This window comes from Plecotus auritus (assembly GCF_963455305.1).
Source record: "Plecotus auritus genome assembly, chromosome: 12".
In the NCBI taxonomy this organism is placed as follows: Eukaryota; Metazoa; Chordata; class Mammalia; order Chiroptera; family Vespertilionidae; genus Plecotus; species Plecotus auritus.
In genome coordinates, this window is record NC_137778.1 from 36,026,473 (window position 1) to 36,170,651 (window position 144,179).

Sequence of the window (144,179 nt, forward strand, 5' to 3'; positions counted from 1 at the left end):
CAGTTAGAAGACATATTGACTCCATGTGCTTCCTGATATGACAAACTCAGAAGCACACATTACTTCGGAGGTATCCATGCCAAAAATGCTTGCCATAATCTAACCATGAGAAAACCAGCTCAAATCAAGAGATATTCAACAAAAACTGACCAGTAGTCTTCAAAAGATTTGAGGTTGTTCAAATGCTCTTCAACAGGTGAATGCTTAAGTAAAGTGGGGTCCATCAAACCATGGAATACCCACCAAGAAGGATGAATGAACAATTGATAAATGGCAACAACTTGAACGGATCTCAAGGGAATTATGCTCAGTGGGGAAAAAAAATCTCCAGAGGTTCCACACTGTAAGATGCTATTTATATGCCACTCTTAAAAAGACAAAACTAGAGAGATGGAGAACAGATTCGTGGTTGCCAGGGGTTAGGAAGCAGGCGAGGAAGTGAGGTAACTGTGGCTCCTTCTTTGTGTACCGTGAGGGATATTTGTGGGGGAACTGTTCTTTGGTGGTAGTCACACAAATCCACATGTGATAAAATTGCATAGAAATACACACATACACACACACACACACACACACACACACACACACACACACACACACACACAGATAGATACAGGAGTCCATATAAAACTGGTGAAATCTGCCCTAACTGGTTTGGCTCAGTGGATAGAGTGTCGGCCCATGGACTGAAGGGTCCTGGGTTCGATTCTGGTCAAGGGCATGTATCTTGGTTTCGGGCTTGATCCCCAGTAGGGGGTGTGCAGCTGATAGATCTTTCTCTGTCATCAATGTTTCTAACTCTCTATCCCTCTCCTTTCCTCTCTGTAAAATCAATAAAATATATTTTTAAAACAACAACAACAAAAAAAAAACAACAACACACTGGTGAAATCTGAGTGAAGCCCATGGATTTTATCAACATCAGGTTCCCAATCAAGATTCTGTGCTATGTAAGATGTTGCCATGGAAGGAAATCGGGCGAAGTGTGTAGGGACTTTTATGCATTATTTCCTATTATTGCATGTCAATCTACAATTATCTACTAAAAATAAGAAGTTTCTTAAAAATATGTTAAGGTTGCAAAGGTCAAGGAAAGATTTAGAAACAACCCTAGGTTCGAGGAGACTAAGAAGTCATACAACTAGATGTAATAAGGAAACTTGGATTGGACCCTGAGCCAGAAAAAAAGGACCTTAGTGGAATAAAGTTTGTAGTTGGGTTCATACGTAAGTTCATTTCTTAGTTTTGATCAATGTGGTATCTATAATAATAAAAGGGTAATATGCTAATTAGACCAGACATCCTTCCAGGCGTCATTCCGGATGTCCTTCTGGACGAAGCCGGGTCTGGAGCAAGGCCCGGGTCCTGGGTGCCTGCTGGCGGCAGGAGGGAAGCAGCCCTGGTCCCGGTGCCTGCTGGCAGCTGGAGGGAAGCACGGGTCCCGGGTGCCAGAGGGAAGCCTATGCTGGCAGCTGGGGGAAGGAAGGTCTACCCTTGCATGAATTTTCGTGCATCAGGCCTCTTGTTACTATATAAGATAGCAACGTTAGGGGAGCTAGGTGAAAGGAACTCTTAGTACTATTTTTGCAACTTTTTCTACACATTTAAAATAATTTCGAAATGTTTAAATAATTTTAAAATTTCAAATAAATTAACTTTAGACATTCTATAAGGAAATGTTTGTTTTACCTTAACTAGTCAGAAATTTGATAAACTGCCTTTTAAATTTAAATTGGAAAGCTGGCAAATTATAGGAAGCAAAATAAAAAACAAAGGGGCATATGTAATTTCTTAATATTCTTACCTATAGCTTTCTTCAAGTTTAGGACCATGTCTAGCAGCTATAATATAAACACCCAGAGTTTAAATATCACATCGATACTACTTTTCTACTCAAGGAGGCTCTATGACTCACTCTATTAAATTTGCCTGATCTGATACTTGTTTCTTAGAGATCTCTGTCCACAGATGGCTGTCATGTGAATAAGCCATCTCTAGCTCCCTTCACCCGCTATCTATGGTGGAGACCAGACCTAGTCTTGGGGCCACATTGCCTGGTTCCAAAGATCCCATCCAGGCTGTCTCTAGTCTAGAGGAATGACCCAGCATAACTAAACACGTTTTGCAACACGATTGGTTGAAATGAGATAGACTTTTCATCATGATGTCAGTGTCACACTTTCAAGGGCAGGGAACTCAAAAGAGACAACCAGCTCCCACCCAGCACAGTGCACTGCGCAGGCGTGGTCTCCAGGCTCGGCTTCCGCCATCTTCTTAGGTTGAGTCATCTACCATCCAGGTTTTGTTATGTGTGGACTTTTTTTTCTTCCTTTAAATAAGTATTTTTCCAAGCATGGAATTCAGAGGAGAGGTCACTTCTTCTGCATGGGAATCTGTCTGCTTTCTTTTTATGGTCATTTCTATATCCAGAAGGTCCCAGGTCCAGTACACCATAAGACATTCTGGTAAAGCTCCCCTGATCGAGCGCCCCTGTGTCTCCTGGCTGTCTTGTCAAGTCAGATTTCAACCAGAGGCCACTCCCTTCCAGTCCCCTTCAGTCCCTGGTTTTTCTGCTCAAGCGGAAAAGTACCTCCTTGAGGTTCTCCTTTGGGTTATCTGTACAGCTCTGGTCCAAGGCTGGGCTGGTCTGCTTTTCATCCATCTAGCTGCAGAGGTTACAGCAGGATGGACAGAAGTTTGGACACAGCAGCCTGGGAAAACTTCTCCCATAAACCTGACTTGATACATCTGTCCTGCTGGCAGCCGGAGGCCCACCAGGCATCCAGCTGGCTCTTCGCCTCCTCCAAGAGGCTCACTCCAATGACGAGCTCCCTAACATCCTTCACTCTGGCAGAAGCAAGCGTCCTGCTCGAGACAGCCCAGTGGGCGAGGCATATATCATGGGGCCCGGATCGCCACGAGCAGTCTCCCACCCCGGCAGGTGCACGGGGAGATCCAGACACCGAGCAGTGCAAGTAAGACGGGAGGACCAGGCTGTGCCAGCCCTTCCTGCTTTCAGAACAACATTCTCCTAGAAACAAACAACAAAGCCGCCACTTTCACCTGCTGGGTTCTGCTAGGTGAGCCCATAGGGCATAAAGCTCAGTTCCACGTCCTGAGTCAATACGTTTATAATGATACGGGAGATCAACCTAGAACTTCAGGTACTCCCAAGTGGCCTGGCACCAGTGACGTTAAAGAGAGTCTGCCCCTCCCCCCAAGCCTCACTGGCATGAACCCCTCCCCTGCTAGAGTGTTAAGGAAACCCAGCACACTGATACTTCAGGGTGTGCTGCTGCCCAGGGCTCTGGCCACGAGGGACGCAGTCCAGGGCAGAGGAGGATATGGATGCTATTTCGGGCCTCATCAAGGGTCTCTGTCACTTTGGTGAGGTTACTCAGCTCAGAGGGTTTCCAGGCTCCCTGCAGGGCTGAGCTCATCCCACTGGCAGGCTGCGGGCGCTCGCGGGAAGCTGGCTAATGACTATCACATGGCTGGATTAGATCCCCCACCCTGGGGCTCACAGCACACTTCCACCACGGCCTGAGGTGCAGAGCAGCACCAGGAGGGGGCCCGCCACTGGATGCTCACCCCATTCCCACTGTACCTCCCGGTGCATCAGAAGGCCCTTGGGGGAGGGATGGGGGGGACGCTGCCACGGGCCCTGTAGGTGAGGGAAATCATCCATGGAACTCTGTGACATTTTCTTTCTGTTTATTCTTTATATTTTAATGGAATTCTGTGGTCCAGACTTGGTTTCAGTCTCTGTGCTCTCAGAGTCAGCTCAAGTACAAAGGGGGGAAAAAGAGAAAGTAGTGGGAAAAATTAGATTCTTGATTTGTGTCCAGATGGTACTGGACGAAAATAGACTCAGAGATTCTCACTGCAAACTCGCCTCTGGTATGACGCTCCCCTCCCTTCATTTAAGGTCTTCTTGGTAGAAGAGGGAATGGGAATGGGAAAAACACTGGGAACGTTCATTTTTCCCTTTCCCAGCCGCATATTAAAAGGCCTGCACAGGTTCCAGCGAGGACTGGTGGGGAACAGTAGGAGGCCCCTGCGCAGGGCCCTGGGACAATGAGATTACAACCGACTTGCAGAGACCCTTGGGAGGGGAGGCGGCCTGGCCTGCAGGCAGGATGGACTGGTGCGCCCTACAACGTGTGCCATTAGGGGAAGTGTGGCAGCAGTGGGCATGGCCATGAGGGCACCAGCCTTCCCTGTCCAAATCACAGTGCAGAGACCAGGCACAGCCTGGGCCGGGTCCACACCTGCAGGGAGCATGTTTCAGACATGCGCATTCTCTCTCACTTCATGGGGAGACTCCCAGGGACCTAGTGCCTCTGGAAAGCCAGCTACAAAGTGGGGGCACACAGTCCTCTTAGAAGACAGCATGGGGAGCCCTGAGGGGTCAGAAACAGAAAACCTCCCAGATTGAATGGTTCCCCTCAGATACCACAGGCATGAGCTTGACTACAAAACCAACGTGACCCCAGGCCCCACCCTGCCCAGCTAGAGGCCACGCCCTGAAGTCTCTCATCCCCGTTTACTCCCCATCACTGCTTTGATGGTCAGTGGGGACACCCCTAGTGTCCACAGCTGCCACACAGGGCAGGCGTCCTCAAGTCCAGCACCTCCTCTGCTGACAGGTGGCCCAGCAGCGGTCAGCCAGATGCCAATGAAATGAGTAGTGGCCAGAACGAAGGTACTTTTAAAAAAATGCACCTTTCTCACAATCAGGTTTCCTTCCAAATGTTTAAACTGCCTTGGAAGACAAGCAGAGTGCCAGCGAGCCCGTCCTTGGCTCTGGGTGCCAGGGCTGGGCAAGGGAGAAGCCAAAGGGATCTCAGACACAAGGACCAGGCAGATGCCAGAGCGAAGAACGGGCAGATCGTCCAAGGAAAACACCCACTTGAAGGCCAGGTGGCAAGGTGGGGTCAGAACCCAGGCCCCAGGCAGGCAGCATGAGAGAAGCATGAGCCAATCATCTCCTTGGGAACTGGGATTCAGACAAGGGGATCTCGTTCTAGTGTTCCCAGGACCACCTCTGGGTTTCTCTCTGATGTCTTTCAGAGCTGTAGGGCTTGAACTAAGATCTTTTTTAACTTCCCTAACCCCATTCACTTATATGTTGGGTATTTTCTTAACTTCAAGTAACATTAACGAAAACCTTCTTGTATGGCAAATACGTTCAAACAGAGACCGATAATATTTTACATTTTATTATGCTTTATACTTCACCAAGCACTTTCCTATTTCTTCCCTCATGTGGGCCTCATTATTGTCTTTTGAGGCAGAAAAGAAAGGACTGGACTCCACAGACCATTTGAAACACACTGTAACCTAAGCATTTAAAATGCTGCCTGGTACAGAGTAGATACTCAACTAATTTTTTTTTTTTTTAATAAAGGGATGGCTAGATGGGTGGGTGGGTGGGTAGGTAGGTGGATGGATTTGCCTCAATTTTCAAGAGGGATTCAATTCCCAATTCCACTTATGAATGTATGGTTTTGTCTAAGTCTCTAAACCTTATTTTCCTCATCTATAAAATAGCAATAATGAGATTGTTCTTGCTACTGCAATAGAGAATAAAGAGACACGGGCTAACTCAGTGTCATAGTGACTGAGAATAGTACCAGGGCCTCCTGAATCCTAGTCCAGTGTTTGTCCATTGTACTGTGGTGGACGGAGAACGGAAATCGTTGTGTGCTTATCTACCAGGGGCTGTTTTAGAAACGTTGAAGTCCTCATAAAAGCTCTACAGGGTAAGTATTATTATTCCATTTACAGAGAAGTTCAGTGACTTGTCAGGCTCCACAGTGGAGATGAGATTGAAACCCAGGTCAATCTGACTTGCTTGTCCCATTTTCTCACCACTTGCCTTATTTTCTTTCTTGCTCACCCCAAGTCCATGGTTGGAGGCCTCCCAGGTTCCCCATCTACCCTGAAAACAAGACTGGCAAAGGCGATGCCAGTACCGCAGTGAAGCAGCCCCGTTTTAATTATTGACCAGTGTACACAAACAACTCGGCAGCGCTGCAATCTTTTGGCCAAAAACATGGCTGCCCACTGCCGCAGCCTAGATCTTTAAACCACTCTCGGGTTGCCCGGATATTTTATTCCAGACAGTCTGGAAAACAGCAGGGCAATGGTAACCTTTTGAAACTGGTTCCATGGAACCATTTATGGCCCAACATAAACTCAAAGTACGTGAAGATTTATTGTGGAAGTCACAGTGTAGGGAAATCTGGAGGAAAATGAAAACAGAGCTTCGTTTAAATCTTTTCATATACTTTCTATTGGAGTAATTGGTTGAATTCACTTCTAGCCAGAAAGCCGGTACACGAAGCAAGTTAAGATCCAAAACTCTGGTTCGGAATGTTCCAATATGGGGCACACCTGTGCCCAGGAGGCGGTGGGGAAGAAAATTGGGGTGGAGAAATAGTTTTAATCCTGGAACAAATGGAAACTCTCAATATGTCTGTCTCCAAGATGTATTTTGCTATCAGTTAAAGCTTAGCTACAAGTGACAAAGAACTCAGCCTAGATTAGTCTCAAGCAATATATTAATTTATAGGTCCACATTACTCACAAGCCTCGAAGCAGGTTGTTATAAAGGTTTGTCTCCTCCCCAAATTCATAGGTTGAAACCCTAGTCCACATTGTGATGGTACTGAGAGGTGGGGACTGTGGGGCTAATTAGGTTAGGATGAGGTCATGAGGGTGGGTCCTCAGTGACCTTATAAAAGGAGATCAGCCCTAGCTGGTTTGGCTCAGTGGATAGAGCATTGGCCTTCAGACTGGGGGATCCCAGGCTCAATTCTGGTTGGGGGCACATGCCTGGGGGGCATGCAGGGGGCAGCTGGTCAATGATTTTCTCTCATCATTGATGTTTCTATCTCTCTCTCCCTATCCCTTCCTCTCTGAAATCAATAAAAACATATTAAAAAAGAAAAAAAGAGAGACCAGAGCGCTCTCGCTCTCTCTCTCTCTCTCTCTCTCTCTCTCTCTCTCTCTCTCTCCCTCTCCCTCTCCCTCTCCCTCTCCCTCTCCCTCTCCCTCTCTGTCATTTGAGGATATGAAGACAGCCATATGCAAGCCAGGAAGAGAGCTCTCACCACAACCCAACCATGCTGTGAGACATAGTTTGTTTAAGCCACCCAGCCCATGGTATTTTGTTATAGCAGTCTAAGCTGGTGAAGGCATAGGTCTAGCTTTGGGCATGGCTGGCTACAAGGGTACAGAGCTGTCATTATTATCTTTTTTTTTCTCTCCTTCCTCTTATATAGCTCCATTCTCAGAAAAGTTCATGCCCCAGTGAAACAAAAATGGCTCCCAGGTTCAAGTTGGAAGCCAGCCTAGATGGAGGCATTCCCATCTGTCCCAGAATTCCCAGCAAAATCCCATTAGATCTCACTGGCCTTGATGGGGCCCTATGCCCATTCCTGAACCAACCTCTGTGGTCAGAGAATGTGACGTGCTGATTGCATTCAGTCTAGGCCACATGCTTCACCCTGATCCCAGGGACATGGCCCCTCGCAGAGAACACAGAAGGAAGTGGGGGCTGTGGACTGGACGCTGAAGACACAAAGAGCACACCCTCCCACAAGTTAGTGGAGCCCGGCTGGGGGCCAGGCTAGGTCTCAGAAACAAGCGCTAGGACAGGAGAAGAGCGACACGGCAAGGGACAGATACACACCAGCAAACGAAAGGCTGACTTGTCTCAACAACCTTGTACACTGAGTGTATGATTAAGCCCTAACATGTTTTCTGAGTGTGTGTGTGTTTTCTCTTTATTATTGAGAGTATTGCAAATGTCCCCTCCTGCTCCCCCTAATTGCCCTGAAACATCAACCAGAAAGAATATATGCACCCCTATGTTCATAGCAGCATTATTTACAATAGCTAAGATCAGGAATAAGCCATAAAATGTTTTATCCCAAATAATAAGTTGGAAGGTGGAGTTTGCTAAGGTGGAAGCTCATACCTTATGTAATTTAAGCTGCAAAAGTCAGTTCATGGGATTCTGCAAAAGGGTTGCTTTATCCTATAGAAATGTTTTCTATTTAAATAAGTACAGTGGCGCCTTACTTTCCACGGCTCACTGATTCCTGAAATAATGAGCATAAACTGAACGTGAGACCAATGGACTGTGTTTCCAAATGCGGGCACTAAGGGCATTGCAAAATGCATCTACGGTGTGAAAAATCTCCCTCGTTTTCTTTATAAGTTTGGGTTTTGGCCTATTGGCTTTTTGTAGAGTGAGGCCTAGGTAGTATCCTTAACGCGTGCGCGCACACACACACACACACACACACACACACACACACGCGCGCGCGCGCGCGCGCACGTGCTACTCCAAAATCCACAGACCACACAGCAGTACCTGCAGAAAGAGCTTCACAATCCCCCCCCACAGTTTTTTCCCATGAGTCCATTCTTGTGGGACTAAATCTTGAAGTCCACTTCCCCAGGCTGTGTTCCTCCCTGGACAACAACGAATTCCATAAACAAATGGCCCTTCAGTGACTTGACAGCAGAAAGACTCCAGAAGCCAATGCTGCCTGAGCCAACAGACAGAACCCTGTTTCAATGGCGTTTTCATTGACTCTAAGGTCAGGCCCCCGTGTACCTTTTGGTGCCAATGAGGCCAGGCAGGCAGGGTTAGCCAGGTCTCACTGGCAGCAACCACCCGACACCGGCGGCCATAAGGACAGATGCCAACGTTAGATGTGTGTGAATTGCTCTGATTTCTGGATTTGTAAATTTTATTGGAACTGTTGGTAAAGGCGGATATTTCATCAGTACTAGGACTAAAGCTGTGCTTACTAGGAATTTTCCCTTGCCCGGGCTGGAAACTCAGAAGTGTCCTTCAGCCAGGGGCATTCATGGCAATCTTTTAAGAATGATTTCTTCCACCTAAAAGCTCTAGGATTTATGAAAACGATCATGACATAAGCCCTGGAAAGTAGGGCAACAAGGGCAAAGGGGACGCATGTCCAGCCGTTGCATGAGTCTCTTTTCAAGCATAAAAGGGGGCAGGGGCAGGCAGGAAAGGACTTAGAAGTGATGTCCCTCCTATTTCCCCACCCCCAGCGCCCTCTCAGGAAGGAAGCAGAGGGCACCTTTCCTGGAAGGAGCGGGTACCTCTCTACCTGGTGTGATTTCAAGGGGCACTTGTGCCTCACCCCCAAGGAGCGTCCCCACGTGCTCTCCATCTAGGCTGGCCTTCCAACGCTCTTTCCACAGCAGTCACACTGCTCGGTTCCTCAAGTTCATAGGCAGCTGTTCTGGAAAAGGCTGGTTTAAACCACGCATGTCCCTGGGAGATGTCAGAGCCTTTCCTGAGACGCGGTACTGAGGACATCAAACTTTCATTTTGGAAACTACCTGCATTGTCTCCTCTAAGCGACTTCAAGAACAGGCGGACTTGTATTAATACCATTGCACAGATGAGCAAACTGACATTTAAAGAAATTAAGGAACATGCCTGGGACTCATAGGATTTTGAGAATCGCAGGGATTGGGAAGGGGATAGAAAAATATGAAGTGTGGGTCAGCTTTACCTGCTTCACAATTATTTCCAGGGCCAAGCCCCCGGACAAGTCACAGCTCAGCTCTCTCTGTATTCCCAGCAAGAGACCAGGTATGAGGTGGGGCAAGGGCAGGGTACCTCTCTACCTGGTGTGATGTCAAGGGGCACTTGTGCCTCACCCCCAAGGAGGTGCCCTCTGCTTCCTTCCGGAGAGGGCGCAGGGGATACCCAGAAAGCAAGGTACGAGCCATGCACCCATCTGAGCAAACACACCCATCATCATTTTCCCGTACGGGGTTCCAGGGTGGAAAAGAAATGATCCCGGTGATTCTCCCTTCTTATCTCCTGTCCGTCATGACCTGGTGCCCATCCACTGAGTTCTCACAGGTTGAGAGTAGCAGCAAGCAGGGAAGAGATTCCCACAGCCCTGGCACCGAATCAGACGTGGACAAAAGGCATCGAGGCCAGAACTAAGAGTACCTGATACTCCCCCTGCGTCTCCCTCACCACTCCACTCCTCAAAGGCTGCCAGATGGAATAGATTAAAAACGACGCACTGGCCTCAGTATCTGTGCTTTGCTTTGTAATCCTAAGCCCGCTCACCGCAAAGTTCCGGTGCACCCTGGATGGGACAGACCAGGAAACGGCTGATTTCGCTCTGAGTTCCCTCAGGCAGCCACCCACCTGGGAAGGTCTGAGAGGCTGGATGGGAAAGCGCTACAACGTCCAGGGATCCAGATGCTCCTTATTAACACATTCTGTGTTTGTGCTGTTGAATTAATGTGTCCAATTACAAGACAAAGGTAGGCACTGATAGCTCTCTGGGCAGTTTCCCACACTTCAGTGATCAGATGCAACATGCTGGTGAGGATCTGAACGATGTGACTTCCACTTAGCGGGTCGCTGAATCTGTCGACTCATTCGTTTGACAAATCTCTATTGAGCACCTACTGTGTGCCTGGCCCAGTGACGGCTGCTGGGCGTTCAGAGTTCCACACTGGAGACAAATGATGACTATGGCAAGTGACCAATCTGCAAGAGGAACAGGCATGCCCACCATCGCAGGAGCGGAGTGCAGGGTCAAGGCCACAACTGGGGCTGCCTGACTGATGAAGTGTTTGCCATTACGGAGCGGACTCGGGTTTCGTCTGCAGTCTGGGATCCATTCCTATACTCAATTCAAAGTGCAGCAGGACGCTTCACAGTGAAATGAATCCACGCCACCCATCACACATCATTACGTCCAAGGAAGTGGCAAGTGTTTCAGGGACATGAGCATGTGCAATCTGGCCTGGCGTGGGGAGCTGGGCCCTCAGCCCTCCTCCTCATGTGGAGGCCTGGGGACCTCGGTGGTAAAGCAGGAGCCAGATCAGAGTGCCCGCCAGCTGGATCTGTGCGCCAGTCGGTCAAGCAGTCAGTCACTCGTTCCGGTAACACATATTTCTGCTGTGCCTACTGTCACCACATGCTGCTCCGGGGCCCGGGCTGCAGAAGGACAAAACTCACTGCCCGTGGAGCCGATGGCCTGTGCAAACCAGTCAACAAGTAAGACCAGTAAATGCTGTTACTGTGTGCCACTCCCTGCCTAGGTGCTGCCCATATTACGTCTTTACCACCACCCTCAAAGATAGGTCCTTTGTTAACCCCAATTTACAGACAAGAAAACTGAGGCAGAGAGGTCAAGCAGCCTCCTCAAGGTCACCAGCGAGCAAGTGGAGGAGTCATGGATTTGAACCTAAGTAATACAGAGCCGTGCTTTCAGCCATAACATTCTGCCACAAACTAATGTCAATTATATGTTATATTAGGAGGTGATACACTCAGAAGGAAAAGAAGAAGAAGAAAAAAAACACCAGGAAGCAGGGCAGAAAGTGCTGGGGTGTATGTGTGGGAGGTTGGTTTATATTTTTAATGATGGAGGTCAGGACAGCCCTGACCACCATATGAAGGGGCCACTTGAGCGAAGGCCTGAAGGCAGTGAGGAAGTGAGGGATGCAAACATCTGGGGCAAGTGCATTACAAGGAGCGAAGAAAAGTGCAAAGGCCCTGAGATTGAGTAAAGGTCCTGCCTCTAATTTCAACATGGGGTAGGGGTTTCCGTACCACCAAGCAATTCTCTGACACCAGCTGGCTGTCCTACAATTCCACTCAGGTCTGACACTCTCCACCCAGAGACAGCGACAGAGTCTAAAGGCTAAGGGTTCAGTCGTACAAGACTACCCCTCCCCCATCACCACGTCAGACACCAATAGCAAATCCAGTTTGCCACCTGTGCTTCTAACTGAGCAGCTATAGATTGGAGACTCCATTGCACGCACCCCCCTCCCTGCCCCCGACTTCCTAGGGTTTGATGAAATTGCTGGATGGCTCACAGAACCGAGAGAGACATTCTACCTGCTGGATTATTACAAAAGCATGTAACTCAGACACAGTCCGAGGGAAGAGATGCACAGGGCCAGGGATGGGGAGAGGGCACGGAGCTGCCACACCCTCTCCAAGCACGCCGCTCTGCCCTGATCTCCGTGTGTCCGCCAACCCTGCGGCTCTCTGAGGCCTGTCCTTTCGGGTTTTCGGGGAGGCGTGATTGAGTAAATCCTCAGCCGCTGGGGACTGATTCCAACTCCAGCCCCTCTCCCTCCTGAGAGGTCAGGGGGCTGGGACGGAAAGTTCCAACCCTTTCATCACAGGGTTGGCTCCTCAGTCAACCAGACCTCATCCTTAGGTGTGGTCCAAAAGTCGCCTCATTAATATAACAAAAGACACATTTGCTGCTCTCATTGCAGGAAATTCCAAGGGTTTTAGGAGCTCTGTGCCAGAAAGGGGGTGAAGATCAAATACAGGGGTGGGCAAAGGTAGGTTTAGAGCTATTCCTGTGTGGAAAAAGACAGTAATCGATTAATAAGTAATAATACAAGAATAAACTGCATTTCACGTACTAGTACTCACAACTATAAACCACCCCTGTGTCTATTTCTTATGATAAGTCACAATTCCTCAGGGAGCCCGCTACAGTAAGAGGCAGCTGGAGTGGAGGGAGGGGGCACAGTAGACTGAGATGAGCCCAGAGAGGTAAGGGGGCTGGGAAGTCATTCCAGGCATGATGAGAACCTGGGATATTTTCTGAGTGACATGAGGAGCTATGGTACCCATTATGTTTTCTGACAAGTATCCCCCCGTCCCCCCGGCTACCCCATAGGATTGCCCTTCCTTGTCCCTTTGAGGCTACGTGTGGCCACGTGACTTGCTCAGTCAACAAAATGGGAGCAGAGGTGATGTGTTCGCTTTCAAGCAGAAACTTTAAACAAGAAACTAGCTTTGGTTGGGTTAAGCCACTGAAATGTTGGTGCTGTTTGTTATCTCAGCACAACCTTGCCCAAACTGACTGATACAGATTCCAAGACAGGTTTTTTGGAAAGAGGAGTTCTGGTAGCTGCTGGTGTTCAGAATAGACCCAAAGCAGAGAGCAGAGAAAACAATTAAGGAAGGATTGCTTTGATCTAGGTGAGAGACTAAGATGATGGTCTATTGATCATCAGTAATACTGGAGGTAATGAAAAGTGGTCAGATTCTGGATACATTAAGTTGAACCACTAGCATTTGCTAATGAATTGAATACTGGATGGAACAGAAAGGAGTTGAAGATGAGACCAAGGTTTTTGATGTGGGCAACCAGAAGTTTTGAAAGAGCTGTCAGCCTTCCAAACCTCCCACCACCATGCAAGATACACACACTTCAAAAAAAGAACTAAGTTTTTTATACGGCAGGCAGAATGCCCGAACTTTCACCATGGAAGAGTCATTCCTCTTGGAGAATCAATGCCCCCTTTTCAGGGAGCTTATTTCTCAATGGAAATGCCCACTAGAGAGGTTGCTTACTGTGGACTGAACTTACAACTCAAAGACACCCTTGAGCCCTGGATGTATGGCTCAGCGGTTGAGTGTTGACCCAGGAACCAAGAGGTCACCGGTTCAATTCCTAGGCAGGTTGAGGGCTTGATCCCTAGGAGGAGGCATGAAGGAGGCAGCCAATCAATGATGTTTCTCTCTCATCGATGTTTTTATCGCTCTATCCCTCTCTCTCTCTCTCTAAAAAACAAACACATCCTTGAAATCACTTAGTCCAAGCCTCCTGGTTCATTTAAGAAACTAAGGTAAACAGAGGAGTAAGCGATCTTGTCCAAGGTCATGTAAAAAATTAGAGTTGAGCTGATATCCAAAGAGGACTCCTGCCTCTCAGTGCATCGCTTTCTCCCCTGGCTCTTGTCCAGCCTGGGCAGGGGGCTCCTGGCTGTGCTCTGGCCTTGGGGGGGATGCAGGGCGGAGAGGGGCAGCATGTAAAAGGAGCATTGTCTCCTTCAGTATTTTGTATGGACCAGTCCTGAGCAGGACTCCAGTCCATCTTCCTTCAAGGTTGCAAATCCTTCCATCACACTAACCTTGGCTTTGCTTGTCCTGAACCAAAAAAAACCAAACCGGAGAAGAAAAATTATTTTTAAAAGTGAATAAAATGCAGTTCAACTGTGTGAGTGTGTGTGTGGCATGGGGCACATTACCTTTCTGGACCGTAGTTTCTTCGAATAAAACATGAGGCTTGGAGTGTGTTTGCTTTTTTAAATATTTGTATTGATTTTTAGAGAGAGAGGAAGGGCAAGGGATAGAGAGAATGTGCTCCCTCCATCTTCTCTGGCATCTTCCTGCCTGCCAGCTTTGTGCCACTCTCCTGCACAGCATTCTTCGAGCTGCTCCCCATGGCTCGGGCACAGCTAAAAGCAGCCAGAGCCGGCACGCCTTTCCGCAGCCTGGCACACTGGCCCCTGGCATGCCAACTAGAACCGTTTGTATTATGCATTTTTATGTCATGCTTCAAATCTACAAGCGCCTGACTATCATTTTATTAGATTTTTATTATTAGTTGTACCTTTTAAAACAGCTATTTGAAACCTTTCACACTGAACCCCTCTGTGGTTTCTGCAAATCTCCGACAATGCCCATTTTTAGTGCCTTTTGTCTTAGGCTTTTACTCTGGGGTCCGGGAAAGCAAGCTGTCTTTTTAGGTCATTAGGGACCAGACCTTCCCCGTGAGTGGCTGAGCCAAGAGGCAACAGGAGGCGCAGACCTGAGTCTCCCCTTCTAAGAAGAAGGTAATGAGTGACCTGAAGAGAAAAGCAGTGCAGGCGAGCTTGGCAGTCTCAGAGCCCAAAGAGCAGCCCAGAGCCAGGCGCCCGAGGGACGGTGTGTAATGTTTACTAGGCCCCAGTATTGGGAAAATGGGCAGGATAAACCAAAATGGTGTTAGCTTTTCCTTCTGAAGTTTCAACGAATATGTGCATTATATAAAAGTGCCGCAAAGTATATCAAAGCCTATAAAAATGTTAACTAAGACGGATGATTTTGCTTTCATTGGAAAAGAAATGTCCCCATAAAAAGGCATAATCTGTGCCTCGTTCCCGCTCTGAGAGATCTGTAGGTACTGTCCCCCATGTCCTGGGGAAACCTCCCTTTCTCCCGATGCACACGTGCGAGGAGCCTGGAACGCCTGCTAACGCCACACCTGGAACAATGCGACATTGTGCGCCGCTTCTGACACACGGCCTGTTTCGTGTATTAACTTCTAAATTCCATTAATGACAAGGCCAGATGGGCTACCTTCAGTCTTTACCCCCCTCTATACCTTTATTCCACCCTAACAGATCCCAGCTATTATGAAAGAACAGGGCTTACGTTTCATTATAACAAAGATTTCTCTGGAACAAATATCCTAAACCATGGCCCATTGCTTAGAATAATTGTACGTGATTCAATGTCATGACCGTGATGGAAAACAAATTCTGCCAGGTACTGTAGGGGCTCAGATCTGCCGATGCAGAGATGGAAAAAGCTGCAGAGCTGGTCTCAGGGGGCTCGATGTTGGAAATGACAAAATCCCAACGCAACAAAAGAACTGTAGTTGGGACCTAATCTAGAATTCCAAGTGGGGATGGTAGTCTCACCCTGTGGGAATTTTAGTTTCATTTTGTGTTTTTCATTTCTGCAGCTCTTTGCTCAGGGGCCTGATGGCTCCTAGGTCCGACCCCAGGGATAACAGTCCTTCAACAATCTCCTTTTCTCTGTGACAGCACAGACTCACGTCCAAGGCCTCCTTGTCACCTTCATCCTGCCCATCGGGTCTGACAATGAGACTGACAGTGACACCACCGGCTGGATCAGGGCTTACCTGCCCCAAAGCCACAACAGATGCAGAGTTTCGGCCAGCTCTTTGCCCACCTGAGGACCCTTGTTGCAAAGTAGCTCTTTATCTCATCTCGGTCCAGTGGGGTGACATCAAAGACAGGAGCTTTTCTTCTGGGGCCTCTTGTGCAGGCATTTTTTCCCTCGCCGCAAAATGTTTTTCTTTTTTTAAAAAGTGAACTTGTTCCTCCAACCGGCTTGGTCTCTGGCTCTGGGTCCAGAATGAGGGTAACGGTGAGGTTGAAATGTGTTTCTGGATTCTGTGGTTTCAAAGCAGTGACGCTTTCCAAACCAGGGTGGGCCCTGCACAAACTGTCAAGCTGGCGAGGTCGGCCCCGCCCCCAGCTTGAGCTGAGCAGGAGGAGATGCGTCCATCCTGATCCCTGTACAGAGCACCCACTGTGTGCTCAGAAACATCCCAAAGGGCTTCGCCTGCGCCGTCTTGGTTTACTTTTTCCATGTTTCCAGGTGCACCCCTGATGGGGATCTGCCTCCTCTCAGGCATCTGATGCTCAGAGAGGGTAAGTAACTAGCCCAAGGTCACACAGATAGTGACAGGATCAAGGACCATAGGATAAAAGAAATTTGAAGGCCACGGGCCCAATCTCTAAGCCTCTACAGTCACATTCTTTGTGCTACATAATGCGAAGGCATGCTGCTTTCTAAAAAAGGCGAAGAAGAACATTTCTTGGAAAAATATATAACTTGGCTTCAGCCAAGGTATTTCCAGCCCTCCCACCACATCAGAGAAGCCCAGGACTCACTTCCTTCCTTGCTGGAGGGGTTGCCAATGGGGGGCAGCGGGGCGTACACCTGCTCGGTGGCCAAGGCAGCCTGTCAGAAACATGCCTTCCCCGGATGCTCGTCCTTCTTAATGGAGATAACATTTTGAAAGTAAAATTGTACCCCGTGGAGAATAAGCAGGACAACCATGGCTGTGATTAATCTGCCAGAGACTGTAAATGTGATGCTAAGAGCAAGAAGTACACTTCTGCTGAGGAGCAAAGGCCTTTCAGCACAGGGGCCACTGTTACAATTAGCATGCCAGGACGGGCCTCCATCCAGAACAGCGCTGCAGGTGCAGGGTGAGGGGGAAAGGGGCTGAGGACAGTCCAGCCCCAGAGGATCTGGGGGCCTGGACAAGCCTGCTGCTTTGCAGCCTTGTCTCCTGTTGTCCCCAAGCATCTGCCAGTCCCTCCCTCTTTAACCTGTGACATCACCCACGCACTGCTACAACCCCTGCAGCTCATCCCTGGAGCAGCAACAAGGCTGCGCAGGCTCAGGAGGAGCTGAGGACCGGCCCTAGTGGGAGAGCAGCGAGAACCACAGAGGTGCCTGAAGATGCCACCCGTGAAGACCTGATCTGTGCTGTCCACCTGATGGCCATTGGGTCACTGGAGGCCTTTTGGGGACAGAGTTAGATGAGTCCGAGAACTTGGAGGCTCACCTATGCTTGGGTCAGGAGAGTGGAAGACAGACTCTAATCAACCAGCACCTGGGATCTCCTCACCTGCCTCTTGGTGCCTGGGTATCTCACCCTCCTTTCCACACCGAGCTCACCGGAATCACTATTTTCTTTTTTTGTTCTGGGCCTGGTATACAGGGTGGGGCAAAAGTAGGTTTACAGTTGTGAGTATGCGGAACACAATTTATTCTTGTATTATTAGTTAGGAATTATTGTATTATTTCCCATAGGAACAACTCTAAACCTACCGTTGCCGCACCCTGTATAATGTACACTACATAAATACTTATTAAATATTTCCATAAATAATGTCAGATGGAGGGAACAGCTTGAACTAAGGCGTGCACCTTATTAGAACTTAAGTTGCATGTGGCTACAGGCTATTTCGTTCACTTGCTGAATCCCCAGAACCTAGAGTAGGACAGACACATAGCAGGTGCTCAAACCTATTTATTTAATACAATGAGTAATATGATTGTGAGTAATCATAGTTATATGGCTCAACAAGGACACATCTTTCTCCCACGGCCACCCCACCAGAGAGGACAGATAGGGTAGGTGAGCTACATCTTCCCCCCTCCAAGCTGGTAGCTTTCCTGGGCTGCGGTGCCCCTGCTGGAGAAGAGCTGAACTGCCCTGGGCCTAAGGAGACAGGACCCTTTTCAGCGATGAGATCCACAGGCTGCTGCAGCCCGAGTTAAGACCAAGGTCAGAGTTGAAGCTGGGGGTGGAATCATAACCTTAGGGGGAATCTCCGGGAAGACGGAGAGTGGAGAAGAATGCAGACTGAGCCACAGAAACTTGACGGAAAACTGCTCCCGGCAGGCCGTCCTCGGGGAGGAGGCTGAGGGCTGGCAAAGTCTCGCTGGGCTTGGCTGAAAGAAGGCTCGGTGTTTAACAGCAGGAGCTCCACAGGCACCATCCAAGTCTCTGCCCCGCCACTGATGGCTGCCAGCCATCTGAGTGGCTTTTGCTGCATAAGAGACTTGCCCCTCAGGGCTTCCGTCTCCTTATTTACAAATAAATGGGTGCTACCTATTTATAGGGCAAGTAAAATGCTTGCCCCCAACCCCAAACGGGATGCACTCAAGAAATGCTGTGATTCTTATGCTGATTATTACATTGGTGGTCGTGATGTGATTGCAACTGGTGACCTTTAAGAAGAAAATATCCCTTCAGTGGGGAGGGGAGATGAAAAAGATGGGAATCAGATGGCAGGAAGCTTAGGGGATCCAAAGAAATGGTGGGTGCTGAGGAGTTGCGTAGAGCAAACAGGTGAGAGGTCCAGGGGCTGGGCAGCGGGAGGGCTACTAGTTTCTTTAAGAGAAAAGACAAGTGAATGGGCACAGGCAAAGGGGAGGGAATCTGCAGAGGTGAGAAACGGAAGCTGTCAAAGAGAAGCAGGCAGAGAGGAGAGGGGGAGCTGTGTTCTGCACCCCGCCTGCCTTTGCTCCTTTACCAGCTGCACCAAAGACCAGGATTGGAGGTCTTTTCATCGCCTCTTCCAGAGAGTGAGGTAGAAAGCGGGCTTGCCTGGAAGTCAGGAGGCTCCAGTTCTGGTCTGACTGTGGCCACTCGTCCTTCCTGAGCTCTTGTGTCCTCCTCCTGGTGGCCGGAACGATTATCTTGGTGACTCTGTAGCCATGTCATCACACTGAGCTTTATAAAGTATTTCCTCTTCTGAAGTTTTTCTCCATTCTGATTAGAAGGAAGGAAAAACAATCTTTGCGCTGAAGCTATTACTTCTTTCAGCAACTGAGACAATATTTCTGTTTCAGACGTACTGCCAGCAGACGCGGTCACAGCGTCCGTACTGGCAGATCGAGGCTGAGCCTCCCGGCGTGTGACATAGCATGAGCACTTGGCCTTGGCTTCTGGAACGAAGCAAGAGCTTTGTGCTGGGCTGAGTGCTGCTGTGGCTGCAGGCTCCGGATCCTCGGAAATAACAATTCCTGTGCGCACCACACTCTGTCCGCCAAGGAAGCGAATGCATCAGCTGCCGGTTATTTTGATACCCTGGATAAAAAGCTCTTTCGAGAAAATCTTGTTCAGAAAAACATTCTTATCCTCTGCTTGTCTGCACCATTCCCTCTGCCCGCTGCCCTCCCAGCTGCTTCTCATTCCTATAAATGCAGCTGGTCCAAGCGTTCAGGTACTTCTCTCAGTGCCCCAGGAGAAGGACATTCCTGCTTGGACCCATCATGAACGTGGAAGAGGCAAGAGGAGAGACCCCTGGCTTTGGGCTCCGCACCATGCCGGCCTCATCTGGAACCCGCTGGGAACCAGCCCAGTGTGGGTGGGCTGTTTGGCAGTCACAGATGGGCTCTGACCATTACTGGATTCACTAAGCATTTACTGAGCACCTACTGTGTGCCAGGTCCTGTGCTAGGACCCGGGGAGACCCTAATAAACATGGCCAGGGCCTAATAATTAGCCTCCACTGGAACACAAGCTCTCTGAGAACAGGCACCTCAGCCATCTCACAGTGCCTGGCACCTAGTAGGCTCTCGTAATTAATCTTTGGAGTGTTTGTTCGTTGCCTACGTATTCTTATTTTCATGTTCTTGTTTAAGATCCTTAAAATTCAGGGACAGAAACAGAGCTAGTCACGGATGGAAAGGAGCTCTTATTAAGCCAGCATGTGCCGTTAGAATACGATCAAGAATTTGAGGAGGGCATCTAGGCTTATATCCTGCTTACATCATTTCCACATTTCCCTCTTATACTCCACATCAAAGAAAAGCCACAAGTGCCCCAAATCCTTTTGTGCTTCTGGGTGATGCCACAAGGACATATACCAAAGCTCGGCATTCAACAACTAAACTCTCTGTTATTCTAAAATTTTCAACTTCATCCCTAACTTCTCAGGCAGCTATTATGTCAGGCTTACGGCGAGTGCTTTCAAACAAGTTTATACATGACATGATTGATGAGCGAATTTGTCCTATTGTCTGGACATTTCTTTGTTTAATTGACGATGATAAATTTCCTAACCAATCACCCCGACTCTGGGACTGCTTCTGCAACAGGGTCGTTTACGGTGGCCCCCACTGCTCGCACTCACCTCCAAAGTGTGCTCACCCACCAGTCTGTATCCAGCAACTCAGAAGTGGCCAAGCCTTTGCTGGGAAGTAATGAGGCCAGACCAAAGCCAAAACTGACTTTCCAGTTCTGGGGCGTTCTTCCTACCTCATCCTTTGCAGACCATGCACAAATGGGGTGAACTGAGGGCAAAGGTGAAACTAGAAAGAAGTGGCGGCCTTAAACCAATCTGTGTCAAGGGCCTCAGAAGTACCTAAGAAGAGCCACTGGGACTTACAACAGGAACCCCTATACGCACTACATCCAGGTACCCGAGGGTGACCTTCGCCTCTCCCTCTCTGCCTCCCTCCCCACATCCCATTCTCCCCTGTGCACTAGGCACAGGGTAGGGGTTCAGCACACAGTGTGCCAGGGAAGAAGTGAAGACATCTGAGTTCAACACCAGGAAAAGTGGGCTCTGACTTTGAAAGACCTCTGAATCCCCCAGAACATGATTACATTTGGTGAAAGAGCTGACTTCAGGGATATGTCTGACTTGCTAGTGTGGGGCTGGGGTAGGAGAGGGCAGGTTCTGAATCCTTCGGTTCTGGTTCTAGGAGCCGCTGCCCTCCAGTAGGAGGAGCGCCCACACCTGCATCTTATGGGGCTCCTCTGGGTGCTCGCTTCTGCAGGGGTGACGGGAGGCGTCCCAGGTGACAAGCCCCCTGGCTTCTCTCTAGACTGTGAGGAATAACCAAGCCTAAGGCAGGATGGTAAACGCCAGGCAGACCCCCAGACACTGGCTGCAGGCAAAGTCGGTGGGGGCGGGGAGGGGCGGGGAGGGAGCTGGGGCAACTCCCCCACGCACAGCCCGTAGGCCCATTGGCGACCTTGGCCAGTACCCCTGCCTGGTGCCCCAGAAAACCCCCGCCTGGGCTCAGGGTGCGAGGGCCCTTCACCCCCGTGCGTTTCCATTTGACCTCTGGGGTTTGAACCCTCCCTGGCTGAGCGGAGCAGCCCTTCGGGGAAGGACTGATGGCTAGTCCCCAAGACCATCTACCGCCGGGCCTCACGGCCCAGCCCAGACAGGTGTGGGGCTCTGGCCGGAGCGATGGAGCCGGGACGGATTTGGAGTGAGGAGGAGTCTGGGAGGAGGGGCTAAGGATTTCAGACAGTGAGTGTAAAAGCTGCTCGGCGCTCCCGCTCGGCAGAGAGCGCCAGGGACGGAGCGAGCGCGCAGGGTGAGTTCGGAGGCTGGAGCGAGCCCCGCGAGGGCGCAGCGCGGGGGCGGGGCGGGCCGGGGGGCCGCAGGGCTGGGCTCCCAGGACATCCCGGCCGAACGGAGACCTCCGTGCACCCGGAGGCTCCTTAGAAGAGCGTCCCCAGTGGGTGCTGGAGTGCAGGAGTCTCGGCAGGCGGGCGGGCAAGTCGTGGGGAGCTGCGGTCTTTCTGGTGGCGGAGTTCACGGTCTCCCAATGGCCCGAAGTGCGGAGGCCACCCTGGTGCCTGCAGTAGCCGCGCGGGGCGGTGCCAGGTTCTATCAGCTCCAGGGCTAGAAGGGGACAGCGCGCAAGTGAGGGAGAGCGAATGAGCAGTGTGGCGGAGGCGACAGGGATGCGCGGGCGGGAGGGGAGTGCGCCTGGACCAGAGGAGCATGGTCTGCACTGGAGGGCTGCAGGGCGAGTGCACCGCGCGAGGGCTGGGTTGTGCACTGAGTCTGGAAATTCCCCAGGTGAGGGGACCAGAGGGGCAGGGCGCGCTGGACCGTGCCAGGAACGGAGCAAGTGTCTGTGGGCTCTTCTGCGCGTAGCTGGAGGGCTGGGATTCACGAGGGAGGGCCCCCGAAGCTTGATGGAGGAAGCCTGCGTGCCAAGGGGCCTCCATCAAGCAGCGCCGACAGAGGTCGCCAAGGCTCGACCCGGGCTTCTGGGTCACAGGCCTCACCCCAGCTGTGTGCTGCCAGGTGTGTGAGAAGCTGGCCTGGAGGGGTGGGGCAGGCAGCGCCTTGGTCCAGGCAGCAAAGACTGGGAGGACTCAGGGGGCAGAGAGCGGCATCTCTCAGCCAACGCAAACAAGAGGCTTTGCGCTGTTCCATTAGGACTTTCCTCTTTCTTTCAACAACAACAAAAACCTCTGAAATTCTCATGGAAGGTGTTTTCTGCTTGAACTTTCTCTTCTCTTGTGAACTGAGATTTGAGAAGAGCCTGCTTGCTGGGCTGGTTTTTCCAAGTTGTTCCAGGTTGGAAGTTGGAAGAGTACGAAGGGTAATTTATGGGTGTTCCGTGCATTGAAGAGTATTACAGCACAGCCGTTTGGGTGCTGTGGGTATTCAAGAACAACTTAGTGCACGTTCCCAGCTGGAAAGCGAAAACAGTGCTCTCCCGGGTGCCTCTGCCCTGTCTGTCATCCTGGGGAAAAGGCGCTTGATTAATGTCCTGGCTCCATCCTCTGGGCGCACCCACGGCCCGTGCCAGCCCCTCCTCCTCCACATGTGCCGCCAGCTGCCTTCTGCAAAGTCAGAATCCTGCTGGAGGGCCCACCGTAACTTATCTCCAAGGGTCTTCACACTCGGGAAGCCCTCAGTGAAGGCTCCTGGAGGGAAACGTTTTTGCGCCTGAAACTCTCCCTCTGCAGAGCCGCAGGAGAGAGTCTAGAGAGTCCACCTGAGATCTGGATGGGTCTCTTCTGTGGACTAAGTCACATGTCAGCCTGGGCAACCTCACTGTCACTCCATGACGGGTAGCGTTCCCAGAGGTTTGGGGGGGGGGGCCAGTGAGAGTGGTCTGGGGGCTGAGACTGGCCCTACAGGCATGGACACCCTGAAGAAATGAGTGTTCCCTGCACTTGGGTCCTTGGAGAGGGGCGGGGCTAACAGCACATGCGACCAAACCTCTCCCCCACGCTTTCCCCATATTTGTATGCAGGTGGAAAAAAGGGCAGCCTTGAAGGGGACAATGTTAGGAGGCACCAGGTCTCTGGGGCATGGGGACACATGCCTGAAAGAACTGTAGGAGTAACAGAGGGTTTTATAGCCAGCTGCTGGTGCCACACCTGCCCTGGGCAGCTGCCTTACCCATGCAGCAGCCCAGCCCCACCAAGAACTGGGAAATGGTCCACTCAGGGCAGTCATCCTAGCACTGTCCCCCCCTTAGCCGTTCTCAGAGTGAGGGTCTCACCTTCTCCCATTGACCTCCCACATCTCCTACCCAGAGCACCAGAGGGCGGAGGGGATGAAGCTTCACACTCCGCTCTTTCGCTCTCTTGCATGGAGAAATCTGTGCCTAGGCCAGGAAGGGGGCCCAGCTGCCGACACCAGCAGGGAGGGCAGGGCAGGGCGGGGCTGCAGCCTCGGGGAAGTTTCTCATCCCGCTGAGATGAAACTGGTGAGAACGCGCACTCCACTTTCAAATGCCAGCAGCGCTCCTGCTGCACATCCCAGGAGCGCCCCTTGCCATGCGGCTGCAGTGAGCCACGGAGAAACTACAAAGGAGACGCACTCTTGCTCCCCGGACCCAGCAGGGAGCAGTCGCCCATGCCAACCTCGGTGCCACACCCGGCACCCAAGGCCGGGCCATTTGTCTTCTCCCAAAAAGACCTTGTAGGGGCGTCAGGGCCCGGAGCAGGTAAGTCTTGGAGACCTCTGCTGGCAGCAAACACTTCCTGCTCTCAGGAGGCAGTGGCAGGCTTGCTGGGGATTCACTTAAAAATGCCTGGACATCTCTGAGCAAGCAACCCATGTTCCCAGAGGGTTTGTGCTTCTGTGACTGGAGCCTCTGATCTTACAAACCATCGGCTAACCCATCAGCTCGCAGGCTTAGCTGGTCTGAGAAACCAGCTCCGTGACGGACCAGTTTTGCAGAACAGCATACGGGGGTGGCGTGGAGCAAGCGCATGAAGATGGAAGACCCTTCCCCAACCTGTTCCCAGGAAACTTGCTTCCTGACAGTGGAGAAACAGTTAACATCCTCATTCCAAAGAGCATACAGCCAAGATGGTCCTGAGGCAGAAGCGCGGCTGCAGAAACGGAGGCGCTGGGGCCCCTGGCCTTTGGGTGGATGTGCACCAGGACTGTCACTGTTTGAGCCGAGGAGGAGAGCCCTTCAGCCACAAAGTTTGGCCAAGACCAGAAGAATGACGGCACACAACAAAGAAGAGCTTCTCGTGCTCCGAGATGCTTCCCGTATTCTCCTATGGGCTGGCTACGTTACCTGCTTTTGAGACGTCTCTAAAGACTGCTGGCCTTCGACACAGTAGGAATCAGACTGAAACATCGGGATGATCTCCTGATATTTTCCTCCTGTGTTTTAGGTATCCTCCTGAGTTTGAAACAGGAGGGAAGGTAGCTTTGTGCCCTTGAGCAAGTCACTAAGCTTCTCAGGCTTCCGTTTCCCAACCTGCAGGACCAGTGCATTGGATTACTAGTGTTTCTCAATGGGGCTCCGGGCATTTGGGGGCGATTCTTGGGTAAGTATGGCCAATTTACCTAATGCAGGAAGTCTAGTATCCCTACCTTCTCTACTAAATGACGGAAGTCAGGGTGACTACCAAAGGTACCCCCTCCCCGCCATGCCATATATGGTTAAATGCTTATTAAAAGGATAATTTGCTCCCGGTTGAGAACTCCCTTGGAAATTACCCACGAGGCCCTTTCTTCCAGGCCTTAATGTTGGGCATCTATCACTGAGAACGGAGCCGGCCTGGGCTCCGTTCTCCAGGAATCAGAATTTCAGGCCCCGGGAAGCCACTGGCAGGAACGGCAGTGCTGTGCCCCACCAGGCCTCATCCTTTGCCTTTTGTCAGGGGAGTGTGACTACAAATGACCCACATGAACACAAAACCGGAGGGAATGGGGAGAAGGCCCAGGGGCTTTTAGAGCAAGGCGTCCTCTGTCTGTGCTATTTGCTACTGAAAACACAGGCAGACTGTTTGCCCGGGGTGCCCGCAGCTCTGGGCAGAGACCCTCCCCTCCTTCCCTGAGTGGATTGCACTGTGGCACCAGGAGGTTCCTCCCCCAAATGAGAGGATGAGGAAGCCGACCCTCCCCTGCACTGATAGCACTTAACAAATTAATACAACTGGGCCCAAGCTGTGGGAATAAGTGGGAACCAATAATGTGACATTTGAGTGAAAAAAGGAGGCTAGCAATGCTACCCTGGAGGGACGGTGCTTCTAGCGCTGGGCTTATTGGCAAGGAGAACAGCTCCCGTGATCCTTACCTCTGACCCAACCCCTCGCTGGAGGGCAACAGTGAGAACCCTTTGGTTATTCATAGTGCCGAGGGCCAAAAGGAGTGTCTTGGGAGGATATTACAGGGACACCTACTTGCTACTCACCCCCAAGTAGTAGGAGAGAGAAAACTACCAAAGGGGGAGGGCTGATGGAGTTTGGAGGGTTGACTTCTAATGAAGTAAAAAAAATAAAAAAATAAAAAAGGCTGGGAGGCCTAATGAGATTCCCAGCGAGGAGGAGACTGGCTGATACTGTGGTCTGTCAGGTGGGACTAGCAGGTGCTTTTTGAATTGCCCACGAGTTTGGTCAACCCCGTTCACTTGTGGAACATCTTTTTCTTTTTATGAGCAGCAGTATTAGTCCGAGTCAGTCAGGGTTTCCCTGTAAACCCGCCACCAGGCTCGGCAGAGGGCGATGTTTGGGCAGCGCCCGTGGTGGCTTCTGCAGGGGGAGAGGGTCTGGCTCTGGACGCCGTGGGAAGGAACGCCCCGCGCTTCGCACAGAAGCCCTGCCATGTGGAGGGAGTCACAGGCCACAGTGACGGGACCCTTTCCCAGGAACCACAGAGCATCTGCTGTTTGGTCCAGAGGGGCTGCCGTGCCGTTTTCCTTCGGCTCTTGGGTCAGTAGCCAGGGTTGGTGGTGCGTATTACCTGTCTGCTTGTGGCGTGCTACTCCAGGGTGAGCCCGGGAGGACTGCCTGGTGGAAGCCAGGTGTGCTCAGCCCAGGTGGGGGGACAGGGAGGTGCTGTCTCAGGCTCTCATCGCTGTGGATCTAAGGTGTGGTTACAGTGACTCGAGTGTCTCATTTGCCTAATCTGGTGAAATGCCATCGCATGTTAGGACCTGAGCTGACCTGGCTCGGAGGTGAACACGGGGTACCACAACCTTGTGTCGAGTCCCCGCAGCGATGGGAGATGCCAAGAGCGTCAGGCCCTCTTGGACTGTTCTTCTGAAGGGAGGAGCGGTCCTGCTGGGCTCTGACTGCAGGAAGAAAAAAGAAAAGGTGGGAGGCCTACTGGACCAGGTGAGCGGAGAGGAGAGATGAGCACCAGGGGACAGAGATGCAGGAGAGCATCTCGATCCCAGTTCCTCTTCTGGAAAAGAGATAACAGTAGCACCTTCTCTGCCGGGCTGCAGGGTACAGTGGCGATGCTGCAGGTGGGACTCCCGCCCGGGCCTGGCACACAAGGGGCACTCCACAACAGGCGATCCTTCCCCTCCAGTTCTCCCTCGGCAGGACTGATGTGAGGGGGGCCTTTCTTGATGCCTTCTCACTTCAGGTCAGACAATACCACCTTTGCATTTTTGAAGTCTACAGTTTGACCTTCCGTGATGGACAGTCTCATTTAGATAGAATTTTAACCAAACTCTTCATCTGCGTTTCCTCTGCCTCATAATGTCCGGGTGAAAGGAGACCCGTGGACACTGTCCTGCGGTTTCCTTTCTGAGGCAGCTTCTCCTCCGACTCGTACTTCAGACATGTTACGCAACGCTCTCTAAATAAGGCTCTTCCCAAGGAGGGCCATTCGTCCTGGCAGCTTTCAGAGTGTTTGGTTCCTCACCCGCATGACAGCTCCTCCTCCTCCAACAACCGGTGTCTTTAGGGCTTGTTGTGTCTTATGGACTTTCCAGGAGAAGGAAGAAGGAGGCTGTGAACTTTTCCACGAGAGCAGGGCATCTGCGCGCTCCAGGCCAAGGCCAGGGGCTGAGCAGCTGTTGCTGAATTGCATATCCCCGTGGTTAAAGGGGGGACAGTCCCACCCCGCTGGGGAGGGAGGTCCACCAGCTATCAGGCCGCTGGATTGACTGCCCTTCTCCCAATGAGCATCTTTATCACTGTGCTAACTAGGGGAGTCATGGGAAATATAAATCATGATCCTGCCCGAGGAGCTTGCTGTGGAGCTAAAATTAAAAGAGCATTAGGGGCCGCTCAGGTCCTGTGAATGAGGTAAGGCCACGGGCTGGTGGGGTGCAGTAAGCTACAAATGGTATGGCCCATGGAAAGGGGACAGGCCACGTGTCCCCTTTGCTTTGCACGGTTATAAGTCCAGTGTGGCCAGATCTTGCAACCTTTCGAGAAAAGTTAAAACTCTTTAACTTTTGAGGTTGAATGTATAATTCCTTCACTTTCAAAATATCCGTGCAGCGCAAACAAAGCCTGTCAGCAGGCTTTTTTACCGTCTCGTCTAGACTCGGAGCAACTGAGAGCAGTGTCGGGAGCCAGCTGAAGAGGTGCTGACTGTGTGGCCACAAGACCGCCGAGAAGGGAGAGGTCTGAATGATGAGGCGCCCTCCGGGAAGGCTTCCTGGGGGAGGGGCCGTCCCGCAGGCGAGTACATTTAATAGAAGGGGCTGGCCCCAAATCAGACAGATTTTATCAGTTCTAGGACCACATCCCGTAATCCCTCTGAGCCTCAGATTCCTCGTCTATAAAAGGGAATCCTAAGGTCAGTCTTGGAGGTCAGGGGTGAGGGTGAGTGAGAAAGCACTGGAAAGCCCCTACTAAGCCCAGAGGCTCATGGAGCAAGTGCCTGAGCTCAACTGCCTTTTCCCGCCCCAGGAAACGGACAGAAGGTGTAGGTGACCTTTCTCCTCTCCGGCCCTCTCCCTGCTCCTCCCAAGGTCTGTGTCCTTGTGCCCACTTGTCAGAAGCCTTGTACCCCTTTAAAAATCTGACCTGGGCCTCAGCAGAAAAACACAGCTCCTCTCAGTAAGAAGGAAAAGTACTCGGGGAGGCTGTATAGACACGCACGGCAAATATTCCAGGAATTCTTAGGAATTAAAAAAAAGATTCGTAACTGGATTTTTGCATGAGGCCATCACAGGAACATGTTTTCTCAATTAGTGTGCACATTGCTCTCCGTGAAGTCACCGTGGCCGCGGCTCCTCAGGGCCGGCGCACGCCGAGCCACCTGATCTGGGCTTCACTTTCCATGACCTACATCTGATTCAGCCAGGCCTGGCACTGCCCCTCGCTGTCGAAACCACATCACCCCCCAAATTCGCGAGCAGGGTGGAGGCACACGCACACCCCCGAAAAGCAATCTGATTTCAGATCCTGGGTATGCTCGCCAAAAATCGAGAAAGACAGCCCTACTGTTGATGGTGGGTCGGTCGGTCTCCCACTGCCCCTCGCGTCCTTCTTGGCCTTTGGCATTTAGTGTTAGATGGTGACTGTGTGTTGCTCCATCAGAACAGAGGAGACCTTTAGGTTCTGGAAGAGAATAGTGGCTTTTGCGAAAGCATGCATCAACCGCCTAAAATATTACTAGTCGGGGCCTGAGATCAGCGATTATGTTTTCTGGATGGTTTCCTGGACTGACTCTTTTCCAAGTGAGCGTCTCTGTCAGATATTTGTAATTTCTGAGATATTTGATTGATGATGGCCCCTGACCAGAGGGACGGTCCAGAGTGCACAATTAGCAACATGCCTCAGAAGCAAAGATGCTGCCCAGCATCCAACAAGATCAAGCAGGGAGTTGAAAACATTTCCAATCGACTGTCAGAGGCCAGAGGAAAGGAAAATGTTGTTCAAAGACCCATATGGAGATGTGGAATCAATTTACTCATCTCTCTCTCTAAATGAAAGAGAGCAGAGTACGATTTTCAACAATTAGTGGGTATTGCATGCAGCAAGGGAAGGTACTCATGAAACTTGTTTTAGTTGTGTGTATGTTACACATATACATGTGCAAACTGGATCATGATGGAACTGTGTTTTTTCACTGTGAGTCGTGGTTAAAGAAAGCTTACAAGCTACTGGTATAGATGACAGCATGGTTTAGGAAAAGGCATGGGTTAAGTGCCAGCTCTATGGTTCCTAGGTGTATGACCTTGGGTAACAAGTTCTCTAAGCCTCAGTGTATAAGGTCAGAAGGATGACCCCTCACAGGGCTGGTGTGTAGAGTCACTGACCAAAGTGTGCAATGTGGCTGGTACTGGGCCTGCCACCAAGGAGGCCCTGAGTCAGTGAGAGCTGCTGTCCTCGTCTGTCCTCCCCTCGGTCTTGTCCTCCTTCTTCTCCTCTCTCTCTATCTTCTTTGGGACAACTCAACTTCCTCACAACCATGACTTCCCCAAACGCTTTCATCCCTGCGGTTTGATGTTCTCTGGCAAACCCAGCAAGAAAACAATCATCATATCTGGTCTTGGTCCCCACCTTCCATGTCATCTTCCTCCCACTTCATTCTTGCAGAGCCATCTTTCTGTGATTCTGGCCCCTGGACACGACCGTGACAGCAGTTGTCCAAGGGGCACAAGACATCCTCCTCCCGCCGCTGGAGCGGCAGAGGGGCACCACAGCCCTTCCTGGCCCGGGACGGGGATAACTGTGTTGGTGCTCCTGTGGGTGCCGTCGCTCTGGGAGGAGCTTCTGTCCCCACAAATCGCATCCCTTCCCCGCGGTATATTTTTGTAAGGACGGCGGGGCTAAGATGCCATTAAAGTGTTGACATTCTTAAGCAGTCCCTGCCCAGAGCAGAGAGCCTAACATTTTCTCACGAGGGAGGCTCCAGGCGGCTGCAGCGTGGGGGGCAGGGGGCGGTTTAAGCGTCTCCCCTCCTACACACAGCTTTAGGCTCCTGGTGTGGGCACTGGAGCTTGGCACCTTCAGGGAAACCAAACCCTAATCCTAACTCCAGCCCTCAACCCAGCTGCAGCCTGTCACTGACCCCAGGCCTGACCTTCCCTTCCCAGAGGAGGGTGTGCGAAAGAGTGACGCACACCCAGAGCAGGGCCACGCAGGTGACCTGTCCCAATTTTCCTGAGAGCCCGGCTAACACAGCCCCTGCAGGCAGATCAGCAGTGACAATCCGCTGCCTCTTTTTTTGAACAAGGAAGCTTCACCTTCTCCCCTCTTCTGCATTTCCCATGCTCCCCTGGGGCTCATTCCAACTCTCCGCTTGTAACCCCCCCCTCCCAGCCCCCACCCCCACCTCCCACCGGGCCCCATGCTCACCACCAGGACTCAGAGAGGATTACTAGTGACATCTCCTCAAATGCTGAATTCCAGTCCAACCAAAGTACGAACGCTCCTCTCTAGGCAGCTAAGGCATCTCTATTGGAGGTTACGGGGCGGTGGGGCCCGAGGGGAGAAAACAGATTTGTTTCTAGTGTAATTTTCGTCTCTCTGAGTTTCCCTTTCTCCTTGCCGCCGCTCAGACCACTGTTCCCTGTAACACAGTCATCAGGCCAGTTGCACCTTTCCAGTAACATTCACAGCAGGAGAGAGACGTTTGTCACATCACACCCAGGCCCCTCCCCTCTGCGCGGGGACTGTATTGAACCTGAGTGGAGCGCAAGCAGCAGCCAAGAGGCTGTTTGAATGCTTCTCTGTTGCACCTTGGTGGTGTTGGGTTTTTTGGTTTGTTTTGTTTTGAAGGGAAAAGCAAATGCCAACTTAGTTTTTCTGGGCTCTAAAGGGGCGGGGGGGGGGGGGGCGGGCGGCGGGGGAGAGTGTATTTCCACTTTTTCTGTAACTCATAATGACAAATGGAATCAATTGTCCCCGGACATGACACACTACCAAGAATGTCTCCTAGGCATGAAACGAATTACCTTCTTTTCTTCTGGGCTGGAGAGTGTGGTGTCTGCCCTTTGATGGGGAAAGTGTGAACACTTAGCAATGTTTTCCTTTTCCTTTGTGAGGAGGTCACACAGCAAACCCTGACTCCAGATTTCATGGTCGTGTGTCAGCATCTCTCTCTGTGTCTTAGAAATGGAAGAAAATATTTGGGGGTGGGGCTTTTAAGCATTGCTGTTTTTAATTTTTTCTGAAAAAGAAGTGGGTGTGTCAGAAAGTGGATGACTTAATAAAGCAACAAATATGTCTCAAAGGTTCTTTTTAAAGCACCTTTATGATTAAGCAAAAAAAAAAAAAAAGTAATCTTAAAATTTTAAACGTTCAACTCTAGTCATTTCAACTTCTTAAATGATTATGGACAGAACTTGGACTGGCCATGCCTGGGCTTGGGAAAATTCCACAAACCTGTCTGAAGCTTATTTCTTTTATGGATTGGGAAAGTTGTATGTAAGACAGAATAACGGTTAAGTCAGGGATGGGTTATTTATTTCGACACAGTAATACTGCAATCCAGGAAAGCAGGGATTTATTTCTGGCTCAGCTGTGTAATGTGGGCAAGTCACAGAACCCCTCTGAGCCTGTTTCTTAATCTGTAAAATAAGACTCATAATATCGCCCCTGCCTACTGAATGGGCTGCTGCATTGACTGTGGTTTGAGGGCTGGGGAAACACCTTGGCCGTAGACAAGAGGTAAGATGTGAGAGCCCCAGGTGAGGAGTCAGACTCCAGGTGCCAATGCTGGACCTTGGTGGCTGGACCTTGGTGGCTGAGGGACCTTAACAGTCACTTGCCCTACATGAGCGATCCACGCTCCTGCCTGCCCATCCCGTGCAGGAGGCCTGTGCTAGGCACTGAGTGGGCCCCTGGCCAAGGACACCGTGGAAAGAGTCTGAACGTGGAATCAGACTCCCCAGGTGCCAGGCCCAGGAGTGATGGGGGGTGAGGTACCACAACTCTCTGGTTGTCAGTGTCCTAGGCTATAAAATGGGACCAATAGCACTTGTGTCAGGATTAAGCAAGGTGACGTCTGCGAAGTCTTCCGGTTGCTTGGGTCCCGGTTTTTGAGTGGTCAGTGATGTTGGACACAAACGAATGCCCAAGGAGCTGCCCAGTTGTGTGGTGACCTGGCTGAGGACAGTCTAAGGCAGATGGAGTTACAGGGCCAGGATGCCTTGGGGACATGGAGCTCTCCTATAATGTCCCTTTCTCACTGGCCTCCTCCGCCACCTCCTTTGCTAGCTTCTTCTTCTCCTGACCTCAGAATAGTGGGGTGCCTTGGAGCCACGCCAGAATCCTTTCTTTTCTGTGTCTCTTTTCGTAGATGACTTCATGCTCCCCAGGCATTAAACATGACCTACAACTTCTAGATCTCCATCCAAATGTCCACGGCCACTTGGATATTTATTTATTTATTTTAAGATTTTATTTTTTTTATTAAGGTATTATATATGTACATATCTTACCATTGCCCCCCCCACCCCACTCGCATACATGCCCTCACCCCCCAATGTTTTGCATCCGCTGGTTATTCTTACATGCATGCATATAAGTCCTTCGGTTGATCTCTTATTTCCCCACCTCTCCCTAACCTTCCCGCTGTAATTTGACAGTCTGTTTGATGCTTTACTGCCTCTGTAACTATCTTTTTGTTCATCAGTTTATAATGTTTTTTATTATCCACAAATGAGTGAGATCATGTGGTATTTTTCTTTCATTGACTTGCTTATTTCACTTAGCATAATGTTCTCCAATTCCATCCAGGTTGCTACAAATAGTAAGAAATCCTTCTTTTTTATGGCAGCATAGTATTCCATTGTGTAGATGTACCATAGTTTTCTGATCCAGTCATCTGCTGACGGGCACCTAGGCTGTTTCCAAATCTTAGCTATTGTAAATTGTGCTGCTATGAACATAGGGGTGCATATATCCTTTCTGATTGGTGTTTCTAGTTTCTTAGGATATATTCCTAGGAGTGGGATTACTGGGTCAAATGGGAGTTCCATTTTTAGTTTTTTGAGGAAACTCCATACTGTTCTCCACAGTGGCTGCACCAGTCTGCATTCCCACCAGCAGTGCACGAGGGTTCCTTTTTCTCCGCATCCTCGCCAACACTTGTCGTTCGTTGATTTGTTGATGATAGCCATTCTGACAGGTGTGAGATGGTATCGCATTGTCGTTTTGATTTGCATCTCTCGGATAATTAGTGACTTTGAGCATGTTTTCATGTGTCTCTTGGCCTTCCTTCTGTCTTCTTTCGAAAAGATTCTATTTAGGTTCGTTGCCCATTTTTTTATTGGATCATTTATCTTCCTTTTATTAAGTTGTATAAACTGCCTGTAGATGTTGGAGATTAAACCTTTATCAGTGATAACATTTGCAAATATGTTCTCCCATACAGTGGGGTTTCTTGTTGTTTTGTTGATGTTTTTTTTGTTTGTTTTTTTGGGTTTTTTTTGTTTTTTTTTTTTTTTGTTTTTTTTCTGTGCAAAAGCTTTTTATTTTTATGTAGTCCCATTTGTTTATTTTCTCTTTGGCTTCCATTGCCCTAGGGGCAGTATCAGTGAAGAAGTTCTTTCGGCATATGTCTGAGATTTTGCTACCTGTGGATTCCTCTAGTATTTTTATGGTTTCCCGTCTTATGTTTAAGTCCTGTATCCATTTTGAGTTTATTTTTGTGTATGGTGTAAGTTGGTGATCTAGTTTCATTTTTTTGCATGTATCTGTCCAATTTTCCCAACACCATTTATTGAAGAGACTGTCTTGACTCCATTGTATGTTCATGCCTCCTTTGTCAAATATTAATTGCACATAGTGGTTTGGGTCGATATCTGAATTCTCTATTCTATTCCATTGGTCTATGTGTCTGTTCTTGTGCCAGTACCAGGCTGTTTTGAGAACAGGCCACTTGGATATTTAATGGACATCTCAAATGTAGGATTTTTGATCCCCAAACTATTCTTCAAGTCTTAATTCAGTCTTAATGGCATCATTATTCCCACGGTTGTTCAGACCCCAAATCTAGAAAGCATCCTTGATTCTGCCTTCCTCATCACCTTTCATAGCCAAATCACTGGCAAGTTCTGGTGGCTCCATAAGGAATTCTGAATCCAGTCACTTCTCCTCATCCCACTACTGCTTCTTAGTCCAAACCAGTGTCCCCTCTCACCCGACGACTACAGGAACCCCCTCCTGGGTTGCCCTGCCTCCATCCTTGTTCCCTCACAGCCTTTCAACCCAACAGCTGTCAGAGTGCCCTTCTAAAACTGTAAGTCATGTCACGTTATTTCCCAGCTCTCAACCCTCCAACGGCTTTCCATTACACATAGAATAAAATCCAAATTTTTATCATGGACTTAGTTCAGTGATTCTTAACTAGGAGTGAATTTTCCCTTCAGGGGACATTTGCAACAGCTGGAGACATTTTTTATTATCACAGTGTGTGTGTGTGTGTGTGTGGTGGGGGGGATACTGGCATCTAATGAGTGGAACCCAGGGATGCAGCTAAACATTCTACAATGCACAGGGCCATAAGCATCCTCCCACCCCCAACAAAGAATTGGCTCAAAATATCAGCAGGGTTGAGGTAAAGAAGCCCTGCCTTTATATGATTTGGCGCTGACTCCCTCTCCAATAGTCTGTATCATGCCTGCCTGCTCTGTGGCAGCCACGCTGATCTTCTTGCTATGTCTTCAACACACTGATCTTGTGACTATTTCAGGGACTTTGCATATGCTGTTTCTTCTGTTTAGGACACTCCTACCCACAGATCTGCTTCACCACTAGGTCTGCTCAGATGACCCCCTAGTTTAAAATGTCTGTCCCCACCCCCACCAAACCCTGCCACCAGTAGACTCTGTTCTCTTACCCAACTTTACTTATTGCTTAGTACTTCATTCTATTATTTGTTTTCTTGTGTTAAGAATGAGAGCGGGAACGTCTGTGTTCACCAAGTGCTTCATCACATAGCGGGAGCTCAGTGAGTGTGTGCTGAATGAGTGGATTGTTGATAAGTATGGTGCAAAGACTACAGAGGTTAGGAGAGGAGATTAGTGGGATGCAGCATTTCGGGGAAGGCTTCCTGGAGGAGGCGTGCCATGGGTTGCATTGCAAGTTTCTGGAGTCCCTGCCCCTACAGCTAAGCTGGCCCCAAAGTGGAGCAGGGCTTTGGATGTGCAGCTTCCTCTCAAGCATGAACGTACCTGGGGGGCTGGCCGTCTTGTAGATTAGAGCCAGCTGTGGACTTTAATATTCGGTATATAGAGCAAAGCTGGAGGGCTCAGAGGCCCAAGATGTGTGACTGAGCAGAGGAGTCAGGAAAGAGAGGTGAGTTGGAGTTGGTTCAGTGTAGAGGGAGGGAGGGGCCTGGGAGGGAAGAGCAGCCACCTCCAGGGGAGAATCTGTGAGTCAGCTCATCCCGAGGGGCTCACTGTAGTTCCTGGGGAAGGAACTGGGGAGGTCTTTCACCATCATTTTCCAGCAGTGAGCGAGGGATCAGGGGCACTAGGAAGGCCAGGCAGAGACTGTCCTGAACAGACATACTGACCTGTATTGAGTTGGGTCTATGTGAGATAATCGGGAAAATCATGGTTCCGAGAGAGTCTTGATTCCGAACACTTTGATCCAGTGTCAAACATTGGTCCTTTGCTTCAGTTTAAAAAGTAATTCTTATAATGCCACCTGTGATAATGTATGGTTCATGTTCAGCACATGCCAGGCAATGAGTGGGTACACAGCCCATCCCAGGTCAGCCCCCAGTGCCACCTCACAGAACTGATGTCCAGTTCTTGAGCCAGATTGATGGGGAGAGGGTGTGGACCATGGGTATTTTCCCAAGGCCTCACATTTCCATGGGATGCAGACCGTTGAGCCTCTCTTGAGAGGGGAATGCCTGGTCCCAGATACACAGGTCTGGTCATCCCTACACCTCCTCCAAATGACACAGTATGGGTATTTTAGGGTCTGTGCCCTCAGGGCTCCTCAGGACACTTACTCAGAACCCTGGTTCATTTTGCTGCCTGGATACTTATGAGGATATGACTGGCCAATACCTCATTTTATTAGTCTATAAATGTAGATTTAAAGTAATACACCTCAGATGTAGACGGCTTACTCCAACCTACCAAAAATATCATTATGAACATTTACAAGGTCTGAAGAATGATATAATGGCGATGAAATTCAGATGTGGTGGATTACCCTAATGTTTAATTTAGCCCTGACTCAGTCCATGAAAATACAGATTTTCCCGCAGACGCCTTCGCATAGCTGCCAGGGCCCTGCGTGCCTCGTAGGGCTGAAGGGATGAGGCTGTCCATCACCCAGCCTCGGAAGTCACGCCCCTAGCTGACCATCCCTTCTCTGCTTCCTCAGAGAGCTGCTGGCATGCCCCTGTGACTTTCTGTTCACAAAACCTGCCTGCCAACTTGTCACCGGGCCCACTTTGATCATTAGGTCCTCTGCTTGGTACACAGAAGTTTGATGCCGTCAAACTTCTATTCCATCAAAAAGTGACCTCTGACCCTTCATTCATAAGCAATGCATAGCTGATAGTGACTCGGCTGCTGCTTATCCCAGCCGAGACTGCTTTCAGTAGCCATCGAATTCGGTCAGAAGGCAGTGGACCACACATCCCCCTGGTCTGAAATTAAGCTTTAACTAAAAGTAGTTATGGTGGGCAGTTACATCCTAGGCCAGTATCTTCACTGACAAGGTCAACCTTTACCTTAACTGAGCCTATCTGTCTTTTTGCATCTATGATAGCATACCCTTGAAATGTCTGGGTAACTTGTAACTTCCCTTTTTCTGGAGCCCCTGGGGCACAACCAAATGTGGTGGGCGCCAGGACAGATGCCACAAAGTCCTTCATTATCATGTTCATTGTTCCTGTACCCACCTAAGTATGTGTCCATCATTTTACTTTTATCCAATCCCAGGGGTTTCCTCCGCTTTGCTTTATCCCACCTCCTTAATCCATCACCAGTGAATTTCATGTAACCCACCTCTGTCCCTCCTTTGATTGCAATGTATAAATACAAATGTAACCTGCCATTCTCCAGAGCATTATCTCAATTCGTTGAGGTTCTGCTTCCCGGCATATATCGACAGTTTGGCTCAAATAAACTCACAAAAATTAAAAAAAAAAAAAAAAGAAGAAGAAGAAGGCAGTGGACCACTCACAGGCAACAGAGCAAGCGACAGGCTGGCCTTGGGCCTTCCTTCCTACTGACTGTGAGACTTCAAATACATTATATAAACTCCTCCCGATTCTCAGTTTCCTGAACTGTAAAATCGGAATAAGAGTAATACATCCTTACAAAGTACAGGCAGTCCTCGGGTTACGTCAGACTTGACGTACGTCATTTCATGGTTACTTCTCCATCTCCCATTTATTTATAAAAAAAAGAAGTTCTGTCATTTCGACGTATGTACATATGTGCTTTATGTTTTTTATTATTTATTTACCACAAGGAAAGGCCAGGAATTGTTATCTTTCTTTTAAACTTTTTTTACTGTTTCACTTCATTATTGCTGTGTATGTGCTCCATGTGAGTGACGTGGGTGCTTATGTAGGTGGGTTCCGACTTACAGCGAAAATCGCTTTACGTCGTGTGGGAACGGATCTCCGACGTAACCCGAGGACCTACTGTAGTGCTTAAATGAGAGAACGTATGTAGCAGCATAGTACCTGGCACATAAAAGTCATTCAACAAATGGCAGCTGTCCTCATTATATTAATACAACCTTGGAGTAAACTTTCAAACATCAATGACTCAAGGGGATGTTTTAGAGTGTGAGGTCCTTGTAAAGTGAGAGGAGAGGGAAATGGGGTTTAAGACACTGGGATGAAATCTCTAGACAAGGAAGGCACAGGTTCAATGTCATAGTATCACTGTGATCTACCGCTCATTTGAGGGATAACTCAGTTAAGCCACCTATACGTTGGGGGTAATAATAAGGCGGCTGTGGTGATTAAATATAATAATCCTTATAAAATGGGTAACATTGCACCAGGCGCATAAGCCTCAAAACGTTTAGTGTTCTTGTCATTATTGCTGGCATTGCCACAACCCATCTCCCCCTGCTAGTTCCTCTACAGCTCCTTGCACAGGTCATCAGCTTCTGCACAGACAGGTCCAACGCGGGTTTCTGAGCACTGACCCAGGACGGAGGCTGGGACAGCGCTCCCCCACCTCCAGGGTCTGTTCCCATCACAAGGCATTCACACGCAGCGAAAACTCCCTCGCACAGATGTCTGCGATTCTCTCCGCGCTGCCTCCACGTGGCTTTGCCACATGTAAAAGCGATGTCATGCTTTGCACAGGCCAGGGCTCCTTTCCTTTACCAGGGCCTGGAGGTGGCTCTCACCTCTCACAGTGCTCGCAAAAGCGACAAAGCCGAGGTCTCTGAGATGAACTTACACCGCACAAGGGAAAGGGGCCCAGAGCTTTGCTTTTGCCATTGGCCTGGCCAAAAAGAGCTGGACCGGGATGGAAGAGAAATGCCAGAGACAAGAGCCCTCTAGCTCGGCTGGACTCAGGGAGAAGTAATTGCAGGGTTGTCTCATTTGTGATCAAAGCTACCAAACTTATAAAATGTTCTGAAGCTGTGTCTGCCCATATGTCCCTAAGTAAACACATAAAAATGGAGGAACTTTTGGTCCCACCAAAGTTCTTAATTAGAACCAGTTCTGACTGCCGAAGTGAGGTCTGTCTTAAGGCTGACGCTTCCGTAGTTTTCACTGAGTTCTCACTGCACAGCACTGCCCTGGGCATTAGCTGCATTTAGGACATTGACGACTTAGACCTGCCTGTGAGGGACCTACAGGCTGATGAGCCCTTTTTACAGTCCATTTTAATTCCAAGGAAGCCTTTAGCCTTTCGGGGAAAGAATCACTGGGATGGACCTAATACCACAGGGTCAAGAGGATTCTTCTATGACCTGGTAGCATTGGACATAAAAAGGGAATAAAGGCCTTTCATTATAAAATGCTCTTCTCCCCCTTCTGCAGGCTTCTTCTGACTGCCCCTGTCTACCCTCCACCACACGCACACACGCACACGCACACCTCCCCACACACACGTAACCACACACACACACCACACACACAAAAATAGAGACATTGCTGAGGCAGCTGCAAATATTCAAGACCTGTACAACCATTCTTACTCAAAGATCCATAGAATCCTAGCATCAAGAGAATCATGAGAAACTCTGCATGGGGAAAAATTTAAATATATGGTGGGGAGAGGGGGAAATAAAGAAAGAAAACAAAAAAACTAGTGGATGAAGTGCCTTACCTAAAATCAGAGTTAGCAGCAAAGCCCAGCTCAGGTTCCTTCCTTCCTTCCTTCCTTCCTTCCTTCCTTCCTTCCTTCCTCCCTCCCCTTCCTTCCTTCCTTCCTTCCTTCCTTCCTTCCTTCCTTCCTCCCTCCCTCCCTCCTCCCCTTCCTTCCTTCCTCCCCTTCCTTCCTTCCTTCCTTCCTTCCTTCCTTCCTTCCTTCCTTCCTCCATCCCCTTCCTTCCTTCCTTCCTTCCTTCCTTCCTTCCTTCCTTCCTTCCTTCCTTCTTTCCTTCCTCCCTCTCTCCCTCCCCTTCCTTCCTTCCTTCCTTCCTTCCTTCCTTCCTTCCTTCCTTCCTTCCTTCCTTCCTTCCTCTCTTTCTTTCTCCCATTCTCCCTTTCTACTTTACTCATCAGCTATTTCTCAAGCACCAACTTTATGGCAGGAGCTGTGCTAGGCACCGGTGAGACAGGTGGACAAAAACCATATACAGTTCCCTCCCGCATGGGGCTGGCAGACTGGTCAGGAAGACAGTGACTAAGAACCACGCAAAGGAAGGGAAGGTCCCACTCTGATCAGGGCCCCGAGAGAGCCACACACTGTATGCTGTCTGAGAGGGCATATCAGGCAGGCAGGGAAGGCTTCCTGGAGGAAGGCATGGTACATCTGAGATCTGAAAGGTCGACAGGAGGAGAAGGTGGGATGCTCCAAAGATAAAGGAAGTCCTCCTTTCTCATCCCGGGCAAAGCTGCAGACAGGGCGGGCTGGAGCAGCTCCTGCGGGCTCACTCCTGCTCCACTGGGAACGTCTCTTCTCTCCACGCTCATGAGGTCACCCTGGTAGCTTGAAATTGGCCACAGTGGGAGTACTTACACCTCAGAAAGCAGCAGATGCCACAAAGCAGGCCTACTCTCCCCCTCGGCCCCCTGCCTTTGGAGAGGCAATTACCAACACTGCCCAGGCTGCATGTACTTCACCTGCTTCCTAGCTGTGGGCAGCACAGACCCTGCTGTAAGGCCAAGCTTAGATTCCTGCAGAAACTCGATCAAGAACCTGTTCCCAGAAAGGCACTGTCAGCAAGGGCCTTGGGCCTTGGGGCTGTTTATTTCAGACCCTGGGCCACCTGGCTTCTCCAAGGATCCAGGACATCCCAGCAAGTTAGTAGCAAGCAACTAAGAAAGAGCCCTTTCTTGGGGTCTTCGTCACCCCTTGCCATCTAACGATATTTATCAACCGCCCACGCCTGCCCAGCGCTGCGGGAGACACTTGGCCAGGCTGATCTCAAGTCAGGCTGTGACCCCTCAGGAATTCGGGGCCTGGCAGAGGCTGCCAGGCTGACACTGTTCTTCCCTAATATAACTCGGCTGCCCGGGGCACAGGAACCAGGGCTGCAAGCCCAGCCAAGGGCACCAGATTAGGAGATGGCCCCACGGCTGTTTTCCCCAGTCTGTCTAGGCTCAGGAAGCACCAGGTGAGTGGAGGGCAGAGCTCACAATATATACGATTTGATCAAGTTTAAAAACAATGGATTCCACTGACCTTGCACTCCCACTGAACCCCGGTTCTCTGAAGAGATTTGCCAAACAAAAAAGTAAGTTTTGAGTTTTTACCAAGACGGGCAGGAAGGAAGGAGGGGTGGGCATCCCAGAGGGAGGGTTTTGCAATGGAAGCATCTTTGTTTCCAGGGCGCATGTGCATCTCTGTGTGTGTGTGTGGGGGGGGGGGGTGTTGTCTGCTGTGCACATAGAATGTGGGGGAACAAACAGTGACTGGACAGGGTACAGGGTATCATGAGGCAGTCAGGCAGGGTGGTGAGATGGGGAATCTTAAAGGCACAGAGCAGCCATGGGGTCTGGCTCGGAAGAGAAGCTGAGCGCTCTAGATCAACAGACGTATTTCCTTTCCCTCTGACCACCTCTCGGCTTCTGGACAGGCGCCGGGACTATTACTGACCAGGACTAGCTGTCCTGGCTGGGGAGGGCACCCCCTGGGCAATAGAAGCTCAGCCATTTACTGGATTTGAAAGCTGGGTGACACCAGTCAGTCTTCCCACCAGGCTTCTTGGTGACAGCCAGACATGAACACGCAGGGACTGATTTAGGGGGTCCCGTGAAGCTCCCCGACATTCTGTGCCCAGGGCACCACTCTAGGCACTGCCACCTGGTGTCAGTGAGTCTCTAGGAGGCTTCCCTTAAACGCAAACCCAGGAGCGATCAGGGTGGCAGCACCAGCTTCTCACACCTGGACTGGAATCCACTTCTCAGGGGCTGGGGATGAGCGCAGGGCTGGGGAGAAGGGCTCCCCAAAGGGGAGAGGCCAGCAGGTGGGCTGCGGCGAGGTGGAGTGCTTGCTGTTTGCAGGTGCTGTGTGAGTAGAGAGCGGAGGAGACAAAGGAGAGAGGGCGGCCGGAGATCACAGGTGTGGAAAAGAGGCTGGCACAGGGTGAGCCACCCACAGCACCACAGACCAAAGCTGGGTGGGCGTGAAGATGGGCCCCCAGCTGCCCTGCAGAGATGCTACGTCCCCTCCCTGTTCCTTTGCTGACACTGCCTGGGAGCCCAGGGGTACCTGCGGACCCTCTGGCCCTGGGCAACAATTCAGGGGCCGGGGCCGGGCACTGTGAGTCAGTGAGGCGTCCGCAGCCAGCCCTGTCCAGTCATCCGGAAGGCACTGTGGGCAGTCAGTCTCCGTGGCGGTGGGACAGGTTGTATCCTGCACAGAGCATCTAGCCGAGGGGGTGAGTCAGGGCTCTGCTCACCACACCATCCCCCTGGCACAGAGCTGAATCTGCCTGAGAAGAGGGTCTGTTCTGCTAATTCACACAAGGGCTCCATGCGGCCCAGCTGCAGCCCGACCCTGGGGAGCCCCCAAGGGTCCTGGGAGGGAGCGCCGAGAGAGGCTGGAAAGCCCAGAGGAGGGGGAAGGCAGCACGGTGGGGGCCAGAGCAGGGACAGAGGTTGAAGGAGGGCAAAGTGATGTCTAGTGCTGCCCACCTAAGCCGGCCTGCGAGAGCCAGCCCAGGGTTACCTGCTCACGCCACTGAAACGAACGCATGTGGTCTGGAGATGAAGGGACGTTTTCCTTATTAACGTTGAAATAAGTAACTTGTTTATGTTCTTGCGTTCATTGTCTAAATATTGTTAAATAAAATATCGTGTTGCTGATAAGTAGCTCAGCATGGCAGTGGGCACAGGCCTGCTGCCAGCAGCGGGGCTGTGTTTCCTGTTAGACAGTGAGCGCCCCTTGCTGCCCCAGTCGCTGGACTGGGGTCTGACTGCGGCTGGGCTCGGGGATCACTCTTTATCAGTCCCAGGCAAGGAGCGCTGGGAGAACGCGCCAATTATTCTCTGTGGTCACATCCCCAAGTCCGTGGGTGACAAACACAGTGGCATTGTTTCCGTGAGTGAGTCTTGTTTTCCATATGTGGGCGGAATTCCAGACTTGAGAATTCTGCATCCAGACTTCCATAGATTTCTTTTTTCTAATTGAGACAACACAACTAATCATAAAGAACAATACCAGCCTGGCCTCCCTACGCTCCAGAAGGCTCTGGGTCAAGAGCTGACCTCTGCAGGGATTGGACAGGGTCCAACAGCAACCACTGTCTTCTGTTGTCATGCTGGACCACGGCGCCACGAGACCAACTTCCCGTGGGCTTGTGGGGTGTGGAGACGGAGCAGCTGTGCCTGCTGCTAATGTGCTATAGGACAGAACCGCTCTGCGGGCTTATTGAAATCAGATGCCCAGCACTCAGAGCGGCCCTGCAAACAGATGGTGGCTCCAGGCAAGCGCCATCCCATTGGAAAATTACAAGAGCCGTGACTCCACCTCCTTGCTGCCAGGCCAAACTCCATTTTTACCTACTGGGCAAGAGAAAGACCTCCCCTTCTCCATCACACGCTCCAAGGGGCCAGGCCTGTGTCAAAATAAGATCCTTTAGAAAACTAAAGTAAATTCTAGAAGGGTGTGCCCTAAATTTTAACATTAGTTATCCCTGAGTTAGCATTAGCTATTCCTGGATTGGAAAAAACACGATAGAATATCTGGAATTTTGCATACTTGTTTGAGAAAGTTACACTCAATCCCCAAAAAATATTCCATTTGTCATAAACAAATCTTGAGGTTATGGGGAATCATATATATATCATCCATTGAGAAAAATTTGCCTTAAAATGCTAGTTAGGTAATAAACTATTTCAATTGTTCTAAGACAGGGGTCCTCAAACTACGGCCCGCGGGCCACATGCGGCCCACCGAGGACATTGATCCGGCCCGCCAGGTGCCGCTGCCTGTCCTGCTTAGCAGCCGACTGGTCCCGGGCCCGCAGTGCGCATAGGAATTTGTTCATAGTTTTTCTTTTAAACTATAGTCCGGCCCTCCAACGGTCTGAGGGACAGTGAACTGGCCCCCTGTTTAAAAAGTTTGAGGACCCCTGCTCTAAGATATAGAAGTTTAATCTCAGTTGTATTGACACTCTGAGATTTTCTAGGTTAAAATGATGTAATCTGGGTAAAGCACTGTTAGAGTGTATCTGTTGGTTGGTTGGTTGGTTTTTGAAATCCAGCAAGGCAAACATATATATACTAGAGGCCCAGTGCATGTAATTCGTGCATGGGGGTGTGTGTCCCTCAGCCCAGCCTGCACCCTCTCCAATCTGGGACCCCTCAAGTACAGGTAGGATCAGGCCTAAACAGGCAGTCGGACATCCCTCTCACAATCCAGGACTGCTGGCTCCCAACTGCTTGCCTGCCTGCCTTCCTGATTGCCCCTAACCACTTCTACCTGCCAGCCTGATCACCCCCTAACCACTCCCCTGCCAGCCTGATTGATGCCTAACTGCTCCCCTGCCAGCCTGTTTGCCCCTAACTGCCCTCCCCTGCAGGCCTGGTCACCCTAACTGTCCTCCCTTGCAACCTGGTCACCCCTAACTGCCCTCCCTTGCAGGCCTGGTCCCCCTCAACTGCCCTCCCCTGCAGGCCTGGTTCCCCCCAACTGCTCTCCCCTGCAGGCCTGGTCGCCCCCAACTTCCCTCCTCTGCCATCCTGGTCACCCCTATCTGCCCTCCCCTGCAGGCTTGATCACCCCCAACTGCCCTCCCTTGCAGGCCTGGTCCCTCCCAACTGCCCTCCCCTGCTGGCCTGATCACCCACAACTGCCCTCCCTTGCAGACCTGGTCCCTCCCAACTACCCTCCCCTGCTGGCCATCTTGTGGCGGCCATCTTGTGTCCACATGGGGGCAGTCATCTTTGACCACATGGGGCAGCCATCTTGTGTGTTGGAATGATGGTCAATTTGCATATTATTCTTTTATTAGATATGATAATTGGAACTTTGTAGCCTTAAGCAGAGGCCAAGGCAGGCCAGGGCTGCAGAAAATTGGCTTCCTCCATTGCTGGGGAAACCCAAGCCTCCTGCTCTCTCCGTGGCCGCAGCCATCTTGGTTGGGTTAATTTGCATACTCGCTCCTGATTGGCTGGTGGGTGTGGCTTGTGGATGTAGCGGAGGTATGGTCAATTTGCATATTACTCTTTTATTAGATAGGATGGCCTCAGCTTCCTCCTCTTTGCAAGAAAACAACTCATAGAGCTAGCATGAGCATTAAGTGAGATCATCCACTTAAAGTATTTACTAAAATCCCTGGTACAAATATACAAAATATTTGATAAATCTTAGCTATCATAGTCATATGAAAATGAAATATATATATTCATTGAAATAAATATGTATATTTTAATTTTCTTTTAAAGATATGAAAAAAGTGGGCAAATGAGCAGATATCAATTGTCTTCTCTTCTGAATTTACCTGAGGTAGATGTAAGTGTGGAAGGAATATCTAGGGTGAACTCAAGTCCTCCCGCCCAATCAGGTCTTCGATCTCTTCCCAGCTACACTACAAGTAATGCTTCATTTGGTGAGGCAGGGATCCGGAAGGAATCTTGGAGATAATCAGTCCAGACCATTAGACAGATGAGACTGAAGCCAGAGATGTGGTGACGTACCCAGTGTCCCAGAGTAACAGAGACAGGACTGGACCCTGGGGCCCTTGCCGCCTGTGAGTCTCTTTCCTGACAGATGGTCCCTCAGTTTCTCTGCTGGTTGTATGATGAGACTGACTCCCCACTGGTTCCTGATCCCACTCGCAACATCATAGCAGGAAGCACAGCCCTGGGCATATAGTAGGTGGCATTCCAACTCAGCCGTGGTTTGTGGGCTTTGATGTGACAGGTGCATGCATGGCCATTGAGGGGTTGGGAGCTAAATAAAACAGAGTCTCTGCTTTCAGGAACCTTCCAGAGACTTACCAGGGAAGGCACAGTGGCAGTTAGGGGGGGTCTCAGAGAGGGGAGACTTGTTTAATTTCATCTGCAGAAGAATGAAGGTCAGAAATTGAATCCCGTAATAACCCTCAGTGACCTAGTTCTGCAGGCTCCTTATCCAGATGAGTTCCAAAGCGAGATATTTCTAAAATGTAGCCCTTGACCTCTCTGCCTGATTCCAAATTTCTGTATTAACTGCCTACTCAGACTCTCCACTTGTATGTCTAAGGATCTCAAATTTAAGATGCCTAAACCTAAACTTGTCATTCTGCTCTTTACACCTGCTTCCTCCCCAGTGTTCTCCTCCATCCAGCTGGATGCTAAAACCTTGGAGATCCTTGACTCTCCCCTTCCCCACTTTTCTACATCACTTAGGGAACCCTGTTCTCCCTGTTCCTCCCACCTACCCCACTTACAATGTCCTCTCACCTCCTCGACACCGCCATCCTATCCCAGACCGCCACCTCCTCTCACCCAGATGATTACAAGAGCCATCTAACCAATCTTCCTGCTTCCATTGTTGCTCTCCATTGTGTGGGCTCAGCCAGGGTGCTCCTTTAAAAACGTATCAGGACATGTCATTTTCCTGCTCAACGCCTTCTCATGGCTTCCTTTCTCCTTTAGAATAAAGCCCTCGCCAGGATCCATAAGGTTCTACAACAGCTGGCTCTGTTTGCATCTCAGATCTCATCTTCTGCTACTCTCTCCGGCGGCGATCATCTGCCCCAGCCACAGGGGCATGGTGGATGTTTCTGCCAAGCGTGCTCCTGCCTTGGGACCTTTACACTGGCCACCCTCGGCCACGTTTCTGCAGAGCTGTCTCCCATACTTCATTCAGGTCTCTTTATAAACATCACCTCGTCGGAAAGACCTTCCCTGACCGAACCAGCACTTCATCAACTTGCAATTCCCAAACCCTCACCAGGCTTTGTTTTTTCCAGCCCTTACCACCAACTGACTTTCTGTTGCTCATTTGTTCTGTGTTTTCTGTCCACCCCACTAGAATTTAAGCTCCCTGGGAGCAGAGACTTTCCCCACTCTGTTCACTACTGTATCCCCACATCTAGAACAGTGCTCTTAACACATAGTAGGTGCTCACTATATATTTGCTAAGCAAGTGAGTCAGTGGTATACTTTCATTCTGATTCGGGTTGTTTGTGTGCTTCTCTTATTACCCCGCCCAGACCAGCCTATTCCCCTCCTAACCCCTGCACTTCCCAGCATGCTGCACCTGCGTGGCCCAGGTGCTCATGGCATGTTTGTTGAATTCAGTTGGACAGTTGCCAAGCACTAGCCATAAATTATGTGACTTAAGCCCAGTTCATATTGTCTACAAGAGGCATTGTGTCCAAAGGGTGTGAAATTTTCTGAGAGATGGTCTCCGTGTTTCATTAGAACCCTGGACACAAGGAGGAGCCACAGCAGAGCAGTGCACAGTGACCTCCTGTCAGGCCTGAGCAGGCAGAGCCCAGCTCGGGACAGCAGCGGAGTAAATGTGACCAAAGAGCTGATGAGACCTGAGCCACTAGGTTACAGGGCCTGTCTTAAAGGGGAGGGTGTGGCATATACCCACAATAGCAGCATGTAGACAAATCTTGGTGAGTTAGACGTTTGCTCCTGCCTCATTCTGCCACATTTCTATAGAATTTGACAACTTCATTCCTCAACGTTGGAATCACGTCCAATGATTTGCAGTAACGGACTGGGTGGGGTCTTTCTGTAATGCCATCCTCAGGACCCGTGCCCCCAAGGCCCAGTACACAGGTGAGGCTGTGCTATAACTGGCTCCTTTGCAAGGGGTCCAGGTACAAAATTCATGGCAACTAGTTGGGATAGAACATGGCACAATGTGCTAGGAATCATTTTACAAATTTATCTTAAAATCAAAGCTACTTGCAAAAATGGATTTAGCTCTGACTTCAACTGTATCCTCAGGCTCAAATGTTTAAATAGGAATAATTCACAAAATGTGTCACCGTCTGCTTGTATTTGCTCCTGATGGTAACAGAATGTTACTCAACTCCCCAGTTCACCATCAATTATTTTTAAACTGCGTTGTCTCTTAATAAAAACACTTTGGGGTCTGGAAGACTTGTTTCAAAGTTGGATCAGAAAAGGAAAAATAACTGTACATTTGAAAGATATATTTAAAAAGGAAAGCATCTTTAACAAAGAAACACAATAGGACAGTTATTTTTGCTTTTACCTTTTTAGTGGCTTGGTCCCATAAGTGACCCTCATAATGGGAAGCTATGGAAGGAAACCCACCCAAATCAAAGCAAGCGCAGACGTACAGAGAAACCAACAGCCGCTATCCCAGGTCATGCTCCGCGGCCAGCAGCCTGCTGGGAAGTTATCAAGCCCAGTTGAGCAGTTCAGGGCAAAAGACATTTAAAAAATAAAAGTACAAGCCCAGTGGGAATATTAAGAAAAGACTCATCCAAATTTTTAAAAAATGTGCGTCCCAGGCTCAAGCCATGGCCACAGGCCAAAGCAGGGCTCTCTGAGCCAGAGCTACAGAGAGGCTGTTGAGAAAAGCTACTTAGGGCGGCACAAAAAGTGTCCTGGTCTTTCCTTCATACAGGCCTGGCCCCAAAGGACAGGACTGCCTTTGTACTCTCTCTAGAAGATCCCCAAATCATAACTGTATGAGCTCTGGTATACTAGTTTTCAAAGCATTAGTCAACTCAAGAAGCTCTTTTCTTTGGATAGTTAGAGTAATAATTCTCAATGTAGATTTCTTGGTATTTTAAGTCAAATTTATGTTACCAAATATTTAGTAAGATATGTTTCCATGACCCCAAATCAGTGAATCCTTCTAGACCCAATGTGTATTAGAATATGGGGAGCTCTGATTAAAGAGAGCTATTTCTAACCCAGCAATTCCCAAATCCATTTGGCCATGGAACTCTTGTTTTACCAAACCTCTTTTGACATCCCAGGAGTGGGAAACATTGGTCGAGACATTCCTGTGGCTTCAAGATCAGGTCCATTTCCTACTGAGATCATCCATTCACTTATTAAATGGACATTTACTAGTTGGCTTCCACAGGCCAGGCTCTGCCTAGACACCAAGACAGATATAGAGTAGAAAGTGCCTTCTAGGTCCCTGCACTCAGGTAGCTGTCCTTGTAATGGGACAGGTACACAAGTGAACAAATATCAACAATTTTATGTGATACACCTTCTCTGAACTCCATCATTGCTGACAGTCTGCACAACACAATTTAGAATCCAGGTATTCACTAAATACTTCCTGTGCACTTGTCTTATCTCCTCCCCATATTGTTTATTACTTGAAGGCAAAATTCATCTTTATACTTGCCTAGTATTCTCTACGGTACTGAGCATGGTGTTGGGCACATCGTAGGTCATCCAATGAATACTACTTGATCGATTAAAGACTAAATTAGATGATTACCGAGTCCTTTTCAGTTTTGCAGAGTTTCTAAGAGTCTTCCTCAAATACTGTGACAATTCTATGCCTCAAAATTATGGTGAACCACAAAAATATTGACTAATTCATTAACTCCGGTTTTCCAGGGGCTGTCTTAATGACATAGAAGGAACAAAATTAATGCGTGCTCCCCCTCCAAATAGGCAAGCCACAGCAAACTAAAGCAATTTACACTCTGCTTATAGACACAGCTGAAGTGTTAAAACTTAGTGATTTGACCTTGTCATCGGAGAACAGCCAAGTTTCCGATTTTACATATGGGAATCCTGAGTGAGACTCCGTGAATGTTTAGCTATGCATCGTAGAATTTAATACAGATTAGGGTTAGCCACAATCGGTAACACTTGGGGAGTTGTTAATTTCTTGCCGGCAATTTCACTATGAACTCCCCTCATAAATTTCAGAGTTAAACTTGGCACTGTCATCCAGATTTTATGCACACTTATTTGATTTACATATGCTCAGTGGTTCCTAATTGTATGACCAATAAACAGCACCTCAGATGCTTTCTATCTTTGAGAATTGTTCAGAGCCACGGAAACTTAATTTCACAAGTGAATAGGAAGTGAATTTAGTGGGGTGAGTTACATCAGGTTCTATTATGATACGGCAAGCTTTCTCCACCTCAGCTCTATTAACATTTTGGCCCAGATGATTCTTCACTGTGGTAGGTGGTCCTGTGCACAATAAGATGTTTAGCAGCATCCATGGCTTCTACCTACAAGATGCCAGTAGCAAACCGCCCCCCCACCAAAAAATGTCTCCAGATGTTGCCAAGTGTCTCCTGGGGTGGTGTCGGGGGTCAAAATCACTCCTAGTTGAGAACCACTGGTGGTAAAAGAATCCCTGGTGATTAAAGTCAGTTCTATACTAATGGTAAGTGATTTGTTTCATTTTGTGGACTGTCAGTATGTGCTTTGGGCCTAGATCATTCCTTTTCCTAGCCTGTGTGGCCTGCAACAAGTTACCATATCTCAGAATCTCAGGGCCCTTGTCTATCTGACAAGTGTAAGTGAGCGACACTGTGAAAGGCCCCTGGCATAACGCTGGGCAAGTGGCAGGCACGGACTGAATGCTGGTGGTTCCCCGCTGCCTCCTCCCACTGCTCCTCCTACTGCTCTTGCCCCAAAACTGGGGTGTACAAAACCAAACGATATGCACTACAAATAGCTTGGTGGTTTGTTTCCAATTTTTTCCTCCCACGTAACAGATAATCAGAAGCTGACATTATATCCAAACCTTATGTGAGCTTTGGAGTATGCAGCCGCCTCAGTCAACAATAGATAAAGGAGAATCTGAGTCCTCAACCCTTCACATTCATGGCCAAGAACTGCCAAATATAGGGAATGTGTCCACAGACATCCGAGCCGTCCAGCAGTTTCCTATTCTCTGTTCAACGTGATAAATGTGTAACTTGAGGAAACAAAGAGGCTGCTCACAGGTTGAGCATGTCCGCCACCTGCACCCGCCAAAAGCCACAGAGTAAACCTGGGGACTTAGTCAGCAGCACTGACTGAGCCACTGCAGAACGAAACAGCTTAGACTGGGCACCATGGGGCGAGCACGGATGTGGGAATGTATCTGGTATCGCCCGAAACCTGAAGGGTTTACAGAAAGAACATATGGAAAGGTTTATGGACTTTACTTTCATTATAAAGACATTATAACAACATTATGAACCACTTGGAAAATGAAGGAGAGGAGGCGATCACCCAACGTTCTAACACTCCATACAACTGGTTTCATTTTAGGTATTTACTTCCAGGCCTGGCTCCTACGCACATGTGATTTCCCTTGGCTGCAATGATTGCAGTCTTCTCGAACCTGCTTCTCCCTCGTTTCACACTACAGCACAAGCATGGCTCCTTGTTCCTATTGCCGTCACAGTTTTTCATATTTAATGACTACAGAGAAGTTCCTGAAAAAGAATTTCCACAAAGTAACTAACTAACTATCCCATTATTGAAGAACACTTGGCATCTGCTTTTGCAATTATAAAGCATTTACCAACACACACACAAAAAATCATGAGTGTACCTTTTTCCCTTTGAAGACTATTTTATTAGGATAAAGTCTCAAAAGTGGAATTAATAGGTAAAATCTATGGGCATTTCAATAGTTTTAGGTATAATATTGTCAAAGTATTTTAAAATACATTATTCTGATTATAAAAGCTATTGCAATAATTTAGAAAATCATTGCAATAATTTAGAAAATATGGAAAAGAATAAACAAAAATTACCCATAATCCTCTAACTCAAGTACCGCTAACATTTGCTGCATTTTCTTCTAGACTTTCCCCCCGTGTCTGCCTTTAACATATGCATCTACATAAAATTAGCCTTGTTATGATATTACCAAGATGAGGCTTCCTGAATGAGCAGTTATATATGGTACTAGCCTCAGTGAAGACAGTCAGATGAGTAACTTGAGTCTGCAGGTCTCCACCTCGCAGGCTCACTTTGTGGAACATGAAGAATCACCCTCACTGTTGACACTATGATGCATTTTCTCTTTCCCTTCTTTCCTTTTTCCTTTCCTACCCCCTTTCCTCCTTTCAGTTGTCCTAGTTGCTTATAATTGAATAGACTTTTAGTTTAGTACTTTTTATGAGAGGCCATTCTCCCGCATTGAACGGAGCTCATGATGGAAATCCCGCCTCAGTAGGCAGCCCTTCTGCCGGATATTCTCAGCAACCTCATGTTGATGAAGATCCCAGTTCTGCTCATTCATCCCAATTGTGTTTCCCAGAACGATGGAGAGCAGCTCTTCTCCCTCGCCCCGTGAAAGCTTTCCTGCATCCGTACCATTCCTAATCCATCCTGTCATTTTTGTTAGGGGGTGGCTTCCAGGTGCCCCACCTTCCTGGTTCGCCTTTAATGCTTGCAGCGCCAGGAAGAGGACTCACTAACTGGCTGGGCAGCAGTAACAGGGAAACGGCAGTGGCGCAGGCAGGATGGAGACGCGGCCTGCACCCCAGACTTATGCATGGCACCTGGTGAAGCAATGATGCAAGCCCAAAGTGAAATCCAAGTACATCACCATTCATCTGTGTTTGGATTTGGTTTGGGGTTTTATTCATGACAGAGGATTTGATTGAACACAGTTTACATGCTAACAAATTGCAGCTGGATCGGAGCATCAATGGGAAGCCCCAATTCCCCCCATGTTGTCTTTTTATCCTTCTCACTTGCCATTTCTTTCCAAGGCATTTTCTCTGAATCTGATAATAGTGAGGACATTCAATCTCATTTATCTTAAGCGCCAGTCTGGCACACCCAGCACAGCGGCTCTGGGATGAAGGACTTTTGTGATGAGCATGCTGTGTAAATCCTGGGATGTGGCCTTGTCCTAACCTATGGAATGAAATCACTATGTCACTCTGCCAAGCTATGTTATCACTGGGTTTGGGCTCAAATGGAATTTTTCCAGTAAAAATCATATTCTAACAGACTGTTAATTGAAAAATATCAGCAGGATTGTCTGTATGGTTACCAGAAGCCAGTTTGAGGAAATCTGGGTTCTTTGGGGGAGTTGCTAGTGGCTGTTTAGCTGTTGCTCGGGCTGGTTCTCTAGGGAAACCCAGAGTCACATCTCACCAGCACAGACTATGATCTGTGCAAGGGTTTCTTCCACTTTCCTAAAGCTGACGCCGAGGCCATCTGCAAGGTCTGCTCCCAACCTCTGCCTTTATCTTCCATTTCCTTCTCTCACTGGTTCCTCTCTCAGCTGCTCCCCTCTCTTTCTATTGTTCCTTTGCCTCCTGGGTCTCTCTCTTCACCCTCCTTTCCTTGCTCATTCTTTGTCATTTTGTTGCCCTCTCTCACTCATGTACTGTTCTTATTCTTTCTCCCACTCCCCTCCTCTCTCAATTGCTGTGTACTCTAGGTCCACCTTCCTCCCTCCACATCTTCATTTCCCTCCACCATGACATCAGGCTTCCTAACGATAGGGCGAATTCCAGCTCCCTCAGCTCTCCCAGTGCCTGCAGGTGTTGGGCTGGTCTGAGTCCATCTGTTCAAGACTCATCCATTCATGCCACAAGCACTCATCACGCTCCAAGCTGATCAGAAATGAGATAGGTTTCTCCCTCTGTCCCTGACCTGGGCTCAGCCCCAGGCTGGCCCCTAATTGAAAGCAACAGATCCAGTCCCAGAGCCAGGGCCATCCTCGGTGCCAGCATTACTCAGATCCTCATGGTGCCCAGTGGGAAGGGACCAAGCCACATAATTCATGGCCAGTGTGTGCCCTTCTCATGTGTCTGCCAAAATGTCACTGTTGTCCTAGAGGTGACAGCCAGTGCTCCCTGGTGAAGAGCCTTCTGATGACTTGTTCCTTCCTGCTCACACTATTCCTGAGCAGTTCAAAGCAGGCAGCGGCCCTGTCTCTTTCAAAGAGCGTCTTGTGGCAGTAGGTTGGTGGGCCAGGTTTTCACCCCAGATCTTAAAGTGGAAACCACCATTCTGCTACACTCAGAGCAGCATGATTCCTAGTCTAAACCATTTCCTCGACTCAACATGACAAATCAGAACGAACAGCGTCTCTTCTGTCTAGGTGTCCTGTCTCTTTCTCACAGCCTGAGACTCTCGTTCTTCTAGAAAAGGACCATTTTCTAGAAGATGAAACAATGAAAACAACTATGTCTGCCTGAAAAATACACAGATGGTAACTCAACCTCCTCTTGCCTTTGACTCACGTCTGCTCTATGAAGTGCTCACTGCTGAGAGCACACAGCCTGGATGAGAGAACCCTGCCCGAGGGATTCACAGGGTCCTGGGAAATAAAGGCAACGATTCACCTACTCAATTCGCTTCTGAATGCCCGTCCACCGAGGCCCTTCGACACTCCATCTCTCTGCATTGCTGCTCAGTGTTTATTACTCCCTCCCATCCCTCAAACCAAAGTTGTCGCTGGGTAATTTCTTGTTTTAGAAAGAGACAAACAGAGCAGGGAGAGAAAACACTGTATATTTTGGACTGAAAATGAAATCATTAGGGTAAGTTTCTATTCTTGGCGACTGGAATTTTACTCTGGTTCTGATTAAACTCCACAAAGATATTACATTTGATGTTTTCCTGTAAATGCATGAGGTGGTTTTCTAGTGCATGTCCATGAATGGCAATATTAACAGACCCCACTTGGCTCCATCAGCCTCAGGCTTGGTCTTTACGCCCAAAATGCCAACCAACAGAGAATCCCACCCCAGGCCAGAGTGAATAGATCCTGTCTTGGCTGTCCCACACCCCCTACCCCCCAAGCCCCGCCCAAACCTCCTCTCTGGTCTCACAACAGTAAATCTTACCCAGGAAATGTAGGAGAGTAAATGGAATAGCCACATTCCTATGTTTATAAACTGCCCAGTAAGAAACAACCCCACTTTCTAAGCATCTATCTTCCGTGCCTACATTTCTGCCAGAACCGTGGGTCTTCCAAGAAGCTGTTTCTGGGTGGATAGAGTATCTCGGTGAGGAGGGAGCATGGTCTGTGGTCGCCTTCAAGGTTGTTAGCGAGGAGGGTCTGGTGACAGACAAGTCGAGGAGTCAAGGCAAATTACAATTAGAAAATCGGTACTAGATTCTAAAAATAAATGTGTCAAGTCAAGAATAGAAAACATGCAGAATCCTGTCCATACATTATCCGTATCACAGGAGCAGAAATGACCCTCGAATGCAAAACCCAGAGAACACAGCCCTCGCTCCTTTGCGTGGTCAGATTTTGAGCAGTCCAGAGCGGAGTGAAGGGGAGAGGACCAGAGAGTGAGAGACCGGGGCTTTTTCCATCCTCCCATCCCCTAGGCAGGGTGGCTTTGCACTTCCCCTCTACATGCTAAGTTGAAGCTCCTTACCTATAAAATGGCGATGATACTGCCCTCAGAAGATTTTTAGTAAGTATTTTAAAAGAGGATATATAGAAAACCCCCCAGTATAGCGCCTGGCATATACAACACAATAAATGTTATCAGTGGTAGTAATTGCATTCACTTCTAACCCACAATTTATTCTAGGGAAGTTCTTAACATATATTTTAATACATCATATTACATTACATTGAACTTTACACCTAAATATAGGTAATTCTATCCTAATCACTACCTCTCAGACAGCCTAAGGGGGCTCCTTGGGGATTTCTGTCCCACCCCTGCCCTTTCTCCCCCAAGCTCAAGCTCAAACTTCCAGTGTTGGCATACTCACCCTCATGGCCCCACAGGAAGAAGCTCCCCACTCAGTCTGAACAAGTGGCTGAGAAAGAAGCCTGCCTCCTGTGCCAGTTAGCTGGTGGGTCTATATCCCCGCTGGGACAGAAGGGCCAGGAGAGAGCCTGGCCTTTAACTCTCAGGGAACGCCCCTCTTTCAAGTGGGAGCCAATCACTGCCAGGGAGTCAGTCTTGTCAGGGCCAAGGGGAGGGGTGAAAGGGAGTGTTCCTTCCTGCAGACCTAAGCACAAATCCACTTGTCTCCAGGGGTGAAGACGCAGAAAAACTCAAAAGTGATTGGCAAAAATTATGCACTTATCCTTAACTCATTGCATCAGGCAATCAAAAGAACCTGCCTCGTTTTGGAGGACCAAGGCCCATAATTCCTCATTTACCTTCTGGAGTGTGTGTGTGTGTGTGCACATAATGTCCTTGTGACAGTTATAGATATTCCTCTTTGGAGATAATTGTATCAAGGTCTAAACTGAATAATGTTGACATCTACATTATTGGGAATACAAAATTAACACAAAAATATATCAGGAGAAAGAAAATAAAAAACAGCTTCCAGAATGGTTTCTGGATATACTATAATAGAATATACAGGAAAGCAATGTTTTCATGAATAGACCCAGTTCAGTTGGGCGTTACATGGACCAAAACCGTTCATCTACCTACTCTGGAAGAGACTAACTGACCCCCAGGCTTGCTCATTCTATTGACATCCTAAGAGGAGGCCTTGGGGAACAAGTTCTCTAACTCCAGGAAGTTCTTTAATCTTTTGGTGGTGGTAGTGGTGGTGATGGTGATGGTAATAATGGTGATGGTGGTATTGAAGGTGGGAGTGGTAATGGTGATGGTAAAATGGTGCAAATGGTCATGTTGGTGGTGGTAACAGGTGGTGATAGCATGGTGGTAGGAGGAAGTGTTGGAGTAGATGATGGTGGTGGTGATGGTGAGGCAGTGATGGGGGAGGAGGTCATAGTCATGGTGATGGAGGTGGTGGTTGATGGAGATAATGCTGCCATGCTCTATGGACCTGAACAGGACGTGTATAAATGCTGTGGTAGATTTGAGAAGTGGGCAGAGAGGGGGGTACTCAGACTTACTGAGCACAGAGCATTTGGCAGGAGGGATCTTGTCCATAACTATAACATGCGCCTTTGGAGGTGATTCCTCTCTCAGGGACAGTGCAAGCCAAACAGACGAGCTTTGGCAAATCTACCCTGTTCTACGGGTTGTGGGTTTGGGGGTTTTGTTTGTTGGAATTTTAGTTTTACTTTTAAATTTTTATTTATTTTTGTTTCTTATCCTAAAAAAAAAGTGTGAAGCTATATTTTAGGAATATAGAAACCAGGTCTGTGGAATAAAAAGAAAAGTAAAAACAGTTAAAAAGAAAGCCGGGCTGCAAGTCCTGGACACAGATAGGTGGACAGGATGCAGACTATAGAGGAGAGACCTTCCTACACAGTGAACCGAAGTCTGGCTTAGGCAGAGCTTGACAAGAACCGAGGTCAACGCACCATCACACAGGAGGGGTAGTGCCCTGGGTGAGACCGATGGTGAGAGCTGGAGATGGCCTGGGGGCTGCGGACGAGGCAGCTGGGGCGGTCAGTCAAGCCCCCTCCTTCCTGGGGACAAAGGGTGACACTCCTGATGGACAGGGTGGAGCGGGTCCCTGGAAGGCCTTGGAGGTGCAGCTCCCTCACAGACAGAGGCCTGGTGCCAGCAACTCGGCTGGTTCACAAAGGAAGGAGTGAAACGCTAGCAAATGGTTTTCATTATCATCACGCAGCCTCCACCCTCTTCTGTATGTGTGAGCTCTGCTTTCTCTCTTGCTTTTTTTCATATTTTCAGGGGTGGTAACTAAACAATGAGGTGATTGCCATCCCAGTGGACTGCACATTACCAGCGGCTGCGCTGGAGCAGAGCTTGCTCCAAAGAAATTCTGGACAAGAAAAATAAGCAAACTGGAAACAGGAAGGAGTTAGGTTTTGTCCAGCACCTGTGAGTGCTCTTTAGTGCCTGTGATGCAGGCGGAATGAAGGTCTACTGAGCTAAGTCTCTTAGCTCCTCAGCAGTGCACCTGTCAGCCCACCGAGGGGGCGCGCTCCTTCAGTGAAACGCCACATTGCCAAAGTGGTGGGGGCTCCCAGTTACCCAGGAATATAAAGTAGGGCCACTTGTTATTTCCCAATATAATATGAAATAGTGACTCACTTTAAATAAGCTGGGTGCAGCTGTGTGAAGAGTTTTCAGTTTTGTTCAGTAAACAATCATTAAGTGCCCAGTCCAGGACCGGCCCACGAAGAGAAAAACACCAAAGACCTCAAGAAGTCAACCATCCAGCTGGTGCCTAAATGTGTCCCAAATCCCTGGATCGTTGAGCATAAATTTGACAATGAGGACACTTTCCTGATGTATTCTCTTAGAAGGCTGCAATTACCTACGCTAAGATGCTGTTAACTCTATGGGTCCTGGCAAGGGTTTGCATTACCCAAAGAACACTGTGCTGCCGCCGCCGCCCTCCCCTCGCCCCCAGCTAGTTATAACAAGTAGCTTCCTCTGTTTGACTGCAACAGGGCTGAAGGAAATGGATCATTTCAAAGGCAAATGTTTCAGTTTCCTACTCAGCATCTTGGTTGGCAAATGATTGCAGATAATCATCCTGCAGCTGCAGACGGGGCCACTGAGCATGTGCACGGCCAGCCACTGCGGCCACGATTGGGACGTGAAGCACAGAGACAGCCAGATGAGGACACGGGGTGGACACAGGCTTCACTTCTGTTCTGCACCCAGCCTGCCAGTAACTCGCTGCCTGATGACAGCTGACTGTCTTTAATGATATTAAGAATAGCTAATACAGGGTGTCCCCAAAAATGTTTACCCACTTTGACTGATTATAAAGTCAGTGTTTATTAACATACAGTTCACTTGAAACATTTAAAAGAATCCACAGAAAGGAATAATTTTTTCCCAATGTTTTCAAACTGATGACCATTCTGGTTCAGGCACTGCTGATAACGTGAAGCAGTGGAATCACAAGCATCAAGAATCATTGTGTTCAGTATGTGTGTGTCCTCAATTTGTCGACTGTTGCCAGTTTTGTACCATAAATTTTATCTTTTGTGTATCCCCATTAAAAAAAGTCTAGTGGCACTTTAGGATAAATTTTCTTTGTTCAAAGCTTAGCGTGGCTTCACCCATTATTTCAAATCAGTTAAACCTGAAAAGGAGTGAAAATTAAGTGAGTTATCAGCTGTTAAAGTGTGTATACATTTTGGGGGACACCCTATATTTATGTAGCACCAACAAGGTGCCAAACACTGGGCTAAATGCTTATTCTATTTCATCTTCTCAATAGCCCATTGTGGAAGGTATAATTATTCTGATTTTTGAGTGGAGACATCAAGGCACAGAGAGGTTAAGTCACTTGCCAAAGGTCACCCAGCTGAAAACTGGTGGGGCTGGGATGCAACCAGCTCCGGCCCCGAGCCTCTGTTGGCCTGTCTGTCAGGGGAAGCCACTGGACTGCAGAGTCATCAGTGCCCTTTCTTCATGGCTCAAACGGTCTAATTATCCTATCTAATAAAAGAGTAATATGCAAATTGACTGTCACTCCAACACACAAGATGGCTGCCCCTATGTGATCAAAGATGGCTGCCCCCATGTGGACACAAGATGGCCACCACAAGATTGCCAGCAGGGGAGGGCAGTTGGGATGGACCAGGCCTGAAAGGAAGGGCAGTTGGGGGCGATCAAGCCTGCAGGGGAGGGCAGTTAGGGGTAACCGAGCCGGCAGAGGAGGGCAGTTGGGGGAGACCAGGTCTGCAGGGGAGGGCAGTTGTGGGCAATCAGGCCAGCAGGGGAGGGCAGTTGGGAGAGACAAGGCCTGCAAGGGAAGGCATTTGGAGGCGATTAAGCCTGCAGAGGAGGGCAGTTAGGGGTGACCAGGCTGGCAGAGGAGGGAAGTTGGGGGCGACTGGTCCTGCAGGGAAGGGCAGTTGGGGGGGACCCAGGCCTGCAGGGGAAGACAGTTGTGGGCAATCAGGCCAGCAGGGAGGGCAGTTAGGGGTGACCGGGCCGGCAGAGGAGGGCAGTTGGGGGAGACCAGGTCTGCAGGGGAGGGCAGTTAGGGGTGACCATGCCTGCAGGGGAGGGCAGTTAGGGGTGACCAGGCTGGCGGGGGAGGGCAGTTAGGGGCAATCACGCTGGCAGGGGAGCAGTTAAGCATCAATCTGGCTGGCAGGGGAGTGGTTAGGGGGTGATCAGGCTGGCAGGTAGAAGCGATTAGGGACAATCAGGAAGGCAGGCAGGCGAGCAGTTGGGAGCCAGCAGTCCTGGATTGTGATAGGATTGGGCCTAAACGGGCAGTCGGACATCCCTCGAGGGGTCCCTGATTGGTGAGGGACAGCCCCACACCCCTGTGCATGAATTTTGTGCACCAGACCTCTAGTGTAAAATAACAACAGAGATTCTGAAGTTAGTTTCTATTTCTCTGAGTCTTAAACATCCAAACTTACCTCTTTAGAAGCAACAGGGTGAATGTCTGATCTATCTCTCTCTCTCTCTCTCTCTCTCTCTCTCTCTCTCTCTCTCTCTCTCCCCCCACCCCCCACCACCACCACTACTATCATGATTGAGTGGGGAAAGCTTCTGCCCCATCTTTGACTATCTAATTGCCCACAGTGTGCCGGGTCCCTGGAGACAGATGCACTCTGTGGGCCTCTTGTGAGCTCCCGAGTGAATTTCCTAGTGCGCAGTGTTTATTCTGTTTGTGTCATGGTCAAGTAAAACCTAAAGAGAGAAACACTAGAAGACTAGGAATGTTCTGAAATGTAATTATGTGAGACTCCAGTGACTTCAGAAGGGACGGCAGGATTCCACCTCCCCGACCTTTCCTCCTGACAGTAAAAGAGCGAGGTGAAACTCCCTGAGAGAAGCTTAAGGATGCCCATCAAACAGCCCTTCAGGGCAGTTAACCACACCGATGACATTCTGACATTCCCTCATCAGATGTGTATGTCCCTGTGTGGTAGGAGACCATTGGGACTGGGATAGTTTCAAAGCCATACACCGGGAGCAGGAGACATGGTGGCAGCTGTCGCTCCAGAGTGGTGTGGAGTCAGAAGGCATCTGACGTGGCCTTGGGACTCGGTTCCCCGCCCCCCCCCCCGCCCCCGGGGTGTTTGGGGCTGGCTACTTGTGGTCCTTGTTTTCTCGGATGCAGGCTGGTTGAGATGCACCAGTTTTTGCAGTGACACAGAAATGCCCTTGCCTCATGGACATTTTTAAAAGTAAAGGTGGCATTTTGCTGGGATCCTTATATTCGAGTCCCATAGCTTGTCCTGCATCCCTCTTTTATTGAAGGGTGGACTGCCTGCTTTTTTTAAAAAAGCCCCAGAACACTGCGTCTGTTAAACCAGGATTTTTCCTGGTCTTTCTCAGGACTATGAAACTTTAGCTTGTCTAACCTTCTTAAATTACATCTGAATTGCATTATAGACTTACATGTTGTAACATTGCTTGACCCATTGCTTGGAAAACATACCGCACACTGAGAGGAAGAGGTCAGCTCAAGAAGAGCTGAGGACATTTAATCCTATAAAACAAATAGGATAAAGAGCTTGGATCTGAGTTCACGTTCACTGGCAACGTTTTGTTTTCATTCATGTACATATTCCATCCCAAGGGGTCCCCTGAGGTCTGCAGTGGACTGGTGACCCCGATAGGTACTGGTATTATTGGACAGACACTTTGATTCCAGCCAACCTGAGAGTCCACTTTTTTCCCCAGTACTTCTGTCTGCTCTTAGTCCCAAATATGGGAACAACAGACAGGGAGAGGCCAAAAGCAGAGCTGAAATGGATCTTTTTCTTGTGGTTTAAGGATCAGCCAGTTGGAACCAAGGAGATGTTTTCTAAGGGTCACAGAAAAGTTTGAAAAACTATTGGATTGTTTTTGACACTCCAATGGAGATTACAGATTTATTACTGGAATTTACTAACTTGATGGGCTGCACTACAATGACTGTTATTTAGCAGCACATTCCTGAAAAAAAAAAAAAAATACTGCCCTCAGCTCTATAATAGGAGGTCGCTGTGTGTTTGATTTCTTATCTTCAACCACGTTAATGCTGTAAGTACCCACACTGTGAAAGACTTTCTGTGGTGCTGACATTGCACAGCTCAGGAATTCAGTCAGGCAAATGCCACACAGACTGGCCCACCACACACCCCAGAGTGTCAGACACATTCCTAGCAAATGCTCTTTCATTCTGAAGCTCAAGATCAACCAACCACGATAGCTTCTTCCTTGAGCTGCCGGACTCTCTTGGGAAATGCCAGAAAGGGTTTTGTACTTTATCCCAGAATCTCCAAGAGAACCATAGGACCATGCCTTTTTCAGGGAAGTGTGTGGCAAGGCCCTTTAGAACTGTGATTATTGAAATTTCCAGTGAAAAAGAATAGTGGTTTTGCTGAACTTTAATGTCTTCCTAAGTCCTCGGTGCCAGATACACTATTTTCCTACTGGATGTGCCAAAACCACTAAATAGTTAAAACACATCAAATCATCTCGAAATGGCCAAAATTGAATTTTTTTTCCAAAAAAAAAAAAAGAGCTCCTACTCAGCAAACCTCACAGTCATAATCCATAATAGAAAACTTCTGATTAGGCTAAAAATTAGGAAAACAGACATGCAATGCAAAAGACTCCAAATGTTCTCTTTGTGTAGAGGCTCAGAATAAGAACTAACAGAGAGAGGAGAGAATTAAAGGGAATGGTTACAGCAATGAAAACCACAGCAACAGCACAAACAATTATGACGCCCTCTACAATGTGTTCTTAAGCGCAACATTTTTAGCGAGTTTTCCAAGCTCACAGACCACCAGCAGGTGGAAGCCGGAGAACGGAGCCTGCACTTCACACCAGCGCTCTAGCATCTTCCATGTGGTGTAAGCTGCTCTCGGAACTGGCCATTACTTCTGAAGAGTCATCCAAGAGATCTTTTTGGTCAAGCATCCCCAAATCTTTGGTATTAAAAATGTCAGCCGATAATCCTTGGACTTAATAATAAGCTAACCATAGCTCCAACATCAAACAACATTTTAAATGGCATGCAAGGAGTAAAAAGAAAACCTTCCAATTCACAAATGTCAATTACATCTAGACAACGAGGGCGGGGGCGGGGGGAGTAGGGGGGCGGGAGGGCAGGGGAGATAGGGACAGCATTCCCCCAGAGATTCTGCCAGCTGTATTCTCACACTTTGCCAATAATGTGACCACACCTGACCTTTACATTTGCTGAGCCATGTTAATTTCTTGATAATTTCTCTTAATTACTAGCTCATCAAAGTCAATGTCAAGCGTCCCATTCACCCTGAACAGCAGTGGTTCTCAGGCCTGGCTTTTCCTTGGGATTGCCTTGGGAGCTTTATAAATAACTGAGACCCAGGTAGCCCTCCAGACCAGTTAAATCAGAATCTCTGGAGGTGGCACAGATGTCAGGAGCTCCTAAAACTCACCCCCCCCCCCCGCCCCGATGATTCCAGTGTGTGGCAGGGTTGAGAGCCACTGCTATAGAGGGTTTGGGGTGAGGGAGGGCAGCAGAAACTGGGAGCCAAGAGGAAGGTAGAACCTTGCACAGAATGCGAGCATGGAGGGCTCTGGGGGGTGCTGATGGAAGTTAGGCTGCCATAGCTGAGCCAATGCCCTTCCCTCCTGATAAACTACCAGTAGAGTCAGTTTCCTTAAACTACGTATTGAATGGATTTTGAACAACTTGCCATTAATCTAAGCTTCTTGGCTACAACTGACCAAAATATCGCTGAGGCCTTAAAAAAGTAAAGGGGATGCTGGGCACGCATCAACAGAGAGGACCATACTAACATAACAGGCTTAAACTCGGGGATGGGAGGTGCCTAAGAATTTGCATTTCTAGCAAGTTCCTAGATATTGCTAACACTCCTACGTACACACCTTGAGAATCACTGCTGTAAAGCATGAGGCCCAGGATAGGAGAGGGCTGTCCGGGTCTGGGAGTGGCACAGCAGACTTCACCAGTATCCCTTTGTGCCCTACAGGAAGGAACAGAGTATGGTCCCGAGAGGAGCTGGGATCTATTTTCATGCGTGTATAGAAGTGTGAGAGCCATCTGATGAAGTGATTACCTCATGAGAACAGACAGGGTTTTAAAAATAGATATGCCTTTGGGTTGTTTGTTCCTAATATTTTTGCATTAGAAACTGGTAATATTTAAATCAGATTTAATTTTAGAGCCCCAACCTTTACTAGCAGGAGACTAAAAACAATGGCAGTCATGTCTGTGAGAATCACATAGTGTTTCCGTATTCTGGACAGTGGACTTCTCTCTCCAGTGGCGAGCCACCTATGCCTGCACTGAACAAGAGAAGGCCAAAGGAATGGGAGATGCTAGACCGGGTCTCAGGTACAATACTCAGGCATGCACCAAGGCAACGTGGCCCAGAGAATGCTGAAATAGGGGCAGGGCACCTTTTGTGGTTGGTCTATAGCTGGCCCCCAGAAAGGCAGGTCTGCTTAGAGGTTGTAGTGTTTTTTATTTCGTTCGAACTTCGCTCTTCTTCTAATCATCTAGATTGGAGGCCATCCTGGCATATAGTGGGATATCCAGAGTATTTCTGGTCACTCTTACTTCCCTGGTTGTTCCCTAGATAAAAAGTGGAGGCTTTTTGTGAAATTGCAGTCAGTGGGTGGGCCACAGCAGTGAACTCTACAAGCTCATAGGCACCTACTTCTGTATAAGGCCCATCACATACTCCTCTCACCTCCCCCCCAACCCCCTACTAAGTCACGTTGGACCTCTTGCCAGTTCTTGAATTCTGGGGCTCTGTGATGCCTTTCCTCCCCATCTTCCCTAATGAGCTCCTATTCGTCCTTAAGAACCCTGCTCAGATGTTACTTCCTCTGGGAACATACGTCTCTGGCGAGTCTGGCCAGGTAAGACTCAGTCCTCCTTCCATATCACGTCCACTACCCATCATACTTATCGTGTTGTGCTGAGTATGTGACAAGTTCCTGTGCTGGCCTTTCCTCGCCTCTAGGTTATTTGCTCTTGGAGGTTAAATGTTATATTGTGTTATCTGTGTCCCTAACACCTAACACAGTAGCTGGCAAGACACTTGCAGGTTTAATGTTTAATTAATGGAATAAAGGAATTCCAGTGTTTGAATGGGGGCAAGCGTTCGTCAAGTACCCAGTAGGGACGTGGGCTGGAAAACATTAACGCTCATAGAGTCACAGACGATCAGAGCTGGAGGGGACCTGTGCTATCACCTGTGGCAGTTCCTCGTCCTATGTCAGAGGAAGCTCCTTAAAGATACTGAGTGACCTACCCTAGAAGGAGAGCGAACTGGACCAAAACGAAGAGTTCCTGGTACCCTGACATATGTATTATTTTCAGCAATAGAGATTTTCTTAAAAAGGAAAAAAGAGTTTGTGGACTAGATCAGATCCAGATCCTCTTTCCCACAAGTGATGGAACCGGACTCCATGGTGCCAACCTCTTACCCTGAGGCACATGACATCCTCCCTGTCCTGTGCTAAATCCAACCCAGAGAGAGTGGAAATGTTCTTTGCTGCAGAATATAACCTTTTTTGAGAGTCTTTGAGTAAGCGTGCTTCTGTAGGCCTGAAGCCCGATTGAGTAGGAAGGTTTTCCTGGTACTTCCAAAGCAAAAAGAATATTTTGAGTAAAGTGGGTAGGGAAGAGGAATGGAAGCACCCCAGCTCATGATTCTAGCAGCAGGAGAACTGCTCGGGGGCCCTCCTACCTCTCTGTCCTCAGCTCCTCTATGTGAGGGACTTGGGGCCACCGTGTCTTCATTGATATTTGCTTCTGTAGCACAAAATGAGGGGGGCGGGTTGAAGGAAGGTAACTGGTGGGGATTCACAGTGGAAAAAGACTTGATGGGGAAAGGAGTTTGGGGGGTTGGGAAGAATATAGACAGGAAGGGTAACAATGTCATTTATAGTTTTTTTTTTCTTTTATTAGAGTTGCCACACCCTACAAATTCTGCAGCAGACACAATAGTTAGTCATTCATTCATTCATTCATTCATTCATTCATTCATTTAAAGAGTGTCATGTAACTCTCCTACTTAAATCCTTTCACTCCCTTTCCATTTCCCTTAGGATAAAACCATAGTTCCCAGCTATGTCCCTGCAGACCTGGCTCCTTCTGCCTCATCCCAACTCATTTCCTAGGACTCTTCCCTACTCGCTCAGCAACTTTGACTTGTTTCTACCTCAGGGCCTTGGCACTTGCTGTTCCTTCTGCTTGAAATGCTCTCTCCCTCATTCCTTCTCATCCTTCAGATCTCAATGTGAAGGCCACTTCCTCAGAGAACCCTTCACTGAGCATCCTGGCCACTCCCTGCACTTGCCCACTGTCATCACACCCCACATATTTCCTTCATGGCATAAGAAGAACCTGAAGATAATCTTATTTACATAAGACTATAAGCTCCATGAGAGCAGAGACTTTGTCGTCTTATTCACTGCTGTGTCCCAGCACCTAAAATAGTGCTTGGCACACAGTAGGTGCTCAGGAAATATTGCTGAATAAATGAATAAAGCATATATATAGATATGAAGTTTACACAATGAGAAAATAGAAACCTTCCATTACTTCCAGGAACTACAACCTAAAACTGGGTAGCATTTTTTTCTCTTTGAATGATCTCCATAGCTTCTGCTTCCTGGAATTTGGCTTGTGCAATGGTTCTTGAGATTCCCATCCCAGTCCTGTAGAGCTCTCTTATCTGTCAAGTGGTCAGGTTGCCTGGATTTTCATCAAAGCACCAATTTACTCTCAGGTGTCAGGACTTTTCCTTCTGTGTGTTATCTTAGGCTGGTCCAGAGTTGGGTCTACTACATCTACATGTGTGTGATATACAGAATAACATCCATGTTGATGCCGGATTAGGGGTATGCTGGAGCAGGACTCTGGTGTGGGATTGGAAGCGCCTATGCTAGGCATAAGATCAGCCAGACTGTGTCCCAGCAGAAACCAAAAGCACTGGCACAGAGTGAAAGGCAGATGCCACCGTAGGTCTGTGCAAGGTCGGCCCCAAGCAGTTTGGGAAGCTGGGCTCCAGCTCCTTCCTGAGCTCTGATGCTGATGAAATCCCAGAACTCAGGGAAATGGGGTTTGTCCTGTTGGCACATCCCTCCCTTCCTGCCTGGGGCACAGCTCTCCATCTGCCTGAGAATGTGGCGAAGGGCCCATCTAATGCCAGCTCTTTCCTCCCACAGAGTCCTGGCCCGTGGTCGCGCAGTCCAGGTGGCTGGATGGCATGCTGGACCCAAGCTCAGCTCAGCGTCCGGGCCCAATAACGGCTTTTCCAAGGAAGCAGCTTTCCGTCCTGGCCACACTGAGGTGAGCACTGGGGGTGTCCGTCTCACCATGGTTCCTGGCTCTGGAGCTGCCGGGAGGGCTGGAAATGAGCCCCAGGCTGAGGAAGGGGTATTGGATCCCACTGCTGATCATGGGTTTCCAACACCTGTGACTCTCCTGGCCCATGTGGGAAGGAAGTCCCTGTGCTCTCGGGGCTTCCAGGGACATGCTGGGAGTCTGAGCGCCCACCGCTAAAGTGACGGGACACAGGGCCTCACAGAGACAGACCCTCCACGCAGCTCCTGGTCTCTCTGTGCAGGCAGCCTGGTGGGATGCGAGGTCCTTGATCACTCCCATGCCCTTGGCCATGGAAAGGAGCGAGGGGAGAGCCCAGATCTGGAGGCAGAGGCCCGGCTCTGAGTTCCTTTCCCTCCAGGTGTGTGCCCATGGTCCAGTTACCCTTACCGTGTCTCTTCCTCCTCTACAAAATGGGAATAATACGGCCTACCTCCCCAGCTTGTTGTGATGGTTAACGAGACAGTTAAGCCCAAGAGATGATAATAGGATCTCAACTCATTCATTTTAAGATGTGTCTCTAAGAACAAGGATCAGTAGATTCTGTTTCCATTCTGTCCTGCAGTGCCCAATAAATCCACAGTTGCCCACACGTGCCAGCGTGTTCTGGCTGCTTATTTCCGCCATGGGCATTTTAAGCACTTTCGGATCAAGTTTACATGAGGCCCAGAAACCTGATAAACTGGATTTTAAAATAACTAAATATCCAAATGTTTCCTGGTATCTGGATTTGTGGCCTAAGGAGGGTAAGACTTATGGTCTGTTGAAAGGAATTTTCACTTTGATGTTGGGGGGTTGAGTAAACCCAGCCCAGGACTCCAGCAATTACGACGTGTGTGGGGCTTCAGGACTCTGTCCGCTGGAAAGTGCTGAGCAATGTCAAGGGCGCACCTGTGGAGTCTGCCGCTTACTCTCTGCATAACCCCAGGTCACTTAGCCTTCAAGGCCCATTTCTCTGCTCTGTAAAGTTCAACGATTGAACTGGATGAGTGGTTCTCACAATGTGGTCCCCAAGCCAGCAGCATCAGTATCACCTGGGAACTTGTGAGAAATGCAGATTTTCAGGCCCCACCCCAGGCCTACCGAATCGGAAACCGGGGGAGGGGCCCAGCAGTCTGTGGCTTAACAAATTCTCCGAGTACTTCCCATGCACTGCACCTGTGGACTTGAGACCCCCTGACGTCCCTTGGAGAGCCCCTGGGAAATGCTAGCAAAGGGCTGGGTTTTCTTCCATCAGTGCCTTTCTCCACGGCAGCCTCAGGGCTAGCTCCCCGGGGAGCTGAGGAGCCACAGAATCCCTCACACGCCACCCAGGCCCCGACCACTGGGAGTGTCTGAGCCTACAACTGAAGACAGCAGCCGTTTACATTTACAGCGGAGGCCGAGTGTAAAACAAGACCTGACCCTTGACCCACTGTCACAATGTGGCGAGTGAGATGGAGGAGGAGGAGGAGACTGGATTTCCTCAGCCACAAGAATTTCCTCTCTCACCAACACGCAGTGACCTTGGCTCACTGATGCAATCTCTGGCCCGAGCATCACTAAGAGCTCTTGGCACTAGCCCCCGGAGGCAGGAAGGATCTTACTCCCCTCGGCAACGCACCTCCAAAGGCAGGTTGCCAAGCCTCTGGGTGCCATCGGCCCTCCTATTTGGGCCAGTTGCTTAGCTCTGTCCAGCAGTTTCATCCCCTATTCAGATGAGGCCAAACTCTATGCAAAGCTCATTCACCTGGTGCCGGAAATGTCTCTCCTTATTGCCGTGTGTGAGGTACCCCAGGTCCAGGAAGGGACGAAAGAGTTGGGCTGCCTGTTAGTAGCTGGATAAAAGGCACTGGTGGGTCCCCCGACTCTTAGTCATTTATCTTCCTTTCTGGGAGGAGCAGGACAATCACGGAGCATTCACACCGTCAGCCTGTCTTCACCATCAGTCGATCGTTCAGCTCACGGGGCTCTGCTTAGTGGAGGCTGGTGAGGACTGTCATCATTTCAAAGGTTGTTATTAAAAATTATAAGATGAAAATCCTGCCAGGTTCACTTCAACTAAGGAGAGAATGTTCTTTTGTAAACTGTGCGTTGCGCATTATATCACTAGAATAGAAAACACGCTGGTTTCTTTTTTTTTTTTTTAATCTACTGATGATTTTTTAAAAGGAAGACTTTTTTAATTTAAAAAGATTATAGGGGCACACTATTGTAAATCAAATAAATATTTTTTTAAAAAAAATAATACCTTTTCCTCTGAAACTCAAATGAGAGCATTTGCAAATCTTTATGAAACTATCTGTCCATGACGCAAATCCCCGCCGTGAGTGCACGCCACCAGGCCCGCTGCTATGTGCTGACGGTGGACTGAGACGTAGCATTAGCCTGTGAGAGCTTTGCCAAGGCAGCTCAGCAGAGCGGGCAGCTGTGTGCAGGCAGACCTCGTCGGATCACGCTTCGCTTTGGCGCACTTCACAGATATTTCGTTTTCATCAGCATCGAGGCAAGACCCTCCATCAGCAAAATATTACCACTCACTGAATGAAGGCTCCGATGATGGTTAGCATTTTATAGCAATGAAGTAGTTTTTAAGGAAGGTGTTATACATTGTATTCTTAGGCACAATGCTATTGCACACTTCGTGGACTGTAGCATAGTGTAAACATAATTTTTATATGCACTGGGAAACCAAAAAATCTGTGTTATTTGCTGGACCACAATATTCGCTTTATGGTGGTCGTCTGAGACTAAAGTGTGACTATGTTTGCTTAAACTCAAAGGTCACAGTTGGAAGCTACCTTAAACGTTACCACTCAGATGGAGACGTGAAGGAGCACTGAAGGGAGGAGACCTGTCCACACACTCAGATTCTTAGAAGCGAGCTAGCCTCGGGTGCAAGGTCACCAGTCACAGCAAAGATGAACAGGATGTTCTGCCTTCGGCGAGTTTGCCTTCTAGAAGGAATGATAAGAGAAGAACACAATTGCGATAAGAGACTGGAGAAAATGCTTTTAGAAATGGAGGAGGGAGAGAGTTTGTCTCTTTGGAAACAGGAAGAGGGCCCCAGTGGAGGTGGCATCTTCGTTGGGTGTTAAAAGACAACAGGAAGGAGTCCAGCCAGCAGAGACGGGAGCAGAAAAGACACAGAGAGGGCCAGCGGGGAGTATGCCTGGGACAGAGGAGGCGGACCAAGGCCAGTGGCAGGGAAGCACAGAGCAGACGCTCCGGGAGGAGTTCTGTTTACCCGGAATGCCAAATGTGTGAGGCAGTGAAGGCGGGCAGGGCCTGACGTGTGGCTGAGCAGTCCCACTGGCTCATGAGACAACTGACTCACTGCTGGGTGCTCTGAGCGGGCTGTGATCAGAGCAGCACTTTAAGAGGGTGAACGGGTGGCCAGGGATAGCAGGCACTGGGAGAAGGGAGATGAGGGTCCAGGTCTAGAGGGGAGATATTACAGTTTCAAGAGATGCTACTGAACCAGAACCTAAAGGGCTGGAGGGAGGGCACGAGGAAAGAGCAGAGTCCAGTGGTGAGCCCAGGTCTGGGGCTGGAGAGTGAAGGAACGGTGGTCCGGGCACGGAGAGAGCGACATGCGGAGAAACACGCAGAGAAGGAGTGGGAGAGGTGTCAGGAGACAGTAGCTGTGGAACGGCTGCGTGATCAGCAAGGGGCCCCCACTGGGCTGCTGTTGTTGAGAAAAGAGGAGGAGGTGATGGTCCTACAAGGGACTGTTTCAGATGCCTCGCTTTTAAGGTGTCAGTCTCCAGGCATGGACCACACAGCAATTTCAGGGGACTCCTTAGAAGAGGGTGAGAGCACCAACGGGAACCCTTGGAAATGGGAAACAGGGAGCAATATGGCCCTCATTCCCATCAAAACCCTCCAGTGTAGTCCTTTCTTTCGTTTCCTTATCCAAGTTCTAATTTGGAGAGAGAGGGATGAATATGTTTCCGTTCTTCTCCCTCCATCTACCTAATGAGATACCGTGTACTAAGAAGCAGAGAGGAAGGAAGCATGAAAAGGAGCAAAAGTGAACTCCGCTGCCACCTGAGTGATGAGCTCTCTAACAGCCGCTGACACTGATCGGCTTGGCCACTGGCCAGCAGAACCAGGCATGGTCAGAAGCCCAGACGTGCCCCAACCCCTGCACAGCAGGCTGGGGAACTGGAGCAAACACAAGTGTTTTCAAAGTGACCAAAGAGAAAAGAATGTGACGGTCTTATTCTTGGTATCTGATCAAAGAGCTGTCTATTTCCAGCTGCAGAAAAGCACGGTACTGAGCGGAATGCATCGCTTAAAGCGTTAGGAACGCTGGGTCTGGCCACGTGCACAAAACCCAAACATGCACCATGGTGCACAGAAGGCAGATGGGGAGCTGCCCTGGCCATCCCCGTTCACTCTTCCGTCCCTTCTCCTGATAGTTGTTGAGGACATGCCAGGCATTGCCCATGGCCCCAGAACATTTAAATGCAAATGGCACAGCTTCTAACGTGCTCTTGGGGAGACAGGCGTGTAAATGGTTATCTGCAGCACTAGGAGGGTGGTAGGGTTATGCACGGGCAGGCAACGAGGGGGGCGCACACCCAGCGATCGAGTGACTAGCTGCTGTGACACAGCTGTGGCACAGCCAGGAGGGGGACAGGCTCGAATCCTTACACTCTGAAAGAAGCCTGATGGCGGTAAAACAAGGCGCTATGACAAGATGTAGATGGAGTGAGCTCGGGAGTGAAGAAGCAGCTATCTAATTCAAAAAGATGAAGTCTTTGACCACAGGATATGACAGGGACTCAGCGTTAACTCGGATTTTATGAGCGCCCGATTAATCCTATCAACAACCCTGTGAAATGGTGTTTATTGCCCACGTGTATCAATAAGGAAACTAAGGTTCAGAAAGATCGGTGACTTCCTTTTGCTAACACGTAGCCAAGCTCGAATCCAAACAAGGTTTTCTAACCCCAGGTCCAATGCAGAGTTCTTTCCACTACATTGATTTAGCAGGAGAGAACACACGAACACACACACACACACACACACACACACACACACACACACTTCTCAAGTTGAGAATGGAAAGAGATCACTTTTGATTGGGGTGACCTGAGAATGTCTCAAGACGAAGTTGGTATCTGTGCCAGGCTGGACAAGCAGGCAGGGAGCAGAAGGATCCATGGGCATGGGGAGGAGACATGGGGGGAGGGATAGACTTAGGAATTTGAACACCCTCTACAGGGGATGCTCTTACCCTACTAAGAAGACCTGGGGAAGCTTCACAAAGGAGCTGACAATGGATGTGAGTCTGCGCGTGTGAACAGAGGCTCACCAGCTCAAGAAGAGAGCTAGTGCCACAGCTAATTGACCCGGGCATGGGGGTGGGCTGGTTACTGGTGGGCAACCATATGCAGCTCGGAGCCCGTCTGGCTCATGCTCAGGGCTTGCACTGCCTCTTGGGGAGAGCTAGATTATGCCACTTGATCTATTCTCATTAAGAACAAATAATAGAAAGCAAGGACATGTTGAAGAATGAAAGAGAAAGTGAGGGAGGAAGGAAAGCATGGAAGGGTGGACTCCCTCAGTAAAGGACCAGGTTTGGATTCTATTTCTGTTCCAGTGTGTGTGAGTGACTTTAAGCCTCTTTGTTGATTTTCTGTGGATCACTTTCCTCGTATATGGGAGAAAGAGGATAAATCCTAACCTAACGCACAGACTAATGAGAAATTAGAAGTGAACATATTTGAAAAGTTTCACAACACACAGAAAGGAAATGTTATCAGTATCACGTCATAGGCGAGGGCTGACCAGACGGGCTGGCTGACTAAGATGGTCTCAGAGCAAACACGATGCTTCATGGAGTCACAGTAAGTGTTCAGAGTCACGGGATCGCAGAGCTGACACAGCGTGGTGGCTCTGAGGAGGGTGTGTGTTCTTGCTAAGGCTTCCGGACATGTCCCAGGCAGCCCTGCCCACTGCCATCCCGGGGAGTCAAGCTGTTGGGCAGGACTCACTGTTGGGCAGGGGAGAGGAGGCCAACTCACCCGCTGCCTCCCGGTGCACACCCGTGCGCACACGTGCCCGCTCACGGCTGCCTCCGGCTGGCAGGCAGAGAGCTCCAGGGATTCTGTGAGTGATGCTTCCACATTCATACCAGGCCACAGGGCAGTATTTCAGGCCTCTGCCCCTTCCTGGAAAAGCCCAACCCTGAGAGGATGACCTCATATCCGGGTGTCTGAGCCAGGCCTATTTATGCCTGTGGTCCCAGTGTCATTGCTGCTGGCACCCCTTTCGCTCTCGAAAGTGTCCCGGTTGAAGGTCATTTCCAGGATCCTCTTGCCCAGGGCCTCCTGGGTAAAGCCTCCTTGTGATCCTCTTGGGAGGCCGATTCTGCGCGACCCCAGACACTGCCTTTGGGCAACAGAGTCCTCCGTGGATGACCCTCGTTTCTGCCTCGTTTCAGGTGCATAGCGTGATGTCCATGTTGTTCTACGCTCTGATCACAGCTCTTCTGATCGGCACCCAGGCAGAACCACAGGCAGAGAGCGATGTCCCAGCAGGGCACCCCGTCCCCCAAGCCCACTGGACAAACCTGCAGCATTCCCTCGACACAGCCCTCCGCAGAGCCCGCAGCGCCCCGGCCCGGGCGATAGCCGCCAGGGTGTCAGGGCAGACCTGCAACATCACTGTGGACCCCAAGCTTTTTAAGAAGCGGCGACTGCGTTCACCCCGCGTGCTGTTCAGCACGCAGCCCCCGCCTGTCGCCACGGACACTCAGCAGCTGGACTTGGAGGCTGGTGGTGCCACCTCCTTCAACAGGACTCACAGGAGCAAGCGCTCCACGTCCCACCCCATCTTCCACAGGGGCGAGTTCTCGGTGTGCGACAGCATCAGCGTGTGGGTGGGGGACAAGACCACGGCCACGGACATCAAGGGCAAGGAGGTGATGGTGCTGGGAGAGGTGAACATCAACAACAGTGTGTTCAAACAGTACTTTTTCGAGACCAAGTGCCGGGACCCCAATCCCGTGGACAGCGGGTGCCGGGGCATTGACGCCAAGCACTGGAACTCATATTGCACCACGACGCACACCTTCGTCAAGGCACTGACCATGGACGACAAGCAGGCCGCCTGGCGGTTCATCCGGATAGACACGGCCTGCGTGTGTGTGCTCAGCAGGAAGACTGGGAGGAGAGCCTGACCACGCACCAGCCCCGCCCCAGCTCCCTCCACCCTCTCCTGGGCCCCTCCCTACCTCAACCTGTAAATTATTTTAAATTATAAGGACTGCATGGTAATTTATAGTTTATACAGTTTTAAAGAAATATCATTATTTATTAAATTTTTGGAAGCATCCTGTGTGCTGCCACTCCGGTCATTTTCCCCAGGGTGACCATCTGCAAGTCTGGGGCCGGCCGGGGCGGGGAGGGGGGGGGAAGGGGGGGTTGCCCGCAGCAGCCCCTGGATCCCCTGAAAGGCCTGCCTGGAGCCCTCAGCCCACCCCAGCCGCACTACCGCTTCAGGGAAGGCTAACTGGTTTCAGATATTAGCCCACATTGGGCGTGATTAGGGAGGGAAGCCTGCTGGATTGCAACTTTGTTCTGCATTCCAGAGCCAAAGCTACCTAATCCTTGGATTACCTGCCCCCCGGCCTGGATGCATGCGCCTTGATTGCTCCACTTGGGGCGTCTGTGGGGCCTCATCAGAAGGCTCCGTCCTGGGGGGACCCACTCACTTTGTAGGCAGGAGGAGACTTGCACCAAGGACCCGAGAGGCTGGCTGGCTTCTGGGGGAAGATCTGCAAAAAGCTGGGGCGCTATCCAGCAGAGTTGCAACGAAATAACCACATGAGGCCTGTCACGGTGGATCTGATTTCATGTCCAGATTGCCTTAGTACTAAAGGCTGGTCCTCAGCTTCTCCTCCAGCCACTTCCTACAGAAAGACTTGGTTACCCGAGGAAATAATAGGGTCTCCGACACTCTTGCTACCCACGAAGGGCCTCACAGCCACTTCCGATGTCAGCCTCTACTCAGGGGAGTCAGAGACCGGCCGTGAAAAAAACTTGAAAATGTTTTCATTCTCAGTGGGTGATTTTCACAAGTGTCCGGAGGTGGGCAGGGTCATGGGATCTCCGGAGAGGGTGAGGGTAGAAAAGACACAAGTAAATGGAGCGAAAACCGACACAAATGCACCAGGCAAGGTGGGCGACGCCAGGGGAACAGTGCTTCCCGCTGCTCCCCAACAGGGGAGCTGACAGGGGAGAGAGGAGAGCAGGAGGGTGTGAGAAGGGGGACGCGGAGCAGGAGGAGGGGGAAGGTGTCATCTCACCTTTACCAGCCTCCCCTGCCTCCAAGAAACCCAGCACCCTGGGTGGGGGGGGAGGGGGGGAGACAGGTGCTAATCAATGCTGACAACATCAAGGGCATCTTGCCTTAGAGAGAGATGGAGGTGACAGAGATGGAGGTGACAGAGAGACTCCAGGTTACAGCCCAGAACAGGACTCCAACCAGCCTCAAGCTGACACTTTGCCCTGTGACTTTTTTGTTTGTTTGTTTAGAATTTTCTCTGAAGGCACAACTGCCTCCCCTCAAGAGAGAGCACTTACACTGAAATGGAAATTGTGTTTCCCACCCCTTCCCTGACCCTAGTTTTTATGAGAGCTGGCCCAAATTGTCCCTCTGATAGAAAAAGCAAATAATCATGCTTATTTCTCTGTAACTCTCGGTGGCCCACCCCACCCCCACCCCAACCCAAATAGGGGGAATCAGAAACGTTGAGAGCTTTGGCATGAGAGGAATTTGATTAGGGCGAAAGCATGATGAAATGTAGCCTACTTTTCCTATCAACGCTACTGCAACTGGAATAAAGATTTATGTTAAAGAAACACCAACCAGAACATTCTGGTCAGATAAAGCCTGCAGGGGGAGAGGCCTCCCACTGAGCTGTGTCTGTGGCTTTTCACTGGGCACCAGTGCCAGGGCCTCAGCCATCCTGGCCCCTCTTAACAAAGAGTTCCTGGGCCCTTTCTCCTAGGGCTGCGCAGGCCTGCTGGGCCCTGGAGGTGGTGAGAGAGGAGGGGGGCGGGGTATTGGGAAGCTGGCTTTGTCTCTACCAGGTGGAGTGTGGAGAGCCACTCCACACTACAGGACCTGGGTCCCCAAGACCTGGAGGGAAGACAGCCTCCAAGGAAGGATGGAGGCCAAGGGGTGGGTAATGGAGGGCCCCTGACCCCACTAACCACAGCCCGCCCCAAAGGCAGCATTTGCTTAGGCCGAGCCTGGAGCCAATGTGTTTACACACCGCATGGGATTATCAGTTTGCCTGAACCGAGTGGTCCAAAAACAACCCTGAGCCTGGTGGTTTCTGCAACTTGGATTCTGCCCCCCACACAGGGGGGAGCTCTGGCTTCCAGACCCACCCGGGCTGCCCCCAAGAGGACAGGCCCCAGACATTGAACACATTGAAAAACAGCTCAAATCCGCCCACTATGTTCTGTGCAAGAGCAGCAGTGGCAGGCGGGTCTTATAAACGTTTCCTTCACTCGCCTCACTGAGGTTTTCGTGCCCAGATCACGGAAAGCCCCAAGGTCAGGGCAGATGCCCTCCCCTCAGCAGCTCCCTCTCCAGAAGCGCCCTTCCAGCAACCAAAGTCCCTGCCGCCTCGGCCTGACACAGCCCAGCTCTCTTAGCGACTCTGGGAGACAAAGCCTGACCCTGGTTCCTGTTCCAAGTCAGTCCTCTGACCCCCTCCCACCGCAGGCCCCAGCCTCCCCGAGACCTGCTTCCCCCCTCACAGACATCCTGCAGCGGGAGACAGGTCTTCAACACAACCAAACGGATGTTTTCACCCCCATGAAACCAAGGACTACCCGTCCATCTCACCACCGTCTCAGCATCATCTGCGTCACGGGAGCAGGGGCTGCCCCCAACCTGGAGTGCAGAGGACAGAGGGGCTGCCCCTCCTGGGCCACATGGTCTCTGCTCCTAGGAGAAAAGGGACCGACCTTTGGGAAGGGCAGGAGCCCCAGAACTATGGGAGTGTGGGCTCTTGGGAACACAGGGCCCCACCTCAGCAGTGACCTCAGAGTCTTTGCTCCACTTCGCTCCATGGCCTGAATGGGACAGTGGGGAGCTGGGGCCCTGGTGCTGAGGAAGCAGTCCGATGTGAAGGTGCAAACGTGGCCTTGGTGTCATCAGAGCCAGGATCCAGGCCCAGCTCCCCATGCCTGCCTGCGAACGCTCAGCAAGCCACTGCTCCTCTCTGACCTCAGATTCTGCACTTGTGGAATGAAAATAAGCATTTCTATAGCCCAGAGTTAAAGCAAAACCATGCATTTGAAATTAAACAGGTCCCATGCAAGTGGCGGGCAAAGTGATTTGTTCTAAACTTACAATCCCTGCAGTGATTATAGGAGCGTAACAACGATGAGGCGCTCACTAGGTATCTGTTTGCTGGCAGATGTAGACATTGGGTACAGGAAACCCTACGGTCACGGGCATTAAAAAATATGGACCTGGCATAGCCCGGCTCAGAAGGGCAAGAATAGGACCAAGCAGCTATTCTGCTTCAGATTCTGCTTGAATCTGGGCGCAGGAAGACCACCTAGAGTCTAGAGAACTTATTAAGAGCATGGGCTCTGGAGCCAGACAAGCAAGATACTTCTACTTAGGCTGTGTGACCTTAGGCAAGTTGCTTCACTTCTCAGAGCTCCAATTTCTTCATCTGTGTAATGAGGCTGGGAGACAATGAAATGATATAAGTTATATAATATAAACATACACAAGTGCCTGGCATTTAAGAAGATGTAATACATTTTCGTTTTGAGAACTAAGTAGAGTTGGCTGAGAAACCCTGAAAGGATGTTGGAACAGGGTGGAACACCTCTCAACAAGGCAAGAGGGTTCGTGAACAGAGAGTCTTGTAAATGCATCACGGGTTTACCCTGTGACGAGCAAGCTAATAGGACTGTTAGCATTTACTGAGCGTGTGCTGTGTGCCGGCCCCGTAGGAAGCAGTTAACGTGGATTAGCCGGAGCAAGCCTCCGCGTTCTGATACTAGGAGCACCTTACGGAGATGCCAGAGGCTGCCTTTCTGTGTTCACGCATCACTGCCTGCGAGCCTCTCCACGCTTCTCTGGGATGTGTTTCCTCTCTCGGCCCTTGGCAAGTTTATAAACCATTGGCGCTGAGAGTTTCCATGTGTCCAGCACGTGGGCTCTGTTTCGCTCCAATTACTCTGGGTCGGCAAAGGAAGAGCTCTGACCTTCTTAAAGTTCACCTGGGTTTGTGGAGATGGCTCGGGGGCCCAGGGCCAAGATTAGGTGGGGCGGGCTCTCCCACAGCAGCAGCCTGAGGAGAATCCCTTAACCCAGTGGTCGGCAAACTCATTAGTCAACAGAGCCAAATATCAACAGTACAACGATTGAAATTTCTCTTGAGAGCCAAATTTTTTAACTTAAACTATATAGGTAGGTACATTGTTATTAACTTAATTAGGGTACTCCTAAGCTGGCCTTTGCTAAAAACGTGGTATTTTGTGGAAGAGCCACACTCCAGGGGCCAAAGAGCCGCATGTGGCTCACAAGCTGTAGTTTGCCGACCACTGCCTTAAACCCAGGGCTGCAGCCCCTGGACCCAATCTTGCAGGTCACAGGCACTCAACCAGTCTCTTAGGGCGGGTAAGATAGAATTAGTTCCTATCTTACCCCCACAAACACCATCCCAGCCTGTCTGTGCCTACCCTGTGTCAGCAATAAGTGGGTTAGTGGTCTGAGTTAAAGGTAAGGTCCTTCCTGAGGCCACTGGTTGGGACTCATCCCAGCATATTTCAGAGGCTGGTGTCATGGTGAAGAACATGATCAGACGGCCATGGTCAGACCCTAGCATTACCACTAGCTTGTCTGAGTGACACTGGACAAATGACCGATCGCTCTGTACTCCAGTTTTCTCACATGGAAAACGTGGATGATAATAATAGGCCCTACTCTGTCAACTTGTAATGCACTTAGTCCAGTGCTTGGCATATAGTAAAGTATTGTATATAAAACATGCAAATATACACACAGCTATATGCACATATATCTATGCCCACATACAGACACAATATACATATATACTCACAGAGCCGCTAAGCATTGAGAAGCAGCTTGGAAGTGTACATTCCACACTCACATGCTCCCGCACACTGACCTCAAAACACAGAGCAATGCACAAATTATGCAGATGAATATTCTGAGTGATGTCTACAGCAATGAGAGGCAATCAGATGGGAAGAGTAAAACCAGGAAGACTGCTCAAAGGAAACAACGTCCGATCCGTGTTTGGGGGAAAAGGTTGAGTGAAATTATTGTTTGTGCTGGGACTTCTTCCAGATCTACAAACAAGGTAAAACCCAACCCAGAGGTTTCCCCGGTCCGGCTGGGAGAGAGAGAGAGGCCTCTGTCCTCTCACCTCATAGGGAACCACAAACTGGCAAAGGGAATACTTCTCCTGCAAATACAGACCTCGGGGAAACTCAGAGAATAACCATGTCAAATCCTGCAGGTGGACACGCGATATCTTTGTATTGAGACCAAATGCCGAAGAGCCTGTCAAATAGCTTCCTGAAGATGGGGCTTCCTCCATCTGTCCTGATCAGCTGGGATGGATCTCCTTGATCCCCCAAAAAATAAGTAGGAAAAAGGAAGGCCCTCATGTGCCCCGGATCCGGGGATGAACTTGAGTGTGAGGCCAGCTAGACGCCTCGGCTAACATTTGGTGCCACTGCTAAGTGGAGTCTCCAGCTCAGCGGGCCTCTCCCCCTTTATCTCGCCCTCACCATTCCTTTCACTTTGACATAATGAAAGTGCAACTTGCACACTGTCTTGAGATTGCATATGATAATTGGAAACATGTGTCCGAGCTGGCACCCCTTCAAAGGACTCTGGAACTCCAACTTGGGCCGTCTTCTGATTGCAAAAGCAATCCCTCGAGCTGGCTCTCCTGCCTTCACATTTTTTCAGCTGTACCTTAGCGTTAACTCTTGCCAGGAGGAGGCTGATGCAAGCCGAGCTCACTCCCGACCTTCTGCAGAGGCTGGCAGTAACAATTCCCCACAGCAAGGCTCTGAACTTGGCATTTAGGCACCGACTTTTCAGCAATAATAGCAAGAATCAGCAAGTCCATTTTTCTTTTATGCACAAAAGGCATGTTGATAGCTCAACACCCAGGTGGGGCCCTGTTCTTCCGGGGCACTGCCTGGACTTTTACCAAATAGAGGGCTGGATCTTCTCTGATCCAGCAAGGTGGCTTCTGGGAAAGAAAATAGCAAAGTGTCTTTATCTTACCAGGAGACTCCTGGGGGAAACCAAAATCAGTGGTGACTCTCCACTACAATCACCCTAAGTGGTGTGACACACAGGAGGGACTAAGGGGACCTATTCAGTTTATCAGACACCAGATACACATCTATGATGTGCAAACGCCACCCAAGGTCCTGAGTGGATAGGGGACAAGATGGGCCTCCTGTCCTCCAACATCCGAATTGGAGGCTGAATAGAGGATTTCAGTCTTTCAGCTTCCATTCTGGATGTGTCTACATACCACACACCCACAGCACAGGGAGGCGGGCTCTCACACACCCTGGTGTTGGCAGCAACCATGCTGTCCCCTTACCTTGGCCTCTACCTGCTTGTTCCTGACCTACTTTCACGTCCATTTTGACCCTACTCAGTTTCAAACTCTTGGCCCCATGCCCCTGACCCTGATCTGCCCTAGGTTTTCCAGAGAAGTGCTTCTCCATCTTTAATGTTCACCTGAATCATTTGGGGACCTGATTCAGTTGGGGGGGTGGGGGGATAGGGAAACTGAGATCCTGCACTCCTAACAAGCATCCTGGCGAGGCCCACAATGCTGCTCTGGGGACCACACCCTTGAGAAGCAGGGTCATAGACCACACATGGTCATCCCACGTCTAGACCTCAGTTCTCACTTGGGAACTTGAACCAGACTCATCTGTCCTGTTCTCAAAGTCCCAATTAGCCTTGGGTACAACAGTCTTGGCTCTACATCCAGCCACTGGGAATTCAACCTCTGCCTCACGCTCACGGGCCAGTGTCGCACATGGTAAGCTTTGTTGTCCTCCCTTGATGGGAAGAAGTCAGGAAGGGGAAGCCCTGACTTACATAAATATGGGAAGAATGTGATGAGGGCTACAACCAAGTCTTGGGGATATAGAAACTCATCCCAAAGGGAAGCCAGGGCCAGAGCCAAGGTCAGAGTCAGGCTTCTGGCAGCAAAGCAGAACAAGGGAAAGGCATCTGCCACTTGGCACCAGGCTTGGTCCTCCTGACAGAAGAAGGGTCAGTGATAAGCAAAGCACCATGACGAAGGCCTGTGCCATCTTTTGTGTCAAAATATTTCTGAGCAGGCTTTCTGTCTTCTCTGACACTCAGTCTGTTCATCTTGATAACAGAGGGATGAAAAGTCATCCTCATCAGCGTCAGACATTCAGGACTGTCCTAAAACTTCTCAGAGGGGCTGTTTTTACTGCACCCAGGACAGTTTACATGACACTTGATATAATTATTGGCAATGGCTGTAAAAATGTCATAGTTAAGTGTGTAAAACAAGTAGTACCATCGGTCTCAGGGTTTGTCTTCCTTCAGCTTTAAGTAGATGAATTCCAAAGCCAAATTATGTCAGGAGTCATTGAAGCATTTGAAAACCCCAAACTGTTCCCTTGATGGCCATATGTGGAGTTTCCACCTCTGGCTCTCACCCTTAAAGGGCAATATACAGTTTATTTACAGTTTGTCATGTTTGAAGAATGTCATTTAAAAATAACAACCAGTTCTATTCCTTTTCTCTTTAGTTGGCTCCTTTCTGGATCTATAATGGATGCTGATGTAGTTACAATCTCTCTTTTATCCCTTAAGTAAAAATATCACTATTTTAAGTAAAATATCGTTGACATGCCAAAAAAAAAAGGGGGGGGGGGGTGGGAGGAGGCTTTCAAATGCCGTAAAAGAAGCTTTGCTGGAAAAACATAGCAAAGAATTCAAGCCACCTAAAATTTATCAGAACAGATGGCTAGTTCTCTTTGAATTAATAGATGCTAGAAGCAATAAAACCAAAGTAAATGTTGTATGTGCATACCAGAAATCATCTATTCAGAATCTCTTTGGTTTACATCTTGGTATTCAATGCCACAGACTTGCAGCCTCAGGTGGTAAATATAAACTTATCTCTGAAAACTGTTTTGTTTCAGAGACTGATTTTTTTTTTTTTTTTTTTTTTTTTTACAACATGATCCTACACAGAATGAGAGCCAAAAGACCAAATTGTGGGCAAAATTCCCTCTAAATCAGTCTTGCTCTCTTATGCCAATAGCCTCTGGATTCAGCACAAGCAGGAGTTCTAGCTGAGAAAGCTGTCTGTTTGTTACCGCTGTTCTTTTGGACTTAACTTTCACTTGGTCATTTTCCTGGATTCTCCCTACATGTTCCAGGAAGCCTCCCCCTGTACCTCCTGTCAGACAAGACTTCATCTCCACTGAGAAAGCACAGTGGCAAAAGATTCACGGTGTAGAAAGTGATGATAGGACAGAGGTCTATGAGCAAGAGGGCCCAACATACATCAAAGGGTTCGGATGCCCTGTGGTAAGAGAATGCAAAACTCTACTCAGTGAGGGATTTAGTCTATATAGACTTTAATTATGGCTTTATTGGGTTGTGGTTTGTGCATATTTGGTGAGTCATAGAAGTTTTTAAAAGCAAAAAGCTTTTCAATTTTCTTACTCATTATAAAAAGCTTTGTTCTATGTAAAGCAATAAAGACACAATTAGAATGGGATAACCAGATCCCAGTGGAATAAGAGGAGTGTCAGAAAAGAAAGCAATATTTAAATCAGAATCCTGACTGTGCCACTGAACGGTGAAGGCTCAGCCTGGTGACACGTGCAGACTCTCTGGACTATGGGTGGATCTGAGTACTGTTTAACTGTGCACAGTTCAGGTGGCAAGGAGTGACAAGTCCAAAGAACACATTGAGCCCCACTGTCCTCAACACGCCACACGAGCTACACATGTATCTGTGCCCTACACGTGTGTCCCCTTATTCACTGGGGTGAGGGAGAAACCTTACTCCATTAGTCCACGTTCAGCCAAACTTCTAATCCACCTGGTTTGTTTTGTTTATGAATTTATACATTAGCAGGTGGCTAAGGGAATAAGCTATGGAAGTAGAATTCCTGGGTTCAAATTCTGGCTCTCTCATTTACAGCCTGTATCAGTCATTGAATGAGTGGCTTAAACAACATAAATTTATTTTCTCATGGTTTTTAAGGCTGGGAAGTCTTCTGGCCAATTTGGTTTTTGGTGAGGGCTCTCTTCCTGAGGGGAGAAGTAGGGAGGAAGAGCTCTTATAAAGACACTAACCTTATTGGATCAGAGCCCCATCCATATGACCTTATTTAACTTTAATTGCTTCCTTGGAGGCCCCATTTACAAATACAGTCACATTGAGAGTTAGAGCTTCTACACATGAATTTTAGGGACACACAGTTCAATCTATAAAACTAAGGTACGTGACTCTGAGCAAGTTATGTAAACTTTGCCTCAGTAAAATGGAATGAGAATTATATCTATCCTATACTTTGCATTCACTATGACCTCTGTAAGTGCTCAGCATAGTGTTAGTTGTCAATATTACCTTTCACTCACATAGAAGTAAATTCTAGGGCTTCAATCCATTAGGGTGACCAAGAAGGATCAGAGACTTGAGATTATGATGGAAGAAAATGGAACCTGCAAACCAGCTCTTTACCCGGATGAGGAGAGGCAGAAAAGAGACAAGAAAGTGGCCCGGCTGGCGTGACTCAGTGGTTGAGCATTGACCTATGAACCAGGATGTCATAGTTCGATTCCCGGTCAGGGCATATGCCAGGGTTGTGGGCTCCATCCTCAGGGTAAGGCATACAGGATGGAGCCAATCAATTGATGTTTCTATCTCTCTTTCCCTCTCCTTTCCTCTCTGAAATCAATAAAAATATTTTTAAAAGAGAGAGAGAGAAGAAAGTGAAGTGCTAAGAAAAGAGAACACCCAGTCCATGTTGGGTGGCCTGGATGCTGGAAAGTTTCTCCTCATGTTGAACTAAAAACCACTCCCCAACATTTCCACCTACTCACCCAAGTACTGTACCTAGGAAGTGTTCTCTGCTACAACATGAGGTGTTGGCCCGTGCCCTAATCCACATGACAAATCTCCAAAAATAGCTATTATGTCCCCCACCCATGTTGTTTATTTCCCAAACTAAACAGTCCATGTCCTTCAATCATCCCCATATAATTGAGTTTCCAGTCACTTGCTGTCCTGGTCAGCCCCCTCTGATACACTCTAATTTGTTCATGTTCCTCTTCAAATGTGGTATCCAGAAGGAAACACAATACTCCAGATGTGGACTGACCAGCACTAATTACAATGGGAATATTAACTCCTTTGATCTGCATAGTATATTTCTATTAATGGAGCCTAAAATTACAAAAACTTTTTCAGCTGCCACATCACTCTAGATTCTTATTTTGAGTATATGGAAAATTATAACTTGTTTTTTGTTTTGTCTTATTGTGCTTTGTTTTCTTATTGTTATTAAGCCAGGACTCCTTCATCTTTCATTTTTGCCAGTGATTACTCAGGCTAAACATAGGCATGTGGTTGACTAAATGGTTAGACTTACAGTCTATGTGGGCAGGAACTAAGTCTAAGTCATCGTGATTTCCCAGAGCCTAGTACAGTGCCCGATTCACTGACATGTTAGTTATATCTTCTATCAACTACCTCCCACCATGATTAGAGTTTAAGGAATAAAAGCACCAGGAAAAAGCTGGATCTTTATTCCTAATTATACCATTGGCCCCCAAGCCCCTATAATGTCTCCCACCCTGACAACCTGACCTTTGTAGGACTTTTGTGAACTCATTCAAACAACCCATCTAATGGCAAACACAGCAGAAAAGAAAAATAGTGAACTGTGTGAAACATGGGGTGAACAAAAGAGTGTTTGCTCAGTCCAGCTCCATTTATAACTACATTATATTCCTCAGACTAAGAGTCCCATCTCTTCTATTTGTTCACCTTGTGAGAGGAGGGGGAAGCCTTGAGCTCCCCCTAGAGGTTAGAGCATGGGACTAATAAGAAATGCTCAATAACTTGAATGACCACTGATCTTTTCCTATCTGAATCTTGATCTGGTAATCCAACGTACTGATCGATCTTCTCAACTGTCAGAGAATGGTGACTTGAGAAAGGGTCAGGCCAACTGAGACCTCTGGAGAGAACCACCAATGTATGTGACCTTGGCCCAAGGAAATTACTACAAACTCATTTTGTCTAAAAACTAGCTCCCTCACTGTGTTGGTTTGCTTGCTCTTGTCAGCTTTAGACCCCAGGCTGCCTCCCACAGATTTCCATATTTTGCATTTTCTTAACTTGGAGTTTATTGTTCCTATCCATTCATTTGTTCATCTAAGCTAAGAATATACTCGTAAGAAAAATCAGACATGAGACTTACAGTCTAATGGAGAAAAATAACCCACAAATAAATGAAATTGCAACCATGATGAGAGCTACAAATAGAAGTATATGGGGCCATGAGCACCACAATAGAGGGATTTGACCTGGTGGGGAGGAGAAAGGCACATGTGAGGTGAGGGATGAGTGGGACCTACTGGGGATCAGTAAGGCAGAGATAATGGTCTTCTGCAAAAGCTACTGTGAGAGGAAGTTCTTAACTCTGCCTGTAGAGGCCAGGAAGGCCCTTTACAGGAGGGGCATTTGAGCTGAGGCTTGAAGGGTGAGTAGGAATACACTACAAGGGCAAAAGGAAGTTCCAGGCCGAGAAACAGCATTTGCAAAGGCCTGGATGCGAAGGAAAGCATGGCGTAGTGGGTAACTGAAGGAAGCTGGCTTGGACAGACTCCAAGATGTCCTCAAGCATCAGGAGAAAGATGATGCTGGAAAAGCAAGCAAGAGTCACTCATGATGAGCTTTGAACACAGTTCTCTAGAATTTAGATCTTATCCCATAGGCGATGGCAAGCCTCTGAAGCTCCAATTTGTACTTTAGAAAGATCACCCAGGCAGCCATGTGAAGGTTAATTTGTAATCGTGAAGAATCAAAGAGAATTTTAACTCATCTGACATCAATGACTGGTTGGCCCATATACATTTGGCATTTTATATATGGTGTTACTTTGATTTGTTTGACAGAGGATCTAAAGCAATAGCAATCACAGAATCTCTGGGAAGACAGCTAAAGTTGGCTCCGTTTTTCCCAGAGTGTGTTCTATAGAACACTAATTCTATGGGGTATTAGTAGGTGTTAAGTAAGGGAGAAATATCTGCCCATTATAGTCTCAGAAATGATACTTTAGGTTATTACCCATAGGGAATAGTCTTGTAGGTAAACCAAAGGAGATACAGCAGAAAAAAAGGGCTTCCATGTCCCTTCAAAAAGCATCAAAGAAGACATATAATGGGTAGCTACAGACAAAGACAGACAAATGGGTACCTGCTTCTCTTTCTGTTATTATTTTCCTTGGACTAGTAGTGAAACGGGCTGATGCGGGTACTTTTGAGCATTCAGATACTAATAGTAGGAAGAAAGCAGTTTCAACTTCACCTGGGCAGCAGAGAGAAATTAGTTTACTAGTATAATTCAAAAAATTGGCTGTGCAGCCATCTAACCCTCCCCTGGAGAAGGAGCCAGACTGGGTAGGTGGTACCAGCCAGGATGATCGAGGTAAGGAGAAGGTTAAGTCAGAAAGAGAAGTGACCCGGGGCAGAGAAGAGCAGGGAGATGCAGGATGGGAATGTAAGACAATGCCCGCATGCTTTAGTATCAAGATAAAGAAACTGAGTCTGACACCAGGCCTGGGCCTGAAAAGAAGATCCAGTAGGAGTTCAGGTCCCAAGTAAATGCAGAGACAGAGTAGGAATCTGGGATCGAGATGCAAGTGAAACAGAAAGGTCAGGCCTTTCAGACCTGGGTAGAGATGGGTAGCTCAGAGCATCTTCTCATGAGATGTGGCCATGTGGTGCCAGGGAGTGGGGGTCTCGCTACATTAAGCCACAGCATCTGGCTAGGTGAGGTCATCCATACACAGATAGGCTGAGTCCTCCCCCAAGACTATAACTTATAGGGCAGGAATCACTTGATATGTCTTAGTTACTCCAGCATCCCCACAAAGAGCCTGGCACAACAGAAGGTACTTAGTTAAGATTTTTCTGAACAAATGGCTGAATTGAGCTTCCCTCCATATTACCAGCCTTTCTTGACCTCTAGATTCCAAAGGAAGTTCTGTTTGAATCCAGAATGTCTTTGCAGAGCAACCCTCCTTGTTACATCCCAATGGAAAGATGTGAAGACCTTATGCTTATTGAGATGTCAACTCCCAATCTCAATAGTGAAACGATACAGTTGGCAAAGCAACCACAGGGAAACACCAAGACTGGCATGTGTTAACCTCTCCTCTCCCTTTTTCCACTTCATTCCAACATTAGGCTGAACTACTAGTGAGCTGAGTGAGCAGGAAACACAGGCCCATAGGCTAGCTTCCCAACAAGAGGCCTTAGGAAATTTTTAACAGTAATATTAATTCAGGCTTGTCAATCTGCAATTTTAGGAAAGAAACGTAAACCACAGAAATGTTATATTGTGTTATTTTAAGGGTTTTTTTTCCTCCCAGCTTCTATAACCATGAAAGAGTTTTGGCATGAATATCCTCTCCCATAAGGAAGGGGAAGGCATTTCACGTCTTATATGGTGCCTGGGTCCACGTGGTGAGGGATCCATCCCCATACCAAGTGCCAAGGAGAGCAGGTCTGGAATCAACAGGCAAAATGCCAGAGGCTCCAGAGGACAGGAAATGTGAGAGTGCCCGCCTCCTACAGAGCAGGGGATACAGTGTGTGTAGCCCAGCCAGTGTGGCTCAGTGGTTGAGCATCAACCTATGAACCAGGGCACATGCCCAGGTTGCGGGCTTAACCCCCAGTGTGGGGCGTGCAGGAGGCAGCCAATCAATGATTCTCTCTCATCATTGATGTTTCTATCTCTCTCCCTCCCCTTCCTTCCTCTCTGAAATAAAAATAAATTAAAAAAAAAAAAACAGAACAGTGTGTGTATAGAACTCCCTGATTAAGTTCACTGGTGATTGAAGCAGACAGATCTGGTTCTGGTCTGGTGGCACTTCATACTTGGTGTCTGACCTTGAGCATGTTACTAGACACTTTATGCCTCAGTGTCTCCATCTATAACGAGAGAATAGTCGTGGTACCACTACTTCCATTGGTTTGTAATGAGAAATGTTGAATTATGAAACATAGTGACACTCCAGACATGTTAATGGCCCCTAAGATAGCTGTTTTACACAAACTGGGCTGTTTTATGTATATAATACAAAACGTAATTCTTTATTGAGTGGGTATTTCTCCCGCCTTGAAGGTAGGGACTGAGTCTTATTCCTCTCCACATCTCCAGTGCCTGGAAAGTAGACAGGTTAAATAATTGTGATAAATTCATCATATTTTCAATTCTCTTTCTTCTCTCCTCCTGCAGAAAACTCAATCTCTTGACCTTAGAAAGTCATAAGCTCTTCTGGGGACTGTCTAGGTGTCAAAGAGGTCATTTGTCCCACATTTTCTGTCAGACCCTCCTGGGCCCAACAAGTGGAGAGAAGCGGGTGGGGATGGGGAAGGGAAAGGGCAGGAAGAAGCATGCAAGCTCCATAAATTGCCTCAGTCTCTGGGTCGTGTTTTTCTGCAGTCTGAGAGGTTTTGTTTTTGATTTAAAGAAACAAAACGGTTTCCAAGGAAAACTCATTTTGTTATCGTTAAAAACCATTTCATTTGTGATATTATTTCCTCTGCTGAGCTTTCAACTTTGTGAACTCCTGTGAGGCTGGGACAGCTCCAGGGCTGGGAGTGCTCCTGCGTGCACCACGTGGCTCCCCTGCAGAGCCCACCACCGCTGCAGAGCCCAGAGATGCAGCTCAGAGAAGCAAATCCCTCTCCAGGCTCCGTTCAGACTCATGTCGGCAGCATCCCTGCAAGTGGACCCTCCATGTCTCCATGCAAAAGCCTTTTTATACTCCAGGATTAGTCATTCATGGACCTTCCCCTGCAGAAAGCGTAGGATCGGTGGCCAGAAGCAAAACAGCTAAGGTCAGGGTTGGTGAGGTGAGTATCTCTGTGTGGTTTTGTGGCCAATGGCTGGGGTTGCTTTATAACATCTGAGAGAAAAATCTGTGGAATCCCACATTGTGACTATTTGTCCTCACTATTCACGATCATAGAGGACTCGCACTTTTCCTCAAACCCCTCACCAATGTGCTGTGCAACTTGGGGGTGGCCAAAGAGAAGATCTTCCTTCATGTGATGGCTATGCCGCAGCAATATATTTAAGAGCTGGGGCCTTTTGAGGCTGTTTTTAAACAGGGAGGAAAACTCATCCTGGTTCATGGAATTCACTGGTGTGAAATTTTCTCAAGTAAGAAGCCACCTAACCCAGTGAGATGCAGGGCTCATGGGCAACATTTTCCTTATGGGTGAGAGGTAGTTCAGACCAAGGGCAGGATGCTACACTTAGATCAATTTTGAGTCAATAAAAGGCTAAACTTTCTATCATAATTTTCTTTAAAAAATAGACATTTTTCCTTGGAGTTAGTCTCCTGTCACTGGAATTGTTTAAACAAACTAAACACCAGGCAGAAACATTATAGAAGAGATTCAAACAAATGAATATTGACATTTGATGACCTCAGTTATCCTCTCAATCCCAAGGTGCTATGATTGGATTAACACATTCTCATTTAACAAACACTAGGAGCCTGCATGTGCACTGGATTCCTTGAGGCGCCATGAGACATGCAGAAATAAAAATATCAATATTTACTGAAAGGGTTAAAGGAACACAAAAATCAGACTGTTGAAGTCACATCCCTATAGCTGCAAATATATATTCTATATTTTATATTTATATTTTAAGAGTGAGGAATGCATGTTAATGAGTCATAAGGATTGAGGTGGCAAGAAGGGGGTCTGAGAAATGTTGATGGCAGACATTGGAGGCCAGAAAGAAGAAAGCAAAGGACTGTTGGGATCGGTAGTAAGCAGCACAATAGTTCTCTGAGCAGCAGGACAGGACCTCCCTCCAGCTGCCTGTAAGAAGGCAAGAGGGGAAGGTGGTTGGAGACACAATGGGGGAGTGAGAACCTGGACGAGGGTGGCAACAGTGGGAAGAAAAATACCAGGTGCTGCAGAGGTGGATCCGGAGGGAACTTCAGATGCAGGTGATAAAGATGGAGGAGTCAAGGATGACTCCACGTTTCCCAGATAAGAAACTTCTTCCCATTGCAATATTCTAGTAATCCCTTACATTTTCATAGCCCTTTACCATTTCTAAAGAACCTCTGCATCCATTCAATTCCTTCCATTTTACAAGTGAGACAACTAAGACTCAAAGGCTATCAGATAAGCATTGTCCATCCCAAAGCCCTCTCTACTTTGACAATCGATTCTCATTGTGTGTGCAGACAGACAGCTTGGAGCAAAGAAATTGAGGTCATGGATATAGTTGATTAACTTAAAGGAAAATGAGTTCTGGGGGGAGGAATCAGAAAACTCTGGCTCCCTGTTGAAGACTATGTACAAGATGCTAATGCACGCTCAGTTTCCTGTGGAATAAACACAGACCGCAGAGTCTAAGAGAAGGGCGCGTGTCCAGCCTCAAACCAGGAACTATAGCCCACAAATGAAAATCATGGGAGGAAAAGTCCTGACAGGAGAGGGGCAATGGCTGCATAAGGCTGCCATCTTTAACAGAATGTAACGGTTGTAGGTTATTGGTCAACCTCCTTTCTGTACTCCCTGTCTCAATAAGGGACACGGCAGGAAGCCTTCAGAGTTAAAAGGGGAGTCTTAAGTCCAATGTCCCTCTCTCTACATAATTTGCACTACCTGGAAAGCATTGTCATTACGAGGTTTGTGAAGACTGGACAAATAATGACATAGTCCCTTCAGATGGGTAATTATTACTAGAAAAAGAAAAGAGTTATTCCTCATTCTTCTAACTTTTAATAAAATAATACTTATCATTTCCTGTCAACATTTTCCCCCTCTTTTTGCTCCTTTTTTTCGTTTTTTTACCATAATGTACTACAAGTTAAAAAAAAAAAAAAAAGACACATACGAGGTTCCATTTGGAGCACCTGACAAGCAAAACAGTCCTGGAGAATTCCTGTTGTCCTGTGGCTGGGAAACAAGGTGTCTCTTCATATCTAACCAGCTGGCATTTTTGTTCACAAATCTGACTCTTCCCAAGGAATAAGATCTTTCTTGCAGTCAGATCTGCTACACGCTTAGCAAACGTTAGCCCATAAAAGATGGAGACTCAAAAAATGCATGTTGACTGACAATATATATCAACTCATCAGACAAGCATGACTTAAGCAGGGTTGCTGATTGCAGTTATCTGAACTATTCTTGCTTCCATTCCTGCTCAAAGCCAAGTGAAAGATACATACGTTCTGCTGCCAGCAAGTTCATACCAAGTTTCTCCTTGATACTTCCTTCTAATTTGCCTCCTGAGGAAAAGAAGCCAAGTAGAGCAGTCGCATTAGCCGTGCACGCTGAGATTTATGTAACAGACTTTGGGGCTAACCCTCTATGTAACCGTGTTTCCTAAGAAGCTGCCATAATATGAGTCGTTCAAAAAAAAAAAAAAATACCGCGTTGGCATGGGAGGCAGTGAGCATAGCTTGTCTCCATCCTTGCCAGGGCCAGACCTGCTTATCAGTTAAAGAATTGCTTTACAATTATCCTCAAGTCACTTCGTGCAGATAAAACCAAGTCCCAATTTGAGTTTAGGCTTCCTGAAGACCGGGGCTCTGTTTTCCGGTTTCACTTTACCATTACTCAGGACCAGGGACACAGAAGCCTGATTAAATCCACCCTGAGATGAGAGAAGGCAGAAGAGAAGTCCTCCACGGAGGAAACATAGGCTTATTTGGGGGCATTCCTTCTTTGTTGCAGAATCCGTTCTCTGTAGCCCCAGATTTTCACAGGCAGAGGTTCTGATTGTCTCCACGAAGGAGTTATGATCAGATCATGCAGTTAAAACGGTTCTTCATGCGAGCACAGAACATTTTAAGATAGGCAGTTAAAATGGATTTGCCACATTACTTGAAAACAGTTCTTCACTTTAAAACTCAGCTTCAGGCAGCCTGTTTAGATTTGCAAAACATCTGTGCCTCTAACACTTGGGAAGACGCTCTGGAGCACAGACGCCATCTCCAATAGGTCTGCTGCCAAGCTGCTTAGAAAATAACAAAAGAATCAAATGAACTCTCCAAGCAAGTGCTCCCTTCCTACAGCAACACTGGCTTCATTCCTCTTTTATTTTATTATCCCCAAAGAAGGCTTCGTCTCCAAGGCCTTCTCCGTGATGCAAAAGGGGATGGGCTACTGGGCAGTGGTCTGAGGGTGAAGGTGGGCACTGCCATCTTCCCAGGAACCCACAGACCAGCTCCCAAATGCCCCCATGCATTTCCCTCCAGACAAAAACTCATGAAATCTCCAAACATACTACATCCTATTCCTGAATCTTAGAGTTGAGAGTGGCCTTAGAGGTCATCTAGCAAGACATTTGTCCCCATGTAGGAACTTCCTCTGTCATCAGGCCCTCCCTGTTGGGGATCATCTCCCATGTTCATGGGGCCTCCAATGATGGGAGCTTGCCACCTCAAGGGTACAGTCCAGGCCTTTTATTTATTAGCTCCTCTCCATGTCCCAAATTGCTTCCCTGTAACTCAAACCATCCGACCCATTCTACCCTGCGAAACCGCAAAGGATAAATCAAATTCGTCTTTTCATGGCAGATACTCCAATATGCTAAAGTAGGTGGTAGGGCCTCCTCTGAGTCTTCTCTTCTTTGGGCTGAATGGTTCCCAGGTTCCTGGGGCTGTCAGGCTCCTCCCCATTCAGGCAGCCCCACTGAACAGGCTCTTGCTTGAAGATGTCTTGCAGGCAGGGAACTCCCAGATAGTAATAAAATCCTCTGGAGGTGATCTGCTGAGTACAGAAGATGCTGGAGCCTTACCTCCCTTATCCTTTGTTCTTTAAAAAAAAAAAAAAGAAAAGAAAAAGACACAATCCTTGCATTCTATGGTTTATCTGGGTTTTTTCCTGCATTAACTGGCTCCGAAGTCACCTTCACCTCATCTTGGACATTGTTGTTTTTTGAAGCATAGAGCCGATCTCCACCTTTGTCTCTGAAATGTTTACCTCCACCGCTTAAAGGCTTCATTTAGTCTATTGAAATGTTTTTGAATCTTGGCACTGTCACCTAACATATCATCTATCCCTCCTAGCTTTAGGAGAAAAGTGACTTCTATGTCTTAATCTGAGCCCAAGATTTTTAAAAAAAAAAAAAAAGTATGCATATGGCAGGGCCCAGGACAGGATATTCAACCATTTACAACATTTACTGAGTGTATAAGAACACATGCCAGGCACTATTCTAAACTTCATGAGTTAGCATATTTAGTTTTCATGTCAATTCTCAGAGGAAGGTATAATGAATATCCCCACTTTACTGATGGGGAAACTGAGTAACCCCCCAAGGTCACTCAGCTAGTAAACGGCAGAGGCAGGATTTGAGGCCGGGTGTTCTGACTCCAGAGCCTTATCCTCTGCTCTGTATTTCTCCTGCCAGAACACTTCTCAAAGACTTCCCTCCACTTTGACATCATTAGTCCAACAATCAATGCTCTTGAGGAATATCTGGGTTAATCAGCTACAAGTCCAACATCTGTACTATCATTTAAGCTATTTCCATCCATCCTTTCCATAGGAATATTATTTATAAGGAACTCTGTCAAATGCCTTTTGAAGTCAGACTGTACAGTGTTTATAGCATCTCCTGGATCTGCAGGTTCAGTAAGCCCATCAAAGGAGATGATTTAGTTTGGAAAGACTTGTTCTTAGAGGATCTATGCTGGCTGGAGTGCTTGGTTGCTCTCCTTCTGGCCCTTTAAGCCAGCCTGGCTCTCCCTACCACTTACCCCCAGCTGCTCATGAGTATCACAGAGGGCTATTCTTGCTTATTCGAGTCTAGTCCAGTCTAGTCTTGCTCCCAAACCCTCCACTGCCTACTCTAATTCCTTCACATTCTAATTCCATCTTTGATCCTTTCTTCTCACATCAAGTATCTGCAAGTGTGCTTTATTGGAACACTCCTCTGCCAGCAATAGGTTTTGTTTTTTTTTTTAAGGAGTGGTTCTTGAGTCAAAAAATAAAACTAGCTCATTTACTGTGGAGTTCTTAATATGCTAATGTGCATTGTGTGGCTCTAGCTGGAATGATATTCCACATAGAATTTCAAATTGGTTCACCATGGAATCTATGCTACACACACACACACACACACACACACACAATCATGTGAGGATACTGGGAGAGCACCAATAACTATCTCCTTGTCTAAATGCTCACAATCACCTGTTTGTTAATGCATTGTAGAATTCTATTAAGGACAGAGAGAAATCTAACCAGTTGCTCAGTGCCAGAATCTTTTTCTATGAAAAAAAAAAAATGCACACAGAATATTTGTGTCTCCATTTCAGTGGAGTGATATTACATGCATTCTTTTAAATCTCCTAGGATGAATGTTCTCTGGGCTCAGAAATTTGAAATGAATTACTTCCTCTTACCTCAATTGGGCCTCTATGTCCCCTTAATGGTCTCTGTGCTTACCTTTGTAGATTGGTAATTTTTTCTTGCTTTTATATCACCTTCAAACCTTGTTCAAATGCCACATTCTCAAGGAAATAAAACCTTTGCTGATCACCTTATTTTAAATTCTAACACCTCCCCAATACTCTCTAGGCCCCCCACCCCTTTCCTGCATTACTTTTCTCAATAGACCTCAAGGCCTTCAACTGTAGTCTATAATTTATACACTTGCTTTGTTTTTGGCCTGTGTCTCCCCAAGGAGCTACTGCTGTATCTCCAGCACCTGTAATAACACCTGGCAGCAAACCCAGCTCAGGCGAGGAAGCCTCACCAGTTTCATTCCTTTGCCTCTTATATCCACCTTTTGGAAGATGTCCTTAAGTTTGCTCTTCACATTATTAATTCTGTTTTCCAAATTATAAAATCATCTCCTTATTGCTTCCCATATGGATTTTAACTAAGCTACTGCATATTAATATCCTATCAGTTTTAAAGTTATCCTATACGCCCTCCAAATGTATCCTATACCCTTGTCTTTGTATGTCAACATTCTGTCTTTTCAGCCTGTTGTCTCCTGTATGAATTTTCTGCTCTTTTGCTACAAGAAGCCATGTCTTCTTGAATTTCATTGAAAATGCCAAGTAATTTGATGAAATTTTACTCTGAGTCCTTTAGTATTTCATTTTCAGAGCATGTTCTTTCATTCTTTAAATAAAATATATGCTATAAGTGAGCATGTGTACTTTATGCATATCACACAAGGAATATTTATTAAATAAGCACACAGGCACCCACCACTTCGTTTTAAAAAATAGGACATTATCAGTGTTTTTGAAATTCTATGTGAGCCTTTCCCCCACCTCAATCCTGAGGTGACCATTGGCCTGAGTTTGCTGTTAATTATCCCCGTTTTCCTTTATGTTTTCACATTTATCAATGTATCCCTAACAATAGGTTGCTCAGTTTTGCATCTTTATGCAGATTGAATCATACTATATGTATTCTGTCATGACTTTCATTCTTTTATGAGTCTTTTTGACTCCACATGGGATTCATCCATGTTGGTGCATATGGTTGTAGTGCATTCATTTTTACTTTGGTATAGTATTTCATTACATGAATGAACAATAATTCATTTATCCATTCAGGTGTTGATGTAAGAATTTCTAGAGATATTCACATCCTCAACTATACCAAGGAATGCCAAATGGGTTTCCAATGTGGCTGTATCAATTGATACTCCAAGGACCAGTGTCTGAACGTTTCCATTGTTCCACATCCTTGACGGTACTTAGTATTGTAAGACTTGTTAATTTTGTAAACCTGGGTGATACGAAGTGCTACCTGATTGAACATCTTTTCACATTTATAGACCAATCCTGTTTCTTCTCTGTGAAATGTTTTTTCATATCTTTTGCCCATTTTTCCCCTAATGGGCTGTCTTTTTCTTATTAATTGAAAGGCGTTTGTTATATAAACTAGATACTAATTCTTTATTGGTTAGTCCAGTGGTCGGCAAACTCATTAGTCAACGGAGCCAAATATCAGCAGTACAACTATTGAAATTTCTTTTGAGAGCCAAATTTTTTAAACTTAAACTTCTTCTAACGCCACTTCTTCAAAATAGACTCGCCCAGGCCGTGGTATTTTGTGGAAGAGCCACACTCAAGGGGCCAAAGAGCTGCATGTGGCTCGCCGACCACTGGGTTAGTACATTGCAACTATTTTCTAACAAGTTGGGGCTTCTCTTTTTACTTTCTTTTGAAGAAAAAGGTTTTTTAATGTAAAGCAGTCTAATTTACCAAATGAATTTTTACCTCCTTTGAACCTTAAATCCGTTTCAACTCCTAAAGTCAAAAGACATTTTTTTTGTATTTTACTAAAAAAAAAAATTGCAAGTTTTCCCTTTTCACTTGAAGTCCTACACTCATTTAGAATTTGTGCAGGTGTGGTAGAATCCAGTTTTTATTTTTTTTCCGCAATGGATAACCAATATTTCAATGTCACTTGTTAAATGGTTCATCTTTTCCTAATCTTTAGTGCCAGCTTTTCATATGGTGGGTTTTTATCAGCTATGTATGAGTTTGTGTCTGGTTTCTTTGTTCTGTTCCATTGGGCCATTTCCCTATTCCTACATGCAAACCACACTGTCTGAATTACTACAGCTTGAAATAAGACTGGATCTGCTAGGGCAGGTCCTCCTACCTGGACCTGTATCTTCAGGAGTGTATTGGCTGCTTATGAACCTTTTGTTCATTCATATTAATTTCAAAAATAGCTAATCCACTTTTTAGGTCTTCTTCAATATCTTTCAATAAATTTTTATACTTCTCTCCATAAAGATCTTGCATATCTTTTATTAAATATCCTCCTAGGGGCAGAACATTGTTTAGGGCCGTGGTCGGCAAACCTCAGCTCATGAGCCACATGCGGCTCTTTGGCCCCTTGAGTGTGGCTCTTCCACAAGATAGGGCCTGGGCGAGTCTGTTTGTTTTGAAGAAGTGGCGTTCGAAGAAGTTTAAGTTTAAAAAATTTGGCTCTCAAAAGAAATTTCAATCGTTGTACTGTTGATATTTGCCTCTGTTGACTAATGAGTTTGCCAACCACTGGTTTAGGGGGAGTAAAGAGGGATATTATAAATTCTTTTTTGGGAGGAGGAGGGAGGAACTCTTTCCCCACTCTGAGTGTTTCCTTCCACATGGAGGTATCTTCACCTGTGAAACAATCCTGGCCTGTCTCCACCCCTCACTCAGGCTGGCCCTGAGGGAGAAGAAGCAACATAATCTGATTAATGGTTTGGAAGGATAAACTTGGCTTTCTTGCCCAGGCCCCTTCTTCCCTTCCTCTTGGGAGCTGCTCTGTCTGTGAGAACATGTGGTCTTGATTACCCTAAGCCATGCAGAAAGCTTAACAGAAAAGACCCTTCCCCTATAGAAGAGGCCTTTGGAGCTCAAATACTGCTAATGACTCATTGAGTAAGGCTGTTTAATTCTGGAACCCAGCATTATGAATCTCTCTTATGTACAAATACAAGTCACATTTTTCAAAATCAACATTATTGATAGCAGTGTTTCAGCCTCTCTCTGCCTCTTCTTTTGTCTGGTTCAGAACTCAGGCTGGGAAGAGAGATGCTATGAATTGGGCTCCCTTGAACTTCAATATGAATGCATTTCCTAACTGGATGTTACCATTGGATGGACACATAATAGACTTTCACATATTGCTCTTCTATTTTGACAAACTTCATAAATATTTTATTCAATTTAATAATTTGCCCATAGATTTTAATTTTCAATATTGATAAGTATATCATCTGAAAAGAATTTCATGTCTTTCTTTCCAAACCTTATAAGTTTCATTTATCATTCTTGTCTTATTTGCTGGCTAGGCTCTCTGGAAAAATACTGAATAGAAGTGATGACAGAGTGCATCTTTAGAAGACTTGCCTATAAAACAGTTTGAATGTGGTTTTCTTTTTAAGAAAAATCTTTAAATACTTAATTCCTTAAATGGTTATAAAAACATTCAGATTTTGTATCTTTTCTTGGAACAATTTTGGTGAGTTTTTACAATGTTGAGTGCAAGAATTTTTCCAACTCACGTAAGTTTTCAAATTTGATTAGCATAAGTTTTTTCATTATATTATCTTATCTTCTATGTTACCATTTATGTAATTCACCTTGCCAGAGATTTTAAATTTTTATATATTTTCCAAGAACTCAGCTTTAGGCTTTATTGCTTTTCTACTTTAATTTTTAATTGCATTAATTTTAGTTCATATCTTCATAATTTCCCTCATCCTACTTTCCTTGGCTTAGGTGTTTTTTTTCCTACTTTAATTTTTTTTCTACCTAATTATCACCTAACTTCTCTTCTAATATAAATATTTAAGACCATAAATTTCCCTCTTGGTGAAGCTTTATACCTCAAAAGTTGTTTTTTGTTGTTGCTGCTGCTGTTATTTCTTTCAAAATTTTAGTCATTTTATCATAAAATAAAATAGAATTTAATACACTGGCAAGCCCCTTCGGGAGATGGTTCAAACTCCCTACAAGGAAGGCTTCTAGAAGCACTGAAAAAGCAGTGGCTCACACTAAGCAGAGTTGAAATGCCAGACTTGTCATGACAGATGGCAAATGAAGAGGTTAAAATTCTCAAGGAATCAGGCATGATAGAATGGATATGCTACATACCACCAAAGATCTACTAGACGATTTGTTCCCCTAGAACATAATTTGCATGTTATTTACAAAATTCATAGGGAACACACTAATACCAACATAACCATAAAGCTCAGTGGAGGCGCTCCGCAGGCCAGGGCTGAGAGTATAGGAGGCTATTATAGAATGTAGCAGGCTGATAGCAATGACATGACAGGACCCTGATATAATAGAGGCTAGGTGCATCACTGCCGTTAATGTCTCTAATCAATTTGAAATTCTATTTGGTTTCTTTTCAATTATTTTTAGTCACTATTTATAATCTCCTTTTAAATGCCTTCTTTTTCTAAGTTTATTAAACACAATTTGCATTCTACTTTTGACAATTCCAATATATTCAAGTTTTGTCCTTGTGTTTCTGCAGTGTATTGTGTATTCTGATTCTAGTACATGTGGGGTGTGTGTGTGTGTGTGTGTGTGTGTGTGTGTGTGTGTGTGTGTAAATTCACTGTCCTTGGAAATTTATCTATAAAAAATTTTGAGTCCTGAAATTTTAAAAGTATTTCCACAGAGAGGATTTTCATTTGATTCTTCCAGAGACCTGGGTGGATAATACATCCTGAGACTCACACCTTAGAGCTGCTATGAATTTTGGTCCCATATACATGGGAAAGTGAGCTGAGGAATTCTTGTAGAAGACTTCTGCCTTTATTTTCCTCCAGTCAGAACCAAAGCTAAGACATGAAACGATCCACACTACCTCTGCGATGTGGGGTGTTTTTAACCCTGATTTACCACAGAGGATGTTGCCCCTCAGTGTTGTTGGCTTCATGCAGGATGCTCAGGTCCACGACCCTCCTGCCTTTCATAAGCTCTGTCTTCAGCCCAGTTGAAGTGTAAACTAGGAATCTAAGGATCCACATGTGCCCTGTGGCAAATGCTGGCTATACCTTTCTTGTCATTTCAAGGCTTTGAAGATTTCTTTTACTTTCCCACCAACTCAGCGAGGCATTTAAATGAATGATTCAGCATCTTTCAGGTGTTCTAAACTTGGAGTTTCTCCCGTCTCTGCTATGTCATGAAAGCCAGAAGTTCTCTTCCTTTGAGTTTTCACAACCATGTTAACATTTCTGTGCTCTATAGTACTTTTTAGATCATCTCCATGGACAAGTTTCCTCTTTAAACATCCTCATATAAATAGGAATCTTCAAAACCTGCAGGGTGTGTGAATGGTCCTTGGATCCACTCTAACTCCTAGGCTGATGGATGACTCCTCTCCTCGGTTCTGTAGCTAAAGGTAAGATGATATTCACAGTTCAAGTGGCCATGATTCTTTAAAATCTATCTTTATTGTTGAAAGTATTACAGATGTCCTTCCTTTTTTCCACCCCGTTTCCCCCACCCAGGCTCAAGTTGCTAAAATTTGTAACAGACTTTTATCTAAGTCAGCTTCAGCAGCATTTTCTCCTATACTTACTGTTCCAGGTCCTAATGCTTTGAACAAACACGGTTCCAGAAAATCTAGTTTCCATCATGTTCTGTTAGCAACATTATTTTTCTCTCTTACTGCACCTACTTCACTCATGAGAACACCTATCAAAATGCAATACTCCACCACCAGTTTCTACAACTCTCCCCTCCTTTCTCTTCCCCAGTTCCTACCCATTTTTGCCATTGGTTCTGTAGCTTTTCCCAATACACACATTGATATCATTCTCATCACTGATGAGACTACATCTGTCTTTCTATGAACAGAGAAAGATGGCTGGGTAGTAGAAGAACAATTTACAGGAAACCTCAAAGTGCTCTACCCCATGTCCTACAGGAGTATTGCCCTGTTTTCTGGTTTGTGAAAACCCTCAGCCTCTGATCAATGAAGCGGTCATCGAGAGATTATAAAGTGACCTTTTCCCCCAGATGTTCTGTTTTGTGAAGTTTTAAGTGAAACCTACATAGAATTTATTCCCCAATTTGTTCCATCTCTATATTCTCGAGAGATTCTTCTTAGATTCTAGCATTAGGTGGTCCATAATGTTTAGTTTAGTTTAGTTGATTTTTGTCTTTTTTTTTTTCCTGGTCCTTCAGGGATATTTATGGCATTTGGGATATTTTGAGAAGCTATAGTCCCCTTCCTTGGCCTGCACAAATTATATAAAAATATGATACTTTCACCCAAAGTTCCTGTTTTCCACATTCCTGATAAATTGGTAAATGTTTTCAAAGGAGACTGGGACCCTCATAACTGGATTCTAAATATTGGGATCAGACTTGAGAGTGGTGACTCTTTGCACTGGTCTCCTACAACAATGCATACTGTTGATCAGGGGCAATCAATTCCGCTGTTCAAGCTAAGTCTAAGGTCTCAGTTATACAGCACAATCTCCTCCTCCCTTGACCTCAACCTCTGGTCCACTTCTCTCAACAGTGTTCAAAGCTTTTGTTGTCTTAGGTTTCCTCCCAGTGAAAATACTCCCTCAACTCCCTACTGTCTACGCCAGCCGTGGGCAAACTACGGCCCGCGGGCCGGATCTGGCTGTTCTATCCGGTTCTCTTGCTCTCCCCTCCACTCCTTTACTTTGAATTTATATTAGTTCACACAAACACTCCATCCATGCTTTTGTTCCGGCCCTCCGGTCCAGTTTAAGAACCCATTGTGGCCCTCGAGTCAAAAAGTTTGCCCACCCCTGGTACGCCCTTGATTTCCTTTTACAATTGCAGAAAGCTTACATACAACTACTGGTTTATGGCACAGGTTAAAAACAGAGAAGCCCTTGAAGATTGGGTACTGACCCTTGAGTGGTTCAGGATTCCTTTTGCTGCCAGAATGAAGTCCAGTCAGCTCTTCCTCAACCTTCTGAGACATCAAGGCAAATTAAGAATTTCTCAATGCATTTCCCAATGTTCCTACTATTCAGTGAATGAGTATATTGCCGCTGGGCCAGAGCAATGATTCCTGCATCAGTCCACCTGGCTAGATGGCATCCAGAAACCTCATACTGATTAATATCATCTTCTAAGCATATGCATTTTAATAACCTCACTCAGATTTTTAACAAAAGAACTTTCCCTTGCTGACTGAATGACTAACAAAGTGGTCAGGTTTGGAGCTCTCAAGATCGTAGCCTCAATGAAGAACTATTAAATAATTTTGCAGTTCAGCAACCTTACTCAAGGATGATGAATAAGTGCTAATTTAGGAAAGTCTTCAATGTTGGACTAAAGGCCTCTACCACTGGAACAGTTTATTCAGAATTTCAGATGACACAAAGCCAGGAAGACCACTAATGGGTGTACTGACAAATTAAAATTCAGCGAACAGCCCTGGCCAGGTGGTTCAGTTGGTTGGAGCATCGTCCCATACCCCAAAAGTTTGCAGGTTCAAATCCCCATCAGGGCACATACCTAGGTTTCAGGTTCAATCCCCAGTTGGGATGAGTATGAGAGGCAACCAATCGCTGTTGCTCTCTTTTTCTCTCCTTCTCGCTCCCAAAAATATATTTTAAAAATATATCTTCGGTTGAAGATTAAAAAAAAAAAAAAGTAAAATAAAATTCAGTGAACAGATAAGAACAATGGTCCAAAATAAACTAAAGTGAGAAGAGAGAGGTCTTTAACTGATGATAAAGTCACCTGCCTTTAGATTAAAATATTTAACTGATTAGCCAGGACCGGTTTGGCTCAGTGGATAGAGCGTCGGCCTGCGGACTCAGGGGTCCCAGGTTCGATTCCGGTCAAGGGCATGTACCTTGGTTGCGGGCACATCCCCAGTGGGGGGCGTGCAGGAGGCAGCTGATCGATGTTTCTCTCTCATCGATGTTTCTAACTCTCTGTCCCTCCTCTCCCTTCCACTCTGTGAAAAATCAATAAAATATATTTAAAAAAAAAAATATTTAACTGATTAGTATAACAGCCTAGTCCAGGAAAGCTCTAATTTAATAGCAGTTTCTGTAGAACTACCTTGAGGTTTTAATTTATCAGACACTAAATATTAAATAATCATATAATCTGATTTTTTAAGCCTGTAATGCTGTCAGCCTAAATCCAGACAATTTCCACCTTCCATTCTCCACACAGTTAGAACCATCCTGGGGTAGTGATCAGGTGATACTTTTGGAGGACACTGGAAAATGTGGGCATTCTTAGCAAAGAGCTACCTGAATTGTAACAGATCTAGAAACTGTCCCAGGATCTAGAAACTGTCACATGAGAAACGATAAGATAAACCAGGTTATAGAGGATGGAAAAGAGGTATCTGTCTTTAAATTAATTTAAAGTGCTATCAAATGAAAGAGGAAGCAAATTTACTTCTGTTTGCTCTATTTCACAGAACTTGGGCCAATGAAACAAGGTTTTGGGGAGGTGGACTTCAACTTATAAAAGGATGTCTAATCAACTTCAGCTGCACCACATGACATGGGCTACCCCATAAAGTAGTGACCTCCTTGCCATTGGAATTATTCAAGAACAGTCTCAATGACCATCTGTCAGGAAGTTATCAAAAATAAAATTAGGAGGAGGGGGGGAGCAGGAATTGGACAGTGACCCCTAACTTTAAGAAGCTATGATTTTAAAATTATTTTCCACTAGAGTTTTAATGACTAATATGTAGCACGATACCATATGACAAAAACAATGACTAATTGCACCAGAGCAGGCATTATCTCAGTCTTTATCACAGCTTTTACAGGAGATAAAATTTTTGTCTGAGGTAGGGCAAGGAGGGTCTTCTAAATGCTTATTCCCTGAGGCAACTTCATATGAGAACACTGGCTTCAGTTTATATACGTGACTGCATCAGTATCTTTGTAGAAGCAAAGAAGGGAGAGAGTTTTATCCTATAAAGCTTAATCACACACATTCACATATGTTATTTCATTGAATCATTGCAATAACCCAGGACAGTGAAAACTATTATATCCGTTTTATAAATGAAGACACTGACATTTAGAGAAGAGTGGAAGGTCACACAGCTAGTAAGAATTACAGCATAGCCCAGCTAGTGTGGCTCAGTGGTTGAGTGTGGATCCATGAACCAGGAGGTCACTGTTGGATTCCCATTCAGGGCACATGCCTGGGTTGTGGGCTCGATCCCCGGTAGGGGGCGTGCAGGAGGGAGCTGATCAAGGTTTCTCTCTCATCATTGATGTTTCTATCTCTCTCTCCCTTTCCCTTCCTCTCTCTGAAATAAATTTTTAGAAAAAGAAGAAGAAAGATTTCCTCCTCCAGCAAAGAATGTGGGGGAGGAGGAGAACTGAACAGGCAAATTTCAAAGGAATATGCACAAATGGCCAATAAGTAAAAAAAAATAGTGTTCAACATCATTAGTCATTAGGGAAAAAAAAAGAATTACAACATAGTGATAGAAATAGAAAAGAAGACAAATGGGCTTTCTCAAAGTCTTCTTTTGTTTTTCTTCAACATCTTCTTTAGCAGACACTAAATATTAAATAATCATATAATCTGATTTTTCAGATCCCTGAAATGGAAAAAGCTTTAGAGATTCTCTATTCTAACCCCCCATCAACAATACAAAGTCCTTATTAGCCTTGGAGAATTAGGTATGCGCACTTGGACTAAAGGTCAACCTCATAAGAAAAGAATAAAACTGACTTTTAAACCCTAATGGTTCATCTACGGGACACACCAAAAACAGTCCTGCAAGGGAAGCTCATAGCAGGCCTACTACCAAAAGCAGCAAGAAAAATTTCTAGTAAACAATATAACCCTTCACCTAAAAGAATTGGAAAAAGAAAATCGGGAAAAGCCCAGAGTAAGTAGAAGGAAGGAAATACCGTGTTTCTCCGAAAATAAAACATCCTCCGAAAATAAGACCTACTGACAGGTTTCCTTCTGAGTGAAATATAAGGCATCCCCCGAAAATAAGGCCCCCAGGCTCTGTCTCAGAATGAAAATTAATTTACCGTAAACTGGTCACTAGGGCCGCCCCGACTGGCGTCTAGCAACCAGTGACGTTACGCGGAGTCCTGACGTCACTGTTGTGTGGAGGCGGAGCCGAGGTCGGAGTGAGCGGTGAGCGCGGGGCGGGAGAGAGGAGGAGACTTTCGCAGATGCGTGTAGAAGAACAGGAGGATTAGAGTGGACGGGACGCGGCGAAGGTGGTGAGTGCTGGTCTGTCTCTGGTGACACTACCTGATGCTCGTGGCCGCCTTCATGATGACTGAAGGTTCTCAGTCAGTGGCAGACCCTGCTCCAGCCCAGATCCAGGCCCCAGCAAGCCCAGTGACAGTCCCCAGGCAGGCCCCAGGGGGTAAATGTCTGATAAAGGGGTAGGGGGGATGTCTGGTGAAGGTGTTCAGTGGCACAGGGGTGGGGGGAGGGGGATCACTTAAAATGACACAGGAGGATCAGAGGGGGCAATCAAAATGACACAGGAGGATCAGAGGGGACAATCAAAATGACACAGGAGGATCAGAGGGGACAATCAAAATGACACAGGAGGATCAAAAGGGGTTACTAAAATGATAATCCCCCCTCTGATTCTCCTGTGCCATTTTGATTCCCCCCTCTGATCCCCCCTGTGTCATTTTGAGTGATCCCCCTCCCCCACCTTGATACCCCAATTCCTTTTTTTTTACCCCTAGAAATGAGCGCAAAAAGAAAAAGCTACTCCGTGGAGTACAAGAAAGGAATCGTGGAAGACTCTTGGGGCCAAAATCTTACTGCTTTCTGCAAAGAGAAGATGTTGAGTATCCGATTGGTCCAAAAATGGTGAGCAGAGTATGGTAACCTCATTGAACAAGTGGACAAGGGAAATGCTAAAAAGCGCAAGTGTGGATCGGGTCAGCAACCATTATTTTCCGAGCTGGAAGACCTGATCTGTGAATGGGTTGTTGACAGGAGAGCAAAGGTTTTGGTTGTGAATAGGGCTCAGATTCAAGAATTTGCCCTTGCAATGGCACCACAGTTTGACATAGCCCCCAAAGACTTCAAAGCATCACAACACTGGCTGGATAATTTCCTTCAGCGAAGTGAACTGTCTTTAAGAAGATCTACCAACATTGTTTAGGTTGAAAGATACTCAAGTTATTAAGCGAGCACTTGCATTCAAGTCCTTTATTGATGATGCTGACTTCTCTAAATACAATCTTTCCAACATGATTGCTATGGATGAAACTGCAGTGTTTATGGGCCAATCATCTCAAACAACAATTGAACAGCGGGGTGCCTCCTTAGCGTACATTCCCTCCACTGCTTACGAAAGTGCACGTGTTTCCTGTATTTTGGCAATTCGTCTGGATGGCACTAAAATCCCACCTTTAATCATTTCTAAGGGCAAGAAGGAAAAGATTGAACGTGTTTTGGGCGTTTTTATTCTTGAAACTGAAAAAGCCTGGGCCACACAAGCAGTTATAAGGAAGTGGGTCGATTTAATGCTGCTGCTTGTTATGCGAGGGAGCCAAAGAGGTCTGCTAGTCTGGGATGCAGCCAGCACTCACCGCGCTAAAGACATGAAGACATTTCTTCATGAAAGAAAAATAGATCAGATAATGATTCCCGCAGGAATGACGGCCTATCTCCAGACTCTTGATATTGCAATAAACAAGCCATTCAAAGACAATTTGCGCATGGAAATTAATGACTACATTGAAAATAGAATGGAGAGAAATCAGCGTGGAAACTTTGTGAAACCTAAACTGCAAGAAGTTGTGACTTGGGTGAAGAATTCATGGGAGAAAATCACTGACAGTTGCATTGCAAATGCACTGCGAGTAGGCTACCTTGACAAGAAGTACTCATTTAAAGACAGTGCTATTGCTAAACATGAGAGATTTGGTCCACTGATTCTGAAGGAAATGGAGTCACAAGAAATTCACCAGGAAATTCAGGAATTGGATTGTTATGATGATGTTCTAGAAGATGATGACATGATTGTCATTGAATAAATGAGTAAATTCTTGATACTGTAGGATTCACAGTTTGTCTGGTTTGTGTTGACAACTACCGTACTACCGTACTATATACAGGTAATAAATTTCCTTTATTTTCATTTAACAATAAATGTGTACCGTATTCTTCTTCATGGAAAAATAAGACATCCCCTGAAAATAAGACCTAGCGTGTCTTTGGGAGCAAAAATTAATATAAGACACTGTCTTATTTTTGGGGAAACACGGTAATAAAGATCAGAGCAGAAATTTAAAAAAAAAAAATCAATGAAACCAAAAGCTGGTTCTCTGAAAGGATAAACAAGATTGATGAACCTTTAACCAGACTCATCAAGTAACAAAGAGAGCAGATCCAAATAAATAAAATAAGAGATGAAAGAAGAGAGGTTACAACAGAAATATAAATGATTGTAAGAAAATATCACGAACAACTATATGCCAACAAAATAGACAAACTGGGTGAAATGGATAAATTCCTAGAAACATACTATCTTCCAAGACTGCATCAGGAAGAAGCAGAACATCTGAATAAACCAATAACAACTAATGAAATCAAAGCAGTAATTAAAAAAACTTCCAGCAAACAAAGTCCTGAATTAGATAGCTTCACAGGCGAATTTTACCAAACGTTCAAAGACCTAATACCTATCCTATTCAAACTAGTCCAAAAAATTCAACATTATCCTACTACCAAAACTAGATAAAGACATATAGAGAAAGAAAATTATAGACCAATATCCCTGATGAACATAGATGCTAAAATCCTCAACAAAATATTAGCATATTTGATCCAGCAATACATTTAAAAAAAATCATACACCATGATCCAGAGATGCTAGGTTAGTGCAATATTCATAAATCAATAAATGTGCTACATCACATAGACAAAATGACAGATAAAAATCACATGATCATATCAATAGATGTAGAAAATCATTTGATAAAATCCAGCACCCATTTATGACAAAAACTCTCAGCAAAGTGGGCATAGAGGGATCATTATCTCAATATAATAAAGGCCATATACCCAGGGAGCTGGGTCTTCCAAACCACCCTATACACCTGCACCCCAGGGAGCAAGCCTCTGGGAAAGAATGCAGTATTCTCAACATTCATATGGTCAATTCCATTTCTTTCTCTGAATTTCCTGATCGGGCTGTCAATGCTTCCATACTGCCTCAGAGAGGAGGCTCCAAGATACAATGCTTTCTGCCCCATAACCTCCTCTCATTCCCGAAGGCAGTCCTGGGTGTAGTCCAGTTGCTGAGCGAATACAAGGAGCAGGAACTCTCACCCTCCTGGTGTGATTCACCGGTCTCTGGCTTCCCAGCTAGTGACACATCCTGGCTCAAAAACAAATTTTTAATCTTCAGCAAATCTTTGAAGAGGAGCCAACTAGAATTAAGTAACATAAGAATGAAAAAAATAAAGAGGGGAAGGAGAAAGGAAAATGTCTTGGTCTCTAGCATCCTTCAGAGCAGGGATCAATAATAATAGGTTGGGCTACCCGACCAGCAGGGCTCAGTGGTTGAGCGTCAACCTATGAACCAGGAGATCATGGCTCAATTCCCAGTTGGGGCACATGCCCAGGTTGCAAGCTCAATCCCCAGCGTGGGGTGTGCAGGAGACAGCCAATCAATGATTGTCTCTTATCATTGATGTGTGTGTGTCTCTCTCTCTCTCCCCCTCTCCCTGCCTCCCTGAAATCAATAAAAATATATTTTTTAAAAAAGAATAGGATGGACTAGCCCTCTAAATTCGAAAACAAGCTCAGTGAGGCCTCGGATGACTGTGGCAGTTCAGTTTTCCTGGCTTTTATCATGCTGTGCAAGGTTCAGTGAAGAATACCAAGCTGTGTAAGGTGTCTTCTTGTGCATAGAAAGCCTTCTGGAAAAACCTTCTTTCTTGAGTCCTCCAGGGCACAATGGCACCTTCCACCATGATTCCTTAGCAATCTACTTGTTCCCTTCCCATCGAGTGTCACACTCTAAGCGGTCACTGCACTAGAAGCTCATTAAATCCAGAACCAGATTTTAATCACCTTTATATCTACAAAGCAACTAGGGTAGTGCCTGCCCCACAATAAAAGTGAAATGAAGGCAGTCTTCTTGGGGAGATGAAAGATATATGGGCACAAATGAGAAGAGCATGCTAGGCAAGGCAAGTGCAGCATTCAGGGGAAGAACCCCAGGTGGTGAGTCAGCTCACCTGGCTCGGATCCCAGCTCAGCCATGAATAGCTGTGTAAACTTGGACAGGTTGTTTCCTCTCCCCGCGCCTTGCCAATCCAGGCGCCCAAGCTTCCACGACTGTCAAATTAAGGGGCTGGGACAGGATTTCTGAAGACTCTTCCAGAAAGAGGTTCAGAGATGAGTGGGCTCCATAAGCGACCGCAGCAAAGTTCTGTGTAAACATACTGCCTTCTGGGAGTCCCACCCCGAACTTCTCCCTTTGGAGGTAGGGATGTCCCTTCGGGATTATGTCTCCTGGTTCCTTTGCCACCAGGAACGGAAGGGCCTGAGGTGGAGGAAACCTCTTAGCGATATCTGCCCCCGTGGGCTTCTCTCCACACCGCACTTTGCACTGCCTGCTTAAGAAAGAACTTCAGCACGTTTTCTGCTCTCCACATCCCTGAATACACTTGTACCAGATTTTGGAAATTAGGACATCTGCCCATCCAGAATTTTGAAGCACTTAAGATTCTATAACCATGTCTGCCATCGCATTTGTCCTCTGGATGCAATCCGTCTGCCTCATTGGGAGGTGCTGTGCATTCTCTTACCAACGCTTCACCTCTCTCAGAACCTGCCGAACTGTGCTTGGTCCACATTGATTTCTATGTAGAAGATACCCTTCTTGGTGGACAATTTATAAACAGAATCTGGGCATTCTGGGTTCTTTCTACCGTCCATTAACATTTCACCAGCTGCTCCAAAAAGTGGGTCTGTCTCTCCTTTGATCTTTCCTTTGTTCTGATTATAGTTTTAAAAGAAGATTTTTTTTTTTTTTGTTCTTGTTCTCAACGCTGTTTGAAAACTTCATCTCCTTCAGCGAATTCAGAATTCTGGCTCTCCTTACAGGTCTCTGCTCACCTTGGCTGAGTCGCTTCCTTCCAGGCCCCACGGATGTGCCGGGGAAAGCTGAACTCTAAGAGAGCTCCCAAAGAAACTCCTTATTGTTTCCCTTTTTCCCCCTTATCAGGCTCATTTTATCTGAGTAGTCACAATTATAATTCTTAGACTCTCCCAAACTTTTAAATCTGCTTCCACTTTTCAAGAGCCCTGAATTTATACCTGATTTTCTATGACATTTGTGTCCCTAAATCTAGGGAAGATGCCAGCGTTCCTATCCTTGGCTACTTCTATCTAAGACTACTCCCCCCAAATTTTCTGTCATTTCCTTATCTTTTAAATGAGTTGTTTCTTATTGATCAGCTTTGAGTCCAGAGGATTCTCCCACATTCACAGCGGCAGCCTCTGGGGAGAGAGGGAAGGACACACTGAGGCGGGGGAACAGAGGGAATTTCACTTGATCTAAGAATGTTTTACTTCTCCAGTAAAAGTCTAGGCAAGTATCTCAAAGCAGTAATGTTTGTCAATTCCAGGGGTTAGTTCATACATACATATTTGTTCATTATTCTGGGTATTATTTGTCAAAATACAATAATTTTTTTTTTAATTAAATCCCGAATGGCAGTTCAGCTCGCTGCTTCCTCCACTTTATGAGAGAGAAATTGGTAAAGCAGTACCACAATTTATCAGCTATTCTCCTTCTTCAGACATTTCCGCTTCACACTTCAGGGCGTATCCCTCACACTTGCTGCATACACATGGCTCCAAAGGCACCTCCTCTCCCCAGGCTTCCTCCCCATGCTGAAGTCTTTCTTTCACTCTCATGGCCCTTAGCACTCATTTTGATACCCGGCTTTCTTCTCAGATCACATTTCTCCCTGACTTCTGTCTTTATTTCTTCCCCCTCGTCTCAGAGTCCAGAAGTCATTTATTCTTCCCAATAAGTTGGGGCGTATTTGTGCATTACTCGGGTCCTTTGCCCTTCCCCCTGAAAGGCCCAGCTTCTACTTGGCGCCCACATCAGCAGTGATCACCTTTTCTCTGTGACAGCTAGCCGAGAACAGATTTTACCAGAAAGGCTGCACTAAGCCACAGGCTATTCTCTGGGTGAGGTGGCGTGTGATACCTGGACACCTGGGCCTCTGTTCCCACCACGCCAGGGAAATAAAGGACAGAGATAAGGAGAGGTCAGGGGGGCACAAAACCCAACCTAACTGCCTTTATAATGTCTCCATGTCAATTCTGTGTAGGGCACACAATAACATAGAAGTTGCTAAACCAGCATACGAACTACATGAACCAAATTTATGAAGGAAGTTGTCTGTGCAAGACTACGGCAGATATGAGGTTGTTCAACAACAAATGCTCAGCCAATGAGGAGGGGGCGTTGATAAGGCACGGAAAGTAACCATAGCGATGAGGGAAGATGAAGGTAGCAGCATTCAGTCCAGAAGTTGTTCTCTTATGGAACTTTATAAATCTTCTTCAACTGCCACAGGCTATGGAGAGCAGGTGTTCTGTGACATGCCATCAAAGCAAGAAAATTCACAGAAAAGACAATGAAACAAAGTCCTTCTCTTGGTAGGTCCAGCATTGCACAAATGCATCCAATGGTCAGCAGAAGAATTACGACTGCATTAAAAAGAGGGTGGCAATTCTGTACCTAAACCAATCGTACCCCAAGAATCATAGAGAGCTTTCTCCAAGTTAGTGTAAACCCATGGGATTGATCAAAAGATGTGACCAGTGTAGACATTCTCCTCGGAATCAATTTGACACCCAGAAAAGAACAACAGAGGCAAAGGCCCAAAACTAGAATCCACCAGAAAAATGCTCCTTAGTTACCCTGGCTCAGGATCTCACTAGTACTCCACACCGCGTGGTTTCTTAGAGCAAACACCAGACCCAGAATTATACTACTCCGGTTATTTTCATTTAGCATGTATGTGTTTTGGGAGGTACACAGTCACCATGTTCTTCAATTAAGTGCTTAATAAATTCTGTTTTTTGAGGCCCTGCTGTACATGTGTTATCCCCCCTTTACAGATGACAAAACAGGCTCCGGATCTCATAACCCAGTGCCCTTTCAAGGGCAAAAGGGATGAAATATTTGACAACAACTTTCTCCATTAACTCGCTAGCCTGTATTGAAAACGTCAATACTTATGGTCAAAAAGACTCACGACCTTTGGCTCAGGAAATGTGGGAAATAATCAGGAGATACAGGTACAAGGTACAAAGCACAGATGCTCTGTGAATTATAAAACTACAAAATGTGAGTGGTGGTTGACATTTTCTTGTAGGCACCATTTCCCAAGTTTCTGAGCGAGAGATGGAAATGCCATTCAGTTCCAACCACAGCACAGCCAGTGAGACATCCCAGGCCCAGCTGAGCAGGGAGTCAGGACCGGCTGGCGTGTCCCGTCCTCCATCAATTCCTTATGCCGCCAGACCCAGTGCTGAAGGGAGGAAATTACAGTCTTCCCGTTTTATGACCTTCATGGTGTGGCTGAAGGATTTAAAACAGCCAATCCCACTGACTGGGAGGCTGGGCGGTTGGGGAAGCCTTCTCTTCGTGTTTTATTTGCTTCTGTCACAGTCTGTGAAAGTGATGAAGACAAGTCCTTCCCGGCAATGCCTCTGCCACACCTGCCAACCTGCTGCAGATCTGAGGTTGGGGGCTGACACTGGGGCAGGGTGGGCCCAATCCGGGGTGGCAGGATCACAGTAGAGCTTCCTCAGAGCCTTAGATACTAAGTATGTCGTACAAACTCCGAGATGGAGATGGGGCTCCAGGGTCAGCCAAATCTAATTCAGATCCCAAGCTCTGCCACTGGCTCACTGTGCAATTGTGAGCAAATTACTTAACGTCTCTAAGTCTCCGTACCCTCTTCTGTAACACGAGGACTGTAATAATCCCTACCTCGTACCATTTCTGTAAGCATTTAATGAGATAAGGTGGGCACTTAGCATAAAACCTTGCCCCAAACAATAATTGCTAACTATTGTTATTATTGTTATAGCAACTATTATGGATTATTACTAAGGGTTGATTATGCCAATGAACTGGTCAGAGCGGAATGAAGGGAAACACCTCAGGGAGTCTGGGTCCAGGATCTTCGATCAACCAATCAGAAACACTGATTTTCCTTCCTTCTTTGGAAAGGTTAGAGGAGATTTTATACCAGGGGTGGAGTGCAGAGGAAGGCAAGTCAGGGAATGGCAGGTAGAGTGTGTTTATTTTCTTCTATATGTGGTGGTTGTTGTTGCTGTTGTTGCTGTTGTTGTTGTTGTTGTTGTTAAGGGAAAAGGAGAAAAAGTCTCCTACCTTCCAGTGTCCCTCCAATGTCCACTGGGCTTGGAGGGGGTGAAGCCAGGGCCAGTCCCTAGGAGAAGGGGTAAGAGTAGAAGGCAATGACATTGGGGAAGAGGTGCCCACATGCCTGGCCCCACCCAGGGTGGAGGGATGCCTCTGCTTCATCAGGGTGAAGCTAGAGAAGGAGTTCGCAGCCTAGATCTCTTTGCGCAGGGTCAGCGCCAAAAGGAAACCTTCCTTCAGGGGCTCCCGGGCCTTCCCCGCAGAGCCCACACAACAGGACGGGGAGGCCGATCTGGGTGGGGAGGAAGGTGTATTAAGCACCTCCAGTAGGCAGGAAATTTACTTACCCTATGTATGCAATCTTCACCACCACCACAGTACTACTACCTTCATCTTACAGATGATAAAAGTAGAGTTCAGGAAAAGACCAAGGTCACAGTGCCAGTAAGTACCGATCAATTCCAGGTGTGTGACTCTAAGACCCAGCTCTAAGATTCCTTGCCCAGGTCTAAGAAAGAGCTCACAAATCAGGGAGTCTGGAAAGTCAGGTTCTAGTGCCATTCTGCCCCTAACTAGCTGGGTGATCTTAGGTTAAGACAACTTGCTTCTGGAGGCCAGAAATTCCTCCTGGGTTAAATGAGTCAGAGATCTCAATGCCTCGTAGGGACCTACGTGACTGTCTGCAGCATGGGAGTGGCTGGTCCAGTGTGGCCATCACAGGCCTGGTGCACTGGGAGAGAGCTGTCCTCACGCATGGGGCACTGGCCTGCAGGGCTGGAACCCACCGCTGACCTATGTCAGCCCCTCCAACTCTGTCCGCCCAACTTGTTTCCTGGGTGTTTCTCTTCATCTTCCCCTCCTCTCTCATCCCTACACATACAGTTCCCTAAGCTGGCACGAATACCCAAGCCCCTGCTCTAAGCCATACATTCAATAATACTGAGATGTACAATGCAGAATTTAATAGTGTCCCCAGGGTAACATTAAGTCAGATTAATTGCTATTTATTTCCTTGGAGATTTAGTTATTAGCCATTCATATCCTGAAAGCCTGAGGAATCCCCAAATCCTTAAATATTCCAGGGCTAAGAAAGGCATAATCTGGTGTCTGGCCCTTCCCCTCGACCCCTCCGCCCCCCAGCCCCATCTGCTCAGCCACAGGAAGAGTCAAGAGATCCTAGGCTATCCACAGGTGGGCATTTCCTTCAGGGCCACAGTCACCCTGACAACTTCATAGGTGGGCAACCACAGCCTCTACGTCCCTCCATGAAGCTCTGAACTAATTCAAAACCTGGGGACCCAGCTTCACTCAGAGGAGCAAAGGGTCAGGTGTCTGGGGAGACTCACACACAACTTACTGTTGACAATTTATCATCTGAGAACTTTCCACCAGCATCCTCCACCTGGGCGAGGAAATAGAGCTAGGAGGCATCAGCTGTTCTAATACTACAAGTAACCCTTGGAGGAAGGAAGGGAAAGGAGGGATTCACCCACACAGGTTGCTACCAGGAAGACAGATGTGAGTGTTTTAGGGTTACAGTGGGCTGTCCCGTAGTCTGCAAGCTAAAAGCCCGACCCTGAATGGCTCAGTTCTGATTTGGGCCATCCTGGCTCCTTCACTCACTAGCTGTGTGACCTCCAGAAAGTTATTCAGTCTCTTCCTAGCTCTTCAATCATTTCTGATGTGTAAAATGGGGTTAATTACTTATCACAAAGGACTTTTGTAAGAATGAAATTAAATAGTGCAGAGATCTGTTTGCTTAGTAAGTAGTAACTTACAACATTGTTTTGGAAACTTGTGGTGAGTTCTGCAGCAAAGCCTACACTCTTCTCTTTATTAGATTCAGATACTTTTACATAAAGTTTTCTTAAATAAACCTCGAGACCCCACATTTCCCACCAGATGAAAACTTGCTTTCTGTAAGATAGGTGCGACAGGGAGAAAAAACTGTACTAACCTATAATCTATACCTAGAGTCCCCCCGGCTCCCCTAAGATTTTAACACTGCTTCTCTGCTGGGGAGCAGTTCTGGGGAGAGGGATCCTAAGAGACGGGCTCAAGTTCTGGGAGGGGCAGGGTATACAGAGACCAGTTCCCTGAACTGAGGGCAGCCGCTGAAGGATAATGACTTCCTGGCTGAAGGATAATGACTGTGACATTTGGGAAATACAAGGTTACGTAAAGGTAAACAGGATGACTTGGATCCTTTCATCCTTCAATGTACATTCTGAAATCTTCAAGAAAGATGCTAGTCTGTAGGGTTTCTCAAATATTTGGCAGTGAAGTTAACTTGACCATCCACCTCTACCCCCAGAGCATGCCACAGGGCCGAGGGTGAACGGAGTTCACTTTGAAATGCAGGATCTAAAACCTGGCTGATCAGAGCCTCTCTAGAGTGGCATGCAGCTCAGGGCACCTCAAAGAAAGAACAATAGAGATCAGTTGGACAGGATTAGGAAGAGCAGGCAGGTTGACAAAATATTCAAAATCATAATATCTAAGGAATGTTGATGAAAACGACATTTTGCCTAACAAGGAGCTGACTTGGCAGGAGAGTGAGATGATCACAGAAAGTTAACAGATACTTGCTAGAAAATTGCAATTAAATCTTGGAAGAGCTGTCCTATGAGAAAGACATTAGACTTGTTCATGTGTGACCTCAAGCGTTGGAGTCCTCAGTGAGTCACATTTCAGCTTATCATACACTGTTTCCTTCATGCATCCTCCTCTTGGCTAAAATTCTGGTGGCTAAAACCAGCTAGAAGTATTATATCCAAGAGTTTCTGATTTCCTTGCTTTTCATTCTTTTTTGCCCAGAGACAGGAGTTGAATCATAAGGCAGCGGTCACCAACTGGTGGTCCGTGGACCACTGATGGCCCGTGAGGTACGAAAGGTTGGCAACCACTGTCATGAGGGATCAAAAAGGGGCACTCAAATCCTATCTGAGGTTGTTTGGAAAGACATGAGTCCATGGATAGGTCCCAGCCAAGACCTTGAGGGCAAGCTCAGAAGCAAGCCAGGAAGAACAGGAAGAACCCCAATCCAAAGGGCAGGAGCCAGTAAACAGGAGGAGAGCCAAAAGCCAGGCCCAGGCAGAAAGAACACTGAAATGAGTGCAGGTCAAGAACCTAGTCTGGGATCAGTGCTGTGAACCGCAGCTCCTCTGGAGGGAATCGGCATAAGAGAAGTCAGGCATTAGCTTAAAGACACGGAGTGGCAAGGGGTCCCAGATGGCCAAGCTCAGCAGCAGGAAGAAGCTTTTTTAAGCCATCCCAGGTGGTAATCTGCCATAGATACTAAGCAGTTGAGTGACACTCGTACAAAACGCCAATGTTTGCATACATCCAAGAGTCTCCTTCAATTACCCTCCTAAGACTAAGACTTTAATAATCCTTTCAGTACTCTGAATTTCGTTAGCACTTGTACTAATTGGTTCAAGAGGCCCAGAGAGGGGCAATGACAGAACTTGACAGATTAGAGCAGGGCAGGGCTTGAACCGAGACCTTCTCGATTGCCCATCTCACTCTTGTCCCTTTGTGTCTACCATGGTGCTCAACACAGTGACCAGTTTCCAGTCTCTGCCACATAAGTATTTGTTAAAGTACAAATGAAGCGAGCCTCAGTGTGGCAAGCACTAATGTTGACGTCTGTATTTCAATAGCCAACATGGAAGACGAAGGAGCAAATGCAGCTTTTTGCCTGTCCCTATTTGGCATGGGGGGTGGGTTATAAAAGGGCCCCTACTCTGGACATTTTCCCTGTAAGTAAGATACTGGCATGAGCTCCAAGTGCTGACCCAATGAAGGCCCTGTGAGCCCACATACACCACATCAGATTCTAAGGTGATGCTAAGGGCCCTGGGGAGTCTTCGGCCCCCAGCTGCCTATAAGTAAAATGCAATATTTACTTGAAATATGGGCTATAGGTTTTTCCCTGCCTGGCATTTGGGAACTCCCCCAGGCCCCCAGAGTCGTGCCGCCAGAAAAGGCCATTAACTCCCACAACTCAGGGTAAATGCTGCTTCCCAGCCAAGGCTCATAAAATTTCAAACAGAAACCCGTCCGAACCCAGGAAGATCAGCCTCGCTGACAAGAAACACATGGGCAGAGTCAACACATGGAATGCATTTTGCTCTGAACAGCTTCTTTTGATGATGTTTCCAAGGGCTGAGGCCACGGCTCTCTGCACCTTCGTGGCAAGTGCTCAACTCTTATTTCCCTAGGCCTTGGCATGTCCTTAGAGCTCCTAGTCTCTGTGGACTCTCAATGCCTTCATTGTGCCACAGGAGCAGCCCTGGCCCTTTGGGCATCAACACATTCCATATTGTCACTATCTCAACCAGACCGTTGCCTCCACCACACAGACTCAGAGCTAAAAGTGTGACCTCAGCTGAAGGGCAGACAGCCTCAGACAGAATGCTCACCTTTACTTGGACCGAGGACCACTTCTCCACTTGTTGCACCTCCCTCAATGCGCCCCTAGGCTGACGACGCATGACTTTTTCAAAAGAGTCTCAACTGCACCCTGGCAGGTACCACACTTCTTATCTGTTCTAGTTCTTCCTCAGCTGTCATCACTGCTCTCGTAAGTGCCCTATACCCATGGATGGCCGGTCCCATTCCCTGGATCACGTCCACTAGCCACTTCCTTCCCACCTTCAAGCATCCCGTAGGTCTTTCTTCCTTCCTTTCTGCTTCACCTCCTCCATCCCCCTTCTCTTCTACCTCAAGCACAGCTCTAGGAAACCTTCCTAAGTTGACCTCTCCTAGCCCAGATCACTGCCTTTCCCCTTTCATGTTTAGCTCTCTAGTCTTCTAACCCCATTACAGAGACTTCTGTGCAGATGGATAAAGCGTTTGGGCATACAACATTTAACTTCTAAATATTTCTTCTGTTTCACTGGAGTTAATCAGTGTGGGTGAGTGGATGGATGGATGGATGGATGAATTAAAGATATAAATAATGACTTTCACTAGGCTCCAGACTTTGTCTAAACCTAAATTCCTATTTTGGTACAAGAATCTTAAGCACAGTATTCAAAAATGTACTCAAGAAAGATACCTTTCTCTGGCCAAGAGGCCAGTCTGGTGTTCTACTACAAACACACACACACACACACACACACACACACACACACACACACACCTGCCCGACCTCAAGATCAGAGGTCCTGGTCTGCATTCTGATCACCTCTCAGTAAGACCAAGGAGACTCCTCTTTGACTAATTCAGCTCTTCTCCCTGGCAAGCACCAGCTGCTCCCAGGCACCCACAACAGCCTCCTGTCTTAATTAGTTCAAGCTGCAATAACAAAATACCATCAACTGGGTGGCTTATAAAAAACAGAAATTTATTTCTCACAGTTCTGGAGGCTGAGAACGCCAAGATCAAGGCGTTGGCAGACTCAATGTCCTATGAGAGCCCCCTTCCTAGTTCCTAGGTGGCTGTATGTTCACTGTGTCCTCACATGGTGGAAGGGGTGAGGGAGCTGCCTCGGCCTCTTTTATCAGGGCACTGTCCTATTCAGGAGGGTTCTGCCCTCTATTACCCAATCACTCTCCACAGGCCCCGCCTCCTAATGCCATCACCTTGGGGATCAGGCTTTCTACTTCTCAACTCTGGAGGGACACAAACATTCAAACCACAGCACCTCCCACACCTCATTTTACCCTCTTCTCTGTATATCTAACAGCAATCAAACGTGTTCATTTTAAAGATTTTTCTGTTGGTATCTTCTTTTTTTTAAGAATGAAGAGGAATGGGGGTGGAGAAGTTTAACATCAGACATAAGCCATCTAACCACAGAGGAGAGGAGAGAATTAAAAAAAATAAAAAAAAAGCACAGAGAGCCCCTGCCCAGAGGGCTTGCTGTGTAAATTAGACACATAGAGGGAGTGCAACAAGACGGGGCAGGCACCCACGGGGAGACAGGTGGCAGCCGAGGATAACTGTCTTTGTTCCTGGCCAGGCCAGTCTGTCACCTGCCACCTTGGAGGCAGCTCAGGGGGAGGCTCAAGGGAGGGATTAAGAGAGAGGACAGAACAGTGGTGAATTATTTCTAGTGATAAGTGGAAATGAAGGCACGGCTAGAAGAGGCCCAGACACTTGGCTTCTGGCACCTGTCCTCCCTTAGGGGTGAGAGAAAGAGAGAGAAAGGGGTTACCAGTGAAGTAGCTCCCAACCCCCACAGGCTAAGAGAAAAAGGCAGGCATGAGGACCAAACAGAGGGGTGTCCAGGACTTGACGATGGCTTTGCTGTATGTCATGGGTGAGTGAGCGTGTGTGTGTGTTTGTGTGTGTGTTTACTGTTCCAATGTTATTCTTCTAACATATGTTATTGTGCTGAGCCCTTGTGAGGGGGTGACATGCTGCAGTCTCACCCATGCCATAACCCTGCGGCGTTCTCTCTTCATAAATTCCAGAGCCAGAGCCCAAAGGCATCTCAGGCCAACACATCTTGTCACATTGAAATAAAAGCAACATTAAAACATGGACATTGTGCAATGCCCCATAAAGCTCCCCCAACACACAATCCAGGCTCAGATTTCCCAACATAAAACTGCTGCTCCTAAGACAACCCACTTAATATGCATGTGGAATATGTAGGTCAACAAGGAAAGATTTTAATCCTCCTTGAGTTACATCAGTCCATGATGATGTGGAAGGAGAGTGTCCCGGGCAAAGTGGATGGAAGCTGGCAGAGTCTGTCCAGTGTGGGACTCCTCCACCCTGGGTACCTCAAGGACACATGGGGCTTTGCTAGAGACCCACACCACCATCTCTATCCTGCGAATGCCACACAAAAACTGCGCCCCTCTCTGCCTGGATCAGCACTCTCATCATAACTAGAGAAGAAGGGTGGCACGCTGTGGGCACTCAAGTCCTGGTCCTTGACTTCACATCACTACGTCGTCCCTTTTAGAGACAGTCTCCTCCATTTGTTAAATGGCAACTCCCCCAATTACACAGCGGTCCATCACCGTGCTCGCTGGAATCCAGTTCTTCATCATTTCCCCTTTCTTTGGGGAAACCTGTTGCAGATGCATGTTTTAGAGCGAACCAGCCAGAGGGAAGGAGCAGAGGTTCACAAGGTCTGACAGTTCTGATGAATGAATAATGCACCCGTCAGAGGCTGGTTCTCCAGGAGCCATGGACATAGGTAGGACCCAGAGGGAGGCAGAGCCTTTCTTGGAGAGGAAGGGCGCTGTGATTTGTAAGCGGGGGACAGCTTTCAGTCCCTTCCAAGTCCCCCCTGTGGCCTAGGGGCTTGGGAATGCGAAGACCAGAGGAAGAAGATGGCTCCCTAGAGGTGCCCTTGCTTCCAGAGCTCAGTGTGGGCAAAACCCCAGGCCAAATCTTCAATTTCTGAACCATCTGGGGAAAAACAAGACAGAGGCACCGCGAGCCTGTGGTTCATTCCTCTGCATCTCCTCGGTGAGCAGGGGAAGTTTGGGGCAAGCCCTGATGTGCGCAACGAAAGCTGTCTTTCTGGATTTGCAGGTAGATTAATGGGGTTGAGTTTTACAGAAAACATGTTTCCAAACATATTAGCCACAGGCCAAACATCTCCTCAGAGGAATTTTATTTTTAGAAGAGCCTTTGAAAGTATCGTCTTTGCAGGACCTGAGACTAAAATCAATCCCTACGATTCCTTGAAACTCCATTTTCTGTGAACTTTCTGAGACAGGAGAGCCGTTTGGACAAACTCCCTCCAGAGCAGGGCTGGGTACTTAACCAGCAGGAGAGCAACGGCAGTGGAGAGGGTGGGAAGCGCTCCTTCCACCCCACACGGCCATCTCCTGCTTTATAGCAGTCTGACAGAAACTGCCAGAAGGGAGAACCAAGTTCCTATTGGGCTTCGCCACGATCTTGGGCATGTCACAGCTTTTCTAAGTCTCCATTTCCCTATTTATATATAAAAAAGAAGGGCATACACTGTTTCCTTCCTGACCCAGGAATTGCTTTCCGAACTATGAAGACACACCCGAGACTCCTGTAGCTTTGCTAAAGGAACTAGCAACGGAAATTTGAGTCGATCACACTGGAGGCACGTTTAAAGGGGAAAACGTTTTCATGATTGCCGCTGCAGACCTCCCAACAAGTCTGCGAAGGAAGTAACACAAAGGAGGATGCTGGGACTTAGACAGACTATGTGCTCTCAGGCCCAGAGCTCTTAAGTGATAAAATGGTGCGATTGGTTTGTTTCTACCGTGTCATTTCCCAACACCGTTTCTACCTGTATTCTGTGACCAATCACAGACAAGTTACTGTCTCAAGAGTTGAGATCTGGATAATGATTGTAATGGTTGTAACCTATTGAGATTCTACTATGAGCCATGTGTTGGGGCAGCTCATTAACTTGAGTCCTCACAGCAACCCTACAAGTAGGTGGTATTGCCCTCATTTGAGAGATGAGGAAGGCTGGGATCACTTAAATATCCACGATGGAGTAAAGATTTAGATCTATGCTGTGATTGGGAGAAAAAGAGTTCCATCAGGGGACCCTTTGGAAAGTCTAATGACCTTCCCAATATTGCTAGGGTCTCAGGGACTTCAAGTCAGGGTGCTATTATCAGGGCCAGATTTTTAAAACTCACCCAAGTCTATATGCTGTTGGCTGTGGAACATCCAGAGGTGTGATAATGACACTGGTTTCTATGAAGACTTCCTACATGAGTGGGAAAACTCGCTCATCTTCTAGGCAAATCCAGAGCTTACTAACTGTCCACCTCGGACTTATAGCACATTGTGGCCATTTTTTAAAGCAATTATTAGTATGTTTACCAAATATATCAGCCCCTTCGTGAAAGAGCAGAATGGGGAACAGAATGAAAACAGCACAAATACCACACTGACCGGCTTAAGACTGGGCCTGCTGCCTAAAAGCCGACTGGTGATTCATGCCACCTTTGAGTTACCTTACAGACAGCACTGCGCATGTGCCAGCCCTGTCCTCAAGGTGACCCCAGAACCAAGAATCTTTAGTCTACGGAACTCAAGCAACAGAAATGTGGCCAGCCAGAGCCCTTTACAAGCGAGAGGTCCTTCAATAAGGAAGCCCCGGTGTCCAGGCCAAACATGGACAGAGATTGGAATTCCTTTGTGCTTTCTCTTGGCCCAGCACCCTACACCATAAGTGGCCATGTTCTGACACCCGCCCGTCAAAACTTTCCTCATAACCTCATGCCACCCTCTTCTCCCTGACCTGTAGAACTGTCTGGACCCCAGATCAGGGACACAGAATAGAGCAGTGTTTTCTGTCTCCTCCCGGGTTGACTCGAGAGTAATAAAGTTTTCTTTTAAAGCCAGTTTTGGCTAGTATGTGCATCGGGCAGCAGACCCTTGTTCAGAAACAGAGCCCAGAGGTTACACTATGTGTCCTCCTATTCATGCAGAATGTAAAGCAGATTTTCCATAAATATATCTATGGGATGGGTGAGGGGTGGGTTGACTGGACTGCAGGAAAGTGTGGGGGATATATCAACCTACCCCTCCAGAAACTCCCAAAGAACTCTGTAAAGTAAGGGGGACCATGAATCTGCATTTGAAAAGAGCCCAAGTAAGCAAGGTGTTGACCATCCTGACACACCAGATAAGTCAATCTCACACTCAGCCCAGAAAGGGTGAAGTTAACCCCAGAAATAATGTAAAAACAAGGGGACCTTTTCCCTTCAGGAGTCTAGCAAAATTGTAGCACTACAAAATGCGTCTTGTTCTAGGTAGCCAAGAAGCACGTGTGCAGTCCCGGTTCTCAAGACGGGGCATAAACCATGAGCTCCTGGGAAGGACTTTTGCCGAAGTTCTCAGAAGCCATCTGCACTTTTCCTCCTGGAAGGTTCCTTCCCAAGAACCTATCCATAAGTTAATCACTCTGATCACCAGCCACCCCCAGGGCAGGCCCATCCTCAGGGGCTTCAGAGCCTCCTTTGTATATGGAAGAAAGCCTCCCCCTCCCAGATCACTAAGAGGAGCGGGAAGTAAGGGAATAGAAGCCTAACCAAGAGTTTACATCATGTTCAATTTAAGAAGAATCCTCAAGTGCAGTAAACACTTCATTACACATGTGCAACTTCGTTGTTTCTCCAATTTTCCACCCCGTTTGCCATTGCAGGGTGACACCCCCCTGGGCCCGCAAACACCAGGGCATCTGCTCCCTAGTCTGTGAGGAATCAGGTGATGCCTGTGCATTTCAGTGTCAGCTAAAGCAAGCACAGTGCAGTCAAACGTGCTGTTCTCTGCTCCCCTCCCCCACTCCCTACATTCCTAAGCTAATGATATGTGATTAGGGGTATCTCCTGCTCTCAGGACCATCCACTTGACTGCTCCTCTAGGGTGGACAGCGCTGTGGCACTTTCTATCAACCTGCTTAACGAAGCAGGGCTGACACTGCACCCCGGGGCTCTGCTAGACAACGGTGAACAGCGGGATGTCACACAACTGGACCTGCTCTCAGCAGCACAAATCTGGGACGTGTTAGGAAGGTGAAAACAGCTCCACATCTGCATGCGCCTCCCATACTCCAAGTCTGGGAGGCACTGGAGACCTTGCATTGGGGCCTCACTAGCAAAGCAGCATCCCATCCAGTGCCTGAGCCCAGGCCGCCGGGCCCGGCTCCCCCTGACCACAAGAGGCCTCCCTGGCCTGCCACAGGCAGGTTGGACCACATCCCTTCTGCATTCCGGGCCCGCTGCTCCAGCAGGCCCAGTGCCGAGCTGATAAGCCAAGCTCCATTTGTTTCCCTTCCCACAGAATTGAGAGGGGAGATGTGTTGCTCTTCATTTCCTGTCTCACTGTCTCCACTGACTTTTAGAGAGTTTGCCACTTCCGTCCCTCTGGGGATGGATGCCCTGCAGTGACCCATGGTGCCATGCCAAGCAGCTGCACAAATTCCAACCCGTGTGCAGAGTTGACAGGGCCGGCGGGAGCTTCAGGTGCTGTCTCCCTTCAGGGTGAAGTCTAACGGGGTGGGGAGTGCGGGGGAGGGGTCCCGGGGCCAATTCATACAGGGGCTGGGGCTCCTCATACAACTGGCTCAGTTCCCCTCTCCACCCTGTGCTTTCTCTCCTTCCTGTGGGAAGCACATCTTTGAGCCCCTGATGCTCTGTGCTGCGGAGGGACAGGTATCATCCCTGTTCCCAAGTTTGCTAATGACAAACAGCCGGGGAGACAGAGGCCTTGCCCTCCATGCTCCTGGGACATGCATGCTCACACGCAGCTCACTCCCTTCTCGTCCCTGGAAGGCAGGGTTCTTTTTTGGTTGTGAATTCCCAAGGGACGTGGCTATTTTTGAAACCAGCCTCTGGCCATCCTTGTTCTCCAAATGGAGGGTGAGAATATCCAGAAGGTGAGAGGCCGTCTGTGGCTGGTTGGAACACATTCTTTACGTTTTATGTTGACGTTGATTCTTTCCCCATACGATTTCCATAACGTTCCTTTTCCTCATTTTTCCATGAAAGACTATCCTCCTATACCCTGTTTATGACACTTAAGGCTGAAAAAATCTTGAGGATAAAAAACACAGCATGTTATTAGTGCCCAATAATCTGAAACCTGAAACAAAACTGCAGAGTGAGTGGATTTTTTCCCTCCAACACTCAGCCCCCCCCACACAATATGCACACACATTTTGCCTGCCTCTCTCGCACCTTGGTACCCCCCTGAGCTCCCTGGCAGCCTGAGGGAGGCCACAGTGGCACTATCTACACAGCCCCTTCCTGAGTAGTCCTCTGAGCTCCAAGTTCACCTCTTACCCCATCACTTAATCTGTAAACTCATCCAAATGGATGTGTTAATAGATGATAATGGGAAGTAGCAATAACAAACACTTACATATGTATAGAATGAAATACTTTTCAAGTACCGGACACTTTTCAAAGCTTTTATATTCATTATTTCACTTGATCATGTTTTTTACAACAACTCATTAATTAAGGCTGAAATTGTCTTCTCTATGTCACGGATAAGAAATTTGAAGTTCTTGGAGTTTAATTGTTTGGCCCAAAGCCACAGGGCTGGAAGGATGAGGTTATGGGCCCTAGATCCTCCTGTCCTGGAACATGGTTCTCATACTACAGTTGGACAGATCTCTTTCAACCTGAGGGTCTCCTTCTGAAAGACAACAGCTAGAGGAGGCCATGCCTTCATTGCTTCACAAGGCAGAGACATGCTCAAAACTTTGGGGTACTTATTCAAAGCACAGATTCCTGGGCACCACCCCAAACCTATTGAATCTGAATCTCTGTGGGGGCAGGGAGGGAGGCAGACCAGGAATCTGCTATTTAATATCCTAATTTCTAAGATGATTCCTGTGCACACTAATGTCTGAGAACCATTTACTTAAGTCAAAGAACTAGCTTTCTAATGGTGAAATGTCAGACTTCAGAGAAAAAGGAGATTAAAGAACTGTTTGAGAAACAGAAACTCTTGCGTTGAATGCCATTCATACTTTCTGAGCACACATTACCTCGACATTGCTTCCACACCCTGGGACAGCCAGATGGGGCTGCCTAAGTATTGTCCCTGACCTCCACCCCCATGGCTGTTCTTCCCCAACCAGGAACACCCACTGCAATTTGGAGTGGGGGCTATGCCCTATGCTTCTACTTTCTGTCCTTGGTTTCCATGTTCTGTTTTGCTTGATATTGTTAAATATAAACTCACAAAGAAAAAGAAAGTCTGTGTGTTATGAAGACACTCTCTTCTCCCTTTCAAAAATGTTTTTCTCCGCCATTTTGCGAGAATAATACATTATTATGAAGGATTAAATCCCCACAGTGGCTATATTCATGTAAAATTTAAAAACATCTGGATAATTGATTGACTTTTTCTCTTTTCATTCAAATGTGCAGCATTGTGTGCAACCAGCTCGTGTGTTCCCCCCATGGGAACCGCCAGGGATGTAAATCCAGCTTTCAGCTCTTTAATTAACATTGCAAAAACATCAAGAGGGTCTCACCCTTGTAAACACAAGGAGTCTTTCCAGGAAATAATTCTGTCTCTTGTGTTAACAGATGTCATGGGGCAGTTGGGTGAGAGAGTGTTGTTTTAAAATTCTCAATCTGTCTCACAAGAGATTTTTCCTTAGATGGTTCCTGGATAGCATCACATACTTTTTTCTCTCTTCAGTGTTCATATCACTTCCTGTAGTTTTTCTGCTCCATCTGTTTGTGTCCCCACAAAATACCTATGTTGAAATCTTATCCCCCAAGGTGATGATATTAGGAGCGAGGGCCTTTGGGAGGTGATTAGTCATGAGAGAAGAGTCCTCATGAATGGAATTCATGCCCATATAAAAGAAGCCCAACAGAGCTCCCTCAGCCCTTCTAGTGTACAACAAGAATACAACCAACTATGAACCAGGAAGTGGGCCCGCACCCGACATCAATGCTTTGACCATTGCACTTCTTGCAATTCCAGAACTGAATGGGATTCATGCCCAGAGAGGTCCCTTGCACCTTCCACCGTGAGGACACAGCAAGAAGTTGACAGTCTACAATCTGGAAGAGGGTCTTCATCAGAACCTGACCATGCTGGCAACCTGATCTTAGACTTCCATCTGCAGAACCATGAGCAGTAAATTTCTATTGTTTATAAGATGCCCATGCTATGGATTTTGCTATAGCAGCCAGAATGAATAAGACACTCACTTTCAGCACTTGTCATGTGGACCAGAAATAACCTAAAAGCCAACTCCTTAGATGTATGATGGCCATCATCTGCCATCAGCTGGCCACGTTCCCATGATTTCTGGCCACATTCTCATGATTTGCCTGTTGATACTGAGATAGTGAGCAGCTTTGTACTTATATAATATCGGATGGATCTTCCTGACTTTAAACATCAGGGTGAATAGTAGAATATCTTTTCAGAAAATCAGATAGATGCTTAGTATCGTTGTAACCAAGTTCCAGATACCTGACAGATTTTTTTTCTACTCCTTTAAGGTTATTGGTTTCATCGTTTCTTTGTATGCTGCTTTGTCATCAGTAAGCAGCCTTCCAGGTGAGCATTCTGTTCCAAGGAAGAGAGGCAAGCTCCTAAAAGGGAAGCACCGAGCACCTTCACCCCAGCAGGGGACCAAGTCAGTACAGAGACCTAGGGGGAGAAGAATGCTTCACATAGACAGCAGGGTAAGAAAACTCAACATACAGAAGGCTGAGGTCAGAGATTTTGTAATCTTGAAGATAAGCAATTTGAGTTCAGTGTGGTATACTAACCAGTCCAAAGGCATGGCTGACACATAACTAAAGAGAACAGAGATAAAGGTCATTGGAACTAACTCCATCAAGGGACTGAGGTAGGCAGGCAGAGGTGCCTCCATATGGATGCTAAAGTCCCTGGGATGGTCACAGCATCTCAACATATGCTCAAATCATTGAGAACAGCCATAGGTTGTCCATAAGAAGTCAAAAGTGACCAGGCAGTAAATGGAGCAGTGTGAGAGGGTTGGCCATGGGAAGAGGTGCTGTGCTCAGGAGAAGGTGGAATGACGGTCTGGGAGCAGAGGAGATGCAACGAATATGCCATCCAAGCTCATCATTTGGGCACCTATAAGGAGAGAAGTGGTGCCTCTAGGGGCTGGATGATCTCTATGGCTTCCTCCCATCTGGTTCAGGAAGGAGGGAGATGAGGGCAGCACAGAGGCCCTAGATGACGGGGTATTGCTGCCAAAATCACCCTTTCCCCTCCCTCCTCCTGTTCTCTCACTGACATGCCCTTTATTATCTTGTTGTTGTTGTTGAAGTAGTGTTTTTTTCCCACAGAGCTCTGTGGGACAGGACAGCAGAGCATGCACAGAGCAGATAGGAGAGGAGAGTGGGAAAGAGGAAGAAGGGCTCCTCTAGGGTTCCCCAAGCCCTCACTCTCCAGGACCACAGACCAGGGAGGCATGCCTTCCAGACTGGGAAGCTGAGGAAGTGAAGATCTCTTAAGATCCCCCACCCACTCCAAATTCTACAACCTCTTCATCAGTGTTCCCAGTTCCACTGCTCATTGTTCTCTGCCATATCCTGCTTTCTTTCCATTCCTCTCTGGGGTTCTGGCTTATTCTTGCAGAGGCCAAAGAGCTGAGTTGGTAGGATCTACAAAGCATAATACGTGTATTTCTATTCTGGCAACCATTTTCTCTACATACAAAACATGGCAAAATTTAATGATTTTTAAGCAACGACCGTTTTATTCACTCCAATTCTGTGGGTCAGATGGGTGTTTCTTCTAGTCTGGGATGGTTTGTGGCTAAATGGTCTAAAATAGAGCTGTCCAATAGAAATATAATATAAACCACATCTGTAATTTAAAATTTTCTAGTAGCCACATTTAAAAAACAAAAGAAAAAGGTGAAGTTAATTTTAATAATGTATTTCAATTTAACCCAATCTATCCAAAATATATTACTTTAATATGCAATATAAAAATTATAAATGAAATATTTTCCATTCTTTTTATCATACAAGCCTTCAAAATCCAGTGTGCATTTTACGCTTATCTCAGTCTGTACCAGCCACATTTAAAGTGCTCAACAGCCACACTCAGATCTGCCTTCTCAGTTGGGATGACTGGAAAGGCTGGTGTGTCTGGGGCTTCTCTTCAATATGATTTCTGATGGATGAAATCTTGGCTTTGGCTAGTGGATGGATGCTCGGACAATCGACAGAAATGGAAAAGACTATGGAAGTAGGGGATTTGGGGATAAAACTACAAAAGGTCTGTTTTGGCCTTGTCAGGAGGGAGAAGCTATGAGATATCCAGTGGAGATGTTGGAAATGAGTCCAGAATTTTGGGTAGAGATCGGGTTGGCAAGGCACAAGTCAAAGTTGACAGGACATGGGTGTGGTTCCGCGTTGTATTGTACTAACTCCTCTCATTAAGTTGTCAAATGATAAAAATAAATAAGTTGTTGAAAGGAGAGTAAGGAGCATTAACTCAGCCTCAGAAAATGAGAATTATTGCCCCTTACTGAGCAAGTCGCTTCTCCAGCTCTGACTTCATTTTGCTTGTCTGTGAAATGGAGGCAGTGATGCCACCTACCAAGGGTCGCTCTGAGGCTCGAAAGAGCCAACATTTGCAAATGTGCCGGTAGGGTGTCTAGCACAATGCAGGCCTCTTTCAGTAAATGGCTGTCTGCTCTATTTAATCTGAAAGACCTTCCGTAAAAAAATGCAAGAAAAATAGGGGACCACCCTCAGAAGGAGTCTTCGCCATGCTTCTCACAGACCCGTATGTTGACAGCTTTGATAAAGCAAAATCAACACTGTGCAGAGCTCTCACTTGCATCTGAAATTAGCTGCTTCTGGGGAAAAACAGAGATGAATCTCTCAACAGCCATGCTATTTGTCAGCCCAGTAACATATTTTTTCAAGATTAGACTTGAGCCAAGTAAGCAACAGTAAAAATGCATTCTACAAATATTATTACTGCTTCTGAGTGGAATATTTTTTAGTTTTCTCTCTTTCTCTCTCTCTCTCTCTCTTTTTAAGTGCCTACAAGGAGCCTATTTTGGGGGCTGACTTGAGTTGTTTTCCTGGCTGTCCTCCAGGGAGGTTCATAGCAAGGGTGCTTAAGCTGCAGATAGTGATTTTGTGGACTATTTGTTGCTGCTTTTAAGAGCCCCAAAGACCTCTCATTCCCATGTCTTCCTAGTTCAAAACAGAGGTCCAGGAGTCCTGACCACAAACAGGGAGTGCAGATCTTCCCAAATCAAAGGGTTGAGGAGGGCAGGGAGATGGGCTATTACTTAATTCCATCGTCCTCTGTTCCCTTCTCATGACAGTGGCAATGCAACACTGGACCTGCGCCAGGATCCTGGTGGGAAAATCTGTAGCAAACAGCACCCTTGGGGAATGTTCTTGTGGTGTTTCTGTCATAAAGGGGTGATGTGCACTCCAGTGGTTTCCAAGGAGAACACCATCCAAGCGTGGTATGTCACTTAAAGGGCACGGGGCACCGGCCTGCTGTGAACCACACCAGCCCTCCACGCGGGAGGTGGAGGCAAGGCTGCCCCACGAAGGCCAGGGCCCAGCAGGGCTGGACAGCCTGTAAACCGAGACTGTGAACTAGCCAGCTCAAGTGGGTCCTGAATCCTGGGTGAATAAGTGAAGCCTTCACACGTCACAGACATGGCTCCTCCTGGAAAATCACCCATCCCGGCCCCCGCCATGCATTTGCTGGGAACAGACGGGCCTCCCTGGAGCTTCCACCCGCATGGAGAGAGCCCTCTCCCAGACTCTGGGAGCAGGTCAGGCTAGGGCAGAAGGCGGGTGGGTGTCTCCTGGTGGCAGTAAGTGGAGAGATGAGGAAGAGGCAGGAATTCTGGAACCAAACCAAAGCCAAGACTCCTGGGAGCTCCATCCTGGTAAGGCCGGTCCCTAGATAAAGGGTCATTTTGAATTTTCATTTGATTTATTTCCCAGTATTATGTGTAGCTGACATGTTTCTGGGTTTTTGAAACAACCAACATTGAAAGCAAGTTAATCTTTATTAAGACTGAGAATTACAATGCTGATATTACGTGGATGATGAGGAAAATGTGACTCTGGGGATTCTGTGGTGAAAAGATTATTATAGCAATAGATGAAATGGGAATTATTTTACAAGTCTCTGCACTATTTCCTTTCCTTTCTGTCCTTATAACTGGGGAAGAATGAAAAACTGTTCCCAAAGTTTTTATATGAGAAGAAATGTGACTATAGCAAGATGAACACAGCCCAGTATGTGTTAGAAGTTCTTCCTGTTGCCCAGCTCAATGTCTACAAATACCTCATTTTCCTGAAATCTTAAATGAAGGTATTTATTATTCAATAAAGAAAAATGGTTCCCACATTGTTGGACTGTTTCCTTCAAGATTACACCAATCCATCCTAGCAGCTTCGGCCCCAGGCAAAGGACTGCACCAACTAGAAGGAGTTCTTACAAACTACTATGCTGCTTGGACCTGAACACTGAACATTCCCGCCCTTCATTTTAATCACACCCAAGTGCACTCGCAAAAGTCCTGGCTGAGTGAGGTGCACCCAGCAAGTGAAGCACATGCCACCTCTGTTGTCAAAGCAGAGAACACCATGAAGAGGGAACAGAGACCGTTGGACATAAAACCTGACTGAGGATCCCTTTAATCTGTCATCTACTGCGCCTACAGGATGCCAAACATCTGGATGAAAGATGCAGCATTCAGTCAGAAAGCTCACTGTTCCTCCAGATAATCGAGTAGACTTTTATGTGAATTATATAAACCTAGCAGTTATACCAACTCCTATTTCCATAATAATTTACATACGTGTGTGTGTAAAACTTCATTTAGTTACCATATCCTCATGGAATGAGCTTCATTATCCAAGTTTACACATGTGGAAATTGAGACTCTTCATCAAGCATGTTTTGATCTCATCATCTTGTGCCAGTATTCTCAAGGTCTACAAAGGAGAAATAAAACAGTCCCTGCCCTAAAGGTGCTCACAGACGAAGGGAGGAGCTTGAAAGTGAATGGACTTGACTTGCCCAAGGTCTCACAACTATTGAATGTCAGATCTGGGACACTGTCAACTTTGTTGGCTCCAAGTGCAGCACTCTCTTCACAGCTGCCTCCAATAAAGGCCAGATGCACTTATAGAGCAGTGGGTAGAAAGGGGCGGGGACAGAGGTGCCACTAGAGTTATGAGTCTCATTATTAGCTCTGAGTTCAGAACTGAAGTACAAGTCATTAAAATTACAATTACGAAGACTGTGACCAGACATTAGCAAATGCTTTACGCAATGTTGGGTTAAAATAAAAGCAGAACACAAACACCATGTCTGCCCGCATTCACTTGATACACATGTGGACAGGGACAGGACAAGAATGTGGGCAAATTTAAACAGCTGGATATTTTTCATGTGGCTGGGTTATAGCTGAAATTTCCCGTTTTTCTCTGTTTCTTTCTTTTTTTTTATTACTTTATAGTTTTGTTGATGTTGCTGAAACATAAATTATAGGCAGGAAGAAAGAAATAATGTAGAATGATTAAAGCTTTTGTAGCCATGCAGACCTGAACCAAATCTCAGTTTTGCCAATGACTAGCTGTATGATCTTGGGAAAGTTATTTAACTTCTCTGTGCCTCAGTTTCTTTGGCAGAGAGTAATGTTAACCTTGCAGGGTTGTGCTGAGAATTAGAGATTATGTGTTAGAACACCTCATACACACAGAGCAGCCACTCGGGCTATAATTAATTTTTTATTATTATATAATGTGAACCAAGAAGTGTGTTGGAGGACAGACAGGCACGGCAGGCCCTGCTGTGAGGCACAGGTTTGGCCAAGAGTCTGCAATGCTATCTCCAACCCAAAGAACCGCAAAGTGGAATTATCCTTATCAGCAGCAAAAACACATATTAAGCCAGGTCCTCAGGAAACAAATCTGTAAAACATCACTTGTCCTAAAGGGATTTGCCAACCATTTCTTTACCCACTCAATAAACTCATGCACCTCCTATAAGTCAGAGACTAAGGGAAGAACTAGCGGTATTAAGATAAAGAGGGCTTAGTCCTTACCATAGCTCACTGGGGAAAAACAATCATGGAAACAGATAACTTCAATATAATGTGAAAAGCTAATTGCAAAGTTAGGCATTAGATAAACACCTAATCCAACCTGGTGAGGGAAGACGAGGAAAGTCTAGGGCAGGTTTCTGGAAAGTGTTGGCCCTGGGTCTGGGCCTTTAAGCAGGAGTTAGTTAGGAAAGGGCCTGTGTAGGGAGTAGAGAAGCATCCCTGGCAGGGTGGGAAATATAAGGAAGAGTGTATCAAAGAGCCACCAGCTGTTCAGTTTTGCTCAGAATTGGAAGCAGGGGATAGATTGGAGAAGGAGGGAGGAACCAGCTCATATGAAGTTTATCCAGAGAGCAGTGGAGGATTTGAAGCCAGGAAGGTATAAGTCAGGGTAGTCAGCTTTACACCCCCAGATAACACCCCAGAGCCATGTAGAGGGAGAATGTGAATGGGACAACCTGTTACAGCCAGGGATTAGCCACCTCTAGGAGTTCAGGAGAAAGGAAGGTGAGTTCAGGACATGGAGATGAGGGCAACGCAACCCATATAACAAGACAGTCCCTAACAAGAGCCCCGTGACAAGTACGGAGGGAACCTACTTAAGCTTTGAGAACACTTTCCTTGCAGATAAAGTCTAGGAAAGATTCGTGAAGGAGGTAGGACATCAGCAGCCTTTTAAAGAAGAAGAAAGTACAGGTGGAGGAAGAGGGGATGAGCCCAGGGGAGGGAATGGAATTAACAAAGCCAAAGAAGCAGTAACATGCAGGGTGTGTTCACAGATAAGTAGCTGATTGGCAGTAAGAGTATGGTCTTTGACATCCTCTACATTGTACATTCTCATCCCCATGACAGGGAAAGCATTTGTGCAGGGAAAGGTTGTTTTCTCCCCCAAACCCCCGCTTTCCTGAGCCTAGGCGTAAAGAGAAGCTAAATGAGCTCAAGGCAGAGAAGAATTCAGAAATTCTTCTAGACTATACTGCAGAAAAGACAAGACTGAATTCTCTTGATGGCACTCAGTGGTCGTGTGGTGACTCTGAGCTGTGGCGAGACAAAGGGGGAGACGCTTGCCTCTGTTCTGCTTCTCCTTCCCCACCTCCAGCCACACTCCCTGCCCTCCAGGGGCAGCCAGAGTGATTGACAACGAATAAGATGGGGGAGAGTGGGGAGAAAAGTGGTAAAGTGACCAAGGGGTCAAGGGGGAAGGGGAAAAAGACAGTGTTCAAGGCCACAGGTTCCCTTGCCAACCTGAATGTCACAGGGGTGCTCAGGGTTAGAAAAGGAGCCCCACAAACTTGCTCTGTAAAGGATCAGATAGGAAACATTTCAGCTTTGTGGAACATTCACTGTCTCAACTACTCGCCTCTGCCATTTGGCACAAAAGCAGTCCTAGACAACAGGTAATAAATGAGCACAGCTATGTTTCGGTCAAACTTTGTCTATGGACACTGAGACTTGAACTTCATAAAATGTTCACACGTCACAAAATAGTTTCCTTTGATTTTTTTTTTTCAACCAGTTAAAAATGTAAAAACCCTCCTTGGCTCGCATACAAAAGCAGGCAGTGGGCTGGGTTTGGTTTGTGGAGTGTGGTTTGCCCTCCCTGGTTTAGAATAAGGGTCTCGTGGTAGATGAAGAGCTGGGCTGGGTTGACTGGCATGAGAAGCTGCTCCCAAACCCACACACTCCTGTGGATTCCGGATGGGATGGGCTACAGGGCCAAAACCAAAGAACAGAACTGTTCTCTAGACTTTTCTGGATTCCACGGGTGCTTCCCTGGCTGACAATAAGTTGTTTAGTAGTGGACTATACCAGCCCATTTTCCATAATTAAGGATGTGGTGATGGGGGTCTTACATTGCTCTTCCATTAATTAAATCTTGAAATACTGCTTTCTATATTTCTATAAACCATATCATGGTATTCAAAAACAACAATAATAAAACAAGTCATACATATTTTGTCTGTTACGTGTTCCTGTGGTTACTAAAAAGCCAGGTAACACCTGGAGCTGGACCTGTGAGCAACTGGACTTCCCTATGACCTCAACTGCCCATCTGGGAAATGGGCAGAACTTCCTAAGGAGCTCTAAGTCTTGCTCTTGCCCCAACTTGTAAGGTTCTCAGACTGTCTGCAGACACATAGTGTTTTATCTGTCTTCCTGAGTCTCAGCCTCTTCCCTCGTTGGGCACTAAATTATCTTTTCTAGTTTCCAAAGCTTTCTGTGGTCTTGCTGGGAAAATACCTAAGAATCCTCAGGCTTTGACTTTTCTCTGAGCAGCATAGCTGAGGTGTAGCTGTGCATCAAAATAAGATGATTAGGAAGATTGACTTGCAAGATTCTTGACAAAAAGCCAACCATGTTCCTTGGCCTGGGCACAAGTCTCCAGATTTCCTTAAAATAAATCATTGACATCAAATTCAGGCTCTAAAGCCTCAGCCCCTGACCCACTGCCCCAGAATAAAAGGATTCATGTGGTTATATTTCTCTTCTTTTCTGCTCTGTGGAGGCAGTCATTCCCCCTTATTAGAAAGAACATTTCGGATATTCCCCATGACCTTATCTATAGTCTAACTTCCCAGCTACCACCCCAGACTCTTTCTCCTTCCCAAACACTCAGAATCTTTTAGAGGTGGGTATAAAAGAAAGGGGTCCATGGAAGAGGAGAAGCCCTAGAGAAACTAAGGATGCATGTTGAGGGCCCTTGTTTCTGATGCTCCTCCTGTCCTCAGCTGTCCCTGATGACCAAGAAAGGAACCAGCCACTAGATCCACCCAGGACCTAAAAAGTGTGGGAGCCACAGAACTCAAAATGGAGGGGACCCTGCAAAACAAACTTCACAGAACCAGCTAGGGCAAGCTTTGTTAGGTACGTTTCCAACAAGTCAAAGCTCACAGGACTTGCCTGGCGCTTAGTGGAGAGCCCGGCCCTCATTACTGGGGTTGAGGGAGGAGGGGAGATAGATGCACTCTTCCCAGCTTCAGGGCTCCAGTCTCCACCAAGAGGCACAAGGTTGGTTCGGCTGGCTTCCCACAAATCTGGTCCTGCAGCAAACACACAGTTCCACTGAAAACACATTCATCCTCGTCTCCCATTTGATCTTCCTTCCACATGCCTTTTGGATTACTGCTGGCATTTTGTTTCCATCTGTTTTCAACTCTTGGTTAGAAACGTACGAGCCTGGCTCTAGCCCTCTACAGAGCCGGGGGTCCTCAGCAGGGTGCTGCTCTGAGAAGGGTCCAGGGGAGATCAACTGCATGTCTTATTTCAAATCAACAGACACTGAGTGAGCACCTCCTATATGCCAGGCACTGCTCTATCCATCAGACACTAGCTGGGTGCCCTGTCATTCCCTGACCCAAAATTCAACCCAGGCTTCCATTTCCCTTGGAGTAAAAGCTCCAGTCATCACAATGACCTACAAGACCTAAAATGACCCCCTCCATATCCACCCCCCACTTTCTGACCTCATCTCCTGCAACTCTTGCTCTTACTCCCCAAAGCCACCCAGACCTCATTGCTCTTTGTGGCCATGCCTGCCACCTTCTGCCTTAGTCTTTGCACCAGCTGTTCCCTCCGCTCCACCCAGAATGCCCTTTCCTCACAGTGGCTAACATCCTCACCTTCTTCAAGTCTTCACTCAAGTATCACCTTTTCAACAAGGCTTTCACTGACAATCCTGTTGAAAATGGCAACCCTTCAACAGCATACCTGATCCCCTTTCTTACCCTTCTCTAAATTTTCTTCTTCTGTAGCACTTATCACCTACTGCCCTGGTCCAGTTCCCTAGAAAACACAGCTCAAAGGAATGCAATTCCAGGGAAGCAGGAATGAGTGGAAAGGGTGGATAAGGCACAGAAGGGGAAGAGCAAGCCTAAGGGAGTTTGTTTCCAAATGGCATTAGTGCTATAACAAGTGATGGCTTGGTCCCAGAGGACATCTTCAGAGAGGCTGAATGAAGCTAATGCATCTCTAAGCAGCGTGCCCAGGAAGGACAAAAGTGTATTGTTCAGTATTTATCTCCCATTGGTCAATGTCTGCCCCATGGATGTTAATGCCCACATACTTCAGGTGATGAGAAAGCAGGGTAAAGCCATGAAGGCCCATCACCTTAGCAGCAACAGGGAGTCCCAGCCTGGAAGGTGGGAGCTGAGAGGCGGACACTCTTGTTTCAGGTGAGGGGCTATGAAACACGCCTGTGGGTAACATGAGGGACAGTCCTTAGCCTGTAGGAGTGGCAGGGAGGCAGCAGTGGCTCCAGGACTGCAGGCATAGACCGAGCCATTACCAGAGCTGCTTCAGCCAGGCAACCATGTGTGGGTCTGGACTGTGCATGAACTGAATCCTGTATGACTCTCCAACATCGTATCCACCTCCCCCAGCTAGAATGCAAGCTCCATAAAGGCAAGATCTTTGTCTCTGTCCCTGAGGCATCCCAAGAGTCCTCAGTGCCCTGCTGAAAGAATGAAGGGCTATGCTAATGGAGGCAATGCAGACCCTGCCCTCAATGAGCTCACAGTGCCAAGGGGGACACCGGCAAGCAAACAGTTCATGGTGGTACAGAGCAAGAGTGCAGTGCTGGCTGGAGGCAGGCCAGGCGGTGGTACAGAGCAAGAGTGCAGTGCTGGCTGGAGGCAGGCCAGGCGGTGGTACAGAGCAAGAGTGCAGTGCTGGCTGGAGGCAGGCCAGGCGGTGGTACAGAGCAAGAGTGCAGTGCTGGCTGGAGGCAGGCCAGGAGGTGGTACAGAGCAAGAGTGCAGTGCTGGCTGGAGGCAGGCCAGAAGGTGGTACAGAGCGAGAGTGCAGTGCTGGCTGGAGGCAGGCCAGGAGGTGGTACAGAGCAAGAGTGCAGTGCTGGCTGGAGGCAGGCCAGGCGGTGGTACAGAGCAAGAGTGCAGTGCTGGCCAGAGGCAGGCCAGGTGGCAGCAGCAGCACCTGGCAGAGCTGAGGGCAACTGATCTTGAGTCCTGGTGCTTTGACTTTAGGTGTAACAGGTTGTGCCCAGCCTGGTGTCGCTGATGAAACAAGGACACTGGAGTAGGAAGTCAAGATCTGGGCTCTCAACCCAACCTCAGCTGCTAACCGGCCATAGGACCTTTTGAGAATTATCTAAAAACCAGTAATTACTATTTATCAAGTCCTCCTTTTCTACTAGAGCACAGGCTGAGTAATGTACTGTCTTAGTCGGTTCAGAAGCAGAGTACCTTAGACTGGCTGGTTTATAAACAAGAGACATTTATTTCTCATAGTTTTGGTGGCTGGGAAGCCCAAGATGAAGGTGCTGGCAGATTTGGTATCTGGTTCGTAAGGGCTGTCTTTTCACTATGTCCTCACAAGGAGGAAGGGAGAAAAGAGCTCCCTGGGTCTCTTTTATAAGAGCATCATGAGGGCAGGGGCCTAGTCATCTCCCAAACGCCCCACCTCCTGACACCATCACCTTGGGGGTTAGGATTTAACATATGAATCTGGGGGAGAGGTGATAACATTTAGTCCATAACATTGGCATACATTTTCATATTGCATTCCTACAACGGCTCAATGAGAGAGAGATGATGATCCTCATTTAATAGAAAGCTAAACTGAGCCCAGAAAAGTTCAAAAAACCTACCCAGACTCTCCTGGCGAAGAAGTGGCAGAGCGAGGCTTTGAACCTGAAACTGCCTCTGCCAAAGTGTAAGCTCATAATCACCTCCCGCCAGCACTGTGCAGCTGGGTCTTAGTGCCCTCTTTTGTGAAATGAAAAGATTAGAGACATGATCTTTAAAGCCCTTTCCCATTAAGCTGCATCCTAAACATGTCAAGTTCAAAGAAAAGTGATCCAGCCCAGACTTTGTGGGAAATGACTGGATATTGTCCAGGACAAATACACCTACAGTGTGCCATGGGCCATCGACCAGGCCTGAGTCACCAGCAGCCTCTTTCAGCCCTCAGACCAGTGGGCACAAGCCTCTCTATTCTGTACGTGGGGACACCCACAGGAGATCAGCCTGCCCAGGGTAGAGGTGCCACCTGAGGAAACTTAATGTGGGATTGGGAAGACACACACAAAGTGTCCTCTGCGGTTTTAAGGAAATGCGACGTATAGAAGCCCAACCAGTCACTCCCTACACAGGCTGAAGGTCGGAGGGCACCAGGGCAAGTACAGTGAAAACCTGTCACTCAGTCAATGCAACTTCAGGCCTCCATCATTGATCTTATCACCACATCTGTCATTTTACACTTTCTAGCAGCCACACTTGAAAAAGTAAAAAGAAGAGGTGAAATTCATATTCATAATCTACTTTGTTTAGCCCAATATCATTTCAACATGTACTAAATATGAAATTCCAGTGAGATATTATACATTCTATTTTTCATAGTAAGTCTTTGAAATCTGGTGTGTATTTTACTTGGAGCACATCTCAATTCCAAAGCCACCTTTTGAGTGCTCAATATGAACCCCAGGAACCCAGTGTTCACATGTGAACTGTGGCTGCTGAATGGGACAATGCAGGCCAGTGCAGGCTGGAGCTGATGGGACAATACATACGTTCGTGCCCACACTCATCTCAGAGCAGCTCAGACGACAGGAACTGTCAAATTCCGGCAGCAGCAGGACCAGCGCATAGCACACGGGACAGCCCTGCACCCAGGGGGCAGCCTGGGAACAGCAGAGGCCCAGGGGAAACCTGAACTCACACACGGAGTGCAGAGAAGTGAGAGGAAGTCAGCCCCGTGGGGGAAGAAGACATCTGGCGTGCTACCCTTTGAAGTTCAGCTCACCTTCTGATATGGAGACTAGCAGGCCGTGAAAAGTACTGGAGGCCTTTAAGCAATTGAGGCAAAAGGTCAGACTTCCTTGGTCAGTTCCTTGGAAAATGGGTTTCATATGAGATTCCGGAGCGGGGAAGGGAATTATCCTAACGTTAACAATTTGTGTATTCCAGTGGTGTCAAACTGCAGGAAACCTAATTGCTGCGCTGAACAGACCCACAGAAGCAAGAAGTAGCAGAGAAGATGGGTGTTTTTCAAAACTGAAGGACTTGGAGACTGCGGGGGGGGGGGGGGGGGTGGCGCGGAGGGGGTTGTGGTTTTTCTAGGAATGGCACAGATTGAGATGGATTTTTAAAGCAAGAAAATATTTCTAACCCTTCTATGTAGCCCACCCCCTGCAACACACACACACACACACCAACCAAACAGGCGAAGCAATGAAGAAAGGGTGACTGACTCTTCAACCATCCGCCACCGGGAGAACTGCTTCCCTCCCCGACAGGGTACCTCCCAGTGCAGACCTGCCCTGGGCCCATCCTTCCAGCCCCTCCCCCATCAGGAGCGGGCCATATGGGCGACACTTCAGAACCACACTTGGGGCGTGTTTGCTCGCTGCATCTGCGAGGTGGAGACTGGAGCCACCTGGAAGGCACATGCAGGAAATGCGCTGCAATGGTCTTATGTTTATGATTCTGGGAGGAGGTGGCAGAGCCAAGGATGGGATTGATCGGGTTCCAAATCTATTTCCTGGAGTCAAGTTTAGAAGAGAGACGTTAAGGGCGAAATCTCTAATGATGTGGGTACATCGCAACAAGCTACAAGTTTATTTCTACTGGTGTTTATACAGATTTTTTAAATCTGTTGCTTTCTTCACACATTGGACTAGCCCATCCCTGCCAATGCTTAGAGAACTCTGAAAACTGCCACCTGTGATAAATTCTTGTCAGATTCGGAAAATCTGGTTTTCTAAGAGTTCGTTTACAGGATAACCACCCCCCTTTGTTGTAATGCCTTCATTGTTTCTTCTTGTTGTTCAGATGTTAAGCATTACCATCTGAAAATCTTGTCTGCTTTCAGTGACGTCAGATATCCCCCCAATGCTAGTTTGGCTTCCGCGTTTCTCCTTGGACAACCAGCGCTCAGGGTGGGCCTGTCTCCATTCGCTGGCCCCTGGGCAAGAAGGCATTTCCAGGCCCCGGAGTCCCTGCGATGCCTCCTGTCTGAGCAGGCCACTGCCCTGGAGCTGCTCTGAGTCACCGGTGCCCATTGTCTCAGTTAGGAAGGGATGCTGAAAGCAGATTTCCCAGGCTCCCTAGCATGGCATTCAAATTGGAGTCCCGTGCCTCAGCTAGCAGAGCTGTGAGGCAACAGGGAAAACAGGTGCGCCGGGAAACTAACCGTAAGGATGACTAAGGGTAAGGCCTGCCATCGGGACGGCACTGGACAGTTTACAAAATGATTCCACACACAGGGCCTCATTTAACCTCACAGTCACCCAGTGAGATGGAGATTGAACTCTCTGTTCCTAATGAGGACACTGAGGCTGGGTTTGCTGACATCCCACATACGGTCACACAAGGGACCCACGGCAGAGCTAGGAATTGGACAGCCCTTCAGACAAGAAACCCAGCCCAGCTCTGTCCCTCATTGCCTTTGGATGGTGCTTAGGTAAAACAACTCCAATGTTCATCCAAAAGCATATATTGAGAGGAAAATAAGTAAAATTTCAACCAAATATATACTGAAGGCCTGCTATGTGGAAAAAAAAACTTGATGCTTATTCTCACATATATACTGTTTGAGTAGAAAAGCTATAGACCATTGAGGGTTAGATGCCAACCTAGGGAACACAATAAGAGCTGTCACCATTGTCAAGGTGTGGGTGCATCCTGGGCTGGGGAGGACCATGGGGATTTTGTGGTGAAGGAGGAATGTGAGAAAGCCCTGGGCAGGGACTCCCCACCTTCCCTGAAGAAAGAGTCCCCAGGAGCACTTGTTAAAAATACAGATTCCTAGACTTTAATGCCGCATCAGGATTTCCAGGAGGAAAAGCCAGGTAAACTAAGCCCTGTGCCCCCAGTGACCCCTATCATAGGCTGGTAGCCCTGGGAGGCATGAATCCGCTCCACAGGTTGGGAGGGTCCAGCTATGGAGAATTCTGTGAGCTGTGAGAGTGGAGGGGAAAATAGAAAACCTCGTGAAAGAGACTGAGAGGCGAGACGTATAAACTAAGACACATGCCAAAAGAAGACTTGGTTCCAAAATAAGGCCAGGGACGGACAGCAAGGCGGCAGCAGGCTGTAGGATGGGCAGAGCGAGGGCTCCAGGAAGAAAGGAATCCCGGCTCACACCTGCCCTGAGATGGCTCAGGGGGAAGGAACCCCAGTCAGGAATCCAGGGGCATCTCGGGGTCCGTGGCCAGGGACTGGGGGCCAGACCGGGGTCTGCTGGGAGTGGGGTCCAACTCCCCTTGGACTTTGAAGTCTAAGTGCTATGTTTCATTTTTAATAGACTTTTCCTTTTAGATGAAGCCAGTGGTGTCCTAGGAAATTATTGTGCTAGCTTCCTAATCTTACTCCTTCATTTATTAGTAGCGCATTGTCATTGGCACAGCATTGTAGCCCAGAGCTTCTCAAACTTTAATGTGCACACGAATCGCCTGGGCGTCTGATTAAAATGCAGAGTCTGGTTCAGTAGATCTGTGCGGCCTAATACTCTGCATTTTGTTAGTTCTCCAGAGATGCTGATGTGGTGGTCCTTGGTCCACATATGGAGTCAGAAGGCTCTGGCCCAATCAGACACTCCTTTCATCTGCCCTTTGGTCCATTTTTCTCTCCACTTGGACTTTAAAATGAGTACATTCTCTTGTAATAGAGTACCTACTATACACAAAGCAATGGGATGAGTGTTGAGAGAGAGACAGAAATAAATATGATACAATGTTTAAGGAAATCACAATCTGTTGGATAGAGAAATGGATACTAACATAGTATAAGGCCCGTCCTCCGCCAGGCCTCCTACTACATTGGGGTTATAATGCATTGCCCCCCAACCCCCATAATCCTCATTATACCCTGCAATAGGAATTGTCTAACCTCACAGAGAAGGAAACCCAGGCTAGGAAATGTTAAGTTGATTTTTTTTTAATTCACACAGCCACTGAAAAGTTGGATTTTGACTTAAATTTGGGTCTGTCTGGCCCCAAAGTTCTCACTCTTCCCATCAAGCCATATCCCAATCACTGGGCATTCTATGACGGTTGCAAGATGAGAAGAAGTATGCACAGTACGCTGGAGGAGTTCAGCAGGTGGGGTGGTAGGTGACAGGAATATGGAACTACAGTATGGTTGCTAAATTTGACTGGTTTATCAGAAAACAATAGCAATGAAGACTTCATGTAGAAAACATACTTTTCAATGTTTCAAAACAGGGACCTGATTCTTTGTTCGTAAATTCTCCTTTTATGGGCTGCAATTCCAAAGTTGAGAAAAACGCTTGTCCAGCCAAGAGAGGTTGGCATCTCTGGCTCAGGGCTCCAGATTCTAGCAGACATTTTAGCTGCAAACACCCAGAATGAGGGCTGCCCAGCCCGGGAGCAAGCTTCTATTGCACGTCTGCCTTGGTCTGAACAGGGAGCAGAGCCCAACCCTGAAACCCAGGATCTGAACGTACTCATTATCCAGCATTACGTGGCTGAAAACCCTTGTCACCATGAGCTTTTCTTCTATTGTCGCCACCGCATCCCAGGGCCCCTTACTCTAAGTGGTGCCCTCCCACTTGCCCACACAGACAGCTCCCTCTCTGCTCCAGCCAGCCACCTCCTGAACTGAGCGCTAACCAGGAGTCCCCGCGACTGCATGTCTGGGATTCAGAAATGACTCCACTTTCTCTGTTGCTGAGTCATTGTTATTGGGGCTGGGATGACGGGAAGAACAAAACCCACTGAAAGAGGGAATCTCAGTCCCAGGGCCCGCCCCCGCCCCCCTTACACTGCCACACTCAGGCCTCCACCTGAGCCGTGTTCCTGGATGCTGGCAGAATGTTCCATTGCATATTTGTTCCATTGCAAAAAAAGACAAAGAGAACCAAGACTGTCATTAAACACCGAGGTACATGGAAGTCAGCCACCCCCCACCAGAGTGAGTCTCAGCCTGAATGAAAGCCCAGAAACATTACGTTAATTGCCAATAACAGCTCGTCTGGGTAGGAGTCGGGTGGGGGACATGGCAGTGGAGAGAGGACAGAGGGAAGGCGTACAGGACCACCTGCCAGGGAGAGGAGAGCAAGCCAAGGATTTCTGTAAGGGGCTGGTCCTCGGGACTCCTTCCAGCTTCTCGGTTCTCTGATGCTAAAGAGAGAAATTTGGTTGCTCAGGGAAAGGTAGCTGTGGAGCTCACTGGGACAGGGCTAGGGGAGGATGCTAGAAGGTGGCCTTGAGCTCCTGTGTGCCAGGGCACTGGGCTAACCACTGCAGACGATCAGATAATGAAGAGAGCTCCCTCCTGAAGGAGCCAGCCTGCGGTAGTGGGAGGCAAACGTGAAAACAGACTTGATGGTTGAACATGAACAACTACGATGGGCCTGTGCTAGGTTCAGAGATGGAGCAAGATGCTCCCAGTCGAGTGGGGAAGACAGTGTGACAGGGGCTTTGAGAAAGTGCCATGAAGCCTATGGCAAGGCCACCCAGACATGACACTCAGGGACACCTTCCCAGAAGAGCGGGCGTTCAGCTAGACCCAGGGATGAGCAGCAGCTCACCACATGGGGGTGGGGCCAAGGACAGGCACAGAGGAGGGAAACCCAGTGCTGACACAGAGAGACTAGGACACTGAGAGGTGAGAGGAGGCATGGAGCATTTGTGAAGCTAAGGAGAACACAGTTAGACTTGAGTATAAAATGTGGGGGAAGGGGTGAAAGGTGAAGCTGGGCAGCAGACAGGGCCTCTGTGTATAGCATACAA

General features: G+C 47.4%; 1 protein-coding gene across 1 annotated transcript; it reads left to right on the forward strand.

The window, feature by feature from the left end:
• Positions 1–21,255: 21,255 nt before the first annotated feature.
• NGF (nerve growth factor) lies at positions 21,256–74,087 on the forward strand. Its single transcript, XM_080648083.1, has 3 exons — positions 21,256–21,490; positions 66,603–66,726; positions 73,193–74,087. Exon 3 carries the CDS (start codon positions 73,205–73,207, stop codon positions 73,928–73,930), a length of 726 nt encoding a protein of 241 aa, XP_080504209.1. The 5' UTR covers positions 21,256–21,490; positions 66,603–66,726; positions 73,193–73,204; the 3' UTR covers positions 73,931–74,087.
• The last annotated feature ends 70,092 nt before the right edge of the window (positions 74,088–144,179 follow it).

Excerpts from the sequence above, each read along its gene's own strand:
- NGF (XM_080648083.1), top strand. The coding sequence starts at position 73,205 with ATGTCCATGTTGTTCTACGCTCTGATCACAGCTCTTCTGATCGGCACC.